Below are 118,363 nucleotides of genomic sequence, written 5' to 3'. Positions count from 1 at the left end.
GTTCTCTGTCTGGCAGGATTGTGCTGATAATGAATTAGGACCAAGGGTTTTTCATTCTCTTTACAAAATTGAAAACTATTTTTAAAAAGAAAATTATAGAGCTTTGAAATATTTTGGTTCAGAGGAATTCGTTGACAGCCTCATTCCCAGAGTAGCTAGTTTTTAAATTTCAAACAGGGTCACCGCCTGCCTTTTAGAGGGTGGGGAGGAGTGTGAATTTGCACAAAAAAGGTATGTTCAACGACGTTAGCAGAGGACTTGCTTCATAGAAGGCTGGATGTTGGATGGCATCATGCTCTCATTCAACAAGTATTTACTGAGTGTAGACTATGTGCAGGGCACAAGTGTAGGTATTGAAAAATTAGCAGTAAGCAACATAAACAGACAAAACCCCTGCACTCATGGGGTTTCCTTACATATAAAGATAAACCGGATCTTACCCATCAGTTTACTCTCTAATAGAGGGTATACGTGTAAAACAATTTTTTTAATGGTAAATGTCTTGCAAAATACAAAGTGCTGTGTCAAATTCACACTTCAAAATTCTGACATCAGAGAATGGGGAGGTTATTTCCCGTTTCAAGGACCAGGGAAGCCTTCCTGGAAAACAATGACTCAGTTGAGACCAGCCTACAAGTGTAACCTAATCTATGAAGACTTGATACATAATTATTTTACATTAAATTCACTGTATTACAAAACAAAAAGAACAAAGAAAAATGAGGTAAATTTAAAATATAAAGTTCACAGTGTGTCTACCTTTTAATGTGCCATGGACATGGGAGATTTTCAACACGAAAAACATAAAAGCTCAGGAATTAAAAGGAAAACTAAGCCAAAATTTGATTGTCTTTATTTTTTAATTTAATTAATTATGTAATTCATTTTGTCTTTCACAAGCCTCCCTTGTTTTTAAACAATTTTATTAGTTTATATTTTAGACAAGAATGACTTTTCTTATTAAAAACACACTTAACACTTTGCAGGGGAGTAGAAGTTTTACAAAATAAAAATCTCTTACCCTATATTTGCATATTTGCATTATCAGTTACTCCAAAGTCGCAGGGCCAGATTAATAGGCTTTTATTTTTATAAGCCTTGGAGCTATAGATGAAATAAGCCAAGTAACATTTTCTGCTAGGTTATCACCGAGAGTCTTTGTTTACTTTCGCAATATAAAATCTGTGTTAACGAAATATTCTTACAATTTGCCTGGACTCTGAAAATTTTAGTCTCAGCATAAACTTGAAATATCATAGGTGAAAGCACCAGCCAAATCTCGCTCAATAAATTCCCATGAGTGGTGTTCTTCTGCCTCACAATTTATTATTTTAAGTAAGTGGGAGAGAAGAAATGGTTCCTAAATCATTCCGGTTGCTCCATCAAGCTCCTCTCTCCTCCATTCTAGGAGGATGAGTTCAACAGATAAAATGCACAGAGATGCTCATAATCACAGGGTATGAAAGTCTGAGTCCTAAACTGTGCCATTTCCAATACTGAAAATAAAGATTCACCGGCAGGATCTCTTTCCTCTTAGAGCCCTGCTAGTCCCGTCATTTTTGCTGGTTTTTCAGGGGCGCCACTGTTAAAAGCTATTTTGCAAGAAGCAGCAACTATGCTCCAGCTTTTGTTCGTAACCATCTAGAATTTGTTTCTGTAAAATTAAAATAAGTGTATCCCAATTGATCAATTTTTCGGAAATCTAAGGGAAGCAGTTAGAAAACTGATTTCAAAGCCAAATGTAGTCATCACCAAACATTCACACCGACTGATCGAGTAATTTGACATTGGGCTTAATTGTTTTTAAATTTTGACATTTTTTTTTCTTTTTTTCTTTTATTTCCTGTACCTGTGAATTCTGTATTATGGTAATAACTTCTTATCTAAGTTCATATGAAACACGGGATATGATTTAATTAATAGGTTGCCTTCAATGAAACCTTCTTTGAAAGCGGAAAGTAAATGGGAAAATAGAGACAGATGTCACGTAGCGTTCAGTCAGGACAGTGGCCTGTTAGTGGCTGGCATCCGTAAGGGACTCGTTTAGGCGGATTTCCACGCGTATCCTGCTCTCCCCAACTGCTGCTCAGCTGCGGGGGTTAAGTCAGCTTTCCCTTCTCTGGCACTGGGTGTGAGGGAAGAAACGTCCCTCCCTGCCTTCTGTCCCTCCCTGCCTTCTCTGTCCCTCCGTGCCTTCTCTGTCCCTCCCTGCCTTCTCTGTCCCTCCGTGCCTTCTCTGTCCCTCCCTGCCTTCTCTGTCCCTCCCTGCCTTCTGTCCCTCCCTGCCTTCTCTGTCCCTCCCTGCCTTCTGTTCCAGCGTGGAGCAGTGACCCCTCGCCTTCCTGCGTTTCGTAGGACTCTCTGAAGCCGTCCAACAATTTTATCGACGTTCCCAGCCCTGGTCCTTTTTCTGAACACTAAATTCTACATGTATTTGTAGCAAGTCTACTCAGTGTCCTGGTGTTGTGACAGAGGCAAAGGATGGCATAAATAGTTTACCTCGCTTTACAGCTGTGGAAACAGAGGCCAAGGAGGGGGAAAAGCACCCCGACAGACCTGGCCCCGGGCACAGCAGGGTCAGCCCCGGGCATGGCTGACCCACCGTTTGCGAAGGTCCACGGGAGTACAGGCCACGTGCTGGCGCAGTGCAGCCGTGAGCTCAAGGGCACGGCCAGGGACTTTGAGCTCAGAGCAGGATGTGGCTCGTGGACCTTGTTAGGGGTGGGAGGCCAGGGGGATCTACGACCAGTGACCGCCACCCTGGGCAGGCGGAGCAAACGAGAGCTGGTGGCAGGGTGAGCCTCTGCCAGCTGCTCTTCCACAGCCAGGAGATGGGCGGGTGTGTGTGCACGAGTGTGCACGAGTGTGTCTGTGTGTGCACGCAAACACAAACATGTAAAAAGTAATACACAGCTCCGCCCCACACCCTCAAAGTTCACTAAAGCAAAAAGAAAAGAAGATCCAAGCCCACTGATAAACTACTGTCAATTCGAAGTAAATCCGAACGCATTCCCTTTAAGGTTTGATACGAGGAGCTTCTTAGCTTCCTGCTAAGAGCGGGTCGGCCCCTGGACTTTCTCATGTAGCTGAGCCATGAATCGAGCTTTTGAGAGCACACAAGAGAAATATCCCTGCGAGCCTTTCACACTGAATTGATTTTACCTGTTTGGGATAGTTTAAAGATCTTGAGTAAATTTACTGAGCCGAACCAGGTAAAACAATTTTTTTTCAAGGTCTCCTCTATCCTCAAGGCTGCCTTTAGCTTTCAATGACGTGCAGAAACTGGTGAAAACAAATGTAGGGTTCTTTTTAAAAAAATTTTATTGATTGATTTGCGAGAGGAAGGGGGCGAGAGAGAAACATTGATTTGTTGTTCCACTTATTTATGCATTCACTGGTTGATTTTTGTATGTGTCCTGATGGGGGAGCAAGCCCAAAACCTTGGTGTATCGGGACGACATTCTCACCAACTGAGCTACCCAGCCAGGGCCTAAATGTAGGTTTTTGTTTTGTTTTTTAAAAGACTGATATTGGGTCTGGGCAAACCTTACTTTGGGTCTGTTTTGTTATCACCACAAATAGAAAAAAAGTATTTGTTGCTACCTCCACTCAGGATTGCTACATGGTTTCATTCAGTGATAAACATATCTCATTTTTGCCATGGAACTAACTGTGTATCTACCTGCATTGACCTTCCTTTCCCTCAATTTCCTCAGCTGCAGAATGGGAATGCAGGAGACCCCCAGTCATCTCTCCAGCCCTCAAATTATAGAACCATCTCACTATGAAACAGGTTCAACTGAAAGTGACATGAAAGAGAACATGCTCTGTACAATTCCTTAATTAAACAAACAAAAAACCCCAAACTTATTTATACAAATTATCCAAGAATTTGAAATATATGTAATAGGGGGTATTTTCCCACTGAGTCAGTACGAAGCTCTAATATACACTGCCTCAATCCCTTTCTCTTTCCAGTCAATAAAAAGTGCTAACAGTTTACATTTCTAAAGACAAAAATCTTAGCTACCAAAGTTACATTTTAGAGAATCTCTAACTTACTATTTGCTATAGCAAATTTAGATTTCTGGTTCACAGAGCCTTTTCCTGTTGCAAGTGCTTTAAACACTTGACTTCCCATTACACTACAGTCTGCCTTCTTGACTTTGCATCCACACTAGCCTATATTTTTGAAAACAATAATTTATTTGCATATTTATACTGATATATCCATAACCATTCAAAATCCAAAATCTGTAACTTCATATTACACTGCCTAATCACCCTGATAACGCTACTTTGGCAGTTTGCTTGTAGTGTTTTCAAAATAAATTTGTTTTAATATCCAACCCCAAATTCTCCAATATTCTTAAATTACCTGTAAGATTATTATTATTTATATATATCTTTATTGATTTCAGAGAGAGGAAGGGAGAGGGAAATAGAAACATCGATGATGACAGAGTCATTGATCAGCTGCCTCCTGCACGCCCCCCACTGGGGATTGAGCCCGAAATCCAGGCATGTGCCCTGACCGGGAATCAAACCCCGATCTCCTGGATCATAGGTTGGCGCTTAACCGCTGAGCCACGCCGGCCAGGCAAGATTATTTTTTTAAAAAAATCACCAAACCTGTTTTATGAGTTTATAAATGCCATGAACTCTGTTGGCTTTTAACAGGTTACATTCCAAGTTTTCATGAAAAGAATTAGAAGGGAAAGGACATTTTAATCCACAGATAATAAATTTTAACAAAATTACTAATAGTCTTCAGCTTAACTTTCATGTTTCAATTTTACTGCAAGGATACATAAAAAAACTTAAAATAACAAAGTAATTGTTTTTTATATCACATGCAAAATTACATTAAGGGAAACCACAAACCATCAAAGAGATTTTTCTCATGATAATTAGTAATAACTGTATACTAACAATACACTCAAGTTTTAACTATTACAGACTTTAAACAATAAAAACTGTAAGTCTGATCACTGGATTTGGTTGTGGGAAGATACTCTAATTTTTAGCTTAATCAAGAGTTCCATAAACATGCTGATTTTGATCTTTTTCTTGCTTATACATCTTCTCTGCACTTGGCTGTAATGTAGTTATTTCTATTAGTTATCACATTTGAGAGTACTTCAGTTTATTACTATATTAGCAGAACATTGGCAGAAATGAAAAAATGCATCACTTACTATAACAAAAATAAACTATTTAAAAAGCAATGGTCATTCTTCATCTACACAAAGTTCAAAGTGTTAAAAAATATTTGGTTATCCTAATGTAACATGACATTTTGTAATGAAATAAGTTAGGGGAATTTAATAACTAAGGAACAGAATTTCTTACAAGAATAAGAGGGGCTATCATTGATTGCAGCAACATTCTTCATTTATGGCCACTAAAAACTTCATTGGTGGTCAGACCTGAAGCAGCACTACAGCTTAATCCGTTTCCTTAACCCTCCATAAATATAGGAAAGCAGTAAATAACAGGACCCAGTGTTCACTTAAAATCTGCGTTTCCTCACTAGATTTAGATTTCAAACCACATTGTTGTTTTTAGAACAGCAGCTGACCATATATATCTTTGGCTCTTTTTTAAAAAAATAAGGACATTTTCTCAAATAATGCTATATACTTTGATTAAAACAAAGCATGCACATTTGGATAACTGGCACAAACAGAAAGTGGTAGAACAATCCAACAGAAAGAATGCAATAACTTTATTTGCAAATAAACTTAACATCGTTTTCAAAATATGCCATCATGTTATTATATATGGTTTAAAATTAAGTATATGTTTTTATTATTGGATGCTTTATTATGTGTGCATAACAAAAGTTTTTAAAAATAGAAAAATGTAAAATTAAAAACATTTGTATTATTTAAATTCTAATGTTGATGTGCCAATAAACATGCTAATTTCAGGTCAGTCTGTATGGTTACTCTTCTCTCCCCACCTTTAAACACATCATATTGAAGTATTTTGATGGTTAAGGGAGAAACTTAATAAAACTGTGCTTACCTTACTTGTTTTAACTTGCAACCTCAGAATTTGAACACAAGTTCTGTCTTGCTTTGCTCCTTCACAAATCCCCGCAGAGCGCCTCTCAGCAGGGACACGCGTGTGTATTCCCATTTCCAATGGCACATGCTGACTGCATTCCATACTGGACAAAACTGCCCTCAACTGGAAGGTGTGTTGTTGTTGAGTGAAAAGGGCAACGTTACCTTTAACCCTACTGTCTATTTCCTGGATTAAAATATTTACTCAACTTTTTGTTGTTGTTGTTGTTTACTAATATTTAAAACAAAATTCAATTTAACCTGTTTTTTAGAGTCATAATATTGGCTCTGGATTAAAATAAAATTTGAATACATCTCTACGGTTGCCAGAGATAAGCTCCTATATACAATGTGCTACACCAAAATTTTAGATTTTTTAGTTTATTTTCTAGTTGGGATTTTACAGATGGCCATTCATTTAAATCAAAACCCCAAATGTCATTTTCATCTTGGTAGTTAAAGAAATATATGAGCAAAGAAATGAGCAGAAGCGATATGATCATTGAACCAAGGAGCAAATTTCTAGGCAATTTTCAACAAACGAAAACAGAAGACGGTGACATCGTTCTGTATTTAATTGTCACAGAGCAAAATATTAACAATATAACAAAACCCTGGCCAGGCAGCCTAGTTGGTTAGAGCATCATCCTGATATGCCAAGGTTGTGGGTTCAATCCCTGGTCAGGGCACATACAAGAGTCAACCAATGAATGCATAAGTAAGTGGAACAGCGAATCGATGTTTCCCTCTCTCCCCCTTTCTCTCTCTCTAAAATGAGTAAATAGAAAAAAAACCAAGCCAGAAAAAACCCCCACCAGAAACCATATCTATTTCTGATGCAACAAAACTGATATTTTTTTTCCTGTTTTTTATGACCTTTGTTAGTGTCCTTTTTATAAATTAGATCTTTAATAGCTAGATTAGAGTTAGAATGGATTAGAATTAGAATAAGGGGCCATACAGTTATATTAGCTTAATGGAAAATACTCAATAGTCATGTTTCATACTTGTCTAATTATACACCTTTTAAAAAGTCTTTACTGATACTTGAGAGAGTCAGATTCAGCTACTTTTAATTATTCTCCAAGTTTTGGAAAGTGCTAGGAAAAACATTTTTAGATAATAATATATGAATAGTTTCCAAAGAAAACAAACTTAAAAGCTAGAAAAAATACTTCAATGACTGGCACAGGACACCTCCAAAATCAAAATTAAATAATGGGAAATTATTGATATTAAATTAAACCCCAGTTCAAACAAAATTTGACCTTTGAGACGCACTAGCATTGTCAATTTAAAAATAATTGATCAGTAAATCAAAGTCACTTGACAAAAACAAAAAATATAACCAACTTTAATTTTTTTTAAAGACTTGGTTTTTAAAAAATTGATTTTGAGTGAGAGAGAGAGAGAGAAAGAGAGCGAGAGATCCATTTTTTGTTGTTCCAATTATTTATGCATTCATTGCTTAACTCTTGTATGTGCCCTGACCAGGGATCGAACCCACGACCTTGGTGTGTCCAGATGATGTTCTAACTGACTGAGCTACCTGGCCAGGATCCAACTTTAATCTTTTTAAGCAATCTACTACAAAAAAGTAAACGTTTCAACAGAGTGTTAGGCATGAATTTTAGGACAAATCTTATAGTGTCAATTTTGATAAAGATTTCAGATTAGGTTTTTTCTCTGCTATATCTTATGTTCTCAGGTTCTCATGAACTTAAGATGAGATGTTTTGAAATAATAATTTTTAAAGTCACTTCCCTCCTCCCCCTGCTGCTTTCATCTTAAAAGCTGGGATTATCATGTTAGAGGAGCTGAGGACCAAAATGTAAACTGAACTCAGAAGAAATGAATTTTAATGAGTCAAAGTGGAAATGGTAATGATCTACTATTATTCTTTCAAATAAGGAATTTACAAATATACCTTGTCTTATTAAATCTAAGAATTAACTTTCCATTTATAGACAGCATGAGGAATTCATCAGTTTTTCTCTAAAATCACAGAGAAGGAGCTGCTTTGTTTATACTTGTCATGAAATCTGCTTGTTTCATTAAGCGGACTTCAGTTCCTAAGTGTTCTGGAATGGGAATTGTAAAAGTAATGGTCAGGAAAACAAAGGGTCCAAATATGAAAATAGTAATCTAAGATGTCCTTTAAATGCACATGTTAGAAAATGCTGGAACTAGCTGTAACCTCAGCATGTGCTCTGCTTTCCAATTGTTCTAGTGAAGAGAGTAGGTTCTTTCCAGTGGGATTTCGTGCTTGGATTACTGTCCCATTTTACTCCATTAGTTAATACATTCTCTCTCTACCACCTGCCCTCCACCCTTAGCAAGGAAACCTACAGGATAAATGAGTTGCAACCAAGAAACGAGTTTAAATAACCAGCTCTTCCCAGCTTCCTCATACCCCTCCCCCACAAACAAATGCCTGTCCTCTTTGTTTCTCTATGGTTGGTCTGCAAATACTTATGTACACACCAATTACCAAAGACTTTTCACTAAAGGTCTCATCCTTACCCTCTCCTAGAACAGTAGTACTAAGTGAGTATTTCAAAGTTTCACTTAAGTGAAACAGAAGGTATAATTGCAATAAATTATGTATAAGGTTTACCAGCTATACTAAAACTCTCATTCCTGACTCAGTAGCTGAAAGTTTAAAAAATCAATTTGTCCCAACAAGAACAGTTTTCTTAAATAAAAATACTGGTTATATAAATCTCTGAATTTGAGGAAATGTTTGAAAACATCTCAGGTTTTGGAGTTTTGTCTAGATTAATTTTGGAACTTCTTTCACAATTAAAATTTTCTCTAAAAAACTTTAATATTTTTTCTAATGTATCATTTTCAAAATATGAAAATTAGACAATATATAAATCCCAACCTGGAATCATTTTAGAAATAATCACATCTTTTCATTTTAGATTTCTTAGGTATTTAAGTGACCTAAATTATTAGCTGTAATCTTCAGCATTTACACTATAAATTTGTCTCTAAACTTTAGTTTGTTTAACTCAAAACAAACCACTTATAAGTTATTCTATGTCTGAGAAATAATTTTATATAAGAACTTCAAATATACATATCTATTAACCACATTAGTAAAATTAGTTGTTATATAAAATGTAAACAAAATGTCTGTATTTTAAAAATTTTTCTTTAATAATTAAGTAAGTTTTTGAATTTTGTTTTAAAGAGCTGCTAAAATAACTTTGTTTTGGTATTATGGTTCATGGCAATTTATGTTACTTCAATTAGTTGGTTTTTAGAGACTAAAAGGGAAGAGAAACTAAATAAAGAATAGTTTTTCCAAAGGAACTTAAGAGAATGATGTAACATCACTACCAGCTAAGAGTTAACAAGACAGAATAAAAACTGAAAACTCGCTGTTTTAAACCAATTCTCTGCAAGTTTTTAATATTTATTTAGGAATTACGGTTTAACTGTTTTTTAACCACATCAAATATTTTATCAAGACTTTAAAAATGAACAATTAAATTATCTGTGAACAAACTGTTCCATTTCTAACTGGTACATTTCCTTTTCCTTAAATAATGAAAAAATTGGAAAGCGTGTTATGAAATCATACACCAAACAAAATTTACACTTCCCTCATGGTCAGAGTTCTGATCTTTAATTTATCTTTGAGAAGATCAATAGCAACTTATGTATAGAAACCACAAACGCAGCAAAGACGCCACTGCCTAGAATGCAGCGCTGTAGCTGTTGGCTTTTTCAGTTAATCACTTTAGATACGATTATTCGTTTGTTTTGTGCTTAATATATAAGCCAAACTCCGATTTACTTTTTCTCACCGTCTCCACCAAACGTAAACTTAGAACCTTTCAGTTACAGAAATCGCTAATCCTTCAAGGTCGTTCTCAGCTGCCTCGGTCTCAGCACAGCTTCAGCGAAAACGCTGGTCTCCGCAGACTTGCTTTTACCCGGAATTTTTCGTTTGCTTTTTTTGGGGGAGGAGGGGGGGCTTGTTTGGTTTTGCTTAAAACCACCCTGCGGACCACAAAGGGGGCGAGAAACGGAGGGGGCAGAACGAGTCTGTTCTCTATAAAAGCTCAGGAAAGTCCAGGCGTTTAGAAACGTATTTTGTTGTTCTAACTAAAAAAAGAGAGACTTATACCGGGAGGAGCCGGACCCGAGGTGAGCCCGGGTGCCGAGCGTGGCGCAAACCCGCGACCGCCGGGCGCTGGACGGTGGGGGCAGGGAGAGGGCTCTGCGGGCACCACGCGGCCAGCGCCCGCCGCGGGCGCCCCCGCACCCCCAGAGCGGCTGCCTCCTCTCCCCTCGCGACCTCCCCCTTCCCGCGCGGGGCTGGGGGCTCACGGTTAAAGGGCCGGGGAGACGAGACCGGGGAGAGGGAAACCCGACCTCACCAACCAGAGGCAGCGGAGGGTTATTTTCGCGCCACAAAAGATGGAAATCCAGGGGCGGCGGGGGGACCAATGAGGGGAAACCAGCAAACGGCTCCGGGCCGGCAGCCGGCGGTGATAGGCTGTACCCGCCCGCCAATCGGGTGAAAGGAGAGCCCCCCGCCCCCTCCCCAGCCAGGGGCGGTGTCTCTGCGCGCGGGTTGCTCAACTTGGTCTCCGCTCGTCCGCCCAGCGCAGCGCGAAACCCCGCCCCGGGGCCGCGTTTGCGCGCTCCGGCCGCCGGTCTCGCCGCCCCGCCCCGCCCGGGCGGCGGCGCTGCGTTCCTCCGGCGCTCGGTGCGGTCTTTCTCCCTGGGTACCGGGCATCCCGCAGCGCCCAGGAGCCCCTCTCGCACTCCTCACGGGCCGGGAGTGCGGGAGGCTCACCAACCGCACGCTGTCTGGTCGGCGGGCGGGCGCAGGAGGACCTCAGGTGGGGTCGCGACGCGAGGGGAACGACAGAGGCTCCCCCGGCCCCCGCGTCCAACCCGTCCACGCGGCTCCGCGCGGAGGGGAAGAACCGAGGCGAAGCCCGAAGGCGCCCGTCCCGCTGCAGGGCCAGGGCGCCGCGGTGGGCGCGGGCCTCCGAGGCCGGTCGGCCGGCGGCGGACCGAGGCTCTTCCCCAGCGTGAGCTTCAAGGATCCCGCCCTCTTTCTCCGGGCAGAGCCAGGGGGAAAAGGAAACCGCCCCATCTTCTCATCCCCTGGGGCACCATTTTTGATTTTAAACAAAAATAACTGGAGGAAGATTCTGAAGAGAGGACAGAGCCAAGTTACTCCTTAACATGCATTTGGTTTCAACAGATCAGAGTCCAGGAGAGCCGGCTGAAGGGGCAAGAGTATATTAGCAAATACCTCCCCGGAGGCCCGGGCGACGCCGCGGGCACCGCGAGCCCACCCTCGGCGAGGACACGGGCTTTCGGCTGGGCTCGCGGGCAGCGGCCAGAATGCCCCTCCGCCCTCCGCTACCTGCTCAGCCTTCGCTCATTACCTGTGGGCACAGCCACGGTAGCCGACCTTCTAAGCAGAGTTTTTCTTTAGTGTTACACTGACCAATAAGAAACATTTTTATTGTACTCAGGTCAGCAGATGAGGAGGTGCAGCTGTCCAAAGAGTAAAGAGGCTGCAGTTGGAGAGACTGAGCCGCATGAGAGCACATACAAAGGGTGGGAGTCCTTCGTGGAATTATTAAATAGGAGCTACAACTGCTTCAGGAAGAATTGGGAGTAGCCCACGCACATGGTTAATTTCTTGTGTGAGGCTCATCAAAAGATTGGAAGTCAGACTGACTTTATATTCATGCTTGAGAATACATCAACGATATTTTTGCACTTGAACTGCCAATAAAAAAACAATTACCCATGCTCTTTTTACTCAGCCACTAAGCATAGACTTATCCCTCAATGCCTAGAAGATTCGAGGTTAAGTGGACTGGATCCACCTCCCTTTTTGATGTGTGAGCTTATATAACTCATGTATGTTTTTAAGGTCCTAGATGGAGTATCCAGTTTGTTACAATAATACACAGATTAAGTTCACAAGAGCTCCAGGAACATATTTCATCAAAACAGCACACACTATTTTAAATTCCAGCTGTTAGAGTTGTTTGATAGTGACAGACAAGCATGGGCTAGTATTTATGGAAAATAAACAATTTATCCCATGCTTTGGAAGTAGATATTTCCTTAGGTCTCAGTTTTAATACGAGCAAATACAGTCAGAAATCCAGAAGGCACCATTCAACTGACTCTGGAAACAAGCTGAACATACAAAATTTGTTCTTCATGAGAAATTACTAAAAGTTAAATGATCAACAGGCTAGTTATAATATCTAAAGAGGTACTCAGAAAAGCATATTTCAAAAAAAAGCTTTTGATCACATGCAACAGGTTCCTGAAAAATGCACAATTTTTGAAATATACATTTTTAATGCCACAGAAGTCAAAAAGGAAGAATACCTATTTTTTTCCTTTTCAGAAGCAAGGCTCTCTTTTTAAAAACATGAAAAGGAAAAAAGTAAGCTTTTAAAAGTTAAACCTAGCCGTAAACATAAAATTTCAACCACCAAAATGTTTTTTTAAGAGCTCATAACACAGTTCTAAATTATTGTACAAAAACATGTTTGTCCCTTCTATCTCATAAAAATATTTTACTAAGTTAAATGTGAACGAAAATACTGTGAGTTTTACATTTAAAAATCTGGATTTGCTTGGCAGAAGGAAAAAAACAAAAAACCTGTTGGAATAGTTGCATTTAAAATGGGTGAGCTGACACCTTCAGCTTCCTTAACCAAAGTTATCAAATAAGTATCTTTTAAAAGAAAAAAAAAATGCAAATACTCTTCATATTATGCAGAGTCCCACATATTTAAAAAATAATCTGCCCTTCATCTTTTAATTGGAAAATACACACTTTTAAATGCCTTATACAGTTAGACAAGGGAAACGAACTATACCCATTGTCATAATTACTTAAGATCTTTCAGTGCAAATCACAATATTTTCTGTTACACAATACACTTTCCTACTTAGTAAGAGTACCAAGTCATTAAAGAGGTTTGTATCTATTTCTATGCTATACAGAATCTCATTCACTTGTTTAATACAAGCATTTTACATCTTTCCCATGGAATACCTGTTAAAAATATACCACAAGTATCTGGTGCCAATGAAGCCTGTGAACGGAGAACACAACCATTAAAGGACACTTGGAGATTTCCACGAGAGCCTTGGAGATTTCCAGCGCTGGTTCATTTCCGCACTCCTCGTCTCCAGTCCGCATTTTGTTGGTCCAGGAAGGCTCCGCCGGGCCCAGACCCTCCCCCAACACCCACCATTGTACTCGAACACACAAGGGAAATTCTCAATGGTTCTCATGACCAAATGCGGGCAGAAAAGAGGCAGAAAAAGGCTCGAATAACTTTCAAGTGCAAATACCACTTAGGGGTAACGCAGAGCGGTCTTCCTGTTTTTAAGAGTCCCAAGTTCTACAACGAAAACGATTTAAATGAAAGTACCAGCCTACCCCACTCCTCATTCTCTGGAAACTACAGGAAGAAATGGTTTCCGTTTATATACCGACTTTTCCCACTCTGCCTTCTCTCCCGCGGCCTCCGAGGCCCCGCGACGCCCCCATCCCCACCCCAGAAACCTCCGCCCCTGCGCTCCCCTCCCCCACCGGCGGCCGAGCCCGCCCCCGGCCTCATTTATCCCGGAGCCCTTTCTGAGCCGCGCAACCAATGGCGAGCGCGAAGCCCAGAGCCACCGAGAGCACGGGCGGAGGAGGTGTCGCCCAGACACCCGCCCAGGACGCCGCGGGCTCCCATCCCCCACCGCCCAGGCCCGGGACCGCCCCGCTTCCCCAGCGCCCCGGCCGCTGAAGGGTGCAGGGGTGCGGCGCCGCTGTCCTCCGCGGCCGCCCCGACCCACCCCACCCCACTCCCTCGCCGCGTTTCCGCCCCCGCGAGCGCCGCAGACGGGCTCCCGGCTTTGCCGAGGTTACACTTCTCATGTCACCCGAGCCAGACGGCGAGTTCGGGACGCCGACTCTTTGGCTTTGTTTAATGACCGATTTTAAGAAATCGAATACTTACAACTCCGGTAACTAAGAGCGGAGGAATTGCCTAGTTAGAACCCCCACCCCACCTCGTTAAGAAAAAAAAAAAAATGAACCCTCCTGCCCTCCCCTCCCCTCCCCTCCCCTCCCCTCCCTCCTCCCCGCCGCCTCAGGGCCCGCCCCGACCAGATAACCCTTTCCGAACTCCGGGGCGGGGATCCGCTCCCGGGGCCGCGCCGCGCTCCGCGCCCCGGCGGCGGCTCCTTTAGCGCCCCTCCCCCTCCCGGCCCCTCCCCCTCCCCTCCCCCTCCCCGCTCCGGGTCCCCCTCCCCCACCGCCGAAACCCAGTCTAATTGAGGCGCTGGGATTCCTCACGTGAGACGTTGATTTGTAGTTTGAACACGTGGCTCATTCAAAAAGCCGGACACTCGGAGCGGATCTTTTCCGCCTCCAGCGCCGTCCTCCCTCCGCCCGCCTCCCCCCTCCCGCCGGCCGCCCCCGCGGGTTTTTTATGGGGGGGCGGTGCCCGCCCTCGCGTCGTGTGATATTTTCACAGTCCGCTGGCCGCTGCCACGGGGGCTGGGGAGGAAGAGACAAAAAGTAGTTTTCCCCCCTCGGGCGCCCTCTCCCCGCCCTTCCCTCGCTGACCCCGCCTCCTCCTCCGAGTTAGGAAGACTCGCCGCGGCGTCGGGGTGGAAGGGAGGCTTTTTCTTTTCGTGTTTTTTTTTTTTTTTTTTAGTACCCAGAAGAAGAGGAGAACCACCCTCGGATCTGATTCTCTCCCTCGTTCTCGCCCTTGGTTCTTCCCGCGCGTGTTTTATCGGCCAGACGACGAGGGGAACAAAACCCGCCGGCCGAGCCATCGCTGTGGGTGGTTTTAATTTTCCCTTCTCCTCATTTTTTAAAACCGCCGCTCTCCACGATGAACAAACTGTATATCGGCAACCTCAGCGAGAACGCCGCGCCCGCGGACCTGGAAAGTGTCTTCAAGGACGCCAAGATCCCCGCGTCCGGACCCTTCCTGGTGAAGACGGGCTACGCGTTCGTGGACTGTCCGGACGAGAGCTGGGCCCTCAAGGCCATCGAGGCGCTTTCAGGTGGGCCCGGCCCGGCCCCGCGCGCCCGCCCAGCCTGCGCCGCGCCCGCCGGCCTGCGCGCGTGCGGGGCCCGGAGCCCGGAGCCCGGAGCCGGGCCTGCGGCGGCCGCCGGCCGGTGCGCCCCGGGCCCCGGGCCGCGAGCGGGGAGAGGGGCCGAGGCCCGGGCGCCCACGCGCGCGGCGTCCCCGGGACTCCGACCCGGGCGCCCGCCGCTCGCCTTCCCCTTCCCCCGCCGGGGCTTTGCGGGCTCCGGGCGGGCGCGCTGTCAAGAAAGCCCGGGCGCGGGGAGCGAGGGGCCGCGGCGGAGCTGGCGCCGGGGCCGGGGCGGGACTCCGCGCGCTCGTCCCGCTCCCCGCCGGGGCCCGGGCGCGTGCTCCAGGCTCCCGCACGCCGGGCCTCGGCGGCCGAGCGCACACGCGCGCCTCCCGCCTTCTCCCCGCTTCCTCGCCTCCTCTCGCTCCTCACGGCGTTGGAGTCGCCGACCGCGCTCGGGCCCCGGACCCCGGGCTCGGGGAACGCCGAGTGGCCTCGACCCTGCTGCGGAGCTAGGCCGAGGCTCGTGCGTGTGCGCGGCGGGGGCGGGCGAGCGCGACCTGGGCTGCAGGGCCCCCGCCGCCGCGTCCCGGGAGCCCGAGGGGCCGGTGGGCGGGGGTCGCGGGGAGGGACCCGCGGCGCTCGGCCTCCGGCCTCGGGCTGCGGCCGCCGGGTTGGCTGGGCGCGCTTGGCCGGCACGGGGGACGCCCCAGGGGAAGGCTGCGCTCGGGTCCCCCCGGAGCTCGTGTCCTTCGAGGTGGCTTCGCGCGTGGTCCTTTGGGTGCTGAAATGCACCGCCGGCCTCTTCTCTTGTGCTGGCCCCGGGTCCTTCCCGCCACTCCCAGTTCCCCGCGCGTCTGGGCTTGAACCCGGGAGAGGGGCCCGGCGCCCCCTTTCCCCGAGTTTTTCTCACACGAGCGCGGGGAGAGGTGGGCAGAGGGGCCACGTAGGCCCAGTGAGTGTCGTGGGGAGGGGGGGGCCTCCCGTCGACTCCCCTCCCCACCCGTCTGTAAGTTACATGCTCCCTCCCCGGCGGGGTGCGGCGCTTCCCGGGGCCCGAGCTGCGTCCCGTGCGGTTTGGGGGCTCGGGGAGCCGCGGAGCCCTGCCAACCGTCTTCCACCTCTTGTGTGTCCGCAGGTAAAGTAGAACTGCACGGGAAACTCATAGAAGTTGAGCACTCGGTCCCCAAAAGGCAAAGGTGAGCTTGTTTATTACGTTCTCGTGGATTCTGTTCTCACCCCATTATTGGGGGCGGGGGGGGGGAGACTGTCAGCACAGCTGAAAACAACTTTTCCTCTTGAATGGCGATTGGGCTGCGTGCTGCAGGGCTTGGCCTCAAGTGTGTGGCAGGTGCGCGCGCGTGGGTAATGCTGTGCGGAATAGGGGGCTCGTCGGTGGGTCCCGCGCGCTGGGTTGGTGGTACTGGCGTGGAAGTCTCTCAAGGAAGCTCTCACAACGAAATAGTGCCCGGCAGGGCAGGTCGGGTGGCTACATCAGATCAGTCTCTCGAGGGCAGTTTCTGGGAATCTGTAGGACTTAGGAAGCTGTGGGCGACTCCCCCCGCCCCCCCCCGTTCTACTAATAAGTACTGGGTGGGCGAAAGCAGCTGCGGTCGCTCGTGGGTGTGGCGTGCCTCTTTCCTTCTCTGTCCCGAGTTGTCGGCTACCAGTGTGAGAGGCCTGGGAGGCCGCTGCAAGTCTGAGAGGAGAGATTGCCTTTTACCCTGTTAGCTGGCCACCCGAGACTGGAACACGAGTGAACGCCTGGCCTCCTCCTGCCCAGAAGCGCCTTTCAGTCACTCCAGAGGTGCACAGGTTTTCTGCAAACCCGCCTTTGTCTCCTTCTCCCCCCACCGTTTAAAAAAAAATTTTTTTTTTTTTTTTTTGCTTACCAATAACCACCAAGAGATCATGAAGACCCAAGATTGGGGCTACTGCAGCAATGGGATTGCACTTTGCAGAGAGCATGTGTTGGGTGTCACTTTATAGAATGTTTGGAGGCTGTGTTTTTACACTTGGAGTATTTGGGGGAAATGGCTCCTTTCTCAAGATCAGGCCAATATCCTCGCTCTTGTAACTCTTAACTGAAAAGGTGCTGCTCCCTCCCAGGGGTGCTGGGGCTGGCCTATGTATGCCTTTCTGGGTGTTGCAAGGTGGGGTTAAGGTTCTGTCTTTCCCCTTCCACTTCCCCACTCCCAACCCTGAGCCAAGCAATAACCTGGAAGTTAATTTAAACTAGGACTGTTTGTGTCTGGTTAGGTATTGGTGATAGTGTGGGTGCCGGAGGGCAGGAGGGGTTTGCCATGTACTTCCCTGTTGCTGTGCAGGAAGAGATGGCTACAGAAAATGTCACTGTTTGTTTCTAGATTGAGCTCTCTTCCAGGTAAAGCATTTCCACAAATTGTGTTTTTGTTAGCAAATTGGTTTGGATTTTTGTGGATTTCTCTTGTTCATGTACTTAATTTTCCAGTACGGATAGTTGGAAAGAGATTTGTGTGACTGGATAGATTTAGTTCTAGTTGGGAAATTCTGTAGGGGAGGGAGGTCAGATAATTTCATATAGTAGGATGGAATTCTTTTTAAAAATTTACTAAAATAATAGAATGTGTACTGAAAAGTTATCTAAATTGATCTCAGTTTAAGAGGAATTGAAAAATTGCGATGAGGTCATAGCTCCTTAAAAAGAAGTTTAAAGGCATTGTCTGAATTGTTTACCTTGAGGAGGGGGGAGTGTAAGCACATTCTGCAAGTTCTAATTGGTTTCATGTTTAGCCAGTGTGTCCTAATTTTCTTCAAATATTGAATAAAAAAATAAGCAAATGGTTGTATTGAAGGACTGGCATTTTAACATTTCAGAGTTTTTAAATTTAAACATTAAATGTCTTGTGGTTCTCAGATACAATTCATTTACCTGCATGCAAATGCAGATTACTTTGTTTTACTCTCCTGATTTTCCTTTCCAGCCTGGTGTTACTTTTCCCCCATATGTAGGGATATAAATGTAAAACATCTGGTAAGGGCTGCCTCTTCTATTCTTAAAGGCTTTGCTCAACCTAAAAACATAATTTAGTTACTTGTTACTTTATAACGAGCAGGTTCCTCTTTAGGAAAGCACATATGGTAAAATGTTACTAGTGGCAGCAAGTCTTTATCAGCAGAAGCTTCTTCATTTTATTAACAATGTAGATTAAGTTAAAATGCTCAGGCCCGGCTGGGCGTGGCTCAGCGGTTAAGCATCGACCTAGATCCAGGCGATCAGGGTTCGATTCCCGGTCAGGGCACATGCCCCAGTTGCGGGCTCGATCAATGACACTCTCGTCATTGATGTTTCTATCTCTCTCTCTTCCTCTCCTTTCCTCTCTCTGAAATCAATAAAGATATATTAAAAAAAAAAAAATGCTCAGGATTTTAAATGATATTATCTTACTAGCAAAATAAATAGGAGTACACTGGAGACAATTTTTTACTGATTTAGAGAATAATTAACTCCTTTGCTTGTATTGAAATGGCGAAAAACAAAAGTAAAGCTTGCTTTTCTGGAATTTTCTTTGAGAAATGTTCCAGAAATCCATATTACAATTTTGTTTGAACTGAACCTTGGAGCTGTGATGCAGTTCCCCTGATCTGAATGTTTCCACTGCCCAAATGGACTTTAGGAGAGGGCAAAGAAGGGACCCTGGCGATCCACATGCCCAGCACCTATAGGAAGGTCAAGAGGTGGTAGTGGTGATAGTGAGTTGAATGCTGCAGACCAATCCTTGCCAAGTGAGCCTGCTGGACTTCTGGGTGGAGTTCTTTGTGCTTAGCAATCATTGCATTCCATCCCATCATCGTGTAGGCATCTGAGGCAGGCACACCCACATATGCAGCAATGACCTTTATACCTGCTGTGCAAGGCATGTTGGGAGCCCTGAGCTGAAGAATGCTTATGGCAGCACTCTGAGATGGATGAATGGGCTTGCAGCGACTAAACAGGGAAGCAGGCCTAAGGAGTGATTTGATGCTTGGCAGCAGAGCTGGGTGGGGACCCTTTCAGGAAGGGGTATTGTTGAATTTGGTTCAGACCAAGCTTAGCTCCTGATTACCGAAGTCTCAAGGGAATGTGGAAGGAATGTTGCTTTTCTGCATTCATATACCCCGCCATTGGGGAAGATTATAGCAGCATTTCATAGAGTTTGAGCTCCCCTCCATCCAGAATGGAGAGAGGATTGCACTGAATATTGGTGATAGTGTTGCACTTTCTGTTCCAAATATAAAAGATACAGCACATGAAGACTTGGCTTCACTCTGAAGTATAAGCTTAACCCCCACCCCCACTCCCTATGTGGAGGTAAAGTTTAAATTAAGGGTGTGTGTGAAAATTGTTGTGACTGGAAGACTAGCTGAGTTTGGTTGGGAAGAGCCACTGGTATCTTTGTGGGACCTTCTATGTGCCCCTATGATTATGTAAATAGCACTGATTTTTTGTTGTTGTTATATTTGTGGGCTATTGGGCATGGGAGAGAGACTAGGAAAGTTGCTGACACTGAGGAACCAAGAGGATGGTGGTTTTACTTCATTTTCCATTACTTTTTTAAATTATGAAAAATTTTTTATATTTTCAGTTTTTTTATAGCTTAAAACTCCCTCATGGTTTAGCTGTTAGGATATATTGATTAGGATATGTAGCTAAATATATATTTGAATAAAGGAGAAAAAGCAGTAGGATATTATAGTTGTTAATATATATATTTTTTAAGGACGAATTCGTTAAAACAGACTGTGGTGCCTCAGCTCAAATGCCTTTTTTGCTTTGTTTCCTTAAAACAAAAAAAGTAAATGAACAACTCATTTCCATGTTAGAATCTTGTACTTAACATGTAAATTGGATGGAAAGAGCATGCATAAAAATTACTGGGGTTTTAAGTGTATCTTACTTTAAATGGCTATTGAAAAGCTAGTGCTTCATTTTAATAGCTGTTCAGTAGAGAACAGGTTGGTGCTGTGGCCAGCGAGTGCCCATTAGCCAGGGCATAGGACCCTGCTGTCTCAGGGCAACAAAAGCTGTTTTTAATGCTATTTAAACGCAGGTATGGATGGCTGCGCTGCTCCTTGCTTATCAGGAGTGGAACAGGTGAAGCTTGTGAATTAGGGAGATTCCTCACACGTGTGGGGATGTGGGATTCTGAATGTTGAGGAACTTTTGCGGCTTGTAAAGAATCGTAAGCAAGGTTCTCTTTGGAGTGCTCAGTTTAAGATTAGTAATGCATGCCTGCTTAAGTAGCTGTGGCCAGCGAGATTTTTCTTGATATCGTACTGTTTTTCAATACTGTTTGAAAAAAGAGTATAAAAGATTTCTTACTTTGGCCATATTAGAATTTAAACAAAAAATAGATGTTAAGTGCTGCGCGTGGCTGTCCACAGTAACAAGGAAGACATTAGGGAAATATGACATGTGCCTGGAGCCAGTGGGAATTGAGAATCTTGGCTTGTGTTTCTGACTTTCCTTTGGACTCGTGTGATCACTTACATGATCAGTTCCTGCCAAATAATAAACTAACAAGGGGCATATTTTGTTCCGATTTGCCATTCTGCTTGAAATAAATGAGTTACCAGCTAAGGCTTAAAAATATCTTTTGGAATTACTACAGAGCTCTGAGGTTTCCCCTGTAAGAAGCTTGACTTATATTTCTTGTCTGTAGTGTGGTAGCTCAGTTGTTTTTGCCCGGGTACCTCTTCCAGGCAGTCGGCAGGAGGGAAACGATTTTTGCCATACTTTTCTGAGCCACACCACTGCAGTTACCGTTACAGGTCTGGAATTTTGTGAGAAAGGGAAGCTGTTGAGCCACCTTGATATATATTTAAAGCAACTCTATTGTCTTTAGCAGCATTAAGACAGCAACTTTTCTAGCAGCAACATTTCTGAAAGGTATGAATTATCCATTCAGTAACTCTGGTGGTTGGTTTGGTCTGGGAGGAAGGAGAGAGGCTGTGCTATTCTTAGCTGAGTTTCCTTTATCGACTCTTGCCTTTGATTCAAGCTTCTGGAATCTTAGGACAGGAGGTGGCAGTGTGGTAGCAGTGACCGAGGGGTAGGCTTGGCATCTTCAGTTAGGATCTCTGCCCCATAAATCTGATGTTTAAAAATTGGCTTGGACTGCCAGGGTTTTGCTTGAAAGCTGGTGGCAGACAGAGTTTTCAGTGCTCTATTAAAATTGAGGGTATAATTTCTCATGGTCTTAAATCGCTGTTTGGCAAGTGTTCAGTATTGGTAAATAAACACAGTTGTAAATTTTAACATACTGTGTGGATTTTGTTGCCCTGGAGGGGAACACATAGTACATCAATTATGTATTTTAGAAAATTATCCCAAGACCATTTAACTCAATTAGGAAATAGCTTGAAATTATGATAGAACTATTCTTTGAGGTCTCTGGTTGAACTATAAGCCGAAAAAGGCGTAAATCCTCAGACTATCTGGCATTACCCCTTAATTGTTTTGGAAGCTGATTCATAACAAACCACCGCAACACCAGCAGCTCAAAACAAGTTATTCTTCTCGTGACTCTATGGGCCTGTGAGGTGGTCAGTTCTGTTGCACTTGGTAGCATTTTGGGTCATTTGGTAAGTTGGCCGAAAGGTCCAAGAAAGCTTCACTCACGTGTTTGACCTCTTGGTGCTTGTCATCCTGACCTTTCTCCATCACCTGTAGTAACCTGTAGCTGGCGACCCCAGTGAATGCGGAAGGTGCTAGGCCTCTTACAGGGTTGGCCCCAATTGCCACACTTACTTCTCTCCCATTCTGTTGATCAAGGCAAGTCACAAGGCCAGCGCAGATTCAAGGGACATGCGGAAATAGACTCTACCTCTTTCTTTTTTTAAATTCTCAACCTGAGGATATGTTTTAATTTTTTTTTTTAGAGAGAGGGGAAGGGGAGGGAGGGAACGGGGGGGAGAGGGGGAGAGAGAGAGGGAGAGAGAGGGAGAGAGGTGCAAGAGAAACATCAATGGGTTGCTTCCCGCAGGGTGGCTTCCCGTACTCACTCTAACTAGGGATCAAACTCATAATCTGGGTATGTGCTCTGACCGGGAATCGAACCCTCCACCTTTTGGTGCCCAGGATGACGCTCCAACCAACAGATCCACCTGACCAGGGCTAGACTCTACCTCTTGATGGTAGAGTGGCATGCCATGTGCAGAGAGAGAGACGTTGGTGATGGAAGTTAATGGTGGCCCTCTTTATAGTTTATCTTTTATCAAATGGAGGAGTGGCTTCAAAATGCTTGTAACAGACAAGATCTGAAAATTGCATTTAGCACTAGAAATGGGGAGCCAATCCCCATTGCGATATCCTGGCAGGAGGTAATGGTGTGGCCTTGGAGGTGCTAAGTAGTGGTCAGTCTCTGTATATCTCTAAGGAGCAGCCAGTAGGATTTGCCGATGGATTAGATGAGGGGTGTGAGAAGAGCCGAGGATGACCAAAAGGTTTTGTTGGCCAGAACAACTGGGTAGAAGGTGGTGCCATTTCCCAAAATGGAGAGCACTGGAGGAAGAACAGATTTTTGGGTCAAGATCGGGAGCTTTACTCTTGGCATACTATGTTTTGGGTACTTGAAAGAAATTAGAAACCTAAATGAAGAAGTTGAGTAGGTAGCTGGATCTGTCAGTCTGTTGCTCAGGGGAAGGTAGGAAGTGGAGGTGGAAATAAGAGGCTTTGGCCCTGGCCCGGTAGCTCAGTCGGTTGGCACATCTGGGAGTCAATGAGTAAATGCATAAATAAGTGGAACAACAAATTGATGTTTCTCTCTCTCCCTTCCTCCCTCTCTCTAACATCAGTAAATTTAAAATTGAAAACAAAACAAAACGAGGCTTCATTAAGTGGTTTTTGAAATCATGCAGTTGGATAAGATCACCAAGGGACAGAGCCTGGGGCTGCAGGAGGAAGGAGGGACCAACCAAGGAGAGTGAACAAAACCACTGAGATAGAGGAAGGCAGATGAGTGAAGAAAGCCTGTGGAGAGAGGGATGGTGCCACCAGCAGTGTGCCTGCCACTGAGGGTTTGTGATCTAAGCGAATGGGGAAGCTGGTGGGGGTGGTCTTAAGTCTCAGACTTCTGGCTCTGCTATTATCGATGGGAAGTGACTTAGGAATTTTGGAATAACCTGGAATATAGCCTTTCTTCCAGAATTCATTTGTTGAGACATTAGTTCATTTCCTTATTTTCTAGAAACATCTATGAACATGTTCTACTTATATAACCTGCTAGAGATGAAAGAGTCTAAGTTTAGTAGATCCTCTTGTTGAATGAACAAGACTTGTTTGTAACAGTGGACCAACCCTTTGATATCTGTTTCTATGTTTCTGGTGACTGTGAGCCTGCTTTCTTATGGACAGTCCATTCTGTTTTTTATTCATATACATTTGGAAAATCTTCTGACTCCATCTTAGGCTCTAAAGCAGTGTAGACTGCCCAGCTGGTATGGCTCAGTTGGGTGAGCGTCGACCCATGGACCAAGAGGTCACTGTTTTGATTCCCGGTCAGGGCGTGTGCCCGGGTTGTGGGCTCGATCCCCAGCAGGGAGCGTGCAGGAGGCAGCCGATCAGTGACTCTCTCATCATTGATGTTTCTGTCGCTCTCTTCCTCTCCCTTCTTCTCTCTCTCAAATCAATAAAAACATATTTTAAAAACTTTAAAAAATACTTTATAAAAAAAGAAAACAGCATGGACCAAGTCTAGTACTTCTATGTGGTTGTCTAAATACTTGATCATTTGACAAGCAAAGGTTGAAACTATTGGCCAAAACACTTGTGGATATTACAGGCTGGGTTTAAACTACTCGAATCACTTTATTTTAGGATCCTGGAATAAGTAAAGCATTCCTCTCATTATATTCATAAAATGTTAACTATAAGAAATACAAGAAACCTTTTGTAAGTACCCTAAATTCCATCATTTTTGCATATTTAAAAATCTGATTCTTGGTAAAGTAGACGTTTCCTCAAATTATGAATTCTGTCTTTTGCCACAATAGTCACTAAAACTATGTGATGTGTTAGAGCAGTTGATTTGGAGACAGAATAAGTCTTTTTTTAAGACTGTTTGTGTCCATGCAAGTCCTTTGATAACAGAGTACTACTTTCAAAATATGTTAAATACCTACTAATTTAAAAAAGGAAAACTAATAAAAATGAGATAGCACAATAGATTTTTTTTTTTAGTGGTATTAGTTGTTTTACCAAAGGATTCTCCATAAAGCCCTGGGGGAAGTGACTGGCGCAGGGCCCTGCAGGTGAATGTTGGAACCCATTTCCAGGTCCACAACTCTGCCCTGCCTTCAATTCTCCCGTTTAAGTTGTCAAGTCCTCAACGCAGCTTACGCAGCAGCCCGATCATGTTTGCAGCGGCAAGTCAGAGCAGACATGTCCTGTTTCTTGCTTTCTCCAAAGAAAAAAATCTTGTTTGGCTTCTTAGAAGAGTTGATTTATTGTGTTCCTGTAGGAAAAAGACAGGTACAGGTAGTCTGAAGTTTGGGGCTTACTATATACTAAAATATCTGGACATCCTCTCTTAAGACAGAAAATGAGACTACTTTTCCTTTCAGGTAATTTTTAGCAGTTTCATCGTATTATAAATGAATTACAGAGAAGTTGGAGGGGGCCTAAGAGGGTGTGAGAGGAGAACCTCGGCATCAGGAGGCGGCTGCCGTGGCTTTTTCTCAGGCGGGTGATTGTGACTCATGGGATGAGTTTGAGATGACAAAAGAGGTAGCAGTGTCCGGAGTGTAGGCCACGGTGCCTGGCTGTCCCAGCTCTCTACCAAGATGCGCAGGACCCGGGCTTGCAGGAGGAAGTCTCCTAAATGTGGAATATTGTTAAGAATTAGGAGAGAGTAGGAAGGAGTAGTGTGGAAACCTCTTGATTGGGAGCCCTGGTGCTTGCTTCATGTGTCCTTGTTGAACGGAAGGTACAGCCAGAAGAATGTGGGATATGAGGTCTTAGATCTGGGTTTGAATCCCGATGCTTTCTAAATGCGTGGTGCTGTTTAAGGGTGAGGAAACCGAGGGCTGGGGGGTTAGAATGGAAATGATGTCTCACGGGTTCCTAGGCGCAGTGTAGGTAAAACAGCAACACAGGATCCCTCAGTCGTCACTCCAGGGGCAGCTGTTTGTATTTTCCCCCTTGCTGTTGGAATGCAAAGGGTGGAAATGGATTATATTTGGTGATAACAGAAATACGGAAAATCTTTGTTCTGATTTGGGATGTGAGCTGATAGAAATCTGTGGGTGGTGTCTTCATGCTTTTATTTTCACTGAGCATGTATTAACTTTTTTAAAATTAAGGTATAACCTAGATACAATAGAGTGTATAAGTATTAAACAGCTTAGTGAGATTTTACATATGTATACATTCAAATTAATTCAAACCACATGAAATAAAATGTGAACATACTTGTTTTACAATTCTCCCTATGCCCATATATTTCCCACATCTTACAGCTGGTACCTTGGTGTATTATTTTCCAGAAATTCTTCTTTGCATGTATCCACAAACACTTTTTAATAATGAAATCGTTCTGTTTATATAATTTGTGCTTGTACTAAATTGTATCCTGAGGAGTCTTCAGCGTAGGTACAGCAGTTTAACAGTTGCAGTGTTCAGCATAGGTGTGCAACAGTTTAACTGTTCTTTTCATAGTAATTTCAGTTGAGCATATTTATATGGATATTATAGGACTCTTGGTTATTGATTTTTACAAGGTAGATTCTTAGACCAGGAATTGCTGTCAAAAGACCGGCACATTCAAATGGGAAAGTGCTCTGCCCCAAACACTAAGTTAATGTACATTGACGTGGTTTGTCATAATTTGACAAACGAGAGCAGTTTCCAGTGAAGTGTGCAGCGAGACAGTTTGGTTAAAAACTGTCTTTTCAAGCATGGAGGACTCTCATTCTAGGAACATCTTATTTTTTTCTACCATGGATGTTGCGCTAACGCTGACAAATCTAAGTCCCAATTCATTTGTGCCCCTTGTATGTAAAAATTAAGTCAAAAGCTACAAAGTTTTACTTTTGGTAACTTCTGGCTTGAATACCTAGGGCTTATGCTCTCCCATACTTAAGCACCTTGAATTTGGGATCTTTCCTCAGAAACTAATAGTATTTTCTTGCACTGGGAACTTCACTGAGTCATACTTTGAGGTTAAATTTGATTAAAAGTTAGTTTCCAAAACAAAGCGCTGCTCAGCTTGCCACTCTAGCTGGGCAGATGATGATGGGAGAGTGTAATTAAGAGAGGCTGTGATGTTAAAACTGTCTGGGAAGTGATTAAGTTCTCCCCAGTGGTTCCCAAATGTCTGTTTTTTATTTTATTTATTTCATTTAAATATGTTTTTAGAGGGAAATATTGATCGGCCGCCTCCCACGTGCCTCCCAGGATGCAGCCTGCAACTTGGGCATGTGCCCTGACCGGTAGTAGAACTGGTGACCTTTTGATGCACGGGATGAATCTCAACCAATTGAGCCACACTATCCAGGGCATGTCTGTTTTTTAAAAAGTCAGCTGTTCTTGCAAAAATAAAGAAGCTCTTGCATTTTCTTTGGAGAGAGAAGTGTGGTTGAAAGTTGTAATTCCATGTTTTGCGGGGTGCAAGTTTACCCATTTCTGCATTTTTTGAACTTCAGAAGTCAGTTCATTCCCTGTGGCTTATATAATTTTTAGTTTATCAAGCATAGATGGAACATTTGTGTTCCTAGTCCGTTCCTAGGAGCTAGAGGAAAGATACTTGTTCTGAAGAAGTATACGGGGTGTGGCGGCTTTCATGTTGCTCTCAGTCCCTGGGTGATGTGGCTCTCGGTGGTGCAGTGATCCTAAAGGTGGATTAATATCTCTGCAGGTAAAGAGGAGCTGCAAATGTGGTGTGGGGTACATGGTAAGCCGCGGAACACAGGAGGGGCATCAGGCTTGGCTGGGTGTTGGTAAGCCATCCAGGGATAGGCTCAGAGAAGGGTGTGCGGGGAAACTGAGGCTAACCATGTGCATTGGGGATGGAAAAGGCAGAAGGGACAGCAGAGCAGGAGCCAAGGCATGTAACCGAAATACCCTGGTGTGTGCAGGGGACCTACAAGCTGTTTGGGATTAGAGAGGCTCAGCTGTGAGAGGATGGTGGTTCAGGCTGAGCCTAGAGGGGCGGTGGGAAGAGCAGGCTTGAGGAGGGACTGTATGTACGATTCTGATTCTTCATGTGTTTAACTACAGGGGCTCAGTCCGTTTCATTTAGCAGATGGTTATTTGGGATTATCATAGCAAGACTTTATGCCAAGGTTAATTTTGGGATCAGCTCACCATAGATCCTGTTGAACTGCTTTTACCTCTTAAATGCTTCATGGGAACTGCCGTGCCCCCAAAGCATCCCATGGGGTTTAGAGCTGTCCCTAGGATACCCTCTGACAGGGAATTAGGGGGGACAGTACCAGTGCTAAGGAACCCTGTAGTGAGGCTGATGGAGACTTTTTTTTTGTTAATATGTCTTTATTGATTTCAGAGAGAGGAAGGGAGAGGGGGAGAGAGAGAGAAACATCAATGAGGAGAGTCATCAATTGACTGCCTCCTGCATGCGCCCCACTGGGGATTGAGCCCACAACCTGGGCATGTGCCCTGACTGGGAATCCAACTGGGATCTCCTGGATCCTAGGTCGATGCTTAACCGCCGAGCCACACCAGCTGGGCTACTCTGTTGTTTTTTTAAGGTCAGTTATGACAAGACAGTCCTCAGCAGTGATGATTAAAGCATCTAGTGTTTGATTTTTATGACGGCACCTCAGACGATGAAGGAACCTTTGGAGAGAAACGAGGAGGACAGGTCTGTGTGCGCACTATTAGCAGCAGAGTTGGGGCAGTGGTGCCCGCAGCCCAGCGATAGGGAGCGAGGGCCAGTGGCGTCTCGCCTGGAACCATAAAGACTTCAGTTGCTCAGCTCTGTGATCCTGGGCAAACCGATTAAACTCTCTGAGCCTCTCAGTTTATCTGTAAATAGGGGCCATAAAACCTATTGCACAAGGTCGTGGGAGCTAAAGGATCATGTTTGGACAGGACTTCTTGGAGTACCTGGCACCTGAGTGGTTTTGTCTCATATTAATAAGCTTGTGTGTTTACATGTGACAACTGGACGTAAGAATATCTATTCCTGTATAGTCCCATGGTTTGTGTGTCATACGTACAGATACATAGGAATGTTTCACGTTTCCTTGGGGAACTAGGTTATGTGTTGTGAATAAGTTAAGAATTTGTACTTTATGTTTGGATGTGTAGGTCTTAGGATTTCTAAAATGGGTCTAGTTTTGAAATTAAGAGAGATTATACTGTTTAAAAGAAAGATAAAGGGCTGGGAGATAAAGAGTTCCTGTTAATTTCAGAGGTAGATAACAGCATAAAAGCGTACCGGCGATATGAAGTGGCGTTTCAGAAGGGGGTGTCTTAAAAGCCAGTCTTCTTAGGAAAAGATACCTAGTTTTACTAGTTATTAGAAAAATGCTAATTGGGAAAAGTGAACAAGATTGATACTGTCTGGAGTTGGCAAGAATGTGGAGCAGTGGACGCTCAGACAGCTAGAGAGCAAATTGTCAAAGGCTTCTTGCTATTGGCGGTGTCTGTTAGAACTTAGCGTGAGTACCCTTCAAGTGTCATGGAAAACAGCTCAGTCCTCCGGGTTGGGGGCGGTCTGTAAGCATCGTTTGAATCAGCAGTATGGTAAAAGAGCCCCAAACCACCAGACAGGACTTTGTAAAAAGGCCTCCGGGTAGGAGTCCATAATACACGCAGATAAACTTGGAGGTTTTATTGCATCACTCATTACATTTTAACAGGTATTATTCAGATAACTTGGAACTTGCACCATTTGTCTACTTTCCAAGCAAAGGGAATTCCGTAGCCTTAATTTGACTGTCTGAGACATTTTGCAGTTACTCATTTTTGAGCTTGAGAAGGCAGATTTTTGGCCCTGGCTGGTGTGGTTCAGTTGGTTGAGTGTCATCCCCCTGCACCGAGAGATTACCGGTTCGATTCCCACCTGGGCTTGATCGAGTAGGAGGCAGCTGATCGATGTTTCTCTCTCATTGATGTTTCTCTCTCCCTCCCTTCCCCTTCCTCTCTCACTAAAAATCAATAAAAACATTAAAAAATAATCTTAAAAAAGGTAGATTTTTGAAAGGGAGGAAGCTACCAATAAATCATCTTTCACTTTTTTTCCCCTCTCCTTAAAAGCACTTTGAAGTGGTGGTAAACAATTTCTAACTTTTAGGCATGTTTAATGTTTTTCTTCTCGCAATTTCTATTATAAAGAAATACTTGGCAAAAGACATTTTTTTTGCAGAATTTAATAGAAAATTGGAAGTAACTTAAATTTTTATCCAAAGAAAATGTACCATAATATTTAAACAAACTGTACTGTGGTGAATTGTGTGGCAGCTATAAGGAGTGATACTGATTTATATGAGCTGATGTGAGAGGAGAAAATTGAAAAGCAAGTTACGGGATGACTCTTTAAAAAGACAGGCATTTGCCTGGCCGATGTGCCTCAGTGGTTGAGCATTGACCTAGGATCCAGGAGGTCGAAGTTCGATTCCCAGTCAGGGCACAGGCCCAGGTTGCGGGCTGGATCCCCAGCGGGGGGTGTGCAGGAGGCAGCCGATCAATGACTCTCTCTCATCATTGATGTTTCTGTCTCTCCCTCTCCCTTCCTCTCTCTGAAACCAATAAAAATACATTTAATAAATAAATAAATAAAAAGACAGGCATTTGGGGGGAAAAAACCTTTCGGATGCACATGTCTGTTTAAAAACAGAAAGGTCTGGAAGGTTATCCAAGGAAAAGAGTGGTTAACTCTGCAAAAGGAAACTGATTGAGGAAAGAAGAGGCTAATGGGAGATCTTTGGTTTTATACCCTATTGTAATGGCTCTCAAACTTTGGTTTTGACACTTAAAAACCAAGGACCCAGAGAGCTTTTGTTTGTTTTTATTTATTGATATATACTTCATTAGCAATTAACTAAATAATGTTTAGCCCTGGCCAGGTGGTTCAGTTGGTAGGAGCATTGTTCTGTGCCCCGAAAGGTTCAGGTTCAATCCCTGATTGGGGCGCATACAGAAGGCAACTGATCCATGTTTCTCTCTCACATCAATGTTTCTCTCTCTCCCTCCCCCTTCCTCCCCCCTCTCTCTAAGAATCAATTAAAAAACACCCCAGCATATCCTCAGGTAAGAACAAAAAATGTTTGAAATCATTTAAAAATAACTACATTAAAACTTGTTTCATATTAACATACGGTTTTTGAAAAAACAAAAAACAAACAAAACCCTTCTAAAACCAAAACAAAAATCAGAAAAGTGGAATTGTTTTACATTTTTGCAAATTTCTTTAATGTTTGGCCTAAAAGAGAGCTGAATCCTCATGAGTAATTCTGCATTCACTCCATTGTGATACATTGTTTTGGTCGAAGTATGTGAAGACAATCCAAACTCGGTATGTAGTTAGAAAAGGAAAGGATTATTTCAGTAGTCTTTGTAGATGGTTGTGGATAGTCTTTGTTTTGACACCAAACCTGGACAAGTGGTAGTTTTTAAAAGGCTAGTTGAAATGTGGAATTTGAAATCATATCAGTGAACTTTTTGTATTCGGTTACATTAAAATCCATTGGTCTCACTTGCACTTTGAATGGTTCTTTTATCTGTAAGTATTGGGAAACTGTCAAAGCTCGTGGTGGTAGATAAGTTTGCCAAAATTCTGGTTTTTACTTAAAAGCTCAAATTTAGTCATTGGCAACAAATACTGTTAGTCTTTCTAGAAGTGACTGGCTGACTTTATTCTCTTTTGAGCAAATGTCCACCAGATACTCAAGGTTAAATAACCATGCTTTGTCTCTAGCTCTTTCAAGTAAAAGTGGTGCTGTGTGAAGCGTGGTGGGTACAGCCTTGCAGTTCAATAAAAACATATTTTAAAAAACATTTTTTTAAAAAAGAAAGTTGGATGATATTTTATTGCAAGTGAAGAATACGACGACGACTACTACAGCTGAGATTCAGTGATGCTCAGGTGCCGCAGTTTACCCACCGTGGCTTTTACACCATCAGTGCAAATGCCAACACAGTGAAAAAGATCAGAGGACAACTTAGTAGCATAAAAATAGCTTTGACTCCTTAGACCTCTTGGGAAGCGTCTCAGGGACCCCCAGGAGCCCACATACTATGTACATCGGCAATAGCTGCTTTCCACTAACGCGATGTTTGAAGTTTGTTGGGTTAGGTATTCCTGTGAATGTACGTTTACATCGTAACAACAGATGGCAACAACAAGTGAGGGTTTTAGGCAACTTCCTGGCCTTGGTTGGGAATTTTACACAAGTCATTTTGTGAAAAACAAGTGTGGGAAGAGAGAAAAAACCACAAAAGAAAAAGGTAAGAAACTAAACACAAAGGAAGAATCTAGGTGTATGAAAGATCAAATATTTAAATAGTTAGGGAGCACTTAACACAAACCCACGTGGGCAAAATGAAGCGAGTTTGGTCGTTTGGGCAGGCAAGTGAACTGTTCATGTTGACTACAGGTCTCGCCTGAAGAAATGAACAGCCTTCAGTATGTTGTTGTTTCTCGAACGTTAGAGAGATCTAATGAGAATCTTGGGACACCGTTGAAGTTTCTCTCGAGGATTTAGGTATTTCGAGGCTAGAAGCTTGCTTGTGATGAACTCACTGCATCTGTAAGGATGGCCACATGAAGAGCCCTCCTGATATATTTCAGCCAGCTTTCCTTGCTCTTAGTAACCATTGGTTAACTGTAGAAAATGACTACTTTTGTTCCGATCACAGGACAAGTACCTTTTTTTTTTTGGTCTTAAGACAATTTCTTTTTTCCTTCAGGAATCATACAGCAGTGACCTTTCATGGTGTGAGAAAGCTTGGTAGCTTGCTGGTACGTTTTCTTTTTCAAATGGTTCTGTTTTGCTGATCTTGGGTCTTAGCAGTTTTTCAGTTGGACAAATTTGAGTGTTTACTGCATGCCAAGGTGCTGCTTTAGGTTCTAGGGAATACAAGAACTTGCTCTCATAAAGCTTAGGGTCTGGGACTGCGTGGTCCACGAGGGCAGCCACTGGCCACGTGTGGCTTTCAAGCAGTTGAAATGTGGCTGGTCCAAATGGAGGTCTGTATGTATAAAATACACTGGGATTTTGAAGACTTAGTTCAAAAAGAGAATATGACATCTCAAATTTTATATTAATGTTACCTATTTCTTCTTACCTGAATTGGGTACTAGGAAATTTAATATTATGCACGTGACTTGCATTTGTGGCTTTTGTTCTATTTCTGTTGGGCAGCACTGATTTACAGAGGAGAAGTGGACAATATATATGTAATGTGAGGCATGTTCAAGGCTACAGAGAAAAATAAAGCAGGGAAAGAGGAATGGGCAAAATTGGCAGGGGCCTGGGTTTGGTTACTTCATATTGGGTGATCATGAAAAAGCCTCCCCGGTAAGGTTCTCTGCACCAGCAGGGGCTTAGAGGGGGAAAGGGAGTGAGATGAGCAGGTAGGTGCCCAGAGGAAGAGTGACCCAAGCAAAGCGGGCACAGCAAGGCCAGGAACACCAAAGCCTGTGCATGCTCACTGCTTTTCTACTCAATAAGGAGGGCACTGTCCCTGGATCAGAGCAGCAGCAGGGGAGCTATGGGAGATGAGCACGCATGCTGGTGGGTAGGAATGGAATGAGAGGACGTCATGGAAAGGTTTTTAGAAGGGACAGTTCTGTCGAAATTTAGGGAATGCTCTGCTGAGAATAGACCGTGTTGGGTGGAGCGGGTCAGGGAGAGACCAGTTAGGAGAAAATTACAATTACACAGATCAGGGATGGTGATGGTGGTGGGACCAGGGCTCTCGAGGTGAAGATGGTGGCAGTGTGGTGAATGGATAAAATGAATGGATAAACAACAGCAAACTAATTGTGATGAACAAGATTGTGGGAGCAGCATGATGGGGGAGGGAGAGGGAGACAATGAATTCAGTTTGGCCAGGTTAAGTTGAGATGCCTATTAAACATGTGGAGGTAGGACAGTGGATTCACAGTAAGGCGAGGAGTCCAGGGGGTGGTGGGGAGGTGAGGGGGACCCAGTGATGCTGATATCCTTGTGTTTAATCTACAGATGTTACTCAATTTTTGCCTGTTGTCCCACAAATGTCCTTTTTCTGATCCTAGATCCAGTCCAACATACCTCAAGTATTGAGTTGTGATGTTTCCTGGTTGCTTTTAATCTGGAAGCATACCTTCGTCTTTTGTCTTTCTTTCATGACCTCCCTGCTTTGGAGGAGCATCAGCTAGTTACTTTGTAGAGCGCCTCTCCTAGGAGCTGGTCTGACGTCTCCCTGTGGTTAGAATCAGGTTATGTGGCTTTGGAGGAGTCCCACAGACGCGGTGATGTCCTCCCTGCACCACACCGGGAGGCTCCAGGTGTTGACTTTGTGCCCTAGTGAAGCTGCTAACTGCGGTGGGTTGGTTGGGGTGGTTATCTGCCAGGCTTCTCGGTGTGAACTTCCTGTTTTCTCCTTGGCATTATGAGTCTTGCCAGGGGTGTTCTGAAACAATGTAAAGATCCGGGTTCTCATCAGACTTTCACTGACCTAAGCCTTCATTGATGGTTCTTACCCGAAACTGTAGTGGCTGCCAAATGGTGACTTAGTTTCTGTCGTTCCTCCGACACTTGATTAGCTGGGATTTACTCTGAGGAAGAGCTTTCTCTTCTGCATTTATTTTGTTCCCATTCCCTGATTCTTACTTTGCAGGTTGTAACATGTTACTGTTAGTTTGTTGCTCTGAGAGGGGGCTGAGGTGAGAGGCACCCCGGCGTGGCGGGGAGCTGAGGGCGCCCTTCGGCACTGGTGGGAAATGACTGTGACCCCCCGATGTTCCCAGTACGGGAGGAAACCTTTGCGTGCTTATGCTCGTAGATGAGTGGCTTCGCGCTTAACTTGGGAGCGGACTTTAGCTGCCTCCGTGGAACAAATTAGTCGAGTTGACTCTCTTCTGGTGATGTTTTATAACTAGTGAAAATCAGGTCATTCTTCATGTAAATGACACAGTAAGTTTAAATTCAGGTACTGTGCTCTGCACCTGAAAATGTGTATAAACTTGTCTAGTATGTGCATCACTTACAATTGGTAGTCATAGGTAGGTTATTTTTTTCACACCAGTCAACTTTATTTTAGCTCATGATCAGGTGTTTCCCCCATTCTTTTGCATTTTGATGCACTAACTATAGTAAGTGTGAAATGGGAAGAACATTGCTATATGTTTCTTCAGTGTTCCTGTTTAATCTTATGCCTCTTGGTGAGTGGTGTGTATACTGACACAAATCAAATGGAATCTTAAACTGTCTTCTTGAGATAATATACAGTATACAAAACACCCGCGGGAATTAAGCAGAACTAGTTTTTCTGTGGTAATTAAAAAGGTTGGAAGATTAAAAAAATAAGTAGTTACATAGCAAAATTTAAACCATAAAAATGATTAAAGTGATTTTTTTTTTCTGTCCCCAAATGTAGTCATTGTGTGGTTTCTTGCATTTTTTGAGGAAAGATTAGTATATGTATACAAGCATCTGTGAATGTATACTTCATAGAAAAAATAGTATTCAGTTCTGCCCCTTACTGTTTTCAAGTTTTAAAAAACAGTTTTAAAGGTGCTTTCGAAGCTGGAGAGGAGGAAATTGTAGTAATATATTAAAATAGTGGAGTATTGATTTAAGAGTAAAGTATGTTTACCCATATCTGGACTGATGATAATACATTAAAACTTGTTTCAATGTCTTTGTTATTAATAGGATATTAAGAATTTGTTAGGTTTCATTATTAATACCTTTTACAGATTGTTCTAATTTTCTGAAAACTCCAGCATGTAGTTTACCCCATCATCAATATGGGAAGAAGAAACGTGTTTTACAGTATTTAACCAAAAATTAAAACGGAACAAAAAGTGCCCCAGCCTCTGAAAACCTCAGAGCAGTCCTTTTAAATAACACATACATAATACATTATATTATCTGGAACTAGTTCAGTGCTCTAAATGTAATTATGTTATTGTTTTTTTACCCTCCCAACTTTTTGTGTTTTAAAAATTTCTTTAAAAATCTTATTTTATTTTACTTTTAATATTTTAAGTTCTCTGTTCTCTAAAAGAACAAGTTAAAATGCTGTTCATTTTTTATTTTACATTTTAAGGAGTTTTTTAAAAATTATTTTTTAATTACAGTTGACATACAACCTTGTAATAGTTTCAGGTATACAATATAGTGATTAGATATTTACATACCTTACAGAGTGATCACCCTGATGAGTCTAGTACCCATCTGACACTATACATATTTATTATATTACTGACTATATTCACTGTACTGTACTTTATATCCCTGAAGCTATTTTTATAACTGGCAATTTTTAATGCTGCTTACTTTTAAAATAAAAAATTTTACAGAAAAATCTTACTAAAATATTCTGGAAAACACTGAAATTTGATTTGTAAGCATAAAGAAAATAGTTCAAGATTGTAAAGAAGAATATTTTTAGTTTTTATACTGTTAATGTAAACATTTTAAATTGAAATGTACATTAATTGAATTTTTAACAAATAAAATACTAGTTTTAATTCTAGGTGGAAATCTAAAGCATTTAGTGCACATCAATCTGGCTGATTCTAAATTCACAGACTTGTTTAAACTAATAGCTTTTAGATAAACTATATAATTAAATGTTACTAAATATCTCATAGTGGAATTACAGCTAGCAAGTCAATACTGCATACTATATCTAAGATTTGTTATATGTATTGAACTTTAATCAAGTTTAAGCTTATTAAAAATATCACTGTCTATACTATCTAAATGTGTAGATCTGACAAATTTTAGTTAGGTCATGTTAGATTTGTGTATCAGTATTAGTGTTTAACTTTTTCAGAATAAGTTTTAAATCTTATGATAGTGTAATTAGTTTAAAATGTTAAAATTTCACTAAACTGCTTCCACATGACTTTGTCAAACATAAAATTCTAGTTTACTAGTTTTATTATAATTTTTCCTTTGGTTCAAGTACTGCCAAATCCCTAAATTTATCAGAATGGGTGAATATTTTAATAACAGCAAAATACCTAAAACAAATACTTAATCTGACTGATTAAATTTGAAACACTGAAACTTTTAAAAATCAGGAGATTAGTCTCAGCAAAGTCTGAGTATGTATAGTATTCTTGTTATTCCAATAATGAAAAAAAAAAACCCACAAAAAATCTTAGGAATTAAGATTTTTGAAAATACGGTTCTATATTACTAACTTTTAACAAAACTAAAAAATCTCCAAGATAACATTAATTTGTAGCAAACTGGCAATAAGTCAGGTTCAAGAAATTGTATTTTAGTTCGGCCGGGCATGGCTCAGCGACAGCACCGACCTAGGACCCAGGAGATCAGGGTTCGATTCCCGGTCAGGGCACATGCCCGGTTTGCGGGCTAGGCGGCTGATCAATGACTCTCTCATCATTGATGTTTCTCTCTCCCCCTCCTTTCCTCTCTCTGAAATAAAGATATGTTTTTTAAAAAAAGGAATTGTATTTTAAAGCTGTTGATATCTGCAGTGTGACTTTTGAGGCTTTCTGCAGTTTTACTTCCTTTCAGTTTATCTGTTGAGCCCTGCATATGACAACTATTTTGCCCAGGTGCTAGGGAGAGAGAAGAGCATTATCTTACGATTTTGAAAGAGAAAAACGAACATTTTACAGTAATTTTATTCAAGTAACAAAGCAAACTTGTATGACTGATACCTGCAGTGACATATTTTTAGCCACTGTCACAATTGGCAGTAACTTTAAACGCATCGCTGAACTTAGTCTTTGCGGCTGTCTGGTTAGGTAGCTTGCAGTTTCTGGAAGAGATGGGAGCTGTTAAGATTCTGAAAATTTCGCTTTTTCTCTATAGAATATTAAGATATGTGTGTGGTTCTAAGAAAATAAGATCTCGTTCTGGTTGGTTGTTTTGATACTATTTGTTTGGTTTCATAACTCATGACTCTTGAAAAGATAGACTGTTATGCCTACAGTAATTTTTCTGCTTGTATCACAATGAAGATAGAATTCTGCAACTAGTTTTTTAGTTACCCACTTTATAAATTTAAAGCTTTCCCAAGTCCCAAAATACCTAAAGTTCTAAACATAGGGGTAAATAACTATTTAAATAACATCTAGCATCTAAATCTATGGAGAAGGGATTTAGAATCCCAAATGTTTGTAACTGGTATTCTGCTCTTAAATTTAAGATGTGTCCTAGTTTTAATCAATAGAGTGTGCTTAATGCAAGTGTTTATCTATACTGTAGGACTTCTTAGGAAAAAAATGTTAAAACTCCAGACTTTTTTTTTTTTTTTTTTTTTTGGTTAAAAATAAAAGACCTGATGAACAGATGCTGGCGATTAGGGGTGTGTTGGAGTCCTGGTGTGCTGCCCCCTGGTGGACGGTCTTTTCTGATAGTTTGTGTTTTGCACTTGTTTCTACAAGTCAGTCTTTAGGCAATTAATTAAAGTGCTTGGCCGGCATTTAACACGTTCTTAAGTGTTTTGTAATGCATAAGCTTTTATTTCAACATTTTACAAGGTGTTAAAGTCTAAAGCCCAGCCCACTAAAATTTAATGCCCTGTACAGATTGTTAATGACAGCTTTAGTTTGTGATGGCTTTCCTAATAGCAAAGCTTTCAAAAGGGGTAGAGCACTTAAGGGGTGGGGAGGGCCATTTAAAACTCTTGGTGTCTATGTTATAGAGGAAGCCCCAGGGCAGGTAATGTGCTTTGGGTACACTTGAGGGTGAGGAGTGTGCAAAGGTAACTGTGGTGCTCAGTGCCCCCTCTGCTTTTGGCTTATGTTAAACTTTTTGACCAATTACATCAGTTCATGAAGACCAAGAGTTTCTTCGGTTGAGAGACTTCTGTCCTCCACGGGCTTGGAGATGTTAGTCATAGGTAACGTGTTTTTGTATATAATCAGTGATTATTAGCATGATACTACATTCTAGGTTGTCATAAAGGGCACAGTTTTAACATGTCACTTTTTAAATTGCATGTCTAATAGCTGTAGAGGTACCTCTTGCAAGGCCTTCCTGGTAGAGGGGAGCTTCTCGAAATGTCACATGCGTTGCATCTTTTATTGTTGGTGAGCACAGCTGTTTGTCTTATTTTCGTGTGTCATGTTAGCTGCTAGGCTGAGGCTAGAGGTTTTGTTACCTTGAAATGATCTACTTTATGGTGATGTGACCTCTATAACATGTGGATATAAATTAGATAACATCTATTGTGGGGGGTTTTTCCCCCCTAGGAGATTGGGATTTATATAGTTATGATTATATTGGACAGTTTTCTTAGAGATCTGTGTTGTTTTTCAGTCGTGGCAGAAATAACCTGGAAATTATTAATCTTCTCCTGTTGCTGCCTTCAGTCTTTCTAGCTAGAGGATGCAACTTTTCATTGGCAGTGTCTCTTATTTGTTTTTTAAAAATATGTTTTTATTGATTTTTAGAGAGAGAGGAAGGGAGAGGGATAGAGAGATAGAAACATTGATGAGAGGGAGAGATTGATCAGCTGCCTCCTGCACGCCCCTTACTGGGGAATTGAGCCCACAACCTGGGCATGTGCCCTGACTGGGAATCGAACTGCGACCTCTTGGTTCCTAGGTCGATGTTCAACCACAGAGCCACACTGGCTGGGCCAAATTTTGTTTAGTTGTTCCATGAAATTTCCTTGACAAACAAATAAAATTTTATCAGTTAGTTTTACCTTTGAGCATTAAGTATACTTTTAGATCAGCTCTGTCCAACAGAAAAATGTGAAATTTTATGTACATGTAAAATTTTAACTATTCTAGTAGCCACAGTAAGATGTAAAAAGTAACAGGTGACATTAACTTTCATATTTTATACAATCCAATATATCTAAAGTTTTAATCTTTTCTCATGTGATCAGTATTAAAAACTGTTGAAGTTTTATATTCTCTATTTTTGTTACTAAGTTTTAAAAATCTTATATATTTTACACTCATGGAGCAATTCATTTTGGACTGGATTAGCCACATTTCAAGTACTCAGTAGCCTCATGTGGCTAGTGGCTACTCCACTGAACAAAGAAGTTTTAAGATGCTTAGCTTTAAACATCATTTGTTAAAAATATGATGAGTCTTGTTGGAGAAAAATGTAATGGCATTCATAAAGTTAAACTGTGGGAAAATATGGGCATGGTTAATTTTCAGTGTGGCTCAAACAAATGAGAGGTTTTGCCCGAGTGCTTTATTCCCTAAGGTTCCCGGAAGATCTGTGTAAGTGGCTCTATGGTGGTAATGTTATGCTTCTGAAGGAGCTACACTTTGGAGTCACAGGGGCAGTGAGACTCTTATTTAAATAGAACTCTCCCTGATGTTCGGCTCCGTGTGTTTGGTTGGTCGAAATACTGGGAATAACTTTTTTGCTTAAAGGCACATTTTCAGATGAAATCTCAGTAAGAAGACTACAGAGATCTTGGATTATTCAGAAATCAGGGATCAGTTTGTGCCCTATTAATTCAACTATTTATTTATTTAATCTTCACCCGAGGATATGTTTATTAATTTAGAGAGGGATGGTGTGTGTGTGTGGGGGGGAGAGAGGAACATCAATCGGCTGCCTCCTGCAGGCGCCCCAGCTGGGAATCGAACCCACACCCTAAGTGTGTGCCCTGACCGGGAACTGAACCTGCACCCTTTGGGGCACAGGACGCTGCTCAACCAATTGAGCTGCCCAGCCAGGGCTCCACTATTATTTTTTGAGCAGTGTCCTGCCGTCTCACTGGCACATGTCCTGAGGAAGTGTAAGAGCTTTACCTGCGTTCCTCCCTTGGAGGGACACCTAGTGTCCTGAGAGGAGCCTAGGAGCAGGCGGAGAGCACTCAGCGCTTCTCGGGCTCTCCCGGCCCGTGGCCTGCTTCCCTCGAGTTTCCGTCCACACGCTTATGGCTGTTAGACTGCTCCAGGTAGATGAAGATGATGAGGAGTCAGCTTTGAAAGATAAACACACCTCTGTTTCAGTTCAGGGGACTAAATAAAACCCGCATGTTGTGCCCAGGGCCATCTGGGAGCTGGGGGTGACAGAAGAATCACCTTAGATGCTCACTTAGAGCTGTAGTGTTGGAGGAGACTCCCCCCCCCCCCGTTGTTTGAACCGAGCTGACTTACTGCCCCTTGTGGGCCAGGCAGTCTGTGCCGCACTTGACTATACAGCAGTGGGTAAGATAGAAATAATTTTGCCCTCAGGGGACTTGCCCTGTTAAATAGACCTCACTGGTCACCAAACTTCACTGTGTGTGAAATCGCATTTCCCCACCACACCCCCAGAGATTCTGATTGAGGGCTTCTGCACTGGGGCCCTGGAATCTTCATTTTAAGTAAGTGCCCCTGGTAGTTCTATTGTAGATTGTTCTTAGACCACCCTTGGGGTGTCATCCCTCCCTGTGCAGTGGACGGGACGGCATACTTTTTCCTTTCCTCCACCCAGTGTTCAGTTCCCATCTGGCAACCATCAAAAATGTTCTCTGTATCTATGAGTTTGTTTCAGTTTTGTTTGTTTGTTTTTTAGATTCTACATAGAAATAAAATCACATGCTATTCATTTAAAGAGCTAATTATTAACTATAAAACAAAGGATAGGTATAATTATACTTTAAATATTGTAATTATTACCAGTAATTAGCAATATTGAATTTGGGCAGGTTGAGTGAATTCCATTTTGGGCATAGATTGAGTTGGTTGGGCACAGCTGGAATAAACATCTGCAGCCAGTAGATGTTTTCACCTTTTGGGTTTAACATGCAACCTGTCACTTTTCTGAAGTTATTTGATATGGTTACATTATTGGTTGGATTATAAGTGGAATCAGTAAGATTGAATATAGTGAAGTTAAGAGGACAGACTCTAGAGCCAGAATGCCCAGCTATAGATTCAGACCCTACCACACATTAGCAGTGTATACTTGGATGAGTTCAACTTCCACTTTTGTTTTTCTATCTCTAAAATGCTGACTGCAAGGGTTAAATGAGATAATAGACATTGTCTTAGGCAGTTTGGGCTGCTATAACAAAATATTGTGCACTGGGTGGCTTAAACAGTAGATGTTTATTTCTCCCAGTTCTGGAGTCTGGGAAATCCAAGATCAAGATTAAGGCACATTCGTTTGGCGCTCGGTGAGGGCCCTCTTTCTGGCTTGTAGACAGATGATGCTTTCTTGGCTGTAGGCACAAGTGGTCTTTTCCTCAGTGGGTACCAGTGAAGAGAGCTCTGGTTTCTCTTCTTAAAAAGACAGTAATCCCATGATGGGGGCTAATTATTCCCCAAAGGCCCTGCCTCCTAATACCTTTACATTGGTGTTTAGGGCTGCAACAGGAAATTTTTTTGGGGGGGAGGGGGGAGCACATAAAGCATTTCTTATTTATATTCTTGTTTATACTCTTGTCAAACTTTGCAATGGAAGAAAAGATGCAAATGTCAAAGACTTTTGGTAAAAGCCTAGGAATCTAAAATTTGAATTGGAAATGATCATTGTGGACACATGGTTTGTTTCTCTTTCAAACATAATGTATATTTTCTAGCTCTGATCTAGGAGCAATGACCAACCCAGTAACAGTGAGCACCTTAGTGGCCAGCTTGAGTCTCTATGTATTATTTTTGATTAAAAGGGACCAGTGTTCCATGTAGATAGGGCTGATTGCAGATGGGGGCAGGAAGTGTACAGGTTGAACGTGGATTTATCATGTCATAACAAAGCAAAAGAGCTCTCACGTTACTAGAGCTGTGTCAAAAGTTGCAGGAGCCGATGTGAAGAGGCTTCCACTGATGGGCCAAAGACAGGGCAATTTGAGCATCAGAAAGAATGAATGCAATGGATTGATACATACAAAGTCTCTGTGAATCCATGAATTTATAGTGATACTGAAAAAAATTAACATTTGGCCAGCTTTGCACAATGCCATGGCACCAGCGGAAAAATTTGAAATAATGATGTCTTTGAGCTCCTGAAAAAGGAGATTGAGATGAGGACTTGCATGAAGTTGATTTATTTTGGAGATGATTTCAAGGAGCAAGAGTGAGGGGACAGGGAGACTGAACTGGGGAATGAGGAAAAGCCATTGCGGGGTACTTGACTGACTGGCCGTAAGGAAATGGGGCCTTAGAGAAAAGTGTGGAATGCCTCCCCGCTGGTAGCCTGCAGCGTTTATCTACTGGCCCCCACCCCCGGCCTATAAATTGCAGGTTGTCTTAAGGGTTTCATCTCTCCTATGCCTCTGGGCTGCTTGTGTATTCTGACACTTTGGAGAAGCCCCGAAGTAAAAAGGCAAAGGTGTATGCTTAGGGGTGTATGCTTAGGGGTGGAAGGAGGAGGACAGCTTCGGGGTGTGTGTGTGTGTGAGATCAGAGGTGAGTGAGGGGATGGCACAGGGGCATGGAACTGTCTCTGCAGAAGTGAAGGAAATCCTGTCTTTACTGGACATACTGTGCTTCCGAGTATCCAAATATTTGATAAGGGAAGGTTGTTCTTGATGGAAGAACTCCAGCTTAAACACAGAAGGCATGAAAGAATGAGACCATCAGTTCTCCACTTTGAATGAAATAATGGTTATTTCACAACCAGAGATAACCGAATCTCCTCATGGAGTGCGAAACACCCCCTGTGACGTATTATTGACTCTCTTAACAAAAAAACCCAAATGGAGTCTTCAGATCTAAGTACCACTTTTGCGGGGGACAGAGGAACACATTAAACACCCCTATGGGGCTTTAATTAGCAAAATCCAGGTTTGGGGGTTTTTACCCCCAAGTAAGTGGCAAGAAAAAAAGGGAAATGTTTAGATTATGACACTAGTGTCATAATCAACCAAATGCTATGTGTGTGGACCTTGCTTGGATACTGATTGGACAAACAATTGTTAAAAAAAAAATTTGTTAAATCTTGGCAATTTGAACACTGACTAGATTTTTAGTGTGAAGTTTTGTTCATCTTTAAGGACTTGATAATAGTATTTTGTCTACTTAAAGTCGTTTTAAGAGGTTCCCAAAAGGTTGCTGGTTCGATTCCCAGTCAGGGCACATGCCTGGGGTTGCGGGTGTGCAGGAGGCAGCCAGCCGATCGATGTTCTGCTCTCACATCGATGTTTCTCTCTCTCTCACTCTCCCTTCCTCTCTAAAAGATCAATTTAAAGAAATCTTTAAAAAACAAAACAAGAGATACTAATACTTGTCATTCTCATGCCTTTTATTTATAAATTGGGGGTCATGGTTACATTCTGGGAGGCACTACCATGGGAAACTTCAGTTGTCTTACTCTGGTAAGTGGGTTCATAGATGTTTTGTGCTTTATAATATAAAAAATTACACAGCATCGTGCATCAAGTTCAACATAGTAAACAATTACTAAAATGACAGAGAGAGATGCAGTGGATGAAATTAGGAATGAATGAATGTACAGAATTTATGACCTGGACCACCAAATGAATGGCATGAAAACAGTGAAGGGAAACTCTTGTCTCAAATAGACCTAAAAAGATATCAGTTCTACATGTGTGCATCTCATTGGGATCTTGATGGGGACAAACCAAGTGTAAGAAGATAGTTATTAGGCAATTGGAAATAGAGTGGATATCTGATATCAAGGAATTTTTGTTACTTTCAGGCACAACAGCGGTGGTGTGGTTAAGTTTAAACAAAAAAGGTCCTTTTATAGCTCTTTACTGATGTACTTCAGCACGACTGTGGGACTTGTTGGTACAGGAGTGAGTATAAACAAGGCCAGCTGATCATACTTGGTAATTGAAGCTGGTATGGGCGTATGGAGGTTGATTTTATTCATTTATCCAGTGTGGTGTCACTGTGAAAATTGCTCTGAAATCAACTTAAATCAGTCCCATTGATTACTAAAGCTCTTGAGGATGCCCTTTGGAGTCTCTATGATCTTCTCTGTTGGCTCCTTACCCTGTAATTTAAGTTGCTTTTAATAAATAGTATTGAAGTTTCATGGTAAGATTTCAAGCACAGAGAATGTTAAACTTTACCTCATTTTTCTCTCTGGACTTGGATATCTCTGGTGGGGGGGACACCCTTAAATTCTATATGATTAACTTACAAATAGTGTTGGAGTTGCTTTTTTAAATAACAGTAATTAAATCAGTATTTTCTGATTTTTGCTGTCAAGCTTAAGTAAGGCAGCTCTCACTCCTCTTATAATTTTTTTTAATGTTTTTTTTTATTGACTTTAGAGAGAGGAAGAGAGAGAGAAATATCAATGTGAGAGAGAAACATTGATCCATCAGTCATTGCCTCTCGCACGCATCCCGACCAGGGATCTAGCCTACAGCCTGGCATGTGCCCCACCAGGACTCCAACTAGCTACCTCTCGGTGCCCAGGATGAGGCTCAGCAGAGACACACCAGCCAGGGCACTCATCTTGTAATTTTTAAGAAAATCATTGGAAATGTTAGTTGTTTCTGGATGGTGGATCTGTGAGTCTTGTTTTTCTTTCCCTTCTATATATTATAGCCAAATTTAATTTATTAACTGAGTGCTTCCTGGTTGCCAAGCACTGTTCCAGGCTCTGAATACAGCAGTAGATGTAAGCCCCTGCTCTTACGGATTGTGTCCTATCACTGCTACTTTGGTGCGTTTTAGGAAGAGATGAAACATCAACTTATTTTGCTGATTGCACTTCAGTGATTTGGTAATCATAGAGTAGAAAAAAATACCAATATGTAGTCTACTGGCCCTCAAGTATTTAGAATCAAACTTAGATATAACAATTCCGAAAGCTCACATGGGAAAGGGGTGCTCAGAGAAGCAGGTGATAGTGTCTTAATTGTTTACCACCAGCTTGGTAAGTACAGCTGAGTGAGGTGGATTTTCTCTAGTGCTTTCCAAGTCAGGAGTTTGTGTTTCTGTGCTGGATGATTGGAATTCATGCCTTTTAATTTGGAGCCTTTTGACTCATGCCGGTGAGTGGAGCTTGGGGTTAGGAGCCAGAGGTGAACTGCAGAGTTTAAGGTTACTTACTGGGTAAAAGGACAGTTCTTTTCTTTTCCTCATTTCAACATTGTTGTTCATTTGTATTGCTTCTGTTTTTAGTGGTATTGAGTATATTTCTAAATGTTTAAAAAATTTCTTTCAAATTGAATTTATTGGTGTAATATTGGTTAATAACATTACACAAATTTCAGGTGTACAAATTATAATACAACATTTGTAGGAAGAAAATTTTTGCTGTAATAACACTAGCTGTATGAAAAAAAATTTAATGTTTGTCTGAAATGAAACTTGAGAGAATCAGATAATGGGAACCAGCCAGCCATTTAAGGGAAATAATTATTCTGGAATAACATCCAATTAGTAAATGGGTGTTGGATGTACATTTTGAAGAATGCATTGGGAAACATGGCTAATGGATTACTTCTGATGTACAGGAGATGGCATTCTACTTAAATAATTTATTGGGAGTCCTGTGAAGTGGGTATTTGTTTTTATAATATGAATAATTACCTGCTAGTTGACCAGAACTCTGTATGTACATTTTCATGTGTACTTCTGGGAAGATTTCTTGGTAACATAGACCCAGAAGAATGAATCCAGAGGTAATAAACGCTTAGTTTCTCAACATTGTGCTGCTGATTCTTACTGGGTCAGATGTTTGATTAAACAGATTAGTACTTGCATATCTGTAGTAATTCTTACTTCCTTGGTTACCCAGGGTAAATATTTATACAATGTGAGTAACATTTCTGCTAACTAAGGCGATATATAGCAGTTTTGAAATCTGTGGATTAGAAATCCTTGTGTTAGGGTGTATTTTTAAGGCTTTTGTAGAAAATGAAACTTTATACAAGGGCAGAGATATAGTACACATCCTGCAACTTTGACAATTATTAGTTATTTTGAAACAAATCCCACACTAGCATTTCATATGTAAATTGAGACTGGGTGGTGTTTAAAAATCTTTTTCTTAAATTGATATTCTCATGACCTCTTTGGTATATTGCTCCTGGTGATTACGCTTTGTTTTTTTGTCTTAAAAATAATGTAAGAGTGTTTCTTGTTCTAGATTTTATGATTACAAACGGGATGTACCTGAGTTTGGTTATTACACATGTTCTTCAGAGCTTCCTAAGGGACAGGCGGTCTCTGTGGCATTTATTTCATCTCATGCTTTGGGGGAAATAGAAGGGACCAAGTACTGGGCTGTGAATCTTGTCTAAGCTGGTGTTCTGCTGTGGTGCTTCAAAATAAGTGGATTATCTGACCTGGAAAGGAAGACTGGTTCTGATCCTAGAAGTTAAGTAATTTATGTCACTTGAGATGTCAAGCCTAGTTGCTAGTCGTCTTTTTTTTTTTAAATAACTAGTTGATTATAAATTCCTTTGCCTTCTACTGGGGGATTGGTGTGTGGCATCTATGCTAAAATCTCATATAATTATTGTCCTGTCCCTCCCCTCCTCTCCCCTCCTCTCCTTCCTCTCTCTGTGTTGAAGAAGGGATAGAAAAAGAGAGTGTGTGTGTGTATAGTAGATATTATTATATACAATATATGGTATACTATGTATGCATGTTTACATATGTGGCATTTGAACTAAGGTGTTTTGTTTTTTTAATGTTTTCTGTACCGTGGACTCCTTTGGTGGCCTGAAATGTATGGACCTCTTAGGATGTTTTTAAATGCATAAAACAAAAAACATAGGGTTATGCAGAAATCAATTACTTTGAAATAGTTAGCAAAATGGTAAAACTCATAATAACATGTGCTTCTTGACATAAGAAACAAGTTCTCGGCAACACATCTAAATTTCACAGTAATGAATGTAGGTGATATTTAAGGATCTGCAACAACTTAATGTGATATGAAAAGAACGGATTTATGTTGATGTCAAAATTACAAGTAGTGTAATTACACGGTGGTTTAATGCCATCATTTATGATTGAAAAGAGGAACTAAATTTCAGGGCATAGTGAAAATAAATATACGACCAGTGCGTGTGCACACACACAGATACATACGCACATTCACACTCACACTCACACTCCCCCCCTCCCCCCGCAAGTTCCCAGAATTCTATCCATGGACCCCTTGGCTGCGATCTCTGATTAAGAACATTCTGCTTTAATGCGTTGGGTCCTGCAATGTTTAATGTGAGGTTAAAGGGTTTGAACTTAGAATATAGTCATCAGATGAAATGTGTTTCTAACATTACCTCTGCCGGTTTTAGAGACTTTTATTGTAAAAATCCATTACAATCTAATGATGCTGGTTCTCCAAATGGTCTCAGTGACTAACTTCGTCTCTTTTTCCTTTTTGGGCTGCGTTTTCTTATTGTATATTGGTTCGCAGCTGATATAAAATTAATTCAAGTCATTTATAAACATCCATGTTGGCTATTAATGTCTTTTGCTTTTATATGTTTTTTTTTTCTTTTAAAAAACATTTTAATTCTTCTGCAGGATTCGGAAACTTCAGATACGAAATATCCCGCCTCACTTACAGTGGGAGGTAAGAATTTCTATATTTAAAATTAAGATTTCAGTATCTAAGCCTATTGATAGTTTTTCCAAAGGTTTTTCTCCTTCCTCCAACTCTGGTGCTAGGACAGATTTTTCTCTTTTACAGTTTGTGCCTTGCTGTGGACTTTTCTTTGTAAGGACACACTGTATGTTTTAAAAATTGCTCTCTGAGATACTTATTAAAAAGTTTAAGTAGCTTCTTGGGTAATCTTCCTCATTCAGTCTCATCCCAACAGAATATTTTCATTTGAGGTCTTTCTGATGAGTTTGCCAATTGTATTTAAATATGACGTGCCCTTCTTGGCAAATATTTTAAAAAGACAAATACTTGCTGTTTATGCTTAATTTAAAAATGTCACTCTGCTTTCTTTTGCTCAGATGGTGGCACTGTGGAGACTGGGCATAAACACAAACTAAATATTTAGCACAGTTGATTAGCCTCTGTCAGCAATTTTCAAAGGGTAATAAATGATGTCATGGTGAGAATTTGAGACACCAGTGGTTGAAGAGATAAAATATCTGTGGACTCTTCCAGATGATGAAACCCGAAAGTTCTTAAAACCTACCTTGGAGAGGTGTTGCAGGGAAAACTGCGCAGCTCTTATGTATTTTTAATATAAAAATCAAGAATAACTAGCTTCTTGAGTTTCACATTTGTCTTCTAAAATGACAGTTTGATGAGTCACTAAACCAGAACCTTCATCAAAATGCAAAGTATGGTTAAAAGATTTCTTTAGTGGTGAGTTGAGGGAAATTGGTCAGAAGTCTGACTTTCCAAGGTCTCAGTTGGGTAACAAATCATTTATGCTCAGAATATTTTGTACAGCATTCATACTCAGAACAATATTATTTATTGAGTTTAATCTTTGTAGGAAGAGTTGGTTCTTTGGTATATGCTTGAATATTTTTCAAGCTATATAATGCATAAAAAGTATATTTTATAGATGGAAACAGTGTAAAGTTCAATGCATTTTCCTCTTTTAGATTGACATTTGTTTAGGGAATGGAGTAGTTTGGAGGATGGGTCCCCAAATCAAAAATTGTGGTTTGATCTTTGTTTAACATGGGCCATGTTAAATATGATTTTTCTGCTTGTGCATGGTAGCTTTCAATGAAAGAGTCAAATGGTGGCAGCCAGTTTTAACCAAGTGAATTATTAGAGTAGTGGTATGTGGGATACCAGCAGGTGGCAATTTCCTTTTAATTCTTTCATAGTATCTCTTCAGATTTAGATTGTGGTGGCTTCTTAAGCATTTAGTTTATTGTATTTTTGGTGGCTTTTCAAGCTTTTAGTTTATTGCATTCTTATCGTGGGTAAAATCTAACCTTATTTATGAGACTAAATCTTTTTTTTGCCGTATCTAACTTTATTTATTTATTTACTTTTAAATATATCTTTATTGATTTCGGAGAGAGGAAAGAAGAGAGAGGGAGAGAGATAGAAACATCAATGATGAGAGAGTCATTGATTGGCTGCCTCCTGCACGCCCCCGACAGGGGATCGAGCCCGCAACCCGGGAATCGAACCCCAATCGCCTGGATCCTAGGTCGATGCTCGACTGCTGAGCCACGCCCAGCCGGGTGCCGTATCTAACTTTAAAAAAGAAAATTATTGATTGATTTTTAGAGAGGAAAGGGGAGAGAGAAACATCAGTTTGTTGTTCCACTTACTTATGCATTCATCGGTTAATTCTTGAGTGTGCCCTGACCAGGGATCGAACCCGCAACCTTGGCTGTCGGGACGACACTCTTAACCACCTGAGCTGCCTGGCCAGGGCTGCCATATCTAACTTTTATATTTCATCCCCCCCCCCCCCATAGTACTTTAAGGTAAGGTGAAGGGCAAATGTGGGCACAGAGGATTCACATAATTAAGCCATAACACATACTGAATTGTAAGAAGTTTAGAACTAGACTTTGAAACTCTTGACTTTCGCCTTAAAAAAATTTTTTTTAAATGATTGTTTGAAATATTGATCAACAACAGAATTTTCTGAGGGCTTGTTAGGAGTAGGGTAAGGAAGAGGGAGCTTTCCTTTCCTTAAAGACTCGAGTGAACGCCGTCTGTTACTTCCTTTCTGAGACGAGTCACCTTGTATAACTGTTATCTGTAGACACTGGGTTGCCTAAATGTTTCACTGAAGCGTTTTGGGCAGATACAGATACGGGGAAACTAACTTTCTGAAGGGCCTGCTGTCAGAGAATTAGGTAGGTTTGTTTTTCCCCAAATATGTGGAATATAAAAGAGATTGAAAAAACTGTTTTTTCTCCACCTGCCACCCCCTTGCCTGAGGAACTTGAAGGGTAGATTTTTAAAAATATATGTTTTAATTGATTTCAGAGAGAGGAAGGGAGAGGGAAAGAGAAACATCAGTGATGAGAGTAATTGATCAGCTGCCTCCTGCACGCCCCCTGCTGGGGATGGAGCCGAAACCCTGGCGAACCTCGACCTCCTGGATCATAGGTTGATGTTCAACCCCTGAGCCGCGCCAGCCGGGCCTGAAGTATAGGTTTTTGGTGTGACAGGAACTAGAACAGCCCTGACGGCCGGCACTTCTGGATCCCGGGAGGCTAGGGGAGGTGAACTTGTGTGATGAGGAACGAGGGAACACCTTCTCGGGAGGACAGCATGCAGGTGGGGCCGACAGAGCCCCAGCAGGGCCCTGACCTTAAACACCTTTGAGAATACTTTTTTAAAGCCTTACTCGATGTCTCAGATGGGCCCCATTTTCTAAATTTAAGGAAAAAAATATATATTTTTTTGCATTTAAAAAATAAATTTCCACCAGGCCTGGGTGACTCAGTGGTTGGGCATCGACCTAAGATCCAGGAGATTGGGGTTCGATTCCCGGTCAGGGCACATGCCCGGGTTGCGGCCTCGATCCTCAGTCGGGGGCGTGCAGGAGGCAGCTGTTGTTTTTTTCTAATCTGGTTGTCTTACTACTGCTCTCTCATCAAAATAAAATTCCCAGTAAGTACTCACAAAGTGTTTTAAGCGGTACCCTCTCTAAAAGAAACGTAAGATCCATTAATTATGTACATGAAGTGTCAGAGTAAAGGGCAAGTTAGGGTCTCATTTTGGGGTCAGGTGATCAGAGTTGAATGTTGTTTCTGGAGAGTTTACTGCGTGTAGAACAGCCTGAGCTATGGAGTTGGTCATCTGCACCGTGAGGCTCCCCAGGCTGACAGGGCCCTGACATGCTCATCCCCGGAGCCACTATATTTTTCTGAGGCAAAGATTTGACTGTGGTCTGACAAATACTTCTGAGGAATATATACTTTAAAATCACAATCTTGGTAGAAAATTGAGAATGTATGTTGGCTTTACCTCAAGGACTGAATATCCAATTTTTCCTGGACGTAGCTGAGCTGAGAAGATGAGCGTGTTGGGAAGAAACTCTCGGGAGGTTCCCGCAGTGTGAGACCCGCTTCTGCCACGTGTGTGGTCTGGTGTGTGATTGACTAAAGGAAGCAGAAGCTGTCTTCTGGGCTAAACACGGGAGTCAAGGCGGCGGTTGGTTCTTCATAACTGCAGCATTCTCAAATTGCACCCAGGCTTCTGACATTCATGAGTTGGTCTCTGGTGGAAAGCGACTAACCAGCACACTAAAAATGAAAAACCAAAGCTACAAATTGGAAGTCGCAGCATAAAATACTGTGTGTGGTTTGTTTTTTTTCTCAGAGCAGAGTTACCTTAATGATTTCTTTTAAAGGTCTTTTTGGTGCTTCTCTGTGAGCTTGAAGCAATTTTTGGAAGTAACTGGATGTTGTAGGAAATCTTAAAAGGCTCTTCCTTTGTAGGGCCAAGGGACCGCCCTAATAGAACACTTTATTTGGGGCTCGGCTTCTTAGTTTTGAGCCCAGCTCCTAGTAACCGGTTTGGAGAAAGCTGACCTAGGGTATAGGGAATGTCAGAAAGCCCTTGGCCTCCTCCCTTCGTGATTAAAAGAAGTTGATTCCTTTGTAGCTTGGTGGTGGGGATCGGCACATTAACGGTGAGATGTGGTAGGGAAAAGCCCCAGAACCTCCCTGTCCGTCACATTTAGGCTTATCACGCTCAGCCTTGGGAAGGAAGACTAAAGCTTTAGGAAGATGCCCCCGTTTCAGAACACAATGAAAGGCGCATTCTAGCTAAGGTGGAACCCTCAGAATGGATATTTTCTTGTGAGACGAGGCAGGTACTTACAATGGAGAAATGACATGATCCACGTTCTATCGAGAAGAATGCTTAATGAGGGTGAGCGTGGAGGTCAGAAACTCCCAAAAGCTCATTAACTCCTGCTTAAAGCTGCTAACATCTCGATGAAGTCTGTTATTTTTTTTCCGTATGTGCTCTGAATATAGTAAGAGATCAATTACAGGAGACCTCCTGGGTGTACTAGGAAGTAAAAATAGCAAGGATCAAAAATATCGTTGAGATAGGTGCTGGCAGAAGAGACCAAAGGAGCTTTTATTTAGAAAGAGAGAAGGAAGGAAGAAAGTAGGGATGCCATGCGATCTGGTCTGGGGGGGACGGGGTGATAGCATAGCTAATATACAGCCGTTCAAGGAGAGCCCTCATAGTGTAACACTTGGGGCGAGTGTGTGCTGAGCATTAGAAGACTGTCTTGAGATTAGGGGGAGGCGGAATGACTTTCAAGTGAAGAGATTTAGGCAAGGGCCGTGGAATCTGTTAGGTGTAGTCCCTGGTGGATTTTGACCTTTTTTTTTTTAATATATCTTAGTTGATTTCAGAGAGAGGAAAGGAGAGGGAGAGAGAGAGATAGAAACATCAATGATGAGAGAGTCACCAATCGGCCGCCCCCTGCACGCCCCCGACTGGGGATCGAGCCCGCAACCCGGGCGTGTGCCCTGACCAGGAATCGAACCCTGATCGCCTTGATCCTAGGTCGATGCTCAACCGCTGAGCCACGCCCGGCCGGGCGGATGTTGACGTCTTGAAGGGGAGGAACTGTCACTCATGTTCCTTGTCCACATGCTGATTCTTGTTGGGTGCTCCGGTCAGATGCTGTCTGGCTCATGGTGAATACGTGAATTACTGCTGAGCAGAAATTAGGTGAGACCAAAGCATTTAATAATTATTGACAATGTAAAGCTAACAATATGAGGGCCTTTAACTCCATCACACAGAGAAAGACATCTATAGGAACAGTGGGGTTGGCATTAACCACGAACTGATCAAGAAGTCACCAGAGGCGTTGATGTTGAATTTTAGAAATAACCCATTTAAAGGTTGCCTTCTGCAGTAGGACATCTTGGAGTTGGAAATAAAATAGTAGCTTATAAACAGGGTGTTCTGGGTGGATGCTTTCCAAATTTTTCTCTTTTCTTCAAAGGAGATGGTATGGCTGAAGCCTGGTGTGTGCATATAGATAAAGGCAGAGCTCTTCAAAGGTAGCGTAGAACCCTGCCTGGTGGTTCCCTGTTTGGCCTCCAGGAATCCTCTGGGGAGGTTTTGCGGGACTCTGAAAATCACTGAGACATCAGTGAATTTGAATGAACAGTTGTTAGAGGTAGTTGATCTTGACCAAATAATTTTGCAGGAACGTAACAAGCAATTTAAGGAGACGATTGATGCATGGCCTGACTCTGAGCACTGGCTCATAAATAGCTGACATTTAGTAAGCACTTATGTGCTGGGTGCTGGATTAACCCATTTTATCTCCACAAGAGTCCCATGTCCCCACTTTACAGATGAGGCAGCTGAGGTACAGAAATGTGAAGTAACTTGTGCAGGGTCATGCAGCTGGAAAGTGGTAGAGTTTCTGCTCTTACTCAGGTTCACACAGAAAACAACCCCCAAAGGCAGTTCCTAGTTCTTGTAATTATCATCATTTATTTGCTTTCAGCATACCTCTGGAAGTTTCACAGTGAACCCAATACATCCCCCCCAGGTCTGGAGGAAATATGTGGTTATGAGTGATCAATGGACTTGGATAGGTTATTTGGGGAAGTTGTTGGTAAACTCTCCCTTTTAGAGAACTGTGGTCAGTAGAGTTCTTTATGCATCGTTGCTCAGGGATGGGTTGGACTTTGCCTCATTAGAAATGAAAGGTGTGCAGGGGATACCAGAGTTGTATATGAGTGGTGTAGGAGGCAAGTATTTCTGCTCCCAAGCTGTCACCTCCCTGTGTTTACCATGCCCTTGCACTATGATGCCTAGACTTTTGTCCTGTGCTTCCATAGTTCTTCTGAGATGGTCATCAAGGTCTCCGTGCCCTTTATTTAAACCTTCTATTATGACAATATAAAACATAAACACAAATAGAGAGGCTAATATAAGGACATTCAGTTTCAACCATTACCAATCAATGATCAGACAGTCTTGTTTATAACTCTACCCCTTTCACCCTTTTCCAGATTATTTTGAGGCAAATCCTAGACATATTACTTCACTTAGTAAGTACTTCAGTATGTATCTCTAAAAGATAACGTCTCTGTATTAGTTTGCTAGGACTGCTATAACAAAAGACCACAAAGTGGGTGGCTTAAACAACAGGAACCTTTTATCTCTCAGTTCTGGAGGCTTGAAGTCTGATAACAAGGTGTTGACATGTGGTTCCTCTGAGGGCTATGAGGGAAGGACCTATTCAAGACCACTCTCACCCGGCCGGGTGTGGCTCAGCCGTTGAGTGTCGACCTGGGATCTAGGCAATCGGGGTTTGATTCCCGGTCAGGGCACATGTCCAGGTTGTGGGCTCGATCAATGACTCTCTCATCATTGATGTTTCTTTCTCTTCTTTCCTCTCTCTGAAATCAATAAAGATATATTTAAAAAACAAAAACAAAAAACCCCACTCTCTACTGATAGTGCCTTGGCATGTGGCATTCTGTACATGTATGTCTAAATTTCTCCTTTTTATAAGGACACTATTTATATTAGGAACCATAAGAATGACCTAATTTTAACTTGATTATCTCTGTAAACACCCTATCTCCAAATATGGTCACAATCTAAGGTACTTCATCATGACTTTTTGGGGGACACAATTCAACCCATAACAGTCTCTTTTAAAAATTCACACGTTAAGTTAATAGTAACTCTCCAATAGCAAATCAAATCATTTGTATTTTCTTGATTACATCAATTTTTAAGAATGTGTGAGTCAGGATCCACACAAGATCTTTTTCAAGACATTTAATCAATAAGTTTCCACTACCCCAACTTTTTTTGTGTGCATCGTATTTGTTGAAGTTGGTTTATTTGCTCTGTAGAATGTTCCACACTTATAGTTTGCTGAATTACATTCGTGTGTGATCCTTAATATGTTCCTCTGACGTTTGGGGGACTTGGATTAGACTCAGGTTCACTTTCTGTTTGTTACTTTGTAAGACAAAGTAATAAGTGGTTATGTATTCTTCCTTCAGGAGGGACATGATATAGTGTTTGTCTCTGTGATGTGAAATGCCATTGATCATTGCTGACACTCAGTATTGTGTGCCTGCAGGATGGTAATATTGTAGTTCTACACTGTCTACATTTATTGGGTGGGATGCATTTGTTAAGAGGAACTTGTCCTTATCGTGATTTGATCTCGCTAAGGTAAAGTTTGAGACAGGAAACATGCTTGATTCTTTCCATTTGTGTTCTACTTTGTAAATATGGTGCCTTGGCATCCTACAAGGATGACCAGTGAGTTTGTTTTGACCAGGCAGTTTTTGTTTGTGTAACTAGGAGCTCATGAGTTTAAACACATTTGGGTTTCAGAATTATTAGAATCATTCATCCCAGTACTCAGATGATTCTAACCTCAGGACAGTGCTAGTCGCCTTTTGATGCCACCTCAGTAGTTGGTAGCTTCCTTGACTTTTGATTCAAGAAATCCCAGGTTTATCTTGTACATGTTCTGTTCCAGGGACTGAAATCAGCCCTTTCTCCGAGGAGCCTGGTTCCTTGGGAAATGGTATTTAGGGGCCACAGGGTGATCATGCTTCTCTTGGGACCAGATCCACTGGCCTTTCCTTGGTTGTTCTAAACTCACAGGAGCCTTCAGAACTCTTGCTGTTTTCTGTGCCAAGTGGTACCTTAAGTGTTAAGTAAGACGTTTGTCAGAAATCGAGAAGAATCTGCGTCATTTTTACTTACAACACTTCTGACACCAAGTATCTTTTTTAAAATTAAATTTAACTTTTTAAATATTATTTTTCATTACAGTCTCCATTCAGTATTGTATTACTTTCAAGTGTAGAACATAGTGGCTAGACAATCACGTACTTTACAGAGTGCCCCCCCGATATTTCATGTACCCACCTGGCCCCATACATAGTCACTACAGTATTATTGACGATATTCCCTGTGCTGTACTTTACATCCCTGGGACTATTTTGTGACTAACAATTTGTAGTTCTTAATCCTTTCACCTTTTTCACCCAACACCCCCCTCCAAGTATCTTTTGTGGCATTTTTTTCTAATGCCGTTTGTATTCTCCAACACCAGCTACAATTCTACTCAGTCCTGACAGTACTGGACTTAGTGTCAGACTCCATAGGTTGAGTTGCATCTCACAGAACTGCCCCTCACCCCCTTCAGATGCCAGGTGCAATGGGATGTGTTGGCTACTCATTTCTACCTGCTGACTGCAGGTTTGGGGGCTCCAGTAATGCCCTCCTCCCCCTGTTGATAATTCACTAGACTGGCTCACAGAGCTCAGGAAAGTGCTTTACTTACTGTTCCCAATTTGTTATAAAGGGTACAGCTTGGCACAGCTAGATGGAAGAGATGCACAGGGTAAGGTATGGGGAAGGGAGCCTGTAGCTTTCCTGCCCTCTCCGGGCAGGCATGTGATTCAGCTCTGGAGATGTGTGTGCAATGCTAAACAGATCATTTCAGGTTTAAGTGTATAAAAACCTTCACTTGTTGCTCTTTTCCTACTGTGTCCTACCTCTCATGTTAATGAATCAAATTTTCAGGGTTAACCAGGGGGAGGGAGAAGTCCCCAGGCAGGGGTTTAGGACAGTAAACAGACTGGGAGTGGCAGGGCACTCTTAATTCTATTTCTAATGTTAGCATCAGCAGCCAGAAAGCAGGGTTACCTCAGCGCTCGGACCGTGTTCCCCCTTTGTGTGTGTGCATTGCTCAGTGGCCTGCTGTGTCTTATCCGAAACATAACCTTGCTGTTTAGAGTTTCTTCCCCCGTGGGGGTGAGAAGGGCTGTGATTTTCTGCGTTTTTTCCTAGATGTATGTGTAGCACACATGCACTGACGTCTTCGCAGGGTTCCTCAGCTTCAATTGGCCCTTGTCTGGGAGACAAAAGGACGCGTTCAGTGAGCATCGGTCGAACCGAGAGCGCAGTGTGATGCGCTTCAGAACAGGCCAACCCCGGATAGAGATCTCTGTGTTCGTCCTGCTAGGGTCCTTCTCGGGCTGACGTTCTGTGTCACCCCTCCTCCATGTACCTAAACAGGATTCAGATTGTTTAATTAGCTCCGTCGGGTTGATGGTAATGAACTGATTTACAGGCCTTTTTGTTTTCAAGTGAGGCCTATGTTTGCGCATTTGCCCTGTTTTCGTGCTTGCTGTCCCATTCCTAGCTCCCATTTCCCCTTTTACTTTACTACCTTGCCTTTAAGTTTTACATCAGTTTTAATAGCATATAGGTGGGGAGCCCTGACCGTGGGATGGACTGTCAGCCCCTAGGTACAGGAAGGAAATAGTGCTGTCCCCACTTTGGGGCTACTGGACTTAAAGCCCCCTTTCTTAGCCGCCAATGTGTGTAAACTATGCAGTTCCTTCATCTCACATGTAAATATAAGAATGACCGCTGACATCTCCTGCAAGTCTATTGATGAACACCTAGCTCATCAGTATGTTTTTATTTAGATATACTGTAATTTCTTCCTATGTTTGACCGATAGTGAACACAGATATTTAAATAGACTTGGCTTTTTCAACCCTCAGACCTGCACCCTCTTTTAAACAAATACTTTCTAATGTTTCAGTTACAATCCTGAAGTGAAATTCACAGAAAATGTAGCCTACTTACATATGTAATTTAAAATTCAGTCATACCAGAAAGAAGAAATGAAAGGGAAATATTTTGTGTAAAATACTTCAAAACACAAGTACTTGGTCATGACCAGAGCTTGGGGCATAATGAAATAATCAAGTGCTCGTACCATGTATAGAGTAACCCTCAGTGACCCAATATTGATGCTAAAATACAGGTGTGCATACGGGTGATTCAGACCAAAATACAATTGTATCTATTTTTTCTTTTAATTTTTATTTATTAATTTGAGAGAGAGGGAGAGAGGGAGGAATTTGTTGTTCCACTTATTTATGTATTCATTGGTTGATTCTTGTATGTGCCCTGACTGGGAATCAAACCCACAACCTTGGCGTATTTGGATGACACTCTAACCAACTGAGCTTCCCTGTCAGGGCTACAATTGTGTCTTGATTTTACATGCTAGTTGCAGTTTTGGAAGATAGCATACATCTTCCCAGCCGAACAATTAAATTAAAAATGAACAGTAGCCTAGCTGGCGTGGCTCAGTGGTTGAGCGTGGACCTAGGGTCCAGGAGACTGGGCTTTGATTCCCGGTCAGGGCACATGCCCGGGTTGCGGGCTGGATCCCCAGTTGGGGGCGTGCAGGAGACAGCTGATCAATGACTCTCATCACTGATGTTTCTATCTCTCTCTCCCTTCCTCTCTCTGAAATCAATAAAAATATATTTAAAAAACACACAGAACAAACAAAAAAAAGCTGAACGATAAGTACTTTGTTAGGTTATAGGCTCAGGTAAATGGGCTTTATGCGTATGTGAATGTCAAGAGCTTTTGAGAGTGGTGCAGGACACGGGGCATCTCTTTATTGTGTGAGACTGTCCTGCACGCCTCAGGATGTGCGACTTACCTGGTCCCTGCCTGTCAGGTGTCAGTGAAGCCCCCTTCTCCCACCCCAATGGACCCGCAGATCTCTAAAACCACTCCCTGAGTGGTGAAGTTTTCTCCACTGAGAATTACTTCTCTAGGGCACCCCTTCCCCAGCTGTGTGGAAAGACCCATTTAAAAATTTTCCAATCACTGGTTTTGTATTAAATACAGAAATTATTAGAAAAATAAAAATTTAAAGTCAGTCAAAAAGTCAAGCCATAATTTATTATATTTCGCAGTTGTAAAATTCCTGTCAGTCTGCTATAAGAAGTTTTAAAAGCTTAATCTCCACTGCGAACTTACCTGGTCACCGTGTGGTCTCTGTCTCACCCTGCCTCTTTCCAAAGTCACCCAAAATGAAGGTATGTTTCTGAAAAATTCTTCCTCTTGGAAGATTTGACTCCTCCTCTCCCTCGCCAAATGCTCATTCCCAACACCTCCTTTGTTGTTTATAAATAATTACTTTTTCTAAGACTATTGCATTGTCGAGTGATGGAAATGAACCTAACTGCCTTCACTATCCGGGATGCTTTTTTATTCTGTGATAGAAATTTGCGATGTAGTTTTTAACCGGCGTAACTCAAATTGCTTTGGATTTTTCTTTAGCTTCATATACTTAAAATCCACTGCACTTTCTCCACGCAAACCCACAGGGAAGCAGTGGCTTTTGTAACCTTAATTTCAGAAGACTTCCAGCGATGTTCCACGTACTGTGAGACTCGTAGTGATAGAAGATAATTCCTGTAGTACGGCAGGAAGGGTCCTGGATCATAAGGGCCTGTGGGGAAACACTTAGTACTGTATTGAGGGGACTGTGCCCCAAGACGCTGGCCTCATTAGGATGGATTAAACTCAAGCCTGAGTTTACACCCATCATTACTTCCATGCTCTCCTTTCTCAACAAATCGGATGCCCGTCAACTCGGAGCATGTTCTGTGCACGTCCAATATTCCAGGATTGTTGAACACTGCTTCAAGTTGCCCAGCTGAACAAATATTTCTGATTTCAAATCATCTTCATCTTTTTCCCCCCATAAAAGCATGACCTAATCATGCTAGTTTCTTTCTTGCTTAATTAAACACAGGCAAGTCTTTCATCAGACCCAGCTTTGTTTCTGTGTGCTAGGATTTTATCCCGACTTACTGTTGAATTAATGTTTGTTTAATAAGAGGACCTTTGCTCATATGCTTCCCTCTGCTACTAGAGACAGGGCTTTGTCCTATATAATAGAACTTTAGTTACTTTCTACGGATTGGGCCCAACTTGGTGTCTTCTGTTACTGAGTTTAAGGGTCACCTCTGCCTTACAGTGTATTTCAGGGTTTTAACTTTACCACTGATCTTCATACTCATTTTTTTTAATCCTTAATTTCCTCTGGCTTTGTTTTTCTCTTATGGATATTCAAAAAAACTTGTGTCCGTTTTCTTTGGTAAGTTGCTTCATCCTTTTGGGAAATAGTTATTTTTCAGTTGTGTAGGTTTTTCTGTAGCTAAAAGACATTGGTGTGGCAACTAGATCCATGGTTCCCTACCTTTAGAAAATGAGACCCTCAGTAACTCTATAATTAGTTTTTAAAATCAAACAACCCATATATCCATCCAAAAATTATGGTATACACATGGGAAAGATTCATTGTTTGTTCATTTTACCAAAAATTCACGAAAGCATGTATGGATTTGTGTGCCCCTTGTAATAACTACAGCCTCTGAAGGGCCCAGTCCACTGAGCAAGGATCAGTGGTGGGAAATCTGTGGTACTTGGGTGGCCGTGCCTCCTTCCTTCCACAGCAGGAGGGACTCTCCCAGAGAGAGCTTTTCCCACTGAGTCTATATTAAGCCTCAGAATGCTTCTTAAACAGTGTCTGGACAGTCACAGCCAATTGCTTGCACTGGAATGCAAGAAGGTCATTATTTGTCTCCTTGGGCTAGATCTATTAAGAGCCTATCCATTTGACTTCCATAAATCTCTACTGCCCCCTTGAGAGTGTCTGCTACCTCATTCACATATACAAATCTTCCCAGTATGCGAAGAGAGCACATTGAGGGGGTACATTGTTTAGCTGAGATTCACTTCTCCACATCCCTCCTTTGTGCCTCTTCTGATGTACTCCTCTGACCCCTCACAGCTGTTTCCCTCTGGGACCCTGGTTTCTGAGTCTCTGAGAGTAGGATGCGGAACTGACACGAATCTGAACTGTGCTTACTCTCCTTGACAGATGCTGACTTTTTGTTCAGTGAAGGAAAGGTTATGTGCCCACATTCTCTGGAACATGAGACTTTCATTCATTACAATCGAACTCACTTTTGGGTATTAAAATATTAAAGTATTATTGATTTGCATGTTAAAGATACACGTGGTGTCTAACTTAACTGCTGCTTAGCACTAACATGAAGGACTGGACCGGTCAGGGTGATTTAGTGGTGAGGTGATGGGTACAGATTCTGTGGGCCAAGGGCTCTTCTGGAGACTGCCCCTGTAGGCAAAAGACCTGCTGAGATTGGGTGATGGCAAGTTCTCTTTGGTCATGGAAGCTGAATTGGGTTAGCTCAGCATGGTGATGAACTTGCTGAGTGCCCCCTGAGGAGCTGAGGAGTTGGGTTATTCTCACTGTGGATTCCTGAGAAATTGACCGTTGTCCATCTTACAGCAATGAGTGTTGTCCATTTTAACTTTCAAAAATAGAGATGTTTTGTATTTATTGTAGAAAAAACATCATCAGAAAAAGTACCTATAGTGCTGTAGGGATGTATGCTTTTGTGGGGACCAAATTTGGACTTTCAGAGTTGGTATAAAGATTATTTTAAATTAAAGACATTTCTGGATGTTCTGCCCTCATGTTGGTATGAAAGGGTTTTAAAGAATCATTTTCCACTCAGTATGCTGACCTGAGAAATGCATGGTGTGGTGTAATGGGCACTGGCTTAAGAGTGGGGCGGGGTTTGAATCCTGACTCCCCTTGTCCTTGCTGTCTGACTGGGCAAGTGACCTTTCCTCTTACAGAAGAAGCTCAGTTGTTGCATCTTGAAATCAGGTTTAATAGCTACCTTTGAAGATGTCTGGATGTTTAAATGGGCAAATGTTCATAAAGAATCGAAAGAGTGTTTGGTGTTAATCACTGTGCGTACATATGTGTGCCAGTGGGATGGTTCTCCATTGCCATATTGGTTTTCCCAAGTTTGTAATTGTTGCTAAGGCCTATTTTAGATACAGCAGTGTGATAAAGAGTCCAATTCTGATGTAGACAGACGGATGGATAAGCCCCTAGGTTAAGTACAAGGTGCTTACTATGGAGGCTAAGGGAGGTGTGTTAGTTTTCTAGGGCTGCCATAACAAATTCCTATAAATTGGGAGGGTTAATACAACAGAAATGTATTTTCTCACAATTCTGGAGGCTAGCAGTCTGAAATCAAGGTGCTGGCAAGCCTCTCTCCCAGCTTCTTTGGTATCCTTTGGTTTGTAGATGCATCACTCCACTCCTTGCCTAGGTGGCCACATTGTGTTCTCCCTGTCTGTCTGAATTGCCCTCCTGTTCATAAGGATGCCAGTCATCCTTAGAGCCACATTCACATATACCGATGGACATGAATTTTTAAAGGATACTCTTCAACCCAGTACAAGGGGTTAACCAAGACTGGGACTGATCAGGGATTGAATTCTAGAGCATAACAAGACCTGAAATGTGTTCCATTTTAAAGGTGGTTACTAAGAAAGTTGGGAGTGGGTGAGAGATGAGGTTGGAGAGTACCGCATGATAATAGTCTTGAACCATATTAAATCACATGGATCCCCCCCCCCCCCCAAGAACCATGGGGAACCTCAAGGGTTTTGAATTCAAAATTCACATAGCACAGTGGATTTTTGTTGTATTCATGGCTGAACATTAATTTTGAAATAGATTTTTTATATTTCTTCTTTTGAGGAAATTACCGGGTTATGGCGTCCCTGCCACCCCCCTCCCTCACACCTGCTGCTGGGATGTAGAAAGCGGGGCTGGCCTCTCAAATACATCCGAGCCAGAGTTTGATGCAGTCATGAGCAGCATAGAGACATGGAGTTGCACTGTGGATATGTGTTCAGAATTGACCAAGTAGAAGCCACAGAGCGTACAGTTTCCTAACCACACATGTACTGGGAGTGGCGAATTGTAGACAGGTCTCCAGGAATCTCCATTTGGAGATGGAAGCAGCATGGGGGGTACTTTGAAGATTAGAAATTGAGGTTTATATTTATTTATGTTTATTTTTAAAAAATATATCTTTATTGATTTCAGAGAGGAATGGAGAGGGAGGGGGAGAGAGAGAGAGAGATAGAAGCATCAATGATGAGAGTCATTGGTCGGCTGCCCCCTGCATGCCCCCGATTGGGGATCAGCCCGCAACTTGGGCATGTGCCCTGACCGAGAATCGAACTGCGATCTCCTGGATCCTGGATTGAACCATGCCTGGCCAGGCTGAGATTTTTATTTTTGTTTTTTTGCAATATCTTTAAAACCCCAGGTGAACTTGAGGGATACGTAAATAAAGTCTCCAAGAGGTGAACTTGCTGTTATAGACTTGATTTCCTAGAAAGTTTGCAGTTTACAAAATTGTCTTCCTCATATTATAACTTTTCCTTGACTATTGATGGGCCTTTGTTACTTTTTAAACCACTCGAGCATGCCCAATTCATCAGTAAGAGGTGCTGTTCAAATTGGTACTCAGATCTTTTCTAAGAGAGCATGAAGCAGGATCATGTTACAATCTGAGGGCTAGGACCTGGGTGAGAAGCTTGTTAAACAGAATTTTGGACCAAAAGTTTTGCTCAGGGGCTTAATTAGCAGGTTTTAAGTACAGCAAATACATGACTGGGCTCCAAGTAATGCCTCGATGTTGGATACACACTACCACAGGCTGAGAGCAGTGGGTGGGTTTGGGGAAACCCTGGTTTTCCTTGTAGACCCTCCTGACCAGTAGATTTAGAACGGGGCAAATTCTAAGGACTTTTGTATGGGCTGCTTTGTAAAATGTTTAGAACACATTAGTTTTAAAACAATTAAAAATATTTGTCAACAAAATATTTGTTCTCTGTGGGTGTATGTGTGAATATGTAGGCATACACACATACTTTAAAACTTTATTTATTTTATTATTTTTTTGTTAATCTTTACCCAAGGATATTTTTCCATTGATTTTTAGAGAGAGTGGAAGGGAGGGACGAAAGGAAGGAAGGAGGGAGAGGAACAGCGATGTGAGAGACACACATTGATTGGTGGGCCCGACTGGGGCCAGGGATCAACCTGCAACCCAGATATGTGCCCTTGACCGGAAATTGAACCCTTGACCCTTTGGTGTGCTGACTGACACCCTAACCACTAAGCCACACCGGCCAGAGCCACACATGGCCTTTTTTTTTTTTTTTTTAAACCTTGAGTTAAAATTCAGATAATTACAAAATTTACCATTTTAAAGTGTGCAAGTCAGTGGATTTTAGCATATTGACGAGTTTATACAACCGTCACTGCTAATTCCAGCACATTTCATCACCACAAAGAAGACTCTCCCTACCTGTTAGCACCCACTCCCCATTCTCCCCTCCCTCCCGCCCCTGGCAGCCACTAGCCTTTTTACCCATCTGATAAATGGAATCCTGCGGCATGTGCCCTTTTGTGTCTGGCTTACTTCACCCACACTGTGGCACGCATCATTACTCCATTTTTCCTTCTGGCTCAGTCATATTCCATTGTATGTGTAGACCCCGTTTGGATTATCCAGTGGGTTGCTTCTACCTTTTGGTGATTGTGAATCCTGTTGCTATGAATGTAGGTGTACAATTATTTCTTCGAGTCTCTGTTTTCAGTTCTTCTGAGTATATACCCAGAAGTGGAATTGTTGGGTCACGTGGTAATTCTATTTTTAATTATTTTGAGGAACTGCCACATTGTTTTCCACAGAGGCTGCATGATTTTAGATTCCTCCCAACAGTGTATGAGGGTTCTAATTTTTTTCATATTCTTGCCAAGACATTTCCCTTTTTTTAAAAATTTATCTTTATTGGTAAAAGTATTACAGATGTCCCCCCTTCCCCCCCATTGACACCCTCCTCCCTGCTCCCTTCCCCTCCCCAGACCGTCATGCACTATATTATCTGTGTCCATGGGTTATGCACATATGCATGTAAGTTCTTTGACTAATCCCTTCCCACCCACCCCCACCCCTCCCTCTGAGAATCGTCAGTCTGTTCCTTGCTTCCATGTCTCTGTATCTATTTTGTCAGTTTATTTTGTTCATTAGATTCCACATGTAAGTGAGATCATGTGATATTTGTCTTTCTCTAAATGCTTATTTTGCTCAGCATAATACTCTCCGGGTCCCTCCATGCTGTCCCAAAAGGTATGAGATTCTTCCTCTTTACAGCTGCGTAGTATTCTGTGGTGTGAATGTCCCACAGTTTTCTTATCCACTCATCTACTGATGGGCACTTGGGCTGTTTCCAGATCTTAGCTATTGTAAATAGCACTGCTATGAACATGGGGGTGCATAAATTCTTTGATTGGTGTTTTGAGTTTCTTAGGATATATTCCTAAGAGTGGGGGTTACTGGGTCAAATGGCAGTTCCATTTTTAAATTTTTGAGGAAACTCCACACTGTTTTCCGTAGTGGAAAATACAGCCATTCCTTGTGGGTATAAAGCGGCATCTCGTTGTGATTTTGCAGTGCATTTCCTTAGTGACTAATGATGCTGAGCATCTTTTCATGTGACACACATTTCTAAAAACACCTGGAGAGACCCACCAAACTGATAGTGGTTTCTTTTAGGGTTTGGGGGAAGTAAATAGTTTAGAAGCAGGTGGTCAGAGGGACCCTAAGTTTATATTATTTGGAGTGTCTTTACAAATATTTCTGTTAGTAAAATATAGAACAAGTTAATGCTGGTTAATACCCTAATCGGAATAAGGTGTAGAGAAATATAGTACTTAGCACATGGAACATGGGAGTTGATAAAATCCTTTGCCTACCAAGTGATGATTGTGATCTTCCAACAAAGTATGTGTTAAACTGGTTTTAGTTTGTGTCATTACGTTTCAATTTAATTGTGTAAAGAAATGAGGCAGCTTAGTTAACCATGTGGTGAATAGTGTGGGATCTGATAGCTGGGGGATTACATCCTTTCTCCGTCTCTTAAGCATCTATGCTGTAATTTACCCATCTGTGAAATGGGATGTTACCTTGTGGGACTGTGTGAACTAAATGAGTTAAAATAGATCAGGCATTTGGGACAGTGCTGCTACTAGATAGCACCCAAATGTATCTCCCAGAAGTCATTACTGAAAGTCCACTGTGGTTGGAGAGGAGAAAGTGACGTTGTATGATGAGTGAGTCACACGGGCCTTCAGACACTCGTTGGGGATTTTGGGTGATACCCCAAATACAAAGGGAGGCTCTTAGCGTTTACAGTGTGTGAGTTGATTAGCTCAGCTGTAAAAAAAAAAATCAGTCAAGCCCAGCACTCTCCAGTAGAAAGATGATGCAGGCCACTTATGCAATTAAAAAATTTCTAGTAGCCACGTTAAAAAAAAGTAAAAGAGGTGAAAATTAATTTTAATAATATTTTGCTAAATCCAACATAGCTAAAATATTACAGTTTTAACTTGTAATCAATATTTTTAAACTTTCTTTGTTTTTTGTCTTCTAAGTACGGTATATATTTTACAATTAAGCACATTTCAAGTGCCCAACAGCCACACGTAGCCAGTGGCTGTCACACTCCGACAGTGCAGGTCTAGCTGTTACAAGAACAAGCAACTGGAAGCAAAAGGAATATGGGGAGACAGCTTAGGCTTGAGCTGCAGCAGGCCGGAGGGGGTGATGGAGCTTGGTCTAGTGGTGGCCGAAGAGAGAGCAGCTAGTAGGCCCAGAGCAACAAGTAGGAGGTCGCAGTACTAGGTGGACTTTTAATGTTGAGCTTCAGGAAGACGAAGGTAAAGTTATTCGAGTGCAAGATTTCTGACATATATCCATGGAAGCCAGTGTAATGATTAGGAATAGATTACTTGCAACACACCTGAAAAATAGTTCCATCGCTATGGTTAATAATCACTAGTCTAGTGGGAGAGTAAAGATCAGTGAAGAGATTGTAAGTGACATAGGTTTCATTTCCAGGATTAGGTAAGCTCAGGTGCTATGGAAACGGCACTTTCCCCACTCTCGAGGGTGTGACCGGAGCTTAGGTGTAGGGGAAGCACATTAAAGATTCTGGAAGAGGCAGGTTGTAGCAGAACACTGATGACCTCCTACACCGAGTTGCAGTTTCGACAATTTCTATTGGCATATGAAGCCACAGTAGAGAAGTAACTTCTAGAATGGGCGGGGAATGTCCTGCCTGCTGGCAGTGTACGGCTGAGTAATCATTTGGCCTGGCCCTGCCAAGGCCACTGTGGGAAGGACTCAAAATTCAATAAATCTAGGAACTTTATTCATAGCTAATTTTAAAGTTGATAATTTTGTATGGCCTGCGAATGATGTTATAAATGTCCAAATGGCCCTTGGCAGCAAAAAGGTTCCCCGCCCCTGTTGTAGCAGGAGAACAGTCATGGTGTGGTGGGCTGGAGGCAAGGGTGCCAGTTAGACTCCTGGTTCAGGTAGTTCAGAGGTGATGGGCCCCGAGCAGTGACTGTAAAGAATAACCAGTCAGCAGGAGGTTATCTGGAGAGCATGAGTTACTCCAGACCCATGGGGGATCAGCTGAAATAGCTAGTGTTTGGGGGATGGAGGTAGGAAAGCTGATCACGTGTGAGGCACAAAGATAGTTTTTCAACCATCTTTATTTTGGTGTTCCGGGTATGAATAAATTAGGCCACTGTATTGAAGAGGTGCATGAAGAAACTTTTGATTATGGGGATGGTTTCACGAGTACATACGTAATGGCAAAACTGATAAAATTTCATACAGTGTATTGTACTTTAGTAGTAATACTCCAAGGGTTAAAAAAAACCCCTAGGTGATTAGCTAGTATTATTGATCTTAGTTATTTTTAAGTTTTCTTGAGATATAATTCACATACCATACAATTCCCCCATTTAAAGTGTACAAATCCATGGTTCTTAGTATGTTCATAGATGTGTGCAAGCATCACCACAGTCCATTTTAGAACAGTTTCCTTACCTCGAAAGAAACCTTTAGCTATCACCCTTCCGCTCTCACCAGCCCTGTGAAGCCACTAATTGACTTTCTGTTTCTGTCGAGTTTCCTGTTCGGGTCATTTCATATGAATGGAATCCTGTAATATATGGTCTTTTGTGACTGACTTCTTTCACTTAATGTTTTTAAGATTCGTCTATGTTGTAGCATATATCAGTATTTCATTCCTTTATTTTTTAATTTATCTTTATTGTTGAAAGTATTACAGATGTCCCCCCTCTTTCCCCCATTGACCCTCTCCACCCGGTCCCGGTATTTCATTCCTTTTTATGGCTAAATAGTATTCCATTGTGTGGCTGTACCACATTCTGTTTGTTCCTCAGTTGACGGGCAATTAAATTGTTTCCACTTTGGGCTGTCATGAATGATCTAATTCTTTACCACTATATTAAGGAAAGTTGATAATCTTTACATTTAGTCATGTGATTCTTTCTTTGCTATTTATACATTTGGATGAACTTTTTTCTTTTAAAAGTGCTGGACATTTGAGATTTTTAAGTTTTAAATATATAAAAGAGGGGGATTCCACCAAGACATTTCCCCTGAGGCTTTGTTTTGGTAGCTTCTTTTCCTTCCAGTTGGAGTTAAAATTTACATAGCCATAGAGAAATGTTTTCTTTCTGGCTTGAGTAAAATAAATTCATTTAGGAATGAGAATTTCGGTTTGTTAAGAGATTGTGGAAATGTTGGGAATGTGCAGTGGAAGTATTTTGGTTTTTGTTTGTTTTTACCATTAAAACAAGGCTGTTTAAAAGAAACATTTGTGGTTGAGCTAGATGGGAGAAAAGACAAGACATTCTAGGAACTGAGAGGCGGCAAGGACCTAGGGGTGGGTGGTTTATGCGACAGATAACAGGAGCGTTTGTCTTTTCTTCCTACTTAAGGCAGGCTGAGTCAAAAGGGCAGAACCTATTAAGAAGAAGTTGGCATTTACTTGGGGAGCTCAGTGGGCTGGAGCCGCAGGATACAATTCTTCACACAGCACGTCAGATGCCTTCCCAGTAGGTTAAAGGAAAACTCTACTTGGCACTGCTCACTCATTTGGGGGTTGGAAACCCTTCTGGGATGTGTGAATTAGATTGGGCTCTTGACAGTCTCTCCCCTGTGTCTCCGTTGTGACTAACCCCAAAACTTGTGCATAAAGTTTTGAGTGAAGACCTCAAAGACCCATTGAACTCCATCTCCGGTGTCAAGGTACAAGCCCCTAGGTTGTCTCGTTAACTTGTCCTCAACTAGGTACCAAGATAGATGCTGGACCTACTTTTATTTTAAGGATTATTGTTTGTTTGTTTGTTTTAGAGATAGGATTATTGAAGTATAATTTCCATACAGTAAAACTCACCATTTTTAGTGTATAGGATTATAGTTTTGAAATTTTTCCCCAGAGATTTTACACACGATAGTTGATCATCGGTAGCATTTATTATTACTTAGGAATAGAATGTTTAGCTCTATAAGCAATTTTGTTTTGAACATATTAAACTTTATACGGTATATGCAGTGAAAATTTCCTCGATTTTTTTAAGTTAAAATTTTTCTTGTATCATTTATTTATATGCCTGTGTGTATGGATATATGTATATATTTACATATAGATATATGTATGTATTTGTGCGTGCATATGTGTAAATAAATGTGTATATAATTTATACACATTTGGAGAACATTAGTTTCTTTAGCATTATTTTTGCAGGTTTAGTCAACATTGTTTATAAATTTCTCTATAGTAGTAAAAGTTAAAGAGGTATAAGCTAAACAATGTGGAGAGTAATGTATTTAATTACTGAACAAACAGCTTTTAGGAAGAATTAAGAATGATGTTTATTTAAAGTAATGTATTAAATTGGCAGTTACCCCCTCCCTACTCCCTACACCTCTCCTCCATCAGCACCATCTCCAAGGCCCCTGCACACCCCTTCCCCTCAAGACACCCAAGTCTCTCTAAAGCCCTACTATTAGAGTGGCTTTCATTGAAAAGTTAAATTTTAAATGGTAGGTGAAACTTCCCTGCTGCTTTAATTACTGAAGATGGAATGAATAAAAGTACTTTGTTAGAGTTCTATTAATTTACATAAAAAACATTTTTGGCATTGAAAAACTTTTGTTTTAAAAATATAAGTAGGTTACTTTTTTTTAGATTTTTAAGGCATTGCGTCTTGCATATTACCTCGTTGGGTGGCATTGTAAGAGGTTTCCTATTTCTTTGCCTTTATAAAATATGTCTGTGATCAGTAGTACGTGCATGTCAAATTCACCTCTGAAACAGGTAACACTATTGAAAAGAGTGCCGTTCCTAATAAGCTAGACTAGACTTTCCCCCTGAGAAGTATTTACTTATGAACTATGTAAATGTCTTTCTGTGCCAGTACATTCTAGGTGCCAGGGACAGTACAGTGAACAAAAAAAATTCCTGTTCACGTGGATCGTTCATCCTCGTGGCTGAGACAGACAAATGAAGTGATGTGTAGTCAGTTAAATGCTCTGAATGAAAAATTAAGCTTTATGTCTTAACAGCAGCTGTAGAGACAAAGATTAGTGTGCTTCTATTAATAGGCCCCATTCAAAGGAAATTCACCCTGTCTAAACTTCACTATGAAAAAAATGCAATGATTCTGCTCACAAATAGGTTTTAACCTTATTTAAAATGGAAAAAAGTAAATTAAAAGCTCATTCTCAGACATACCTGGCTGTAGATTTCAAATTGGAATCAGTAGACAATATAAAAACCTGAAAGATACCACATAAGATAAACATTCCTTTAGAAGAAATTGCTTAAAGTATAGTAAGAAATTACCATAAACATTTATTTGGTGTGTTTCTCAATGGTTTACTGTGTTCTGGGGGCCAGAAAGCATTCTCAAGGGAATCTCCTTCGAATTTTGCAATTAAATTAATGAATAATCGGTTTCCTATAAATTAATAGAAACTTAATTTTGTTTTACTTTTCAAGAAAAACTTTTTATAGTTCTTGGAAGCTAAGGACATTTGGGTTTGGTTCATACTGATGAGATGGACACCCGCAGTTCACAATATGATAAAATTTAGTTACTGTTTTCATGGTCCCTCATTAGAGTAACATGCACAGTGTAATAATGCAGCTACAGGAAAGGTGGTAAAAACAGACAGCTTCAAGTTGTACGCTTTCCAGCCTAGAATAGATTTAGAAATGTTCACTGCTTTTTAAAATATTTTTTCCTAATATTGATATGCCACTCAGCTTCGCCTCTAGTTAGACTCCAGGTAGAATGTCAGCTGTGCTCTCCCTTCATTTTGCTAGCCTGCCTTGCGAGTCGTCTGTTCTGATACACCCCGTAGAGCTATAGAAGGAAGTTCTTGAAAAGGAACATCTTAAAGATGAAACTCAGGCCCTTGTCGCATGACTTTGTATACAGGGAGGAAGTGCGTTGGTGTATGTATGGAAAATATACATACTTCCTTCGCCTCCCGCTCGGGAACCGGGCGGCTGGCTCTCGGCCCTGCCGAGCTGCTCAGCTCTCGGTTTCCATCCACAGGAAAGGAGCTTCGAGCCAGGGACCTTGGGAGAGGCAGGAGAGAGGCCCCCGCTCTACTATAGTCCCAAACCCCAGTTAATTTTTTTTTTTTTTTTGCCTCTTTTCCATCACAGTTCTTTGTGATTTTCAAACATATTTCTGCCCTTGCTGATACCTTGGGAAACTGAAAATTTGTAATTTTCTCTCCCCCTCCTGATAGGTGCTGGATAGTTTACTAGTCCAGTATGGAGTGGTGGAAAGCTGTGAGCAAGGTACATGTCTCCTCAATTGCTTTCAAATTTATAAAAGGAGGGGAGTAAAAAGAAAACTAACTTTTTTATTCTCCTTTTTCCCTCCCTCTAGTGAACACTGACTCGGAAACTGCAGTCGTAAATGTCACCTATTCCAGTAAGGACCAAGCCAGACAGTAAGCAGTTTGAAACTTTTTATCTATATGTAACAAGTAGGTTAAGTATAGTACTTATATTTTGGCCTAGTGGATACCAGAAATAAACTTTATTTTGCCAGGTCTGACCCTGCAATTTTTTTAACATTTAAACGTATATTAAGAATTTGCATCAGTTATACGTTTTATTACCCTTTCAATATATCTTTAATGCCAGTTATTGGTGGATATACGAAGCTGAATTATATTCTATTTGCAAAAAGCTGTGGACCTGGGTATCATCAAATTACATTAAGAATTTTTTTCCTTATTGTTATGATACGCATATTATTGCTGTTGTGTTCAAAGTTGGTAAGTTGGTCATGTGTTAAACTAACAACAGTGTTAAATGCTGTTTTCTTGCTCCTTGATTTTTCTAATGATTACTGTTGTCATTTAGGAGTGTGCAGACATTGAACCCATGTAATCTGCTTTTAGATTGGTGGGGGAAAAATATTCCAATGCAATGTGAAGGCTGAACTTTACTGGTCAAAACATCTCCCTTAGGAAAAGACACTTCTCTAGGCTTGGGAGTGGTCTAAGGAACTGATTGAGCACTAGAGAGAGAATGAGGGTCCCACAAATGTCGTGCTTGCCGTGTGTGCTCAGATGGCAAACAGTGGCACGCGAGGTGCCCAGCAGCGCAGACCGAGTGTGGGCAGACCCGGGCCCCTTTGCCTCCAGACAGCGCAGGCCGGAGCGGCGCGGGCCCCGAGCCCTCGGGGAGAGGGGGGCCGGCTGCGGGGGCCTGTGAAGGAAGGCAGGGCTGGGAAGCAGGTGGGAATTTGCACTGCACAAATGGAACTTTAATTTTTAAATTGGTCATACACACGCGGTTCAGAAATTTAAAGGTCCGAAGACAAATATGGTGCAGGTCTCCCTCCAGGTAGTTTCCTTGGAGATGAGCGCATGGAAGAACAGATATATGTGTATTTTTTTCCTCCTCTGTACACAAATGGTACCATAACATTTGCGTGTTTTGTACATAGAAATCTTTATAGCTGCATAGAATCTGATTGAATATAGATGACTTAGTTCCAAATTGGATGCTTGGTGTATTTTGAGTCTCTTGCAGTTATGAACAAGGCTGTAGGGCAGTGATTGTCAACCTTTTCCATCTCATGGCACACAAACTAATTACTCAAATTCTGCAGTACACACAAAAAACCCCCACCATTATATTTTTTGCTGATTTGACACAAAAAAAAGGGTATAATTTTGACTCATTCACATTGGATGGCTATTGTAGTGCTGACTGGTGTCATTTTTTTATTTGACAATCTCAGGGAAAAGAGGCCATTGCCCCTGACTAAATACTCAGGTATTGCATGTTTTAAAAACTTGCGGCATGTAGATTAAAAATCGCTGCTGTCGTGAATCTCTCTTTGCACGTCATTTCGTATGTGTATGAGTATAGATGCAGATTAAATTCTTAGAAGTAAATCTGAGTCAAGATACTTGCGCCCTTTAAATTTCTGTCAGCTCTTGGCAAGTTGTCTTTGCTAGAATTTGAACGAGTTTAAATTCCCATCAGCACCGTGTGCATTTGTCCTTACTCCCTCACACAGGGCTTTATCAGGCTTTGCTGATCTTATGGGTGAAAAGTAGCATCTAATCATTTCACTTCATTTCCCCTTTTTTTTCCTCCTAAAAAATGAGTGCGGCTTCTGAGATTCACTTTTAATGTTTTAATATGACACTTTTAAGATGTTTTAAAAAACTATTTTTCCTTTTGTTTGTATCTTTCATATTTTAAAAATTAACAGTTTGTATGAGGTTTTTGGACATCTTAGGAATTGTCATGTGAGTGGTAAAACTGATTTTTTTACAACCTTGATTCTTCAACCGTCTTGTGTAAGAGGGAAGAACCGAAAAAATGCCACATTTTATACCCCAGATCGATTGGGGGTTAAGAGTGAGGGCAGTGAGAATGCAGAGGCCCTGCTTGTCTTATGGGCCTTAAAAGATCTACAGTAAGAACTGGTACAGCCAACTCTCTGCTAAATGGGAAACATGATAAACCCAAGGATATTTGGAGGTTGTCAGAGATCTGTCCTGGTTGTCTTGTTTGAAAATGTATGTGAGGATAGCTAGCTAAAGGGAAAATGCTTAATTTAAGTTATTTAGTCTTATGGAGAATGTTTGCTGGAGACATAACCCACATAGTTTTGGACTTGAGTAGGAACTGGGTGACATTTAGCAGCCCCTCTGCTCCAAGCACCGAGAGCACAAACAGGAAGGGTGGACTGCTTAGTCAAGGCAGAATTACTGCTGAAAACAGTCCTAACCCTCCAGCAAACAGAATGTGGAGACATTTTATTTTAGTTCTACAAGTGTTAGAGATTGGTAGGGTCCTGATCCCAAGGACAGAGGGAAAGACTTAGGAATTTGTAATTTCGGTAATTAGGTAGCCTAAACAAATAAATTGGGCATTTCAGTGAGGGAAATGGTCTTCACATCTCTTATTCTAATAGTTGATCAGTTATCATTTAATGAATAGCAACTCTAGTGACCAAGACTTGCCAATGAATAAAGTCAAAATTCCTGTCCTCAGGGATGTGCCTCCCGGTGGTGAAGGAGTATTTGGGGAGGGATCACCTGATTTCAATTACTGCCCAAGTTGAGTTTCCTTATAAGAATGTTGGGTTTTCTCTCCCCCAAAAATTCCAAAGAGCAAAGAGAATTAGAAAATAATTCAGAGAAAGTTAATAGATTTGAAGAATGGAAAAAATCAGTCTTATGATACAGTGTTATGAAAATTTTCGAGTAAGTTTAAAAAAAGAGACGGGGAGTACATTCTCATTAAAAAAGATGGGGGGTAACCAGTTTTATGTGAGAGGCATTGGATGTAGTGGAGAAAGCATGGCCTCTGACTGTAACCTTGACCTCTCTGAGCTTCAGTTTTCTCAGCTACAAAATGGGGATTGACAAGAAACAAATACGTTCATTCATATAGGCACACATTTGTAGAAAAACAAGCTTATCAAGTGGCCAGGCATAGGGGCACCCAGGAAATAGTAACTCTTGCCCGACCCATTGGATCTGGGCTGCTGCTAGAGCAGCTTGAGGGGGAATGCTGGTCCCTCGGGGACATGTTCCACTGAGCCCTGCAGGCTTGTTCTCTGGGCTCTGCACAGCCATCTCCTGCCCACACTAATGTGGAGCGATTGCTCCATGCCCTTTCCTGGCAGCCCACTCACAGCTTACCTCTTCAGGTCCTGAGGGCCGAGCTGCTTCTCAGTTGAGGTCTTTGTTTTCCATAGCATCTGATACTTGGGAGCCGGTGTATCTGGGATGTGCTTGTGCAGGTGTAGGTAGAACAGGGAGGTTTAGAAGATGCATTCCAGAGTCCAGTTCCATGGAACGGGCTCTGTGCCACCACTTTTGGCTGTGACTTTGGTCAAATTAATCTTAATTCACACCCACCTGTAAAATGGGAATAATTATAGTTCTTAGTTCATGAGGCTGTCGAGAGAACCTGCGTAGTGCTTCCAAGACACTTACCATAATACCAGCAAGGACTCTAAAGTTAGCAGCCATTAAGCATTTCTCACAGTTTTCATTGCTGTTGATGATACCCTGTTCTTCAGTATATTTCATTTCAGATAGTGACTGGCCACTGGTACTCAGGAGTTAGGGACCTAGTTTAAAGGCTTTTGTGGCTGCCTCTTTTTGTTACTTAAAGCTCTATAAGCACCACTTTTAAGAAGATTGATTGCTCAGTAAGGCCGTCTCCAAGACAGAATTTAACATGGAAATTCCTGCCACCTTGTGGCTAAGAAAAGTAAAAGGTTAAGAGTAATACATTACTAGGAAATACATACTTGTTTTAACTTTGTCTCAGATTATTAATTCATTAAAATAATGAGTAAAAATAATAAAGAAAAATAAATCATTAAAAACAGAAGTATGTATTTAGTATCGCCAGTTCCTTGGAGCAAGAGAGGCCTGGGCCTCTGGACACCTGTTTCCTTTGGCGATGCTCAGATACACTGTCAAGGATGGACATTGCTCACTGGAGGAATTGTAATGTGTGGCAAGGAATGTTTAGAATTCGCAGGCATTTAGTTTTTATACTTTTTTCCCCTTAGGCTTATTTCTTATACTTATTTTTTGTTAGGGAATCAGAATATAGTTTATTTATATTTTGAAGCTATCATTGAAGACCCTCCTATATCAGTTTGAAGACCCTTATCAGGCACACGCTGCTGTGGTTAGAAGTGTTTCAAACAACTTGGCTGGTGGCTAAGGCGAGGCAAGTCACCCTTAAACTTTAAAAATATGTAAATAGAAGATTTATTCTGGAAAACTAAATAACAGATAAAGCGGTGAGACAAAGGAATTTCTTGCCATTCAGAGATAACTGTGTTAAATTTTCCTTCAAGTTTTGTAGACTTTGTCCCATGTGTCATAACTTTGAAAATTACAAAGCTCATTCTGCGGAGTTTTGTGGGTTGACTTTCCATTAACTATATGTATACTGTTGGTAATCTCTACATAGTATTTCATCCCTACCGCAGTCTACGTATCCAGCCCTCTACTGTGCATCTAGGTTGCTTGCAGGTGTGTGTGTGCGCTCATGTGCTTTTAGAATCAGTTTAATTGATGAAGCCCTTTGTAGGTAAATCTTTGGCTTTGTCCCTAATTGTTTCCTTAAGATGCATCCCTGCAGGGGTGTCGCCAGGCTTTCAGCAGTTATTACCGAGTTGTATGTCTCAACCTCTTATTCTTGGTACAGGCAGAAAACTGAATTGTATGACTTTTCAGTAATGGTTAAGACTCACTTTATTAGAACCTGTGCTACATACAGCAGTGAGGTCCTGAAGAAGAAACGGGACATTTTAGACATAGACTTTCGGAGTTGAAAGGGATCACAGATCTAATCTCTGCATTTTGTCGGTGAGGAACCTAGCACCAAATAAAAAAATGACCTTGTTTCGAATGACTATCTAATTGGTTGAAACTTATGCAGTTCCAACTTTCTATAAAAAATATACATCATAAATATTAATAAGATTTCTCAGTGGTTGTCTTCCTTCAGAAATAAGCAACCTATTTAATGCCCTTAATCCCCATTTCCCTTAAGGAAAAAGAGAAGGAGAGAGCAGGGAGTCACAGGTTAACTTAAGGCCCTGTCGTCAGGATGTTGGTAAAGTAACTTGTGCCGTGTGCCTGCTGTCACCCTCTGAAGCTTATGAAAAGAGTGCCCTCTGACGTAGAAATCACACGGGAACATCCCAAGATATATTGGGGGGGGGGGAGCGGAACAAAATCACGTGCATCATGATCCCAGTTGGGTTAGGTACTGCGCACAAACGTGCGAATGTGACCAGGGAGAGAACCTGCCTGTTTGCAGAAGTTCCCGAGGTCAGCAGTGAGTCTGGGAAGGCTCTTGGAGGGTTTGGCGATGGTGCAGGAATATCCTCTGCTTCGCGTTTCTGTATGACGTGGCGATAGGCGGTCGTCTGTGCGCTAGGCACTGCGGGGCGGTGATGTGAGGGGGTGAAGTGAGAGGGGCGGGCAGGCTCCTGGGCCCCGAGAACATGCGTCTGCTTGTCTCGGCCTGAGTTCCAGCTCCATGCTTTTGGTGCCCTTTTTTGGCGGTGGGCTCATCTGTTTTCCACCCTCCTGTTTCCATCTAAGTCAGAAATGGAAAGATCTCCACGTGAAGGAAGCAGTATGGGAACCTGAAATGACCACTAGCTAGAGAGAGACCGTCTCATGCCTGTTTTTCTTCACCTTCCTGGGCTGACCTCAAAGCCCATTGGGACAGAATCTGAACAGAGAATCTGAGTAATGTTAGGGCAAGTGTGGGACCTTTCTTTGTTTTTAATTTTGTGTACTTGGGAGTGTGTATTATTAAGAGTATGTTTATGTGTGCTTTTGATGTATCTTCTCTGTCAAATTTTTTATTAAATTCTCCACTTTTAAAATATTTAGGTAAGTTTTAAAAACAACAGTATGGGTAAATCTTATAAACATGGTAAGTAAAAGAGGCCAGACGTGAGTGGCTATATAACATGTATATTAATATATACTTATTTATATAGATTTTTAAGACAGGCAAAATCAATCTGTGATGCTCGAAGTTTAGGGGAGGTACTGGTGGGGCTTCTGGGGCGCTGGTATGTGTTTATCTGGATTTGGGTATATGCATGTTTACCTTATGAAAACTCATTGAGATAGACTCTTAAGATTGGGTACTTTCCATAGTAACATTGAAAACGATAAAACAGTAAAGCTCCTCTCAGAATAGAGAGATGGATAGGTGGGTGGGTGGATAGATAAGGTAGAAAATAGTTTCATTTGCCTTTTTGGCTCATCACCACCCAGGCCTCTCTGTCCCAGTTCAGATCATAAACTCCAGGCCAGCGACTGCTGTTTTCTCAGCGACTGGCTCATAATAGGTACTGAGAACTTATGGCGTGATTATCCTGAGTATTAAATTCCACCAATCTCCTGTGAGTGGTTTAGAGAGATTTGTCCTTTGATGCTTAAGGTGTTTTAATATTTATATTTTTTAAGAGTATGAAATGAGGGGGGTATGTATTTCTAACATCTTTTCCCTTCTGATTTAGAAAGACTAGCCTGGACAAGGACTGCCCACTCACTTCCCTTCTGTTTGAGTAATAGTCAACATTACCCAAATATTACCTCTTGGGTAATAGCTTAATCAAGAGTTTCAATTGCAGCATTATTTATAGTAGCCAAGGTATGGAAACAACTTAAGTGTCCATCAGTGGGTAAATGGATGAAGAAAACCTGATGTATATATTATACACACACACAATTGAATAATATTCAGCCATTAAAAGGAATGAAATCTTGACATATGCAATAGCATGGATAGACCTTGGGGACATTATGTTAAGTGAAATAAGTCAGGAAGAGGTTAGACAGAGAAAGACAAATACTAGGTGATCTCACTTATATGTGGAATCTCTCCCTCAAAAAAAGTCATACACAAAAACAAGATTATAGACTCAGAGAACAGATTGGTGGGCATCAGAGGTGGGGAGAGAGAGAGAGAGAGAGAGAGAGTGAGTGAGTGAGTGTGTGTGTGTGTGTGTGTGTGTGTGTAATGGGTGAAGGGAGTCAAAAGGTACAAACTTCTATTTATAAAACAAGTAAATCATGCGGATGTCCTGTGCAGCATGGTGACTGTAGTTCACAGTACTGTATTGCATATTTGAAAGTTGCTAGGGGAGTAGATCCTAAAATTCTCATCACAAGAAAAATATTCTGTAACCATGTATGGTGACGATGTTAACCAGACTTCTATGGTGATCACTTCGCAATATGTACAACTATCGAGTCCTTACGTAGTGTACCTGACACTGATGTAATGTTGTGTGTCATCTACACCTCAGTAAAAATGTTTGATGATTTTTAATTTTTTTTCCTACTTTCATTGGTAGATGGCAAGTATGTTCCCTTGGGAAATTTGTTGGTCTTCTGTGTGCGTGTGCGCGTGTGTTGGGGTGGGGTGTGAAGTGTGTTCTGGGCCACCTGTTCTGTGGCTTTATTCACGTTTCGAGCCAACAGTCCCGAGTGGAAGAGATGGGCATTGCTTTGCCGGCAGGTTTGTTACAGAGCCGGTTTCTCTTTCCGCCCCTCGCCCTTTGGCGCTCCCAGAGCTTTAGACAAACTGAATGGGTTCCAGCTGGAGAACTTCACGCTGAAAGTGGCCTACATCCCGGACCAAATGGCCGCCCAGCAGAGCCCGGCCCAGCAGCCCCGAGGCCGCCGCGGGTTTGGGCAGAGAGGCTCCTCGAGACAGGGCTCTCCGGGATCGGGGTCCAAGCAAAAGCCCTGCGACCTGCCTCTCCGCCTGCTGGTTCCCACCCAGTTCGTTGGAGCCATCATAGGAAAAGAAGGCGCCACCATTCGGAACATCACCAAACAGACCCAGTCCAAGTGAGTACCCCGAGCGCGCGGTGGGCGGGAATGTCCCCCCGCATCGTAGTAACCACGTATGTTGTCTGGTGCTTGTTCTTGTGAACGTGGCCGTGATCCCTTCTAGGACTTGGGAATCCCGAAAAACCTTGCGATTTTGATGTCTTAGTGTTTATTTTATAAAAATGGGCTAAATCTTACTCTCAAAGGGGACCCCACATTTTTACACATTAATGGAAAACAAATGATACTTAATCCCCTTGGGATGGGAGAGGACCTGGTGAACTAAAGGGCAACTTCTAGGCTATTCACTGCTCCCCAAACCCCTGCCGATACCTGCCTTTCTGTTTTTGGAAGTAATTTTCCGGGTCCAATACAGAGAAAGTTCTTCAGTCTTGCTTTACTCGGGTAAAGAATCGTTTGGCCTGTGGTGCAAGTTTATCTGATTGCACCATGTAGTCAGAATGGCTCTTTCTTCAGGATCTTGGTTGGGAGTTTTAACTTGCAGATTTTAAGGGACTGGGAGATTCTTGGCCCAACATTGGAGCTAATTTTTCAGGAGCAGAAAGCAGGCGTTGTGTGTTATGATCTACCACTGTGCTGAGCACGTTGCCTGATACGTAGGAGGCTCTTGTGCTTGGCAGATGAGTGAAATGTAGCTCCACTGCATCGCATGTTACTTGCTTTGCCTTATTAACCATTCTGTGATGCTGCATGTGGCCTTTTTGACCCAAGGAAGCTTGGCGGTGGACCCTGTCCCCACCCTAGCTTTGTGAGGTGCTACTGGGCACATCTCTGGGACGGCTGCTGCCGTATTTCCTGAGGAGCTGAGTGTACTCTAGTGGGAAGCGGCTGTGTACAGACGTCTCCTGGGTGGGTCACTCTACACCAAGGGGCTGGGGTATGGCCTTGAGCCAGCTACAGAGGTGGCTGTGAATTATTTTGCTTTTTAAATTTAGTAAGGATTTCATTTCATTTCATGTGGTCCAAGGAACTAAGGGGAGAGTCTTTTTCTGGAAGTACAGCTATGGTGCCGCGTTTGTTCCAACAGGCCTCAGAGGATTTCCATATTCATCACGGGCACCGGGCCTGCATTGAGCTAGCTGACTGATCTCTCCTGCAGAACCAGGGAACTGTGTTGGTGGCGGTGGCGGGCCACTCCGCCTGCAGAGTGACGTCTCGCCCTGCCTTCCCCTGCTTTGAAGCAGGAGATGTTTGGAGTTGGGTACCTTTGTGCAGAATGAGTGGCCTTGACCTCATAATGTAGGGCGTGGGGAAGACAGTTGAACCATAGCCTTGATCAGTTTTAGTGTTAAATTTGCCTGGTTTTAATTTTTAAATTGAAGGGCCTCTTGCCTCCCTCGATTCAGCATTACCTGCAGAAACTAATTATGAAATGGTTTTCCTTCCTGGTCGCTTGGCAGATTAGAGTTTCTCCTTTCAATGCTACTCATGTCCTTGTTGGAGGAAAAAAGCTTCTGTGGCTTAAATGGACCTGTCTTATCTAAGGCAGGAAGATAGTGGATGGAGAGGGAAGGGAAGCGAGTTTTGTTTTATGTGATGATTCATTTGCAGAGCTCTGCCAGTTGAATTCTTGTCTTCGAACTAGTCATGACCAGGTCCTGTGTTCCTGGACCGGCCTCAGAGGGTTCCCCCGATCTGGAGAGCAACGTTCCCTTCTCTCCGAGGATCAGCGTTTAGTGATCCTCAACACAGTGAATGTTGGAAGCAAACTGGAAGGGGAGGGAGTTTAGCATATCTTGCCTTCTAGAAGATAAGGGATGCTTAGGGCGACTGGGGATTTCTGAATTAGTGGCTGGAAAAATGGTTCCTGGGATTGTGGTTCCTAAGGTTGGACTGTTATCTGAGGTACTGTTTTTAATTAGTTAGTTCTAGTTAGCTCTTATTTGTTTCATTTCTACATTGCCCATATTTTTAACGATAGGTTTTGCTTCTGAAATATGTCTTCAGTTTTAAACCAACGTTTAGGAAAATGAAATCCAAACCTCGATTTTATTGGCAAGATGAAGTGGCCGTTCTCATGGGGAGGGATTGAGTAGCTCTTTGTCTCTAGTGTTTGAGTGGCCAGAGGGCTTCAAAAATATCTCATTTTCTCTGAACACAGTTTTTTGGATAGTTGGTTTTCTTTCTCGTACCTTTTCAACAACAGCAGACTTATTTTTGCATTTAATTCAAAATGTACATGTATGCAAATGAAAAAAACAAGAGCTACCCTTCCTCTCACCTCCTGCTGTAGCCGTTGTGAAGTTGGAAGTGTATCTTTATAGGATTTGTTCCTTGTATCTACTAACAAGTGTAGCTTAAAGGAGAAATCTCATCATGGTATGTATTATATATATATATTTTTAATTCCCACCCGAGGATATTTTTTCTGTTGCTTTTCAGAGAGAGTATAGGGGAAGGGGGGGAGAGAGGAAGAGAGAGGGAAAGAACATCAGTGTGAGAGAGACACATCGATTGGTTGCCTCCTGCATGTGTCCTGACGGGGGCCAGGGATCGAGCCTGCAACGGAGGCCTGTGCCCTTGACGGGAATGGAACCCTGGACCCTTCTGCCTGCGGGCCGACGCTCTAACCACTGAGCCAAACTGGCTAGGGCGTATTGTATTTTTTCATGGATGGTCACGGACCTCTTACAGTGTTGGTGTCTGTAATTATACTATGTTTTTAAACAGATCTGTGATATACTCTTTTTTAACCATCTCTTCCTGGTAGGCCTTTTAAAGATAATCCCAATTTTCTTTCTACTACAAATAGTGCTACAGTGACTATTCCCGTGTTAGTGGTTTTCGCCCAGGGGCGACCCCCTCCTGGACATTTGGCAGTGTCTGGAGACATCTTTGGTTGTCACAGCTGGAAGAGGGAATGTGCTACAGGTATCTAGTGGGTTGAGGCCAGGGATGCCCCTGAACACTCTGCAGTATACAGGACCCGACAGCCACCACAGCCAAGAATTGATCTGGCCCAAAACGTCAGTAGGGCTGAAGGTGAAAACACCACTCTCGGCGCACACGTGGGGCTACATCTGTGATGTTACAAGAAGTAGAACTCGAGTGAAAAGGTGATAAGCATTTTACCTCGGATAGGTCCTGCTAGTTTGTTCTGCACTCCCACCCAAAGTGTGGCTGTGCCCAGTTTACCCATCTTCTTGCCATTGTATCTGTCAAAATATTTGCAGGTCTGGCAGAAAATACACCTTATTTTAATTGGTGTATATAATTACTAGTGAGGCTTGACATTTTGCATTAATTGACCATTTGCGTTTCTCTGAAGTAGAATTGCCATCTCTTTGGGTTTTGCTGTGGACTTTCCTCTATGAAGGAGGCAAAATGTGGGAAGCGCCTTGCGAAAGGAAGCAGTGAAATGTGTCGTCCGATGAATAGAGAGAGAAGCCTGTGTGGAATAAGAGTTGGACCTGGCTGTGGGACTCCAGCTCCTGCCCTCTTGGCATGCTGTGCAGTTCCTGTTTGTTTTAAGCAGAAGAAAGCCTTTGTCTAGACCGAAGCTCTTTGACGTGAGATGTTTGTTCTTGGCCATCAGAAAGGAAGCTTGAAGCAGATACAGCCGGGGCAGAATGAAACGATGTTCCTGCTTGGTCAGATTCAGGAGAGAGAGGAGAGAGTTAAAATTCATCTCCTAGGCATCCCCTTGACAGTTATCAGGAGCTTATGCTCTTGAGGGAAGTGACTCATCCTCTCTGCCCAGAAGCCCTGACTTGGGGGTTGGTCATTGTAAACTCTGTGTGAACACGAGCTCACAGCTCTCGTTTTCTCTCTCCTGTGCCCACCCCAAGAATCGATGTCCATCGTAAAGAGAATGCAGGCGCTGCTGAGAAGTCCATTACTATCCTTTCTACCCCTGAAGGCACCTCTGCGGCTTGTAAGTCTATTCTGGAGATTATGCATAAGGAAGCTCAAGATATAAAATTGTGAGTAACGAGGGTGAGCCTGTGGAGAGGTTGACATTCGTGCTGTTTTGTTTTGAATTTCCATGACACGGTTCTTGAGGATTGCCAGCAAATGCCCAGAGTGCGGTCCCGATGAGCTCCAGTGGTTGGCACTGTTGATTTGGTTGTAAAGCATAAGTCCTTAAAATATTTTCATTTGTGCTCAGCATGGGATGAGGGGTGGTAATGAGGGAAGTCCGGCTGCAGGAGGCGACTGGGGGACATCAGCCCACCTAAGGTCCAGGAAGTATCCCTGGGATTTACCCGACGCAGGGCCCAAGTCCTCTCTCCTTGACTTTGAGCTCCCTGGGGCTCTGTTTTACTTTCTGCCCAGCCCCACCCTGCAGCAGCTGGGAGTGCAAAGGTGGGGCAATCCCTAATCTTGTGCTAAGAGTAACTGGGGATCTATTTGGGTATTCCAGGCTGGAGCTCTTAACGGTCTTTTCCGCAGGAGGTTTGAGTGGAGGTCGGGGTTGTGTGCTAAGCAGAATCCAGAGTAAGGTGCTAGAGTTAGCCCAGGGACCTGACCTCCAGTGTTTAATTTGTAGGGACCTTTAAAATATAGTACATATATTTTAGTTATAAGGTGTTAAGATTATAATTCTTTTTTGGTATAGAGAAAAATAAAGGAAAACCCCACCACCCAGATAACCCCAATGACGTTTTTAAACAGTGCTGTGTGTATGACTCGGAAATTTAGACAAGTGCAGAATGAAATGTGAAGAAGCCTCAACCCCTTTCCTGCTCCTACACCCCCCCCCCCCCCCCCGAGCGTAACCACTGTTGAGTTTCTCATTTCCTTGTATAAATTGTGCGTGTGATGCCAGGTATGTGTTTTAAAATTTATACTAAAACCGCACTCTCGCATGTGTACCCTGTGTTCTGGTGTTGGGGGTTAGGAATAGGAATTTGAATAGGAGCTGCTGTCAGAGCTAACAGACTCCATCACTGGAAGATAGTCTCTGAGATGAGTAAAAGGAAACGGTTTTTAAAAATTAACTTCTATCCAAGTACTTGTTAACGTTTTTTACGCCCTCCATTCATGCATTGCTGGAATGTAGGCTGATGGTCAGCCAGTTTTAAACTCTACCTGGCATAATGTTTCCTATATGAAGGTGGGAAGTAAGTGTTTAATGAACTCATATTGTCTTTTTACTCAAGAATAGGTTTACTTACCTGATTTCATGACCATTTTAAAAATTTATTTACAGCACAGAAGAGATTCCTTTGAAGATTTTAGCCCATAATAACTTTGTAGGCCGTCTTATTGGTAAGGAAGGAAGAAATCTTAAAAAAATTGAGCAAGACACAGCCACTAAAATCACGATATCTCCGTAAGTGCCGCCTTGCTTTCTTTTGAATTAGAAAATTTTCAAAGACAGCTTCAGCTGTAGGTAACACATTAAGCATAGCTTGCTTGTCCCATTGGACGGCTGTCAGCGCTAGCTACACCGCCTTGCTTACACTTCATTTTTCAAACTCAGGCCACTGTCTACTGGCTGTTTCTAACCCGTATCGAACGCATTCTCTGTTCCCACTGGAGAGGCAGGGGGCACTGAAAGCTTTACATTCATGTTTCCTAGATGAAGTTTTGGTCAAGTTTTCTGGACACATACTCCCCAAATGTGTATATAGAGCCCAGTTTATTATCCATTGATGTGTAAGAAATTATCCCAGCATTTGATAGCTCACAATGGTAAACTATTGGTCACCTACTTTCTATGGGTCAGGAATTCAGGAGCAGCTTGACTGGGTGGTTTTGCTCTGGTCTCATGTTGATGACAAGTCAGTCCTGGATGTTGGTGTGAGGCCTCAGCTCCTCACCACTGGGGCTGCTTCACGGGGCTGCTCGGGTGTCCTCAGGGCAGCTGCCTCCTTCCAGAGCAAGTGTCTGAGAGAGCTGGACAGAAGCGGCAGTGATTTATAACAGCCTCAGAAAAGTCACACCCTACAGTTACAATTCAGTGTGGGAGAGGAGTGCCCGTCCCTGGGGAGGGGGTCATCTCGGAGGCTGGCTACCACACCTGGGGGCCACAGATGCTCTGGAATGATTTGGAAGGGTTTTCTTTTTCTGAGAGTGACTATCCCTAGTTTCCATCAGAGCACCTGCGAGAAGAAAAGGTGGGAAGAGAGGTATGGACTAGGGCAGTACTGAGGCACAGGGCGTTTGTGTAGCAGGGGTTTTCAAAGGAGGTGGCAAGGAAGGAGAAAGTCCTGCTTGATTTTCAAGAAAGGGAAAAAACCACAAAGTGGTAAATATTATAAACGATCCTACCCTGTCTTGGAGTTTATTCTCAGAAAGGGGAGGGTTTTAAGTGAAAAAAAATCTTAAAAGCTATTCTAGAAGCAGCTATTTTAAAAACTAATATAAAAGCTTAGCAGGGGTGAGGTGGGTTGAAACCAGAGATTAGAAACACACTTCTTTGAGCAGTCTAAGGCAAATAGTGTGTGTAGGTGGTAACATTTTTAGCAAGTTGGATAAAAAAAAGTAGTAGTATCCTGCTTACCTTTCTCAAGTTTAGCATGAGGTATTCTGCTAGTCATTAAGACGAGAATTTTAACTGGGAAAATGAAGGAGAGCTGTACCCGTATTCCATGTCCTTCCGATCTATGTGCTTATTTTCCATCGTAAGTGGCCCCACCGCTTTCCCTCTTAAGGCCGTGGACTGGCTCAGGCGTTGGTGGCCTCAGATGCCAGTGAGTGGCCTTGAAGCTTCAGCAGGACCTAGGTCGAGCAGGGAGTTTCTGAACATTGCTGCAGCATTCTGATTCTTTAGTTGTCTAAATGGTCATCCAGGGACCATTTTTTAAATTTAGTTAAGATGGGCTGAAAAATTTTTTAAGAACACAAAGAACTGAAAAATGAAAATAAAAAGATGGACTGGTTTATATTATTTCCTCCAGCCTACTTTGATCTAAATTCTAAAATCACGGGCAAAGAGGAAGTTTATACACATGAACTCTGGTTTGTCTTTTTGGATCATTTCCATGCTTGTTCCTTGCTCGGTGACCCAGAAAATGCAATTGCATGAGAATGCCAGTTATGCCTAGAATTGGGCAGTGCAGACTAGGGACATACTTATTAAAGGTTCTGTACATCAGGTTCTTGGTTTCTGCTAAAACTATATCCCTCCAATCATTTTTGTATTTCACTGTTAAATTATGAAACCTTAAGTGATCAAGAAGTACACTATGTTTGAAACATGAGCTCTATTAAACCACGTACACCCAGTGATTTTTATTGAGAATGTGGGAGAGGAAGTGTTTTTTCTCCTGTAGCTTGTAGTTCTTGGATTCGAGTCTTTTGGGGCTACCCATTTTTCATCGTGTCGAACCACCCACTTTTACATATTGCCAGCCCCCACGGTGGGGTTTTAATTACCATATGTGGCTGAACTGTTACTAACCGTCTTCCTCCCATAATGTCCATTCTCTTTCTGTCCCCCCTTTTCCGATCTGCAGATTGCAGGAATTAACGCTGTATAACCCGGAGCGCACCATTACCGTGAAAGGCAGCGTGGAAACGTGTGCCAAGGCCGAGGAGGAGATAATGAAGAAAATCAGGGAGTCTTATGAAAATGACATTGCTTCTATGAACGTTAGTGTTAATACGAAGGGCCTGTCTTTATTTTGATGAAGTTAAAAGATGTTTTCAGTTGCATTGATATGATTTCTTTAACGGTGTCATCATCAGATGTAGGCTCTCAATGGTTTTTAGCGCCGTAGGGAGTGCCCTGGGAAGACACAGGCTTTGACAGTAGGCTTGGCTAGCTCTGTGATCTCAGCAAATTATTTAGTCTCTGAGACTTAGCTTCTTTATCTGTGAGGTAAAGCTAATAACCTACCTTAGAAAGGTTAATATCTCCTGCACAATGTTAATTTGAGGGAAATTAGTATAGTAGGAATATGGGCTTTAGAAGTATGTGAGCTGGGTTTGAATCCCAGCTCACACTTTATTAGCTGCAGCTCCATTCTCTTGGGCAACTTACTTGGTCTTTCCTGAGCATCAGTTTTCTCTTCTGTAAAATGGGGCTACTGGCTACATTGCATGCCTATTAGAATTACAGTAGATAACAGTGCCTGTAAAAACTATTGTTATGAATACAAATTTAAAACTTGATTACTTGGAGATAAAAATAATCTGTGTAGTGCAACTAGGACAGTGAATTGTCGACATTCCTTAATGGGTGGAATGGTGCTCATGATGTCACATTTATAAAGTTCATCTTGAATTTTCAAGAAAATGATTGAAAAGAAAATTTCAATTGGGCCTGTCATCTGAAACATTATACCTAAAGGAAGGGAAATGTAAAGATGTAAAGATGTTATTAGCTTTGTGAGAAGAGCTTAGAATGCTAATCGCTTTAGTCCACTTGACTGCCTTCCTACCTGCACGTTCTCACTGCTCATCCAAATGTTGAAGTTAACTGGGAGTAAATCCAACTCCATGGGCCTTTTAAAAAAATTCTCCAGTATGCTCACGTCTCAACTCTCTGATCTCCACCTTACTTCCTGAACCCTTATAAAATTAAAGCAAAACAAAGTCCCTTTCTGGCTTCTGGATCCACTCCAAAGATAAGTTTAGTTGTAATAGTTACATGCGGAAAGGACCTGATTTCCGAAGGGCTCCACTTTGCTTTAGGCCTTTAGACCCATGACTGCCAGGTTTTACCCAGAAGTAAAGATCTCTTAATAGCTCGTTCTCTATGGCTGGGTTGTTTTTCAGTGACCAGACATTGTTTGCTTCTTTAAAAGTTTGTGTGTGTTTTTTTTCAATTGATGATTTAGAGAGGGAGGAAGAGGGGGAGAGAGATGGAAACGTCAATGATGAGAGTCATCGATTGGCTGTCTCCTGCACGCCCCCTACTGGGGAATCCAGCCCACAACCTGGTACATGCCCTGACCTCTTGGTTCCTGGGTCTACGACTCTCAACCGCTCAGCTACACCGGCCGGGCTGCTTACTTCTTTAACTAATGCACAGTTTTGTGTGTATGTTTACCGAGCGCCCACAGTATAGAGAACATACTTGTCTGAGCACCGCGAGCTGCGTGTGGGGGACAGGAATGCTGTGCTCCCTGCCTGAGAAACAGCGTGGCTTCAGATCAAGGAGGCAAACAAGCACACGGATTTTAAAACACCAAGAAATATAAACAGATATAAACTATCTGCTCAAATGTGGTCACAGGAAACATCTGCTTTGTTCTACAATTTGTGTCAAGTGATTTTCTTTAACTAGGCAAGAGGTCACAATCTGAATATTGTCACTTATAAATGCTTACACTTGGTCTTTTAACTGTAAAATGAAAGGACTTTTTTACCATTGCAGCTTCAAGCACATTTAATTCCTGGATTAAATCTAAATGCCTTGGGTCTGTTCCCACCCACTTCAGGGATGCCACCTCCCACCTCAGGGCCCCCGTCAGCCATGACTCCTCCGTACCCCCAGTTTGAGGTAAGATGATGTGCCTTGGCTTTCTTCATGGTTGAGCGGGACACAGGCTGTTACCTTCGAGTAGTGTGACGTGTGATGTTTTCTGGGGGAAATCCTAATATAAAACCTGGTTGCCATGTGATCTGGAATTAGTTTAGAGCCAGCACATGCTTTTTGGCCCCTTTGTAGACACGGGAGTTATTACTTTTGGTGTTTTGGGGTGATAGAGTTGTCAACATGTGTTTTCAAAGGTCAAAAGTTTTAAATATTGAAGAAAAGGATTTTTAAAGGCTTCCTTCATCTTTAACTTCACCTGAAAGTTAACTGCTTTGAAAGGTCAGTAAAAACTGGACATGCTTTTTATTCTCATGGATTGTTTGTACTTTTTGAAACTATGAACTCACATACTTTTGTGCATGTGTTTGTGTGCCAATGTTAAATAGCTTTTATTTTGTAAACAGGTTATTAATAAATAAACCTTTTTATATTTGCTTTTTAAGAATAGCATCTTTCCTGAGGTCAGAAATAGAGACGACCAGGGATAGTATGAAAATGATTGCAGCATAGTAGACACCTTGTCCAATAATTCTTTTTGAAAGTAGTTCATAAGTCATTTATGCTATCACTGATAATTGGGGGTAGACGGTCATGTGAAATAAAATGAACATTCTAGAATCTTCCTTCATGCCTTTGTTTTTACATCTCTCCCTTCTGTTTGATTCTCTTATCATTCAACATTGTGAGTGGTACCTCCTGTGCCAGTTTAGGGAAATGTCCGGGTGGAATAGGCTGGGGGTTGGTTCCATTTCACCCGCCTAGAATATGTGTAGGGGAAAGCGCCACTGGAATTGTACTGAGCACACAGGTCACTGAGACTGTCCATATTTTATCCCTTTAAGAATGAGAATTTCCCCTGCCTGTCCCTGAAACCACCACACTGTTGGGTGTGCTTAGCTTTCGCCCTCTTTCTAGGGTGTGTTTCTGCCTTTACTGTCAGCAGCATTTGTATCTTCCCTGCAACTCTTCTGCCACTGCAACGGGTTTGGGCCTGGAAACCGCATGACAAAGCCCATTAATCTAAGGCCAGGCCTCAGAAGTCCGGCTCCACGTCGGGTGTGAATAGACTCATCTCTTCCCCTACAGCTAGTCACGTGAGGCAGCCCATGTGTTTGCACCTTGATGCTACGGGGGCAGGTGGAAGGAGCCCTGGAGGTGAGAGCCCAGCTCTGCCCTAGGTTTGTGTCATAGGTCAGCCTCCTCTTTGCTTTCTCACCTGCACAGTGGACAAACTGAACTAGGTGAATAATCTCTAAAGACTTTCTTTTTTAGGTCAAACATTTTTGGTTTTTAAAGACTTCAGTAATATAAAAAGTTTGAGGAGAGAGTAAAAGTGAGCCTAAAATAGGAATCTGAGAGTTTAAGGACCTAGCCTCTAAATGCCTCCTAGTATCTCTCTTACAAACAGGTGCCTTTGTCATAGACTGAGGTTAGGGCAGATGTGTCCTGATAGTTTTGTGTAAAATGACATCTTCTGTGCTGTAGAAGCGCTCATCTAACCTACCTTTCTGCTAGCTGCCATCGCCTAGCTTTCTCTTTGGGCAGGTCACTTCTCTGCTCCTCACTTCCCAGTTTGTGAGGTGAGGTGTCACTTCAAATCTTTTCTCTCCCTCTCTGCTGGTTGCATGTCATGTTTCAGTCACTGAAGCCTCTCGCGTCATGAGTGGCAACACATCAGAACATTCATGGACATCATCAAAATTCCTGAATTGAGTTGTTAGGTCTCTAGTTTTTAAATATTCAAGTAAAAGATACGAATATTCTCTGGGTTTATTCAGTTTTCTGATTATACAGTTCTGTGTATTGGGTTTCTATGTTAAAAAATTTATTGTTTTAAGCGAAGGGAGATCATATTAAGAACTTCTGAAGCACTTTTACAATTTTAAACGTCTAAGTGGCTTAAATAAATAGCAATTTATTTTAAGAATGGGAGGAGGAGGTCAAGGGTCTCTTTTATTTTATTGATTTTTTTTAGAGAGAGAGGAAAGGAGAGGGGGAGAGAGAGAAAAACACTGATCGGTTGCCTCCTGCATGCACCCTGAGTGGAAATCAAACTGGCAACCTTTTGGTTTCTGGGATGACAACCAACTGAGCCACACTGGCCTAATGATCTTTAATGACTGAGCCAGGAGTAGACCCGAGGAGGATCTCACTGCAATTAGGTGGTCTTTGGTTCTCCTGAGATTTTAAAACAAGTATGTGCAATTAGAGGCAGCCAATGAGAACAGGAAAAGGTGCAGAAGCTGCCAGCAGGAAAGGTAGAAACACTTCGAGGGCAACAGCTCAGACGCCAATGCCTGGTGGTTTCCAGGGCAGGAAAAAGACATCCTCATTCTCAAAGGGGTAAAATGTGGGCAGTCTTAGCAGTCCATGCTCTCTGCGAAATTCCAGTGGGCATTGTGCTCTTCACGTATTCTAGGCAGTGATTACGTGGAACCCCAACGTCAAACAGGACATCTCCAACTACATTTGGTGTACCGGGTACCCCCTAAAACATTAAATGCTAAGAAAAAGGGCAAATCTGTCTACCTAGCCGGAAAGGGCATTTTTTTGCTGAAGATGAGTTTGATCTTGCAATTTTTCTATAGATTTTAACCTACTGGTAACTTCATCTCTCTCCATCTTAGACCTCAAAGAATGTCAGGAATTATCCATAGAACTTAAAAGTGGAAGGAGACATATTTTTGTAATCTACCTTTTTCTTCAAAATGGGAAGAAATCTTTGCTTTTGTGGGTTTTAAAAAGGGGTGCTCAACAATTGCCTTTTCCTCTCACAAGTACAAAGGTGGACAGTCCTCTCTTGGATATTTGGTATATATTTTTACAAACTTTGTAATTATAGTTTGTTATTAATGAGAACATTGCACTACTGTCAGCTTTTCTCCTTAAGGACATTCACCTTGGTGTTAATCACAATCTCATCACTCTTCAGAAATTTGGCATAACACTGTTATTTAACATGTAGCCCATGTTTAAATTTCCAGTTACCCCAATAATGTCCTCTCTGTATCTTTTCAGTAAGGAACCCAATCAAGGACCTTGCATTTGGTTGTATTGTCTTTTGCCTCCTTTTTAAACAGCACTGCACCCCTTCTTCCCCCCTTTCTTATGGTATTGACAAATCCAGGCTAGTGGTTTTATAGAATGTTCCCCATTTGGATTTATTGGCTGCCTCAGATTGGGCTCACATCATACCTTTTATTGGAATATCTTGTCACATTGGGAAGCAAGTGGTGTCAGCGTGTGTCATTATTGGTCATGTTAAGTTTGATCATATGATTAAGGCCAGGCCTGTTTGATTTCTCCACTGTAAAAATACCTTTCCCAGTTGTGATTAAGAAGTAACCAGCAGTACTTTGAGACTGTGTGAGTATCCTGCTTCCTAAGTCTTTCACCCAGTGGGTTTAATGTCCATTGCTGACATTTGCCCAAATCATGTATGGTATATCGTAATGTCTCCTTTTACATTTATTAGTTGACAGTTTTCTGTAAAAGACAGCTTTCTCTGATCTGTACCTTAAGGGTGGGGGGTGAGGGGGTGTTGTTAATTATATTAGAACTTCCCCAGACCTTTTGCATTAGAATCCCCCCTACCCCAGGCCCGGGGTGGGGATTAGGGGTGAGACCCAGGCGTCATTATTTTGGAAAACTCCATAGATGACTGCAATGTGTAGCCAAGGTTAACAACAGCTGCTGTTGCTTAACTGGTTAAGAACCTGTGCCCCACCTTGGACGTGAATGAATCAGAATCTCCGTAGGAGTCGGTGGAGGCTCAGGAACTTGTGGTGTGGGCATCAGGAGCTTTTTGTTACCCATTCATTTTCAAGAACTATTCTGGAAGAATGTTTACCAGTCTGTGGAGGGTGGACTTAAATGTTGGAAAAGAGTATCTCCTCTCAAGACTAATGCATGGGAGACAATATTTAGGATGAGCACAAACACACCACTCATATATGTGTCTCTGTCTAACTTGTTTGAGGCTTTAAAGTGTAAAGAGAAAACTCACCCCCTTGTCTCTCAACACCTGTCTTTCCAACTCATAGGCACTATCAGGCCAAAACTGTCTGTGGGATGCTGCCATATGTCTGTTTTCATGCTTCTAAATATATTTTGGCATGCTGTATGATCAGGATTAGGTTTGGCTGTGTGTTTGGAATGAAAAAATGTGGTTTAAATGAATTTTCCTTTTTTAAGAGAAGAGTCGAAGGGCAGGTAATCCAAGTAGTTCTGGTAGTAGTTCTGCTGGATCATCTAGGGCTGGCCTTCTGCTGGCTGAGCGTACCATCTCCGCGTCCAGGATGACTGCTTGAGCTCCGGACACTGCCTGAGGATAGCTTTTCACTCCCACTGGTGTTTGCACGAACATTACACCTGGCCACTTCTGCCTGCAAGGGAAACTGAGTCTATAACTAAACAGATGAGCGGATGTCGGGGATGGCTCTGACTCTGCCTGCCTTGGAGTTAGCAGCGCTACACGTTAAAGGAATCTCTCAGCGTGGAAGGGGCGAGGTAAACTTTTAAGGTCTCCCCGCCTATCCACCCCCCTAAAAACAGGAGACTCTAAATTCTAGAGGAGAAAATTCCATGTTCCAATTCCACTCCTGGAGATTATTTTCATCTAATAAAGGGAAAACACCATTTTTAGAGAATTATACTGTCTCTCGATACCAGTGAGGGTAAAACCTACTTCCAAGTAACTGTCAGGTAATTTTCCGGCTTAATGTTTCAGGGAACAAGTCTGTAACAAGTTTTGTTTTAGCCTGCAACTCCACGGGGGAGGAAGACTTAGTTGGAATAGCTTTGCCTTTATTGTATATCAGCAGACTGTTCTTTTCTTAAACCCAGACCTCTAATAAGTGGTCACCACTTTTTGAAACACAAGTAAACTATTGTTTCTAAAAGCGATAGTTAAATTCACCAAAGTTTTCTCTTTTTGCTTACCATTGTTTCTTACAGACCTCGTATTCCCTTTGGCTTTGCTTCGCTTCTTGCTGAACATAATAGTGAAGGCCTGGGAGATGTTTTAAAACCCGGGCTAGAGGAGGAAAGGCCGGCAGGTGCTTGCCCTCAGCGCCCCTGGTCCTCGGCCTGCTCCCTGCCACCGCCTCTCCCCTCGAAGCCCTGTGGGTCAGCGGCAAGTCTCCGCTTTTTCTTTAAATGTATATTGCCTGGCAAGGACTAGGTTTTGATGACTAAATGTTTCAAAGAATCTACTTCTAAGTCCTGCTTCCTCTTTCTTTACGGTTGTTTCCTTTTTTCCTCCCGTTTTCCCACTTCTGCTTTGTAACGTGGAAGTAGAATGGATGTATCTCGCCTTTGGCTAAAGCCCTTGCCTCTGTTCATACCCTTCTTCCTGGAACCGCCAGGTTGATTTTTCCCATAGAGCCAAAGAGTTGGTTCTTCCAGCAGACAAAAAGTCTGTAGTTCCGCCTAGCAGCTGGCTCAGGCAGTACTTGCTTGGCAAACTTCGAGTTTATAAATGACAGGAAATGCTCCTTTCAGAAATGCTCAAACAGTAGGGGAGAGGCCATTGGCAGCTAGTGGGCAGAGCCAGAGCTGGAATTGGCACACAGCATCCCCCACACAGCAGCAGCCATAGCTTGACAGTGTTGGCAGCCTGCTCTGGGGTTGGCAGAAGTTAGCCCGAGTGCTGTTGTCTTAATTTTGGTAGCGCCTCTGGAGTCTTCCCAGAAGTCTCCAAATAATAGCATAATCTTAGAATTGCAAACTTTGTGCTTATGGAAGAGGCAAGGAAGGTGAGCAGTTCCTTAGGTCTTAGCTAGTTTAAGGTGCTCTTTAAGAAACAAAATAGGAGTTGAAAGGGATTTTTGGATCAGATGACTGTTTTCATGGAGTCTCTTAGTCCTTAGGATTTCTTACTATGGGTGCAGCTCTCTTGTCAGGAAACAATTTCAAAGTAAGTAATTCCTTGTACACATTTATTACCTCTTAAGAGGCCTTGGTTACTTGTTATGGGGGAAAGGTTTCTTTGGCCTTTTTTTTTTTTTTTTTTTAAGATTTCAGTATTCTTTTCAGGTCATGGAGTTGAGTAAACTTAATTCCCGTTCCAGACCAAAATCTATTAAGACGGAACAAAGAAACCCAGGAGTATCTATTTGACAAACCCAAGGAAAACACTGGCGTCCTTCCAGGTTCCTGGAGGCTGCTCTCGCTGGCTGGCATGCGTGTCTCCAGGCCTTTGCAATGTCTTAGGTTCTGCTCCCCACAAAGGAAATACACTTAACCTTACTGTTTGCTCTGCCCACGATAGAGGATTAGGAATTGCTCACTGGCAGACTTCACCAGTTATGCAGACTTTCAGTCAAGAAGCTTCGTTTCTTTTGTTTTTCAAGCTGTAACATAGAGTCTGCCAACAAGTCCAAAGGAAGTTTTGCTGATAGGCACCTGGCAGAAGTCCACTGGGAAGCGGCTTGTGTCCCGGGAATGTCCTTCACCTCTGAAGGTTTGGGAAAGGGCTTCAGGATAACACAGTGAACGTTAACTTAAATGTAAAGGATGTGTAACAGAAAGGGTAACGCTGGCGAGTTGTTCAAGCTCCACCTTAGAGTCTTGAATTCACAGGTGGAAGAGGCTTATCGTATCCATTGTTCTGGCTTTTGTTTTGTAAGTAAACATGAAGCTGTCTGCTTATCTGAGGGTCCGAGTCCTGAAAACATGGCTTGCTGCACAGAGCCCCACATTAGATGCTTTGTGCCGGAGAGCTGGTGCAATCACTGTAGCTGGACAGGATGTCTGTGTGAGGTGCCTTATATTCCCAGGGGAGGATTTCCTTGAAAAGTAATTCATGGTCAGGGAGATGCCTGGTGGATGCGGAATTGGAGCAGAGGGAATTGGGCCATGTTCAGAAATGTCTTCATCTAGACATCTGATGAGTCAACTTTTTATTAAGGTGCCAAGAGAACACGTCACCGTCAGTCTAGGCACCACCTCCTGGTGTGCTCGGTCGGCTTCACTCTGGTGCTTTTGTATTTGACAGGTTCCGTTGCTTGTTTCCATCCCCATGCAGAACACTTTTCTGTCTACATACTGGTTCTTTCTGCAGGTCTGTGCTCCTCCTCTGTTAGGTTTTGATCCTTTGGACCCTTCTCTACTAACCACCATTCGTTTTCCAAACTTCACACAACTTTTCTCTTAAATTGATTGAATTTGCTACTTCCTACCTGCCCCCAAATCAACAACACAAACGCATCGATAGCCTTTCCTCACCGTGGTGGGAAGATGCTTTATTTGTTCAGCCTTCGAGGCTCTGGCAGTTTTGATGACAGTTCCTGCCTCCGAGATTTTCTCATAGCAGCGTGGTCTTCAGTATCTTCTTTGCCGGGACACATGCTCAGGCTGTGCCGGCCGGACCTGCACCCTAAGGATGGTGCCTGCTACACTCATCCTCTGAGGACATTCAGAAGTTGCTCTCTGGGATCAGTCACAGGAAAAGTAGTTTTTACTAAGCAAATGGATAGTTTTCTCTCATCGACCTGGTAAATCATGCAACTGATTTCATTTTCCTTCTAATTAGGAAGCTTAGAGCCAGATTTGCGTAATAGCATTTCTGGCTTCATCTTGTCTTTTCTGTTCAGGTCCCTATGCTCTTATTTCTTCACCTCCTTTGTTTTATCTTTCTAGGTTATGTGTACTTTGTAAGCAGCATAAAGTCTTTCTGGAACAAGGCCCAAAAAATTATTATACAGTCATGGCAAAATACAGTGGGACAGATCTGGGCAAGTTACACATTAGATTTAGGCTGATCATTTAAAATGTCTTTATCACTGCTAGACCCCTCTCGCCTAAGAGAAGTATGTAATTCAGCCCTGGCCGGTGCGGCTCAGTAAAGAGCATTGGCCTGCTCACCCAAGGGTCGCGGGTTTTCTGGTCAAGGGCACGTCCCTGAGTTGCAGGTTCGCTCCCCAGCCCCAGTTGGGGTGTGTGCAGGAGGCAACCAATCAATGTGTCTCTCACATTGATGCCCCCCCCCCCCCCCAAATCAGCGGGAAAAACATCCTTGGGTGAGGGTTAACAAAAAAATACACTATTTTAAAAAAGTATGTAATACGGAAGAACGTGATACGGATGTTCTGTGACATAAAATATTTAGCTCCTAGCTTTACTTAAAAAAAAATTGGTTAAGATTAATGTATGAGTTTTAATGTGAGGACCAGAATGACAAAATAGGTGCTAACATTGAACAGTTCGTAGTCAGTGTCAGAATGAATTTGTCCGTCTATCTAGTTATTAAAATTAGATAGGTCTTAAAGTGTCCCTCTGGAATAAATGGTGTATGGTAACTAACTCTGGCAGCTGTGAGGGATAGTGCTTTCCTACAAGTGCCACTGTTCTTATGACTTGGAAATACTGAAGAGTGAAATAATTTTACTTGCTGTCCTTCACTGATGATAGTGACAGTCGTCACCTGACCAAGCTGTGACAGGACAGGCCCCTATTATAAATCTCCGGTCAAGAGTTTAGTGAGAAGGCAGAGTCTGCTGGCGTTTATTCTGAGACTGGTCGTAGCGCTGCAGGAGAAGACTCCGTGAGCTGGCAGCCGTGCTGTGTGTGAGGACATGCTGGGAAAAGGGAACCCCGAAGAAATACCAAGCTATAAAGAATATAGTGCACCCCGTGTACAGATGCTGAAGAAACAAAGCCCAGTGATCGGAGAAAAGCCAGTGGTCTTTGTCAAGAATATTTCCTGGAGTTGAATTTTAGGTTAACTCTTACAGGAAATATGAGGTACATGGTGGAGGCTATAAAGGAACAGACTCTGATAAGCCGAGTTTAGATGACTTTCATTTGTAGAAAACTAGGTGTGGGGCCTAGAATCATTGCTGTATTTCTCATAAGTGTGAAAGGCATGGCTTGAACTAAAATACTCCCCCCCCCCCCCATATTGACTAAATTTATTAGCATGAGAATTTGGAAATATCTGTCAGTTTTAAATGGTCATGTTCTGATACAGCATTTCTATTACATAAAATCTTAGAAGTATTTGTACAAGGGCACAAGATTTGTTTTTAAAGATTTGATTGCAGTATTATATGAATTAGTGAAAAACTGGAAACCAGACTTTCTGAAGATCTTTTTTATTTTTAATCCTCACCTGAGGATATGCTTTTTAAAACTGATTTGAGGGAGGGAGAGAGGAAGACAGCAATGTGAGAGATGCATTGATGGGTTGCCTCGTATGTGCCCTGACCAGGGATCGAACCCAAAACCTTCCGATGCACAGGACGATGCTCCAGCCGAGCCACACTGGCCAGGGCATGTTTGTTTTTATTTTTTAGAGACGGGGAGAGACATGGTTGCCTCCCATAAACGCCCTGACTGGGCAATGAAGCAGCAACCTAGGTATGTGCCCTAACTGGGGATTGAACCCATCTCCAACCAACTGAACCACCCAGCCAGGCTGAAGTGAAGGTCGTTAAAGTAGCATCCTCAGATATAACAAAATAACTGTCAAGTCAAGATGGAGGAATCATGATTTTTTCCCCCTTTTAGTGATGTGGTTATTTTATTGTCATAACTTCATTTACTTGTCAAGAATCTTTCTTGGATATAGTGATGGGGGATCTTTATTTTACACAATCTTGTCCATCTATTCCATTACATTTAAATTTTATAACATTTATATAGCTTTTAAATCTATAAGTTGGTGACTTCCTAAAGTTTAAGAAAATTGTGTACAGAAGCAACGTGCAAATGCTTTCCGGATGCGTAAGATCTTTTCGACCCATTAGGTGAACTGTCAAGTTACTGTGATTGTCCTGAAACCATCTTGATATTCCTGCTGTATGTGATTGGCCCCATCCCTATGCCAACGATAACAGCCTGATGTGTATCCAACAAGCGTGAATGTCCTGTGTTTCTTCCCCAGCAGCAGTCAGAAATGGAGACTGTTCATCTGTTTATCCCAGCCTTATCTGTCGGTGCCATTATCGGCAAGCAGGGGCAGCACATCAAACAGCTCTCTCGCTTTGCAGGAGCTTCTATTAAGGTACTGTTCTGCCAACTGGGGCTGTCCCGGTGCTTTCAATAGTTACAGAAACATGAGTCTTCTTGCCACCTCATAGTTTGAATTGAAGGTGCAGTCTATCCTGAGGTTACGTAGTTTATTTCATATTAATTTTAGTTTATTTCATATGCTACTCCTATAACCATACTTTGGGGGGATTTACCAGTTGTCTTAATTTGTGAACTTAACAGTTTCTTGCACACCCAGGAAGCTTGAGGGGTTCTGATGCATGAGGGCCAAGGACCACACTTTGAGTACCATTGGTATAGTGTTAGGGACACGGACAGTGAAGACACAGACCCAGCTCGCCCTCCGGGTCTGTCAGCTGTGGTCATAGACCAGGTAACTCAACTTCTCCAGCCTTCGGTTTGCCCACATGTGAAGGAGAGGCAGCACCTCATCAGGATGTAGTGAGGACTTGCTGAGGGGGACTATAAATGGACTTTTAACTCCTTCCAGAAGGCTTTCATTCTACATTTCAGTAAGTCACCTGCAAATGTCAGGCTGGTTTGTGTGACCTTTCTATCATAACCCCTTGATGGGTTCGTTCCAGATTGCCCCAGCTGAAGCACCAGATGCGAAGGTGAGGATGGTGATTATCACCGGGCCACCGGAGGCCCAGTTTAAGGTATGTGCTCTAGTCTCCCACAGGTGAAAAACAGATGGATGCGGAGAACACGAATGCCTTCTTTTCGGGAATGCTAACTGGCTTCTCCCTTAGATGTATCTAATACTCAGTAGAAACAATTTCTCGATGGAAAGTCCTAAGACGAAGAATAGAGGAGAGGAACCTTTGAGATCTTGCTTCCCAGCCACTGCGGTCAGTTTGGCTCAAATAAAATCTTATAAAAATTTGTAGAATTGTACACTTGAAAACCTATATAATTTTATTGACCAATGTAACACCAATAGATTCAATTAAAAAACAAAAAAGGAACAGAGTAGAAACATACTCCAGATTACATTTCAAAAGTAAACCAAAGTCGGTGTTGTGATTTGGAGAGTTCTGTCGTGGTTGCTAGATTTGGATTTACTTGACTCCCGAAAGAGAGTTTGCTCAGTGCCTCATTGTCATATGTGAAAGTGAGACCTTAAGACTGAAATTTACAAACTTGCCTGGCTCATATACCTTGGAAAACTTGTTCTCAAATTGTTCTTGTTCCTGTGAAGCCTTGACCTTGGGTTAAAATGCCCCCTTTTCCTCTTACCCTTAGATTAACTTAGCCCTTGTCTGTTGTCTCTCCACAGTCACTCTAACCCTTCAAAGTTTAGGGGTGGTTGTGGCATTTGTCCTGGCGTGAACCACTGCTCATGTTTGTAGGGTTTGGGGGCTGGAATGCCTCACTGTGTAACTGAAAGGTGGTGGAGCTGGGCGATAAAGAGCAGAGACTCAGCAGCCAGGCTGCTAGTTCAACTCCCAGCCCTACTGTTTACCAGCTTGGGACCTTGTGCAAGTTACTTAACCTTCCTCTGGTTAGTTCCGCATCTGTAAAATGGGGATTTGAGGTTTAAACAATATATGTGCTTGGAATAGTGCCTGACACATAGGAAGCACAACATGTGGTGATATTTAGCAGACTCTGGGTGAATCAGACTAAGGCCCCGCCAAATTCTCGAACTCACAAGTACATACCTTTGAGTGTATGATTTTTCCTATAAGACTTATAGTGTCTTTGTCACAGGTATAAGCAACCTCTGAATTCTAAGGAAACTAATGGATCCAAAACCCCTGTCTTGTTCCCACTGCTTGGTAGCTGTGTAATAGGACAGCTCTTAACCTCAAGCCTGAGTTCCCTTAGGAACACTGCCTATACCTCCCCCTACCCCCACACTCTTTTAAACCATCACTGTCTGTGATCTCTCTTTTCAGTGGGCCATTTTTTCACTAAAACTCCATCCCCCTACTTCATTTACAGGAAGAACAGGAAACAAAGGGAGCTGCTTTGAGATGTGGGTGCAGGTTGGCTAGGCTCAAACTCAGGTGAAGAAACTGACTCCCTCACACCAGCCTCGTGGTCCATCCAGGCAGTTCAAATTATAAGTCAGAAATGCTGAAAATTGCTTCCTATCCTGAACCTACGGGGTCAGTCACTTTTAGTTTGAAATCTTAAAGATAAATACAAACATCAATTATTATATGTTCCTTGATGCTAGGCTCTTACTATTTGGTAAGTGGAATTACCATCTTGCAATTTCTATAATGCTTGAATGCTGGGAGAGTCAGTTTGTTTCCCTGTCTCCTCCAGTGCCCACGCTGAACAGGTGCCCTAAGTGGAACATTTAAGAAAAGCTAGAATGCTTAAATCTCATTTATGTGATCAGTGATAATCACAAATGAATTATTTTAGAGATCTAATAAGAGACCACCTAACCATATTTTTTCTTATGAACTCCAGAGCTTGTTTTGGAGGAGGATGTATATCCCCAGTGTCCTTTGTTAACAGCTACATCCGTGGTCTGAGGCTCTGAGAATGAGTGGAATATACACCAAGATGGGTTTTTCTTTTCTGTAATCCCCTAAAATGAGCTAATCATTTCTGCACCAATGAAAACGTGTTAGATGCTTTTGTTTTTGTGGTTTGCCCTGGCAGCTTGTCAAATTAAACCAACTCTGACTTTTTTCCTTTGGTGCAAAGCAGAACAAATCAATGGCTACATCACAGGCAGGGTTTTTGGTACATGACTTCTGGTTGTACGCAGAAGGTGGCAGGATGTGCTGGCTATAAAAATGAGAAGCACATGTTAACTTGCTTTCGTAGCCTTACTATTCAAAGTAGAAACCACCTGGCTACGAGGAAGAAACAGAAACCATTCCTCTCCTGGCACAGCTGGCTCTCTAGTTCTTCCTTAGTCTCTTTTGCTCAGAAAAATACAATTACTTCTTATTGCCTATAGGAGAGGTTTCTCCTTTCTGATGGAGAGCAAAATGGCCATTTGCCCACAAAAGTGATTTTTTAGTGAGGATGACTACTAATTAACTGCCTTTAACTGTTGTCAGAAAAATACGGTTCATTCTTTCATCAATCATTCAATTGCCTTGTCTATGATGCGCAGTTACCGGCAACCTTTCCTAGGGCTTCCTACCTTCTCCATTTCGTATGCGATCTTCAGTCTATCAAATGCAGGCGTATCACTGCAAAGGGCTATTCCAGTGGACTTGGGCCATCTTTACTGTTAATGGACCTTTTGTCTCCTACCCGAACGACACTGATAGCCTATGTTCTCATCTGTAGGCTCAGGGAAGAATTTATGGAAAAATTAAAGAAGAAAACTTTGTTAGTCCTAAAGAGGAGGTGAAACTTGAAGCTCATATCAGAGTGCCATCCTTTGCTGCTGGCAGAGTTATTGGAAAAGGAGGCAAAACGGCAAGTACTTCAGCAAAACCTGTGCAGTGGTATGAAAGGGAGAGCATTGAAAGGTACTTAGGAGTTCCAAGCCCCTGAATTTTGGCTAATTTGTAAAAAGCAGGACCATCTGGGCCAAGGTTTGGAGAAGACTGCCTTTTGTTCCTCCTGAGTGTTGGTGTCAGCTACTGGAGAAAGTAATGCCTCTCTTTCAGACCACTTTGTGTGAGAAAACTCTCGTTTATAAGGGGCATTTAGCATTTTTTCTGTTGACATAACCCAGCTTTTAATTTTTATTGTATGAAGAATGACATGAGAAAAAATTTTTAAATTTCATCTACCTTTATAACTTGTACCTCTATAACAAAAAAGCAAATGACCTCCAGTTTTTCTTTTACACATGCAACTGCTAAATCATCTTCAAAGCTATACAGTTTTGAAGTGAATGAGAGTGTACACTTCGGAAGTAGACTTTCTGGGTTTGAATCTGTTCCCTGCCATCCACTTGTGTGTAACTTTGGGCAAGTCAGTTTCTTTGTCTAAGCTTTAGTTTCCATTGTCTTGCAATGGGGACATATTAATAACTGGACAGAACCATTAGTGGATTAGATGAAATCTGTAAAGGCAGAGCTAGTGTTTGGTACATAGTAAGTGCGTGGGAAATGGTAAGTAAAAAACAACATGACTTGTATTTCTTTTTCAGGTGAATGAGCTCCAGAATTTGTCTAGTGCAGAAGTTGTTGTCCCTCGTGACCAGACGCCCGATGAGAATGATCAGGTGGTGGTCAAAATAACTGGTCACTTCTACGCTTGCCAGGCAAGTGGGCGCAGACACGATGAGCAGGCTCTTCTGCTTTTTCCCAAATGGAAGCAATTTTCCTGTGGGTGCCCCCACCTCATATAAATACTTAAGGTTGTTTAGTACCAAACACTTAAAATTTTTTTTTAAATACATTTTTTTTAGATTTATTTTTTTCAAGTGAGTTGGTTTACTTCCATGCGGTATAGAATTTGGGATAGAACAAAGACTGAAGAACACAGTTTGATAGGGCTCTGGGCTGGGTCTATTCTGACCTCACAGCTAAGGTTAAAAAATGGCTGAGTGAGAAGAGCTAAAGAGATGAGCCACTGCATGATGATTTTTACAAAAGTTTATCCTTAAACGTGTAACAGGCTCCAAGACAATACTTCATTCTAGCTAGAGGTGGCAAGAGATGTTATGACAGGGAATCCAGATGTTAAAACAGGAATGGAGTTAAGGATCCCTATTGCCCAGGCACAAGGACCAGCTCACTTTTTGCCAGATTTCCTAGTTCCACCAGGGCCCCTTCCCTGTGGCCTTTTGCTCTTAGTTTCTGTTGTCTTCTGTGTGAATGCCTCACCTTCCTTGTCCATCTCCTTGGCCTGCTTCTTGCCACCCTTTCCCCAGACCCTGCCACTGGCAGCTGAGCTCTCTGTCCCACCCCTGAGCCTGTGCCTCCAGGCGGGCCCACTGATTCTAGTGCCAAACGGCTTAATCCCCCTTTTAGCAGGTGATCTTGGCTATCCACTAGCAAACTAATTAGTATGTATAATTAATCTTTGAATAAACTTTTATTTGAAGTTTTTGAAATGGAAAAATAAAACAACTTTTAGTAACCTTTGACCAGGTAGAAATTTCAAAGCTCTCTCCTTTTGCAGGTTGCCCAGAGGAAAATTCAGGAAATTCTGACTCAGGTAAAGCAGCACCAACAGCAGAAAGCTCTGCAAAGTGGACCACTTCAGTCAAGACGGAAGTAAAGGCTCAGGAAACAGCCCACCACAGAGGCAGATGCCTAACCAAAGACAGATTGCTTAACCAACAGACGGGCGGCTGAACCCTATCCAGAATCACATGCACAAGTTTTTACCTAGCCAGTTGTTTCTGAGGACCAGGCAACTTTCGAACTCCTGTCTCTGTGAGAATGTATACTTTATGCTCTCTGAAATGTATGACACCCAGCTTTAAAAAAAAAAAAAAAAATAAGGGGGAGGAAAAGAGGACTCTGCACTTCCCTTCTGTTGTATTCTCGGTATAACAAATATTCTAATTTTTCTTAATATTCCCCTATAATGCAAGAAATTGGCTTAATGATGCACTCACTAAATTCATCAAATAAATAGATTGCTCCTAAGTCAAAATAGAATTATTACAGGAACTTAAATGTTAAGGCATCAACATGGAAAAACTGTCTGTTTTATTTTTATCTAACACTAACATGAATAACCTAAGGGAAGTGCTGAATGGTGTTGGCAGGGGTATTAAACGTGCATTTTTACTCAACTACCTCAGGTATTCAGTAATGCAATGAAAGCAAATTTTGTGGTTGTTTTGAAAATTTTATATACTTTATAAAGATAAAAATCCAACTGTTTTTTAAAAAATAAACTTAAAATTTAATTAGCTAACAGGCAAATAACTGAAAAAATTTTACTTCTGGCTGTTGACAGTAAAGCTGGAAAATTAATTTCAGGTTTTTTGAGGCTTTTGACAGTTATTAGTTGGAAAATCCAGTAAATGTCCAATGACATGGAGCAGTGCCTATATTTGGAGAGCAGCAATACCATTTATTTTTTTGTTTATGTTAGGGAGAGTTTTTGATGGTACTAACAGAGCAAAGTGGTCACAGGAAGTTTGGAATGGCTAGTTTAATGGCTTCAGGAGACTTATGTTTTTTTTTAAGTGATTGAGTGCATAATTTCTTTGTGCTTTTGACTATCACTACCTAAAGAAAGTGCGTCAGTGAAGAGATGCAGCCCCTGTGGACTTGAAACTGATTGGCAAAAAGCAAGCCTCAACTTGTCTTACAGGATGCTTAGCTTGCCAATCCACCTCAGAGCAGTTGGTTTACCCTTTGAGCAGACCCCAAAAGAATTGCTTTGCAAAGAACAATGGGGCAGTCAGATGGTGTGACAGTGTTTAAAGGCAATAAAAGGCTATATCTTATATGTGCCAGGCACTGCTATGAGCCTCACTAAGCTGTTTTGAAGATTTTTAAACAAGGATAAATCAAGAAAAATGAAAGGCCACCTAAAATATTACATAGAATGCAACAGGATTCCTGTATTCTGTGCAACCAGTTACTGTAAGAAAAGAATTTTTGAAATGTAATTTGAATGACTGTGAGAAAACTTTTGACCTTTAATACTGAACTCATTTGCCCATTCCATAACTTGATGGCAAAGCCCAGTATGTACAATTATGGGTGTGGGTGGTCTCCGAGGCCACGCTGCTCTCAGAATTGTTTGTGTTGCTTTTGTTCATAAAGTGGTCACAGTCATCATATTACATGGATCTGAAGGACATATATAATAACCCCTTACAAAGTCATTTTGCCTCATTTGTATTTCAGGATGAATTTCTACAGACTAGGTAAGTTTTTCTGATGATCAGCATATCAGACATTTTGAAAATGACTTGAAATGTTTTCCTAAATGTTTTCAGAAAACCAGTTTATTTTGTAGTTTTAGCCAAAAAGTGCCCTTTTTGTCACTGAATTCATCTAGCATTCATAATTCCACCCCACCCCCCAAACAGCGAATTGCTTTAAAAAAAGAAAAAAAAAATCATGGACTGGCTTTGTGGTTGGTTTTTAGGTGAGACGTGCTTATGGCCAGAGCTCTTCCTCAGTATTTGATTTTTCTAATATTTGTTGGTTTGTTTTTTTTAAATACAGATAGGTGCTGCATTTATATCTGCTGGTTTAAATTCTCTCATATTTCACTTCTAGCCTTTTAGTGCAGCAAATCATGTTTTACTTTCAATTAAGCATTGGTAATGGAGTATCTGGTAATAGCTAGGAAATAATTCTGTAACTGAGTTTGTACTCACCGCATATGGATCATTCCTCATTTGTAATGTGCCCCAAATGCAGCTTCATTTTCCAGATACCTTGATGCAGAATAAAGTTTTTCATCATTAGGTGCAGCTTGATGTATAGTTTTATTTTTGATTTTTCAAATAAATGTGGATATAATTTATAAATTTAAACAGATTTTTAGTAATAGTATGTCAATCTTAAGTTAAGCACCAATACCTACTGGTAAATTATTTTCTCCATTCCGTGGTACTTAATTTAAACCTTGATAATATTGTTTGCATATGAACTAAGAACTATATAGGCTTTAAGTAATAGGACCGACCAGTGGGGTAGTTATGGGTCTTTTGCTTTATTTTTTTAAACGTTAGCTATTCCATTCTACATAATACTTACACTTAAGCAAAATTAACTAAAATCTGAGCAGAGACCTCAAGTGAAGTGCAGGGACCAGTGATAACTCCAGGATTTCCTGCTGGGATCTCAGGAACAAAGACAACATATTAAAACTGTAGTTGACGCTCCTTTACCTGCAATTTCCACATCCTGATGTCAGTCAGCATGAGTACCCATAGTCAAATAAGACTTCGACAACAACTTACCAATAAGGTGGGGGTTAGGAGGTATTTTTTAAGAAGGGACTCAATCTCAATGTGAAATGACTAAAACAGTATTTTATTCACATTTGAACTCCACTGGAGTCAGGGATGAAGTGTCATCTTCTATTCCAAGAATGAAATCTTCAGGTAATGTTTCAGGTGCTATCTGAGCTAACTGGTCGTCATAAGAACGTAGGGTCCATAACTTCTCTAGTTCGTAAGTTTCTCTGGTCTCTGGAAGCATCAAATGGATCACCATGCTGCCTGTCAAGGACAGGTAAGAGTTACAAAGAAGCAGCAGTTTGCTGTTATTCTTATCTCACAACCCTCTGATAGTTTATTACTCACAGTATAACTATGAGAACCGCTGTCTGAGTTCCTAAAGTGTGGACCACAGATGAGCACCATCTGGAAACTTGTTAGAAATACAAACTGTGGATCCCAACCAGCAAAATACCACGGAAGTGCTGCTGTGTTTTTTTTCTCAGTGCATCACACAGGAGGTACATGATTTCAATATGTGACATTACTTGACTCAAGTGTTTAACTTCAGCCAAGTGACTAAAGGTGAGGCCCGTCAGTTCTCCAAATGTGTCACATTTCTGCACATGCTGTGAGCAAAGCACTGACTGCCTTTTGTTCTGGACTATCTTTTTAAAGGATGTTTGTATGGCAAACAGTCTCAAAGAGATACTGGCTGTCCGGAGCAAAGGGCAGCTTTGCTTACAGCAGTGGTTTTCAATCAAGGACATTTTTGGTTCTCACAAGAGGGGGAGGGATACTCTTACCCACTCGGTCTCAAATGCTAAGTGACAAAGCTGAGAAACCTTAACTTACAGCCTTGCCAGAAAAAGTATCTTCCACCACAGCAAAAGCAGACCTGCTTCCTGCCCATTACAGACAATGTGGATACCCTAATCTCAGGGTTCCTCTGAGTGTGTGCAGGTCCTATGTTGCTCTATAGAAGCTGGGGCTTAGGGAACCTGGTGCAAAAATGCTGCTGTTGGCTACTACTATTGTGAGTAATAAACTGTCCTTTACCTCCCACCCTGGAATAGTCTAGTCTTTTACCAATATCTATGAAACTGGGTGGCTAACTTGTTAGTTTACAAGTAAGATAAAATCTCAGAGCCCTCTTAGTTCTTGACAGTTCCTGTTTTTTCCTGTTTTTTTCCCCTTTGTAATAAGTACCTGGTAGGGAAATACTTTGAAACTATGTATAGATTAATACCCAGATTTGTTAGGTCTTTTCAAAATTCCAGTCCTTTGCCTGGAATGCCCTTCACCTCGGCTGAATTATTTCAGGCCAAGGTTATGTGTACCCCCAAGCCACCTACCACCAATAAGGGATCTCTCCCATCATCTTTCTGACCTCTTTGGCTCATTAGATACACACCAAGTTAGGTGAGCGTTTAATGTGTGAATATGACTACCTGGGTTACAATGAAACATTTCAAAAATTTTACATGGAAAAACTCAGAAATTTGATCTCAATTCTTTTGCAACTGAAAATAGTTCAAGATTAGCACAATGCCAAATATTTACCAATAACTTACCAAAGTCCACACAGAGCCAGTCATCAGTGTCCTTCCCTTCAATCTTCACATGAGGCTCACTTTTACTTTTTAGGAATTTGTACTGAAAAAGGAGAGATCATATATTAAAGGGAGAAGGGATAAGGAGACCTCTGCTTTAACTGAGGGTCTACTGGTATTTTTTCTTGGTCTTAACTTGGGACCTAGCTTACTCATAACTTAGTGAACTAGTTCCCCCCTAAATCCTTCTGCCCAAACTCTTTTGATAGGGCCACCATATTCAATCCACGGTGTATCTGGTCCTCACCTACATCATTCCTTCTGTCCATCCCAGCTTCCCTTCACTCTCAGGAGAGGCAGATGCTGCCTTCCTGCTTTAAGGTTAGGTCTTCTCAGCCCATCTCAACTACCTCTATGACAGTGTTAATGGGACTTTATTATCCCACGTCTCTATTCCCAGCAGATACACTATTGTCACAGAAAATACACTTTAAGAACTATTACAAGAGACAAAGAAGGACATTAAAAGGGGTAACTAACCAAGATGACAGAACTAGAAACATGCATCAAAAATCAGAACTCCTAAACATATAAAACATTGACAGAATTGAATAAATAGATGGCAACAGTAATATAGGAGACTCACTACACCATTTTCAATAATGGACAGAACAACCAGACAGAAGACTTGAACAACACTACAGAGCAATTGGGCATAACAGACATTAACAAAACATTGCACCCAACAACAGAGTACATATTTTCCTTAAGTGCACATAGAACATTTACCAGAATAGATCATGTTAGGCCACAAAACAAGTCTTAATAAAGTATTTTCTGATCACAATGAAAAGAAACTAGAAAATCCACAAATATGCGGAAATTAACACTTTAAGAAACCAAGAGGTTCAAGAACAAATCACAAGGGGAATTAGAAAATATCTTGAGACAAAACATAACATTCCAAAACGTATGGGATGCAGTGAAACAGTGTCAAGAGGGAAATTTATACCTATAAATACTTATAGGAGAAAAGTCCCCAAATAAAAAATTTACACAAGAACTAGGAAATGAACAAGTTAAAGCTAGCAGAGAGAAGGAAACTGATCACAGAAAATCATAAGGCAAAAATCAATGAAACCAAGATTTGGTTCTTCAGAAAGCAATAAAATTGGCAAATCTTTAGTGGGATTGACTTAAAAAAAAAAAATAGAAGACCCAAATAACTAAAATCAGGAACAATTCAGGGGACATTATGATCAATTTTAGAGAAGGAAAAAAGGGTTATACTACTACCATAAATGATTGTATACCAACAAACTGGATAACCTCAATGAAATGAATTCCTAGAAACAACCAAGATTGAATTAGGAAGAAATAGAAAACCTAAATAGACCTATTCAGTAATGGTAACAGGACTAAATCAGTAATCAAAAACGTCTCAACACAATATCAATTTTGTAAAAAAGGGAACCGGGGGGTGGGACGGGGACGGGACTCCCAACAAAGAAAAGCCCTGGACCAGATAGCTTCACTGGTGAATTCTACCACAAATTTAAACTAAAGCCAACACAGATTCTTCTCAAACTCTTCCAACAAAATTTAAGAGAAGGGAACACTTCCTAACTATGACCTTAGCATTACCCTAACACCAAAGCCAAAGACCTCTAGGAAACTACAGACCAGAATCCCTGATGAATACTGATACAAAAGTCTTAAACAAAATGCCACCGACGAGCAGACCAATTCAGTAGCATTGAAAAATACAGGGTGTGTGTACACACTGTAACAGCTGATAGCTCAATTTTGAAAATAAAATGTAGTTTAATAAACACTGCCTTTATATTCAAAGTGTGTGTGTACATTTTGGGGGGATACCCTATATATACACAACCTATACATACACAAGTGGGATTTATTCCTGGAATGTAAAGATGGTTCCACATGAAAAAATGTAATAAACCACATAAATAAAATGAGGGACAAAACCATAGGACCATCTCAAATTTATGCAAAAAAAGCATTTGACAAAATTCAACATCCTTTCATGATACACTCAACAAACTAAATGAAAAGAAACTATCTCAAGATGATAAAAGCCCACAGCTATATCACATTCAATGGTGAAAGACTAAGCTTTTCCTCTAAGATTAGAAACAATGCCCACTTTCACCCCATCATTCAGAACCACCTGAAATCTAGATAAATGGAAGTCTTACAAAGGATTTAAAGAAGAAGCCACATGGAGACTAGTAGGAGGGGTGGAGATGTGGAATGGGCTGGTCCCACATCCACATGTGGCAGATAATCAGGAGGGATATCTTGGCTGCAGATGTTCCTGAGGAGTGAGGGGTCAGCCGCACAACAGGCCTCCAAACCCAGGGTTCCAGTGCCAAGAAAACAAGTCTCCCATAACTTCTGAAACCAGTGGGGATTGTGGCTGAGTGAGACAAAGGGCTGCTGGAGTCCTAGGCAGTTCCTCTTCAAGGGCCCACACACAGACTTAGGCCTCTACCAGACTTACTCCGATTCATTCCCTCTGAGCTCCAGCACTTGGGGCAGCAGTTTGAAAGGCACCAGGGAAAGACAGGGAGGAACTGAATTGTCTGGCATCAAGGCAAGAGCTGGAGGGGCAGAACACGGCCTCTGCCAGACGAAAGTGTTGGCAGAGGCCACTGTTCCTTTTCTGAGATGACCGCTCCCCTCCCCCCTTCCCACAGAGCCAGCAGGCAGGTGCCATACCCAAGCTTCCTAGACAAGAAAAGCTAAAGGAGTTCATCACCACCAAACCAGTATTACACAAAATGTTAAAGGGTCTTTAAGGAGGAGGGGAAAAAGACAAAAAACATGAACAATAAAATGCAATAAATACATATATCTACAATTGAACCTAAAAAACAAAATAAATGAACAAGCAGAACAGAAACAGACTCAATAGATACAGAACTGAAGGTTGCCAGAAGTGAGAGAGGTGGGGAGATAGGCAAAAAAAGTGAAGGGAATTAAGAAGTAAAAACTGCCAGTTATAAAATTAGTCATGGGGATGTAAAATACAACACAGGGAATATAGTCAATAACACTGTAATAATTATGTATGGTGCCAGAAGGGTGCTAGACTTATGGTGATCACTTCTTAAGGTATATAAATGTCTAATCAATATGTTGTATACCTGAAACTAATACAATTTGTATGTCAACTATAATTAAAAAATAAATTTTTAAAAAGCTGGGACATGAACAGATATTTCTATAGTTGTGTTTATAGTAGCATTATTCATAATAGCCCAAAGGGGGAAGAAACCCAATGTCCATCAATGGATGAACAGATAAAATATGGTATGCACATGTAATAAAATATTATGACATATGCTCAAGATGGATAAACCTTGAAAACATTATGCTAAGTGACATAGCCAGTCACAAAGAAACCCCACAAAACACGAACAGGGTATTATTTCACTCATATGAGGTACTTAATCAAATTTACAGAGACAGAAAGCAGAATGGTGATTGCCAGGGGAATGGGCAGTTACTGTTCAATGTGTACGGGCACCAAGGCTATTTTCAGCCCCCTTTTAATTTTACCAACCTTCTCTAGGCAATTCCAGCTATTCGCTTGGTCTTAACTGTCCCTTCTCTGACCAATTTTCAACAAGGTGAGAGAGATGTTTCCCTGTAAAGTGGTATCAGGTAAAGGCCACCATGTTCCTATTCTTCACTCTGGTTTGGAGCGAGTCCAGCTGGAAATGAACTGCCTTCCCTTTCCTCAGCTGTGACCTCAGAGGGCAAGGACTAAATCCTGTCTTCTCCACACCCAGCACCTCGCTGGGGAACACCGGACATGCTCAAACGTTTAAATTCGACTCTAGGTCAGCACTGTCCAACAGAACTTTTTGCAATTGTGGAAATGTCTTATAGTTGTGCTGTCCACTATGGTAGCCATTAGTCACATGTGGCTATGGAGCACCCGAAATCTGGCCTAGTACAATTGGAGAACTGAATTTTAAATTTTAATTTATAATTAAATAGCCGCATGTGGCTAATGGCTACTATATTGGACAGTGCTGCTCTAGAAATCCCTCTGGGTTATAATGTCTTCTTGTCTGCCTCAGGTTATTTTTTAATATATTTTTAAGAGACAATAATTAGAAATACCTTGATTCACTAGGATTGGATATTTGCCCCCGTAACTTTCACTATCAAAGAAAGAATATAAACCGCTCATGCAAATTATGAAAATGTGGGCTTCTTATATAATCTCATTGATGGGTTTACTTTTCATGTGTTGCTCCTCAGCCTAACGAACTGACACTTTCATTCAGTCAACTGTTCCAAAGTGAAAAGAAAGCATCCTACCATTTTCACGATGTAGTAGGCCATGGCATGTAAGTGTCGGGTAGAAGTCCCACTACCAATCACAAAGTAATCTGTATATTTCATTTCTGGAGGAACCTGGATCACACAAATGTCTCTTGCATTTTCTTGCCTCAGAAGTGAAACCAACATATCAATGTCAAACTTGGGACCAGTATGATCTGAAATGCACAAAGATTTGCTTGTGTCAGGTGGCCAAGTAGGAGACAAACATGGTATGCACCCAAAGACGCAACTGACAGTGAAACTGCTCCTCCTGGAGGGTGTTTAGATCTAAAATGTTTTCAAAGACGGTAGGGCCCAGGCCTCCTGGGAGGGGAACCTGGGCAGTGGTTTCATACAGCACTGCTCTCCTACAGGAAGGGTGCCCAGGATACACAGAGCCACCACACATCCTTTGCCATTACCGCATGCAAATGGAACCACACATCAGCAACAAATGACTTTCTGTTAACTAGTACTTGAGGAAATGAGCAATACATACCTCAGACACAGAACTGTTAAAGGAAAACGGCACAAGTTGGGGAGATGGTGCTATCCTGGGGCATATTAAATTGAATCCCAGACATAAAGGGTCACAGAACTAGAATTGTGAGCTGTACGGGCTCTTATTACCTGGTCCACAACCTTCACCTGAGAGATGGAAGAAACTTAGGCCTAGCAGTGTGAGTGAGAGTGTGTGTGTGTGTGTGTGTGTGTGTGTGTGTGTGTGTGTGTGGCCCCAAAGGAAAAAAAAAGAGCGCTAAAAATTTTAAAGCAATTACTTTGAACCCTCAAATTTTTCTTATAAAGCCATTTGGGTTATATAACAACCGTTATCTATGAGATCCTGATTTTCTTTTTTTCCTGTAAAGATTCAGATACTCTGTTCTTCACCTTGAAGTACTAGAGCCTGTAACTTTATAGCTCCTTAACGTTCGGACTCCCAAGGACCTAGCAGTGGCTAGTTCTCTAACACCTTCCCCTCTCGTACACTGGCCTTTCGCAGATGCGATCTATTTACCAAGTCTCAAGTTTCTAAAAACCTCCAGTGATTACAGGACCTTAAATTAGCCCCGTCTCCTATCAGCGCTTCTTACACTCTAGCCCCAGCCCCCGGCTCTTCCTCCGAATCCTCACGCCCCAACCCTCCGGCCAAGGCCATTGCTCGGGACCCTAGGAGGAGTGTGAAGGGGAGTGAGGACGGCGAGGTTGTGCCGCCAAGACGCCTGGCGGTTTGGAGCCGTCACTTCGTCCCTTGGCCTTGCTGTCGCTTCACGGTGAAATGGCAAAGCGGGCGCCAACAACCTTCTAAGTCCCTTCCAGCTCTGGACATGGAGGAGTTTGTGACTCCCAGAAAAATACACAGAGAGGGTTACTCAGAGCCGCCTCAGCTGGGACCGGCTTCCCGCTGCCCGCCGGGGGCCTCAACCGCCCTCCTCACGCCCGTACCTGCCGCGCGGGATTCCGGGGGCCCCTCGCTGGCTGCCTCCTCCGTCCACTCCTCCGGGCCTGGCCCGCCGTGCAGGCCGCGCGCACCGGCGGGCGGCAGCCAGGCCCGGCCGAGCGCTGGTCCCTCGGGAAGCCGCCCCACGGCCAGCAACCGAAGCCGAGACCCAGCGCCGGCCACAGGCCCCGCTCGCGGGGAAAGCGCCCTAAACGCGCGCAGCGTCCAGAGCCGCCGAGCCACACAGCCTCCGAGCCCCATCGCCGTCGCCGCGCGTCGACTACGCGGGGCGGGGCTTAATGCCTCCCGAGCGGCTTCTGCGGCTTTCGATTGGCCAGGTCAATACGGCGCGGCCTGGAAAATTGACGTCAGGGGCGTGGGCGGGGCCAGGGCCCGAAGGCGGGGCCAGGGGCGGAGTCTGAGAGCCCAAGGGGGGTTGTAAGCCGCTCGGGCTCGGGCTCGGGCTCCGGCTCGGGCTCGGTGGGAGTCAGAGGACTAGTAATTGCCCACCTGGCTCTGCCTACGTCACAGTGACGCACGACACCGTCCTTGCCTTCTAAATGCAAACTCCATGAAGGCAGGAATTTTCATTTTGTTTTTGACTCTTCTCTGCGCAGCGCCTAAATCAGGGGGCACTGAATGAGCAGAAGTTGCTGCCTGTTGATGACACTGGCATTAGGGCAGTAATTTTCTACCCACTGCCCATTTCCAAAAAATTATCAAGATCCCCTTGCAAACTGGAAACCCCAGGAGGAAAGCCTGTTACCTCGGCCTGGGCTGGGTGGGAGGTGTAAAGGAGCATTTGGAAAACGTGTGCAGTAGGTTCCCCACGTGCACGTGTTTGTGCCGGTGGGTCGCACGGGGAGAAGAAGGAATGCCAAGGCGCAGTTACCCTATTAAATCGTTTGAGAGCTGCCAGGTCCCTGGAGGAAAAGTGACTTGCCTGTGGCTCTACTGGAGCCAGAAGCCCTTTCTGAACTCTGGGCCTGGTGACTTCTGAAAGGAACAGGGCGGTAGAAGGGGACAGATATCCCAAAATGCCTGGCACAGTGACAGGCACATAGTAGGTGCTCTAAATGCTCGATACATTATTTAATTTCTTTTGAAGGAATAACTCCAAGCACTAGTTTAGGGGAAACTAAAAACTATAGAAACGAATATAAGCACCTATGTAGGACTCCCCCCAAATATTTACAGTTGCTGCAAATTATTTTTGAAAATGTGGAAGGAAAAAAAGGGGTTCTATGGAAAGTAACTGCACAGGGTGATCTGGTCATAAATCCCTAACTGGGCAGGTCAAGGTGGGTAGTCACACCCCACACCTGTAACTAACTTCTTTAGTGAAAGGTTTTAAGCCAGCTCTGTCCATTGTTCCTGTGCATTGAGGTTAACACACCTTTGAAATACCAGAGGTGCCACACTGGGGATCTTGCTTCCTTCTTTTTGCTCCCATTGTTCTCTTTGGGGTTCTGAAATAACATGGTTAGGATCAAATTAAGATCGAAATGGTTTTCTCAAGGAGACGCGTTGCAAAAATGTTATAGCAGCAACAGCTGTGATCAGAGCCCTATTGAAGTTCCAATTGGCGCTTCCACAGCACCCATCCCTCCTCCCCAGAAACAACCACTGTGCTGAATTTCAGATAGTAATTCTTTTGCCTTCTTTTTTATAGGCCTATTACACGTTTGTGTACATTCCCATATTTTTTAGTTTTCTGTGCTTTTGAAAACTTTACATAAATGGTTTCATATTGCATGTATCCTTTGGCAACTTCTGTCAGCATTACATTGGTGAGAGTCTTCGCTCTTGGTGTTTATAGCTGTAGGTTCATTCATTTTCATTGATGATTAATTAGTATGCCATTGCGTATCCCAACTGATTTATCCATTCCACTTTGAAGGACATTTGGGTTGTTCCTCATGCCATTCTGAACGTGCGTGTCCGTGTCCCCTGGAACCCACGTGCAGGCGTTTCTCCGGGGCATTCTACACCCAGGAGTGAGATTGCTGCATCTCCAGCTTCACCAGATAACGCCAGATTGTTTCCCATAACTATTGTTCACATTTAAACTCCCAATAGCAGAGTATACGTGGTCCTGTGTTCTCACTTTTGCCAACACTTAATTTTGTCAGATTTTTTTTCTTTGACAATCTAGTGGATGTGAGATGGTGTCTCATTGTGTGATGATTCGTGTTTGCCTAACAATTTTTTGTATAATTTGGGCACCAATCTTTTATCACTTACACGTATTAAAATTATATTCTTCTAGTCTGTGCCTTTTCATTTTTAATCAACTTTATTGAGGTATATTTATATAAAATAAACATAACCAAAATTTTAACCCAAAAATGTCATAATATTTGACAAATGTGTACAGTTGTATAACCACTAAAATGATGGTATAAAATGTTTCCCGTGCCCCCCCAAAGTTCCCTTGTTCCACAATCTCCTCCCCCCACTTCTAGTCCCAGACAAGCATGGGTTTGCTCTCAATCACTATAATTTTGCCTTTTCCAGAATGTCATTTAAATGGACTCATTCAGCGTGTCCAGCTTCTTTCATTTACCATAATGCTTTTGAGATGTATCCACGTTGTTATCGGTAGTTCATAGTATGGACATACGACATTGGTTTATCCATTCCCCAGTTGACGGAAATTTAAGCTGTTTCTAGTCTGCGGCAATTGCAGATAACATTGTTATGAACATTTAGGCACAGCCTGTTGTGCGAACATGCGTCTTAATTTCTCTTGGTAAGTGCCCAGGAGTAGAAGGACCAGGTCATACGGTGCACGCACGTTCCCCTTTATAAGAAACCGCCAGACTGTTCTCCAAACTGCTGAACTGTTTCCCATCTCACACATCCGCCAGCAGCATGTGAAAGTTTTGTGTTTTTTTAAATAAGAAGTTTGTGGTGTCTTTTTCATACAGAACTTTAAAACTGTGGCAGAGTTCGATATACCGATGTTTTCCTTTGTGGCTGTGCTTTGGGGATTTTTGAAACCCTTCATCACTCGGTGCTTCATGTTGTGATTCTCCCATTTGTAATTTCTCCTGAGAGGATTATTAGATTATTTTTCTTTAGAAAGTCTTTTTTGACATTTCCCCGTAGCAGTCTGTAGGCAATGTATACTTAATGTACCATGGCCAATAATACAGCGCTTATTGTCACTACAGAGTCACATGACATGAGATTAGGGTGAGAGCTCAAGGTACTTAATCAGGAAATTATATTTCACATAAACGAAAGTCTCTGAAGAGTTCTTGTTTTCTCCGTTCAGTTCAGAAGGGACTTCAACAATGCTTTAAAACACAGGTCAGCAAACTTTTCTACAAAGGACTAAATAGCAAATACTTTAGGCCGTGCAGACCACATGGTCTCTGTCCCAACTACTGGACTCCGCTGCAGTGCAAGGCGGTTGCTGACAATAGAGAAACGAATGAGTGTGGCTATGTTCCGATAAAACTTTATTTATGGACACTGATATTTGAACTTCATATAATTTTTCTGTGGCACAAAATAATATTCTCTTTTAGTTTTTCCAAACATTAAAAATTATAAAAACCAACTTGTGCTTGTGGGGCATAGAAGAACAGGGAGAGCGCCAGATTTGGCCCATTACCATAGCGCTAACCGTTAATTTAGGACGCAATCCTCCCTCACTGTGAGGAAACTGGGTGACGTCCTCCCCATTAGGCACAAGCCTCAGAACTCCAAGAGACCCAGTTTAGTGGAAGTCACCCAGTTTAGTGTCCCTCTCCTCCCCTTTCCCTCCACTGGATAGGTGAAGAGATTTTGGTGCACAGAGGGGAAATGCCAGGCTTAAGTCCTACCTACCTCCTCTGCTCAGTTCCAAAACTATTTAAAACTATATCCACAGCCACGAAATCCTTCCGCCGCATTCTCATCAGCAGTTAATCCATTTTTATATGTAAAAAGATCCTAAAGGAATTTATTCTAACAAACACCTTAAAATTAAGAACTCATTAAGCTCAAGTCTTGATAGTTCATTTGTATCATTGAAACCTGTTCAGTGCAATTAACAGTGAGAATTGCAGTGTAACTTTGAGAGAAATTTTGATGAGTGAGGTGACGT

The 118,363-nt window shown here is 42.2% G+C and overlaps 2 protein-coding genes and 1 long non-coding RNA gene across 7 annotated transcripts; 1 reads left to right on the top strand and 2 right to left on the bottom strand.

Annotated features, from left to right (window-relative positions):
- Nucleotides 1-14,636: 14,636 nt before the first annotated feature.
- IGF2BP3 (insulin like growth factor 2 mRNA binding protein 3) lies at nt 14,637-106,443 on the top strand. 4 transcript variants are annotated; one of them, XM_016217017.2, is made up of 15 exons: nt 14,638-15,152; nt 16,324-16,384; nt 47,729-47,777; nt 71,555-71,606; nt 71,698-71,761; nt 79,415-79,696; nt 83,488-83,622; nt 84,852-84,974; nt 87,103-87,238; nt 88,968-89,093; nt 99,016-99,135; nt 99,707-99,781; nt 102,387-102,518; nt 103,201-103,314; nt 104,178-106,443. In XM_016217017.2, exons 1-15 carry the CDS (start codon nt 14,978-14,980, stop codon nt 104,274-104,276), a joined length of 1,743 nt encoding a protein of 580 aa, XP_016072503.1. In that variant the 5' UTR covers nt 14,638-14,977; the 3' UTR covers nt 104,277-106,443. The 4 variants fall into 4 exon arrangements, with proteins under 4 accessions (XP_016072505.1, XP_016072503.1, XP_016072504.1 ...); XM_016217018.2 differs by having other exon boundaries at nt 14,639-15,152; nt 99,019-99,135; XM_016217019.2 differs by lacking the exon at nt 84,852-84,974 and having other exon boundaries at nt 14,637-15,152.
- LOC148092294 (uncharacterized) lies at nt 98,634-103,470 on the bottom strand. Its single transcript, XR_015715187.1, has 2 exons — nt 102,238-103,470; nt 98,634-99,917 (listed from the first exon to the last, which is right to left on the bottom strand). It is a non-coding gene; the product is annotated as an uncharacterized LOC148092294 (long non-coding RNA).
- Nucleotides 106,067-114,528, bottom strand: MALSU1 (mitochondrial assembly of ribosomal large subunit 1). 2 transcript variants are annotated; one of them, XR_015715186.1, is made up of 5 exons: nt 114,273-114,528; nt 112,824-113,002; nt 108,489-108,570; nt 106,936-107,196; nt 106,067-106,815 (listed from the first exon to the last, which is right to left on the bottom strand). XR_015715186.1 is itself a non-coding variant. In XM_016216986.2 (4 exons), the coding sequence occupies exons 1-4, from the start codon at nt 114,526-114,528 to the stop codon at nt 107,009-107,011; spliced, it is 705 nt and encodes a 234-aa protein (XP_016072472.2). In that variant the 3' UTR covers nt 106,067-107,008. The 2 variants fall into 2 exon arrangements, 1 of the variants encoding a protein (XP_016072472.2); XM_016216986.2 differs by having other exon boundaries at nt 106,067-107,196.
- Between the last annotated feature and the right edge of the window lie 3,835 nt (nt 114,529-118,363).

This window comes from Miniopterus natalensis, chromosome 10, assembly GCF_054644295.1.
Source record: "Miniopterus natalensis isolate mMinNat1 chromosome 10, mMinNat1.hap1, whole genome shotgun sequence".
Taxonomy (NCBI): domain Eukaryota; kingdom Metazoa; phylum Chordata; class Mammalia; order Chiroptera; family Miniopteridae; genus Miniopterus; species Miniopterus natalensis.
The sequence above is the reverse complement of the archived record's forward strand: the minus strand, read 5'-3'. Positions and strand labels throughout refer to the sequence as shown.

What these genes read in the sequence shown, in the direction of transcription:
- IGF2BP3 (XM_016217017.2), top strand. Translation starts at nt 14,978, where the DNA reads ATGAACAAACTGTATATCGGCAACCTCAGCGAGAACGCCGCGCCCGCG. An exon ending in TCGGTCCCCAAAAGGCAAAG is followed by an intron (nt 16,385 to 47,728) that starts GTGAGCTTGTTT and finishes ATTCTTCTGCAG; the next exon opens with GATTCGGAAACTTCAGATAC. An exon ending in CTCCGTACCCCCAGTTTGAG is followed by an intron (nt 89,094 to 99,015) that starts GTAAGATGATGT and finishes TTTCTTCCCCAG; the next exon opens with CAGCAGTCAGAAATGGAGAC.
- MALSU1 (XM_016216986.2), bottom strand. Translation starts at nt 114,528, where the DNA reads ATGGGGCTCGGAGGCTGTGTGGCTCGGCGGCTCTGGACGCTGCGCGCG. An exon ending in CCCGGAATCCCGCGCGGCAG is followed by an intron (nt 113,003 to 114,272) that starts GTACGGGCGTGA and finishes TGTGCATTTCAG; the next exon opens with ATCATACTGGTCCCAAGTTT. An exon ending in CTGGCTCTGTGTGGACTTTG is followed by an intron (nt 107,197 to 108,488) that starts GTAAGTTATTGG and finishes TGTCCTTGACAG; the next exon opens with GCAGCATGGTGATCCATTTG.